Source organism: Corvus cornix, chromosome 17, assembly GCF_000738735.6.
Source record: "Corvus cornix cornix isolate S_Up_H32 chromosome 17, ASM73873v5, whole genome shotgun sequence".
NCBI classification, from domain to species: Eukaryota; Metazoa; Chordata; class Aves; order Passeriformes; family Corvidae; genus Corvus; species Corvus cornix.
Window position 1 is genome coordinate 251,863 of NC_046346.1, and position 130,845 is coordinate 382,707.

Genomic DNA, 130,845 nt, shown 5'->3' on the forward strand with positions numbered 1-130,845 from the left:
CCACAACAGAAGGCTTAGAGGGAACCAAGCAAGGAGAAGGATACAATATGTGTGACTCCCACAGGATAAGAGACAGCAGCCGTATTCTGCTCCTCCTGTCGTGTAACAGGTGTATTAACATATTTTTAATTCTATTTTTTAATTGAGCAGTGGAGACTCTCTCTTGCCAGCTCTGGCTGTTTTGTCTTTTGGGTGAGAGACAGGTATGTAAAAGACCTTGAATAAATAGTAGCATTCTGCAGTCAGTGTCCATCTATAACTCATTTTCAGCTCATTCTAAAGCTTAGACTAACAAGCGTGCTGGGAACACTCAGAACAAAAATAAAAAGAAATTCAGAAAGTTGGTGAAATGCAGTTTTTCTTGGCAACAGGAAAGAGCATAGGCTGCCATGGGGAGGTGCCTGGTGGGTGAGGGAACCATTCTCCTGCTGCTGACAGATTGGCATCAGTGGATGAGAGCCCAGGAAAACTGACACACGACTGTGGGAGTGGGACCTGTGTGTGGGCAGATCCCCATGTCATCTCAGTGCCAGAGGAGTGTGCTGAGATTGAACCACAGCAGTGGCTCAATCAAGCTGACAATGATCAGACGTGTAACTCATCAGGTATGGGTCACTGGAGAGCTTGCAAGAGGTTGTAGCTGCTCAGATTCCCTGTCCTTGGGAAGAGTTGCGGAAACGTCCTTGTCCTTTGAACAGCCATGGGTGGAAGCCAGTGGGCTATGCTGGTCAAGGTCAAGCACCTTGGAGAATGCCAAGGCTCCTGTTGTTTTCTGAGGCTGAGCATGGGGACTCACTGGCAGCGTGTGGTAACCGAGGGGTTGATATCTGGGCAATAAACAGGCAATAAATCCACATTTAGGGCCCTTGTCTACCACTGTAGAAGATCAGCTTCATGGCTCAGACAGGTTTTGCTAGCATTCATTTAGGAAAAATGAATAACAAAACATAAACCATTTGATCTGTTGGAAGTGTTGCAAAAAGATTTTTAAAAACGTAGTTCAGAATTTTGCTTCACAAGAATGTGGGGCACTTTTGACTTTCTGCACTGTTTTACCAGGATGCTCTGAGGACACTGCCCCCTCCAGCCTCTGCTAGAATGACTGAGTCACCTGAAAGTGGAGGAGGGTTTTTAAGTGTTTGGAGGAGGGGCAGGCTTAAATCCTCAAAGTACTTCTCTACTCTCCAAATTTGTGAAGGCGTTTCTCTGCAAGGAGAATTTTCCTACACTCCCAAACAAGTGTTGCAAGAGATTATTTAAAACATTGCTGTCGGTGCCTTATAGCACTAAGCCTAATTAAGTTTCTCTCATGTCTTGGAGGACTGCACATGCTTGCTTTCAGGAGGATGGCAAAGCACCGACACTGCCAGGAGATCCACGTCAATGCGTGAGGTACCTCTGCAGTAAAAATAACAGCCAGAAATTGGTAGCTGGTGCTCATAATTTAGAGCCAAGAAGCTAAGATTGATGTTTGCTGGCAGCAGGTTTGTTGTGGTTAAATATCTTTTTTCTTTAGCCCATGAAAAATACTCACACAAGAATTACTTGATCCACAGCAGAAGAATAGGATTAGCATCAGGAAGAGGTGTCTGGTGGCAGCCTCAATAGTACAAGTTTCCCTCCCTGAATGGAACTCATTCTTCGCCAGTTGAGCTGGTGGGAAATTCTTGCTCCTACAGGAAAGTGCATGGAAGGCTGCCACGGTGTTGTTTTTTTGCTCTCATGTTATGCCCTTTTGCAGGGGTCAAGAGTTCTTCCATAAAACTCACTCCAGGCTAGAGGTCTCAGCATAAGGAGCCTACTTGGTATGTCCTCCCAGAAAGGATTCTATACATGGGGTGATGGAGCCCCCATGAAATGCCTGTCAGCCCAGCACTGTTTGTTTATTCCAGGTTCACTGGAAGGAGATCTTGCTTCACTCTTCAGCCTGTCCTGGCAATTTTTTTCATAGATTTTCTCTACCAGAGCCATATCTCAGTAAGATCTCTGTGCCACAGCCAGCCGGCTCCTCCAGGCTGACAGTCTGGCACAGGCACACAAAGCCGACTGAGCCATTGACAAAACCAAGGTGCCGCCCATTATTTGAACATGCTGGAGTGGACAACTGCTGGGAGATCACGAGTGCCAGACAATGAACGAATCCTCTGCGGTTAATTGTCATCCCTGCCAATGAGAGGAGGTTCGTCGCTCTCGCAGTCAAGGACAAAAGTCTTTTCTTCGGCCCTTTATTGCCTGTCACAAAGCTGGTTGGTGCAGCTGGGATCAGGCCCACAGCTGATCCTTCTCCCCCACCCCGGGCCGTTCCTCCCAGCTCAGCTGGGGTCACCCGGACAATGGGGAAGCTGCGTCTGCTATGTCACAGGACGCTGGGTCTATAGCCTGGGCAGCCCGAGAATATGTGTGTATGCTCCTGCTTGATGCTCAGGAGCTTGATACCTCTTTGTTTGCTTTGCTTTATTGTAAGGTAAAATGGAAGAAGGGAAAATGCCCCTGCCTAGAAATACAGATGCAGAGTGACATAAAACGGATGAGAAAGGCACAGTTCAGCTGTGAGCCTCGCATCTCAGCTCAGCACAGGGGTGGTGTAGCAGGAGGCTGCCACAGTAGCTGTGTTGCCTCGCTGCAAGGGTTCTGCGGACAAGATCCTCTCCACAAAGCAAAGCCTGTTTCATGATCAGGTAACAGGCTGCCTAGTGTAAGGTGTCAGGATAATTTGGCAGTTCTTCTGGCAGATCGCTCTCCATGCAGGAGTGAACAGGCAGGTCTGACTGAGCTGCAAGCAGACAAGCCATCAGAAAATAGTGATCAGAAAGTTGTACTGCTCCCTGTTTTTCTGTGTTGGAACTTTGCTTCCCCGATGTGTTTGATGTAGCTGCACTAAAAGCATAGAATAATTTTTTCCACTCTGTATTTCTGTGGTTACCTTTCTCCCAGCTTGGGAGCCAGCAAGCAGATCCCAGCATGTCCATTTGCTACTCCCCACTTGGCCTCAGCAAGACATAGCACAACCTGTGCAACCCATGCTTGTCTCATTAGGACCTAACCTGGTTACCTGCTTCCCAGCATTTGCCTAGTGGCTCTTACAGAAAATCACTGCCTCGCATCCTCATTTCCATAAAGCTACTGCTACCAAGAGCGTCACAGCAGCTGGCTGCTTTTCCCACAGTTTATCTTGTGTAATGACTAAACCACATATCATTCATAAATATCTGCATATTTTTTCTGCATCTCCATCTAAGCAACTGCCTGTGTTCACACCTGCACTGAACACCAAAGGGACAATGCCCAGTGGTGTGGGTTAAATAAAAGTATGCCCTTTGCCAGATCACCACCAAGGAGCTGGGAAAAGGTCAAAACTGCAGTGGTGTCTTTCCCCTTCTCCCTGCTGTCATGACTGCTATTATGCCTTCAGTGCAAGAATAGCAGAGGCTGATAAGCATCCTGAAAGAGATGATTTAACTTGTATTTACCTATGCATATAAACCAGGTTTGAGACAACACAGGCAACATCCCATTCTCTGGCATCTAATGTTAAAGAAATGAATGGCTCTTAGTTCATCTACTGTTTTGGAATAATGTATTCCCTGATTTTTCAGGTGTCATTGGATTATTGATAGTTATTGTGTTCTATCTGCATATCAGTGCTTGTACTCCCTCCGCAGAAGACGCTCACCTGGAAGCCTGTGGAAATTGAATACATATTCAGGACTCAAAACAATTCCTGCCTGATGTATTCAAACACGGCAGCAGAATTTCATCACCTACCTCACCACCAAATTCTTTTCAGATCTTATCTTTTCCAGTCATAAGCTAGAAAAGATGCATGATACAATATCCTAGCAGTGCTGCAGGGGATGTGACTCCACCAGTAATTTGTGAGATAGATGTTGGGAGTGCCCCTAACGAAAATTGTTTGAGGATAAAATTACTGAGCACAGTGCTGAAATGGTGCATCACCCACTGGCCTGGTCCAGGATTTCCAGAGGGCTTCTACAACCTAGATGCCAAAATGCTACTGAATATCAATTGGAATTTTGTTCCTAATTCACTTGCCTGAAACCCAATTAATCCTTTCCATAACATTTCTTTCAGGTTTTGGATGGTGATTACATTAAAAATCCTATAGACTTTGATCATAACAGACAATATTTCCTTTGATGTGGTAGAGCTTTGATAGCCACATCAACATAAAATCAAATTAAAAGAAAAATTTAGAGATTTGTATCAGTTTACGATGGCAGCTATTCATAAAAATTGAATTGGTGCATATATGATATTTACGTACAGTCTGAGAAGCACAAGCCAGGGGACCAAGGTCTGATGCAAAATTGAGGTGTTGTTAATGATAAAAAACTTAAGCACTATCATAGTAGAAATTATAACCTGTGAACCCCTGTTCCAGACCAGATTGGGGTCTAGGAGTTGCCATGTCCTTCACTTGCCACCACAGGTGACAACATGAGTATTTTTAACAAAGAGACAGGAAACATCAGTTGTTTTCTGACAGAGCATCATCAACATGGGTTGGGAATTGGACCTTGCTGGGCTCTGGCTGCTGGTTCCTTAGAGAAGAACAGATTTTCTTCCTGAGAGTAGGTGTGCAGGGACAAGCTGCTGGAGAGGCCCTGTGCCCTCCATAGTCCTGCCCTCCATCGGCACCCGTGGAACTGGCACAGGGGCACTGAAGGGATTTTGCATAACTGGAGGGCAAGATTTTCCTTTTGTTGACCACAGTGTTTGTACAAGAAAGACCTGCATGACTGAGTGGAAGAAAAGAATATTTGTACCTTATATGTTGGAGAAATTGTTCAGGAACAGTTAATCCTCATGAAAATCCTTCTCTGAAATGCTGCCAAGAGCAGTGGCTGTGTTGTTATTTGCCATGCCAATGTCAGTCTGTGAGGAGTGCCTTCTCACCATGTAGCATGTGACTCTGGCAAATAGAGTGGGACATTTTTCTCCCAGCAGGACACAGCTGATTCTATCATTAATGCTGCCTGGACTCCAGGAGTGCCAGCTTTTCCTCCCCCCTGGGCATTTCCTGGTATTGGCTACGTGGCAGTGGCCAGGCCAGCGGCAGGGCACTTACAGGTGGAGCACATGGGGTACCTTGTCTGAGCATGCCTTACCTGGAGAGCCTCTTCACACTTCATGGACATACATGTACACTGAGCATCTATTTTATCTCACTCATTTTTGTTGATTGCAGCATGTATCCTCAACTCACAATCCTCTGCACTCTGTGTCATTGAAAATCAGGTTCTCCTCAGCCCACTGCTGTCACACAGGACGTATCTGTGAAATCTGCCCACCTCAGGGATGATGCTCATCATTTAACATAATCTTGTGCTTTCCTTCATGCTTCATGTTTCATGCTCTTAGCAGCCATAACAAGTCTGAAAGGTAAATGATGAGAAGCCTGAAGTATGCAAGGAATGACTATTTGATTCTCCTGCAAAACTGGGAAAGAAAAGCCACAAACACCTTGGAATTTTCACATATATACAATCTTGTTCATGCCACACCCATGCTGGGCTCAGAAATGTAAACATGCCAATTTATTTTCATAGGAAAATCAGAACAGGTACCTGGAACATATAGAAGCTTTGCAAGAGCACTTTTGAGGAAAAATTGGTCTTATCCAGTTAATTTTAATTCAGAAATATAAAAAACCAGTATTTGCATAGAAATGTCATGTCAGGTAAGCTTTGTGTTTACTTTTCAGTTGTATTGAAATAATAATGTTACCACTGTGTTTTCATTTAGGAAAGCTTTAATCACTCACATGTGCATTTGGTTCAAAACCAATTAATTTCAGATTTTTTTTTCCTCAGTTCTCAGAAAGTTAGCTTTCCATTCCAATCTGTCAGATTTTTCACTACAATAAAAAAGTCCTTTTATTCTCCAGTGTTATCAAGTTTGACAAAGCAAAATAATGATGATTAAAAAAATACTACCTTTGCTTTGACTAAACCTGTTTGGTTTTATTGCCTTATTTTGTGGAGGTTTGTTTTCCTTCCTGTGGTGTAACTGTTACTTTTAGTACAGAAACACAAATGTTCCAGGCTTGCAGATACCAGCTCCAGTTCTCAGAGACTCCCCTCTGACAGCTAATTGAGGCGTTGTTTCATTAGCAGTGTGAGCAGGAGCAGTACTGCCTTCCTTGCCCTTGTGGCATAGTTCCTTTGGGAGTGGGCGAGTAGAATAATGTGGGGAAAAGCAGCATCGAGACAAAGCAAGGACTAGCAAGTCTGGGTGTGTTTGTCATGGGGAAAGACAGCTCTGAGCTGTGAAGTCCTGGTCATCTGGAGGAGGGTTGTGGTGTCTTGGCTCTTCAGGGTACCTCTTGTAACAGCTGAATGCTGCTACATGTTTTTTAGAAGATTAGAAAAGAAAGGTACAGAGTTCTTTATTAGAAGCTGAAAATTACTAAATGCAGTAATATGTCTGGTGTGGAAGTTTGACTAACAGTTTGAACATGTGAATTAAGGTTCAGAAATTTACTGTGATGCCCTCAGGGGCATGTCTTTGCAGTAGCTCTATGCAGAGATAAGCAAGGTACCATGAGAATCAATTCCTGCTTTTTGTAGCTACAGTAATTTGGGCTAATTAGGGCAAACTGAGCACCACCCTGGTGCTGAACAGAGAGCTGTATATAAATTCAAAATAACTAAGCTGTCAGCTTCAGTGAGTTCCTCATCCAAAAGACCTCACTTGCAATCACCTGTGGAAAAAAGCTACTTGCACAGACAGGCCATCCTGAGAGCATCCCAAGCCACGAAAAAACGTTTCAGTCCTGAAGAAGTTGCAATGCTTAGAGCTTCCTGCCAAGCTTCCCTGGTGTTGCCTGCAGGGTGCCAGGTTGCCAAGCCTTTGGGGAGAGACTCGGTGCCCGGGGACAGCTGGGTGCTTGGCCAACTCTGGGCGGCTGACCTAGCTCGAAAGGGCGGGGAGAAACCGAGTGCGCTTCCCATCTGTTCTGCCCAGCACCAAGTCCGGTAGAGCCTGGCCACGCTTCCAGCAGTACCTGCAAGATGAAAGGCTGAGATCTGCCAGTGGTTACCACCTTCCTCCAGCCCAGCCCAACCTCAGCAGTGCCCCGGGGCTGCCTGAATCATCGCAGCAGCACCAGCACCGACAGTTTGCTTTGCAAAGCATTAGCTCCTAAATGCCTGTCTCTGCTCCAGTTCTCACTCGGTTGAAATGACGAAACCCTGCACGATATCAGTCTGACACCGCTGCTTACTCCTGGAGAGGATTCGTTTGCTGCATTGACAAAGCTGCCAGGTATGTGGAAGGGGGAGGGCTAGACTGTGCTCACATGCTCCAAACCTGAAAACACAGCACAATCTGATGTAAACAAACAAGTTCTGCATATTCTCTCTTCCCAAATATTCAGAAGTCTTAAAAGAATTGGGTGTGTAATTGAAAGTAGCCGAAGGCAGCCCTATCCTGTGCTACCAGCGCTTACGCAGCCGATCACCCAAAGTTTCACTTGGCAGCTTGACAGGGTTACGCATTTTCACATGGGTGAACAGTTCTCTAACAAAGCACTGCAGCCTGAACAACATTGAAAACCACATTGTCTTGTTCCATGGACTCTGATTTCAACAGGCTGGAAGAGAAATTTTCCTTTTTTGCTCCAGCCTTGCCACCAAGTCCCTTGCCTGAAAGAGCAGCCTTCCAGCACCAGGAGCCTATTTTCTTTGACCTCTTGAATCTCACTTGCATTTTCACTAAGAGATAACGTGCCTTGTATTCTGCCCCATGTCCTTGCTAAGCTCCTCTGGAGACATAGTTCCTAATGTCAAGGGGATCCCGCTATCAGGAAAAGATCTGAACCAGCAGCATTTTAGATTTTGGAACACCATTGATCAGAAAATTTGACACTTAGAAGGGATGCAATTGTTCTAAGAAATGAGAAGCATTTCCCTGCAAACCCAAGCACTCCAGAGGATCAGCTATAGGGAACAGGGCTGTCTCCAGAACACCAGGTTTTCTTCCTTGCATGCCATGACCTGCACTTTTTTCTCTTAGGGCCCAGAGAGGAAAATCATTCCAGGAAAAGAAAACTCAGTATGTTACAAGTTGATGAACAAACCACAAAGTAGGGGGCAAGATGAGCCTCTTACAGCTCTGCACCGAGGAAACAGAGAAACTTGTCCCTACTACCATGGTGGGTCAATAGCTCTCTTAAAGCTATTGGATTTCCCATCTTTTGAGAAAAAGTCCCACTTTTGATGACTTTGTTCCATGCTAAAAATAGCTTATTTTTAAAACTGAAATATGACAAGATAAACAGAAAATTCCACCACATGGGCAGACACTACACTATACTAAAATCTGGCATGCTTTTCTACTAGTATCACAGTTTTCATTCATGTATATGCTATTTCCTTCTTACTTGCATAACTTAAAAATACGTGAAAGTGCTAGAGTGCTCCTGAGAGCTCCATCCAAGAGCAATTCTCCTGAGTAAATCAATAATTAGCCATCATGAAAAAAAGGAAAAAAAAAAAAGGAAAAAAAAAGAAGTAGCAGTCTCATCACATAGTTGGTTTCTGTTGTTTTGGAGGATAAAAAATGCTTTTTCCATCATCACTCTTGTGAGGGACATAAAGGTCCACCTACAATACAAATCATGTTGTTTACCAAAACCACAGTCAAGAGCACTTCTGGTTCCTTCTGCAGCAAGCTTTGATGTCAAGTGGTGTTCCCAGCATGGAGACAAATTTATTTATTCATTAATTTAATATATTCAATAAGCCAACCAGCACACAGACTTATTCTTTACAAGTAATTAGAATGTATTACAAGCATACAAATGTGCCTAAGATTGAGAACTTGGGTTATAATCTAATGAAAATATTGTCACTGAATTAATTTCCTATGTGGTGCCAGACTCACAGAATAAAAAGTATATTGAAAGTCTTCAGAGACCTACTGTCAACAGCCCAGCACTACCTCTATTTTAAGCACGAGAAGATTTGATTTCAAAAGCCTGTTCTTTTTCATGCATGTTCTAGTTGTCTTAAAGGAATCTTCTGTACTTGAAAGGCCTCATAAAAGTTTCAGAGATTAAGAAAGTGAAGAAACAGGCAATTTTTGCTACAAATGTCATTAAAATTAGTACTTTAGTATTAATAACTTATCTATTAATTAAAATCTATTTATTTATTAGTTTTATTGTGCTATTGATTTATTAATAGCCATTAGTCATTAAAAATTCATTAGTCTCACAGAAATGGAGTTCAGCTGTCAACTTACCGGGCTCAAGGCAGTTGGTCCTCCCTGTGACGAGTCAGGTTGCATCACTGCAGCAATTAAAAATCGGGGTGGGGCCGACTCTTGCTGTGGCCGTAGCTGTGGTCTTTGCCAGCACTGCAGCAGCACCCAGACCCTCACTGATACTCAGTCCTTGTCAAAACCATCATTTCACGCTTGCCTAAGATTTTAATTTCTCAGTGTTTTGTAAACTGACTATTGGTGTATCAGTGAGAAGAGAATTTTTTTTAAGAATGGGACGTGTGATCTCAATAACACACACAAACCCTTCGGAGCAAGCTGGGACAGACACAGACTGTTGGCTGGTGCTCTCAGAGAACAGCTGCTTGGACTCATTCGTGGCCCTTGGAAGTCACACAGGCAGATGAACCACAACTGGGCTATTGCTTCCAACTTTCTGTTCTGATCAGCTGATACAGAAACCAGGCAGAAACGGCCGTGTCTGGATGCAGACATAGGCTGCAGCCCCACGAAAAGCCACATCCCTGGAGCTGCCAGCCTGATAGCAATCTGCCTTCCAACACACTTTTGTTTCTTTCTGCCTAGTGCACGGCCTGGGGGCTTCTCCCTCTTTTTAGAAGTGAGAAAAAGAGTTTAAGTTATCCAGGGCTAAGTAATTAATTGTTTCTAGTCAGATGTATTTTGCCTGCTTCAGTATGCAGCAGGCTTCCATTGCTGTGTCCTGCACGAAAGGCGGTTGCCACTGGGAGTATAATTACCTGTTTTCTCCTCTCAGTTCTAAAACAAAAGGTTTCCGCATAGTGCTGAAGTGTAAAGAAAGATCAAGGGAATGCTCAGGGTCCCTGAGAGCACTTCAGTGCAAGGCTTATCAGCGGCTCCTTATCGCCACTAATCTGACAACACAGGTGTGATGGGATGCCCCAGCTGGGACGGATCTCTGGTAATCTGATCAGGAGTAATTTATTGTGTGCTGCTGGACGCCAGTTTACTCGTTACCAGTTGAACAAAGGAAGAAATTAAGCCTACCTGAGTGGGGCTGGTACCCGGAGGGGTGTGGTGGGGAGACCTTGGCTGTCTGTGGGTGTGCAGTTCCCAACCATTGCACACCACCACTGACATGTTCCCTGGGGGCGGGGAGAGAGCAGGTAATTACAGAATGGGTGTTCAGAAGGAAAAGGCATTTAATATCCCATGTTCCTTGTTTTAATACCACAGATGGCTCACTGTGAAACATCTTCCTTAAAAAAATATAACTCCGTGACCTGCATCCTTGCTGCAGTGGCAGAGCTGGAACAGCAGCCTGCACCTTCCCACTGCTCTGGGGAAAGGTCCCTGTCCCACCCGGTGGACAGGGCTTGTTCCCAGGGCTGGGTCAGAGAAGTTCATGGCTGAAAGGGTCAGTGTCCGGTTACAGCCAGGGTCACAAAGCAGAGAGGTGCTCTCCTCAAGCTCAACCCAAAATGCCATGTACAGAGGTGGACATCAATGCACGCTCAATTCTGCTCCTCTGTGGACCAGGTCTCCCTCACCTTCCTCATCCCAACTCCCTGCATGAGCTCCCTGGGCCCCACCACCTGAGGGGAGGTGGCAGCATGCCAAAACATTGTCTTGAACACTGAACTGAAGCAGCAGAAGAGCTAAAAATAATTTGGGGAAGAACTGTGTTGAGCTCCAAATGAGGTGGATTGTTTATTCAGGAAACAGTATCTCAGGCAGAAAGCTGTAAGGAACCCTTCGGTGTCCTACCCTTTTCTACAGTAATTTGAATGGGAAAATGGCTCAACTCTGACAAAACCACTTGAATTCTACCTAAGCCTGTTTAAAAGTAAAATATCACAGCATATGGAAAGATTTGTTTGGAAGGGGAGGGACACACAAGCACATGACTGACAAAAATATCTGTCACTGATGGATGACATGAGGGGTTTGAACCAGGCTCCTGTGCTTTATGTACAGCTCCAGCCTGTCCCTCCTGCCAGCTGCTAAAGGCTTGCCATAAAGCATTGCTTTTATCTGCCTGTCTTACAGAATCCTTTTTGCTTTGGACATCATCTGACTATGCCAGGGTCTGACCAAACCCTCATTACCTGCTGCTTCTAGGAACTGGATCTGTCCTATCTGCCAGTCAGTCAGCAGGCACAAGGGATGGCAGGAAGATTTTGGAGTGAGCAGGTGTTGTATTAGATCCCTGCACGGTTCCTTGTGGGTGCACCATCCCACAGGCATGCAAAAATGTCACTTCACTTCCTCATTTTGGCTAAAGATGAGAGAATGTGATGTCCTCTTGCTAACTAAAGGTCAAGAGATTGTTAGTGTAAATCCAGGTGGCAGAGCAAAGACTCTATCAACATTCAATGCAGTGAAACGTGCATTGCTCTAGTTCGTGTTGTGGTTTACATAATTCTCCACTGTTATTTTCTTTGCTCTGCAGTTTGGGGTGCCACTTTGGTGATGTCTAACACTGGGCCTTGCTCGCTGGGTGATAGCCCCAGAGCCTGTGATTGACATGTTGAGCTATGACAAGAGCATCTGACCCTGGCCATGGCTGGTGAGAAACATCAGACCTGTGCAAGGAGCTGCAGGCCAAGGAGAGGTGCAGATCATTTCTGACTTTAAGGTCTTCACACATACAACTGACACCGTGCTATCACTATATCCAAGCAATTCATATTTAGTTCTCGAGGTATGAGAAAAACTAGCTTAAGACTGCAAATGGTGGCTGTGGCTTTGACAAATACTGCAGGCCAAATTCATTAGTGAGCTTTCAGAGAGAATTGTTTCATTTTCCCATCATAAGTAAACAAAGAAATAGCATTTCTATCACCTCATTTCAGAATGTACCTGCTGGTTCTGGGGCTAATTATCATGTTCTTTCTGTGATGGAAAATAGCCCTACAGCATCTTAACTGCAAAATTTGGTTTTCAGGAAAAAACGGTTTTCTGAGGACATAAAAATGTGTTTCATTCTTTCTGAGTAATTGGTTTATATTTGAATATAAATAAATGAGAAGCAAGTATGCTATCTATTTCATAGCATTTGATGTACAATCATTTATACAGTGGGGCCATACTCATAAGTTTCTTTTATGTTATTAAAAATACTGATAAAACACTAGACATTCATTTGTTACACCACTTCCAAGTGCACGGGAGGATGAACAAATGTGTTTTCATTATAAGAGGTAATAATAATTAAGAGTGACAGAACCTTATCCTCAGGATCTGCCTCCCAGCAGCAGTTTGGCTGATAAAAAACCAGAAGTTAAGATAAGGCAGCAATTATTAAGACAAATCTTTTGAAGGGCTGTTTGAACTCCTGTGTCCAGCAGATAATCTGATTTTACAAGGTGCTCCAAGGGGGGGAGGCTGCATGGGAAGCAGTACCCAGGTGCAGGCCTTTAGCCCCTTGCACTGGCATTTTTACCTCTAGCCATTTCCCTGGTCTCTTCTTCTTTTGTTTGCTACAGCTGTGGCACATAAATCAGTCTCCATTCTGTCTCACTGACACCAAGGAGAAACACAACACAAACAATACACAACACCAAGCTCCAAATGTATTAATCTTTTTTTTTCCTCCTTTTTTTTGTGATCCCTTTCACCTATTTTTTTGGGGGAGATTCAGAAATGGCTATGGGCAACTCTAATTCTTCCTTCATAAATATTAAATGCACAGAGAGCATGAATATTTGAGTAGCTAATTCTGACTTAGGTGAATCCAATTGCTAATGGCAATTCATTTTTCCTCAGTGACATTCCACCAATAACCAGTGTGAGTGGGACAGGATGATGCAGTTTGGAGCTGGAAAGCAAAAAGGAACGAAAGTTCTGACTAGGAGCAAAAATGCTTTATTGATCTGGTCCTCAGGTGGGACTTGGGACTGTGCCTCCTCCCTTACCTTGGAAAGAGTTTGAGCAGGGAGATCTGTGCTCAGCAGTTACGTGTGGATCTTTAAAAACAAAATAGGGGAAGAAACTTTTAAACTGATTTTTATTATGTCATTGAGATACCGCCTCTTGATGTGTTGTGCCCTTTGTGGTGCCACCCGCATGATGTGCAAACTGCAGTGGGAGAGACTCAGTCGGTGCCAGCACCCTCCCCTTGGGATACACCATGTCCTTGCTGCTGGGCAAGGCCTGTTGGGGCTGTGGAATGGCCTGTTCCTCAAGGTAGGTGAACCCACCTTGCTGCACAAGGGCTATAGGGACGTGCTGAAATGGCAGGGTGGGGGTGGAAACGGGGATGTCCCATTTGGTGATACCAGGTTATCTGTAAAACTTTATCTCCAAGGCATTGAAAAGAAATGTGATGTTTCTGGACCTGGGGAATGGCAGTGAGTAATCAGATGTGACCAGATGAAACCTCAGCTGAGGTTCATGTTCATGTTTACATGGCCCAAGAGACACCAGCAAGTATCTATCATTTTGTATTAGTCTCAAATTTGCTATTACTAGATGGATACTTTATAATCCATTGCTAATACTTACACACATTTGTCTGCTGTAGCATGGGGCTGCCCTTGCATGCGCTTTGCACAGGAAAGATCCCACTGGGTCTCTGAAATCACCACGGAGCAGCTCCTCTGCCAGGGCTGGCTGTTTGGGTTGGCTCCCTGTGTCTGACCAGCCAGCTGGAGGAGCCAGGATGTGTAACAATCTGTCACCATCCCTACAGAACAGCTCTCAACCTGCAGAGGCCAAAGACCAGTGCAAAAGGAGCCTCTGCCATCACCCTTGCAGTGTCCCTCTGCCAGGCAGCCTGGGCTGCAGTTCCACAACACTAAAACCATTGAGGCTGTGCTCGGCTGTCCCTGTCCCTGGGTTCTCCTGCCTGTGAGAACACTGGTGCTAGCCCCAGGACACAGAGAACACACTCTCAGTCTGCAAAAGCAAAGAAAGAACTGCACACTGAGGGAAAATCCTGCTTAGTTTACAGGTTGCTTTTATTTACAAATATACTGAAGTGTAATCTCTCTCTTTTTTTTCTTTTTCTGTTTTTGTTTAGACTCTGTGTGTGTGTGTGTGCATGTGCACATGCACGTGGGAAGGAACATGATGCATGAGAAACTCATGGATCTTAGCTGCCAGCAATGGTGGCAGGAAAAAAAATGAAGTGAAATGAAATTTAAAAACACTAATAAATAATTTAATAATGACAAATAATTAAATAAAAAAAAATTCCAATCTACATACATTATGGTGGTTTGTTTCCAACAGAGGAAAAGGAGCAGCGAATCTACAGTGAAAGGAGCTGGTTAAGTATGAGAGAGCACAGTCATATTTTTTACAAGTTAAACAAATTGTAACAGACAGCTACAAAATACTACATTTCGATAACATAAATACAGAATATATAAATATACAAGTAATACAGCCATACACAGCTAAAAAATAGGGTGTTCACCTAAAAACAGAGTTCCCAATGCAAAGTATCTGGCAGCCCCTTCACAGCTGCTGCTGAACAGAACCAGGGTGCACCAAGCCAAGGTGATCCAGGCTGCAGCCGTCAGGAGGGAAAGAGCCATCAGAGTAGTCAGATCGGCCTCAGAGAAGCAAGACCGTGTTGAAAGCCCACCAAAACCAAAAGACTTCAGGCAAGCAAATGCCCAAGCATGTCCCTAACCAAGGAGCACAGGTGCCCGAAGCCCTGGCCATCTGGCTGCCCTGTGCCCCTAGGCCACAGAAGGGGGGCTATGGAGGGACCTGCATGCTAGGGAGCAGCTACTGGTCAGAAATTCGTGGGGTGAGTTGGGCATGTGGTTGTGTAAAGCATGATCTGAAGCACTGGGACTCTGGGTACTGCAGCTCCAGCTCCCACAGCTGTGTTGTACTTCAGCTGCCTTTCAGTCCTTTCACTGCTGTGACCGAGCTCCAGCTTGTGAGAATCCTTCCTTTCCTCATGATTCTGCTGTTCATTTCTAGTGACTTTCAGGGAGAATCAGAGTTCTCATGACAGGGCTCACAGAGGTGCTCTTGTAAACCCCAGTTTGCAGCATCCCAGCAGCATCCCAGAGCTGGGTTCCCTGGAGCACCTGAGGCAGTGGCTTGGGATATACCTCTGACCCTTAAGGAAACTGGAAGGGAGTCCTGAGCACAGTGGGAAGAGGGAAGTGGGTTCACATCATCTCTGGAAGGTTTGCTGGCATGAAGGACCTTCCCCATGACATGATGCACAGCGAGGTGGCTGAGCAATGGCCCTTCCAAAGGACCTGGTAATGATCATCTGAGTTATGCAGGGTGGATTTGAAAAATCCACTCAGCAGCTGCTGTGCGACTAACATGAGCCACATCTCAGGCACAGTTAGCTGCGACTGGGCCAAGTGATCTGGATGTTTTTGATGAGAGTTTAAAGAAGAAAAGGAGATCAAAATGCCCAAGATGATGTTTCAATATGAGTGCAACCCCTACCATTTATTTATAGCAACATAATTGTCTTTAGTATTGTGACTGTGAAACATGTTTGCCACGAGCCCCAAGGTTTGCCCCACAGGGCAGTGATAAGGAGGGTCTGAAAACAGCAGCAGAGGGCAGGAGTCGTCCCCTCAGCAGCCAGGCATGCCCAGGGAAGGTGCTGCTGCTGCCCGTCCCACAGCCCAGCTGGGACCCAGTACCAGACAGCCCAGTAACCGGTCATGAATGCTGGGAACTCTCTGCCACCGCCACAGACCTGCAGCTGCACAATAAGGACCTCTGAGCTCGTACCCAGCATATTCAGTCTGATCTCACAATCACCATTTTGATACATTATTGAGCACACTGAAACCTAATCAATCATCTTTTACTTAATTGCATCTTGTCACCACTTTAGCTGCACACGTATTCCTTGATTAGCCAAAACAATATGATGGAAACACCATGAAGAGCTCACTTGATGCGTTTGTATTAGAGAGGGGTTAATTTCCTAGGGAAAATGATCACTGTAAGGTGCATGTAATAAACTGCTGTCATGACCTCTAGCCTTTGAGCTCCCATATGTGCAATCATTGTTTGTGGTTTCCGTGGAAGTGCCAGATGCTAAGAATTTTTGGCAAGAGTTTATCAATTTGACTCAATGTAAGATATTACTGTGATATGGCCCATTAAACATTTTACTTTCACCTGATCGGGGACATTCCCTTGACAATAGAAGAGTAAAGCAGAAATCAAAGAGGTCAGAGGTTGCTGTATAATCTCTTACTGCAAGGTCCCAGGTTAAAACCACAATGATCACACTCCAGTAGAATAATTTATTCCACAAAAAGAAAGTGACATTTATTTTGCTTTAATGAACTTTGGCCTTTGCCAGCTATAGCAGGCCCACTGGAAATCCTTGCCTATGCATTCCTTCCTTGGACCAGCAGCAGCCCACCATGGCATGGAAAATGTTACACATGCCAAGGGCCTGAACATGTACGTGGTATGTAGCTCCAAAGGTGGCAGAACATGGGGCAACAAACAGCTAAGGCATCATCATACGACACACCAAGGGAGAGGAGACAGTATGTACAAGCATGAAAAAAAAAAGTGGCAGTCATCCAAAAAATCAGCAAAAAATTATGGTTACTTCAGTTATAAAATAGGATGTCTGATTTTTTCCTTGGTGATGGATTATTTTTCAACATCCATCCCAGATGCAGAGGTAGAGTTGGGACAAGGCAGTTCTCCAAACTGTAGGTCACATTATAGTTCTCATATAAGTCCCTGTAAACACCAAAAATGCCATTTTGATCCTGCCAGTAATGAGATACGAAGCAAGGCTGTGCCTGTGTGAGGAGTCTACAAACTGGTATGTCTGAGAGGCTTTTCTATGACTGTAAAGTAGCACAGCAGAAGGGAGAGGAGGGAAACGATGAATCCATCGAGATCGGTGGTGACAAATGACAAATGTTTACATGTGCCATATGAAACCTGCTTGCTTCTGCCCTGCAAGCAGTGAGGATCACCTGAGTTCTTTATAGATGTTTGCTACCATGCAGAAAGAAAGGAAATTGTTATTTATTTTGATACACAAGAAAAGGGAAAAATAATTGAACAGGATGGGTAAGAAAAGAAAATCCTTTCAATCTCAAAATATATCCAGGGGCTCACAACCCTCAGTTGAAACCACATCCCTGCCAGAAAGCAGGGAATGGTCACTAGGTAAAGCATATGGACACAACAGACCCACCTCCCACCTCCCTGTGGGATCCTGTGGGAGCCTACACAGAGAGGGACAGGGACGGGGACAGGGATGTCCCCTGGAACCCTCGCAGAGCCACCAGTCCCTTCCCTGACTGAGGCTGTGTGCAGCAGACAGGGGCTCTGCACCTCAAGCAGTGGGAGAGTGGTCCTTGGCCTGTGCTCTGCCCCCTGCACTACGTGCGCACACACACAGGCACAGCCTCCTCCACGGTGCTCTCGTCGTCTCTGGAGTGAGAACCCATGCACTTACCCTGCAGATAAAACTTTGCTTTCTCAAGAAACCTCCAACATGCTCAGTCCACATTTCCGTGCAGGACTCCCCGAGGCTGAGGCCGCAGTTCCCCCAGCAGGGCTGCTCCCTCCCTGGGTGCTGAGGTTACAGGGGTCCTGCTCTGGCCTCCCCCTGCACAGGAGAGCCACGCTCCCATAGAAGGTGCCAAGCCCCACAGGGACGCTGTGACGCTGGCCTGGTACCAGTCCTCAGCCTGAAGGAGTTAGATTAACCAAAGCTTTGGACTTGTTTTTCAGCTATTATGGTCAATATATTAAAGGTATTTATTTAAGAAAGTGCCTATCCTGCCAATCTTTCCCCATGAGCTCTATTTTGAACACACCCTATAATTACTGATATTACCCTGGCAAATATTCCCCATGAAGTTTTCTCCACTGAGAGCCATGACTGTACTTGTCTGTTTCTCCACATTATAATTATCACCAGGCAATATTTATAGCTATACTATTATTACTTATGATATTTTATGCCCTACAAAAATCTATATGACATATGCTCAAACTTCAACATCAGAGACAGACTTCAGCTGGGACATCCCCTTCAGTTGGTGTACCTGTTCTTCCAGCACTTGCACTGATCAGTCAGCTGGCACCATAGCCAGGAGTCCTGGCAGCGGGGGATTTACGGGACGTGGTAAAATTTCAGCTCAACATACCTGAACTTCCCATCGTAATTTCTTTCATAGCTTCCTGTTCCCAGCTGGTGCACATTTCAGGACTTCTGGTGTTTCAGGCTAGAACTGTGTATCCTCAATTCTTGCTGAGGCAAGGTAACTAAAGGAGTGCTTAATTATTCCAGATGGACAATAGAGAACAGCACATTTATGCCTCATGCAAAACAGAACAGAATGAAAAACACTTGTTTGCCAATCATGGTCTAGACTTGAAATTTGGCACTGCAATACCTACAAACAAATGTAAATGTTTTAATCTCACACCTCAGAAAAAATTAAATAAATCTGTCTTGTAAGCACCTTTAGTTTTAATTATTTAAGATCAATACTAACCTAAATGCCTCTGCCCCTAACATGCATCTCCTCTCCAGGGTCATAGACCTTTCTTGTTCTGAAATCACTGGCTTTCTCCACAAATACTGTTAACCAGTTTCCTCAGTATCATATGCATAAGGGCTATAAACTAATGAGCAGATCTAGGTTATGTAGAAAAAGTGTAGAAAGGAAACAAATGTTGAACGTCACATTTACATTAACTTCTCACAGTTCAAATGGCAATTTATCCACAACATAGTATGAATCATGCAGTAAGAAAAGGAGGAATCTCCAGTTTCTTTGATTTATTTGTCATATGGTTGGCTGATGTCAGTATCAGTGGCTTAAAAAAAAAGTTTAGACATCCAAAAGAAAGGAAGAGAGAAAGGAGGAAAAGATCTAGCTTTCCACAAAATCCATTTCCTTTAGGATGATGAGCTCAAACCAAACCAGATCAAAGGCTGAGGACGAGCAGGTTCTTCTGTTCCTTCCATGCTTGTCTCGTGGTCTGGCGCAAGCTGGGAATCAAGGGTATGGGACAGGTGGATGTGTTTTTTTTCTCTATATATGTATGTACGTAGGTATTAAAATATATATACATACATACACATATACGCAAACAGAGACAGTCTTCCTAAAAAAATGCTCTTTGCAGTCCAGAGGCAGCAGAGTCACTGTGAAGGAAGAGCTGGGCAACATATGGCTGTAGAGTCTGCACTGGAAAAGTCACTGGCTAAACACACGCCGGCTGTTAGTTTTCTTTATTTTCATGAGGCGAAATAGGAGCTCTGCATAGAGTACAGCCTGTCAATGGGGTTTCCTACTCTAGCCTGCATGGAGTTAACTTCGGAAGAGGCAAGAAAACAGTCGCTCAAGCTAGTTAAAGAGGTATCACTGTCGATATCATGAAAAATGGAGTCGTTTCCTGCAAATGAAATGTACATGTTAAGCTGGATGCTGCGCAGCCAGGGGAGGACACAGTACACACGGATGCTGACATGCTGCACGCTGCAGCAAACGGGAACACTCCTGGTTCTGTAGTCACATGTTAACCTGCTCTGGCTCTAAGGGTCTGACCTACAAGGAGGAGGGCTTGGAATCAACCCACAGGGATCAACTGGCAGCAATGCCCCCAGACTTGCCAGGATTTAATTTCAATTTCAGTAAGCAGCACATAACAGAGTCTTGGCTGACAACGGGAGCAAACGGTGCTGGGGAGGAGCAGGTCCCCAGCTTCTCCATGGGCTCTGGCACTCATGGGAGCACTGGGACTGACAAGAAAGGTGGACCAGATATTGAGTGCCCATGACAGGGAAGCATGGCTCAAGAGCCATAATCATACTGGTCTTCATATATACACAAGGTAAAAGTTCTACCAGTGTGACAGGACCCAGAAGAGACCCAGCTTCCCTGGCCTCAAGTGAGATACAGTTGTAAATATGCTCTCCTTTGAGAAAATTCCACTCTTTTAGGGCTGGCTTGGAACAGCACCTTTTATTTCCCTTAGCAACTAAGATTTCAGCTTACCTCAACACTGAAGGCACCAGAAAAAGCTCTAGCTCGAGTCCTGGGGGCTCTGCGAAAGTGTTAGTCTGCTTCTTTTTCCTCACAGACTCATTCAAAAGGGCTTTGTGCCATCCCCTGCACTCCTTTTGGAGCACAGAACCCACTTCCCAACGAGTTTTACTCAGAAAGCCAAGCAAACCAACAAAATCACAAGCCACCTAATGCTCAAGGGCACTTCATATGTCCTCAGCTCCTTACAGGACCTCCCAAATTTCCTGGTGTGCACCACGGACTTGTCTCAGTGGCAAAAGTAATGACACAGACCCAAAGCAGATTTCCTGTTGGCCTGTGCACGCTGTGCTGGGGACACTAATGCACATGTGAGCCTCTACAGTGAAGTGCTCCTGGTCAGCAGAAATGAGTCTGAAACAGGCCCTTGTGGGCTACCGCAAGGCCGAGAATCACAGTCTGAAAAATCCTCTGACATTCTTTTTAAATGCCACACTGCAATTGTCCAGAATCAATAATTGAGCATTTAGTGCTTGTAATGCGTTTGATGTGTGGTCAAGCAATCGTGAAAGCAAACCGTCATCTTGATTTGGGACAGAGAATAAAACTATGCAGGAGAAAAGTCCTGTGGTAACCCATCTCTTAGTAGCTCAAGAACTGTTCTTTAACAAATCCACGCATCCAATCTGAGTGGTCTTACAGGGCTGCTTATTCATTTTGTAATGAATAGATTACTTCTCTTTATTGAAGGCACTTTTTCCTCAAAGCTTCTAAGAAAAAAGGAAAAATTTGTGAGGGAGCTAGAATTTGGTACTGTTTATTTTTCAGTGTCTTGGACAGTGGTTTTAAAAAGTGGAGCTTGGAGAGGTGCTTGCTTTATCATTTATCAGAATTATACTGTGAAATAGTTTTGAAAGGTGTCCAGAGCTTTGTGATGAGCTCTGTTCTACCCTCTTATGTGTACAAGAAAATACACACATAAAACTGACTGGTACAAATTCCCTGGTACAAATGCCAGAAAAAATATTCTAAAAGCCAGTAATGCTGCTGCCCCTGTGGTGCGTGATCCAGCGCACGGACCCAGCTACTTCGGATGTGGCAGAATGAGGCATGCCTTACCATAGGGGTTCATGTGGTCGCCTGGCATTTGTGGAGGGGTAAGACCCTGCTGAAATGGGTCTGTGCCATAACTGCTTTGCTCCATTGCTACAATCTGCTGCTGTGGTGGTGCAAGTGGTGTGTAAGATGTCATCATCCCTTCCATTCGGTTGGACATTACTTCTGCAAAGCAAAGAGGAGGCACAGTTACTGCTGGGGCAGAATCAGTGGCAACAATGAACCCTAACAAATGCAGTCAGGGGTATCCTGTCAGTCAGAGAAACTTTCCAAATTTTGTCCAAGTGTAGAACCCTGAGCAATAAGCTGAACAGCTTGTAATTTCTGACTACATGATTTCTGGAGCTCCTAGGTGCTTGACCCTATCCTCCTAAAGTCTGTATACTGTGTGTGACAGAGCCCAGTTATTCTCTAACTTCTGATGGTCTCAGTTTTTCTGCCCTGGGTAAAGTGGAGGATTTGAGGCTGCAAGGTCTTGGGAGCTGGAGATCCTCAAGAGTACCCACAGAGCAGCAGGGCAAGCCCTGGTGCCTCTGTGCAGTGCCTGCCCCAGGGTCCAGCCACCCGTGGGGCACAGGAGGGACTCCCTGTGCCTCAGCTGGGGCAGTAAAGCTGGTGCCCGTGCAGATTCCCAGCTGAGCACCATGCCCCTTACTGCAGTAGAAAACAAACTGGAGAATCTAGCTGGAGCAAGCCTCCTGAAGATTTCCTCCGGTGCAAGCACCTCCACAAGTACATTTCTTCTAGAAACGAGGTAACAGCTTCCGCGTGAGCCCCTCTGGGGTCTGATCCCACCAGGAGAACTTGGGGTAACCTGGTGTGAGCACAGGTACACCTTTGTGTCCATCCACTGCTGATGGCACATGTCACTCACAGACCTGCGTGCACCCTGGATTGCTGTACTAAGGTATCATGTGGGAAAGACACTTCCAGACAACGGCAGATTCTTTCTCTCTCACTTCGCTTTATCACAAATCCCCTACCTTGTCCTAGTCGCTGCGAGTTCTGTTGCTCCTGCTGCTGTTGGTGCCTTCGTGCTAGCTTTTTCATCTGAAAAAAGCAGAAGAACAGAACAATCTTGTGGCTCCAAACGCAACAATTTTGTTTCCTTACAAAACTCTCTGCAAACATCTTATCAGTTGATACGGACCGTTTATACTTATGCACACACTGTTGCGGGTTCAGTTTCAATTCTAAGCTTAAACATTTCAGTTTCCAGTTCAGATTTGCATGTAAAATTTACTCCCAACCCTGAGTTGTTTTGAGCAAATATGAATTTAATGTTTGTGTCCCAAAGTTGCCTTTCTAGTGTGGATGTAGAGAGCAGAGCAGGCAGAACACGGACAGTTCAGCCATGGGACTTCTGCATGTGTGAGCTGCATGTGGGGCAAGGGCCCATGTTGAGGCACAACCTGCATTTGACTTTTGATAATGTGAGAAACAGCCTACCTTTGCTCTTTGGTTTTGAAACCAGACCTGGACGACTCGCACGCTGAGCCCTGTTTCAGCTGCCAATGTTTCTCTGACCTGCAGGAGGAAATGCTTAACGATGCAATTTTTCATAAATTAAAAAAAAAACCCCAAAACCGAATCAGTTTTGTTAAGAGGAGAATTTGTACTTACAACAAAAATTGCATGTATAAAATTACTTTTAAAAATTAATCATATATTTTCATAGTGTTGTCAAGTTCTGCCCCTGATGGCACTACCAGTTCTGTAACTACTGAACAAAGAGTCTGAGCTGAGGAAAATGACACTAAGTCATTTCTTGTTTTTTATTTTACCCGCAAAAGACTTCTCTGCAAAAAGAGTGCTCTGCCTTCACCCCAGGAGAACTGCTATTGCCCCAGGAAGGGGCAGGGCTGTCTGGGGCTGTGGCCTGGTGTCAAGGCTGACTCAGTCCCTGGTGAAGCACCTACCTTTCTACAGGGTTTAGAAGACACTTCAAAGGATGCTTTGAATGCTCGTCTCTGTTGTGTAGTTAGTATTGTTCTTGGTCGTTTAGGTCTTCTTGGGTCCTTCCCATCATCACTTCCTTTTCCTTGGGTTACTTGGCCCTTGGTGGGCTTAACATCTCCATCTTCATCATCACTTTTGACTGGTGAAAAAAGGATATATAATTGCACTTGTTCCACCAAGAAAACAGGATGTTTGAGAACTGCTCTTCAGTCAACAGGTTCAACTATTGTCCCATGGTTATTTGAATACCTAAAGCAGCTGTGGGCAGGAAGAGACTATCTTAGATCTGTGCGCTCTGCCTAAATCAAATGCCACAAAAGCATAAAAATGTTTGCAATTTTTTTTTAGGACATGGGACTGATCAGGGGATGGAAACTCAGAATATGCTTCAGTATTTCCAGGAATCAGGCACAGAGAGACTTTGTGCCTTTCCAGGATCTCTTGGTCCTGTGTGCTCACCTGCTCCAATCTCACCACCAGATAAACACCTTTACCTTCACAGCTGAACTCCAGCTTCTCCTGAAGCATTATCTGCAGACAGGTACTACCGCCTGCACTGCTACAGCAGCAAAACAGCATAAAGCAAGTATTACACACATATCTCAAAGCCCATCTAACTAAATATAGTGCAGATTCCAGTTACTGAATATTGTTTTGAATGTTTTGAAGCTCCAGAGATAATATTAAATAAAATCTTTGTCATCTCATTTCCACTTCCCCCAGAAAACATCAGTAATCTTCCTCTGTGCATTAAAATGTGTCTGTATGTGCAAGCACAAACTTCTCTTTCTCAGTAAATACATACAAGTATCTATGTGCTTCTGCAGACCAAAGAGTTTCTTTGTAAAGAGATTCTTTGTATTTTCTATCATTAAATTCTGAATACTCATACAATCCGGTGATATTACGTGTTAGTATATTGTCCTGGGAAATCTCAAGCACAGTGGCAAAGGTTGAGGGGTAAATAAATTTCACATTTTGTTGTGAAAATCAACTTTTCAACTTTTTATTTGAACAGACTACTGATTTTTCTTCCAGAAAACACTATCAAGTATTATAGGGACTTCAACACGAAGAAACACGCTGAAATTTTTATATACTAAAGGACTACATTTGGGGAATCAACAAATTAGACTTTAATTCATTTTAGGGTCTGATTATTATGCACCTAGCAGTCTAATCACCTTTTACTTTAATAAGCATCTTTGGCCTAATGATTAAAGAGAAGTTCAGTCATTTTAATAACCATGACATTATTAACTTTCCAGCATGCCTTTTCTAAGGAAAGGTTTGTGGGGATTAATACTGCTCATTGGAGAGTTACTTTTGTGTCCAGTGGATAAATATTTGATTGAAGCAGGACACATTCTCAGCCAGGGCTTTGCAGATCGTGTGCTCTCATGCAGACCCCTGGGAGATCAGTGTTTTCAATGTGTTAGACAATGGGAGACAAACAACTCATTTAATTTGTCAGCTTGTTTTTCAGGTTTGGGTTTGGCTAACAGAGAATAATGAAGGAAAAAAAAAAGCATCTCCAGGAGTAAGAAACTCCCCTTTGTGCCAAAGGGAAATGAAATTGAAACCAAGACTAGTTTGTGCTACTGTGGTAGCTCCTCACTGATGATCACAAGCCAGATCTGGTCCTGAAGAGGAGCCCACCCCTGCTCAAAGCTGATGCCAAATACAGCTGCCAGCACCGGTTGTGTGAGGACAGCAGTGGGGGAAGATGCCTGTGACCAGCCCCAGCGTGGGGACAGCCTCGCACGAGCTGGTCGAGGGGGTTTGGCTGGACATGAGGCAGGTGCACAGCAGGTCACTGGAGCTGGTGGGGGGGAAGTTTGCTGACGGTCAAGGAGGAAACTCAAGTGCCTCAGGCACGTTCACCGAGAGCCCAGACCCTACGATGCGAGATTTACTGAGCAGAGCACTCCAGGTCCTGCAAACGCGGCATGGCAGTAACTAAACCACTGCTCTAAGAATGGCCCTGGTCCCATGCATTGCTGAGACTGCAGAGACCTTTGTCCTGAGGGATTCCTAATGCGGAAATAAAAATTTTAGCAATGTGGAGAATATGACTCTCAGATTAGAGATTAAGGATAATTTTTGCTCCCAGTTAAAATGGAGTAATGCATTTTCCCATAAACCAGAGGCAAACATGTAATTTGTACATTTAATGGTATGGTAACTGTTGATTTTCCTGCATATTTTCTTGGGAAAAAAGTGTGTGATTTTGATGGCACAAACCCACATCTCAGTTACTTTTAGATTCTCTTCAGTATTTCTATATTGTACTTGCAATCTTTCTTAAAGGAACATTTGTAATTGGCAGAGAGATTCCTCTCAAAAATCATATTACTGCTGTGCTCATTTCCCTAATTTAGTGGTGAAATTGTATGTGCATAAGATCCCCTGAAAAATATATTAAGTGGATTAAAGAATGCCTGAGGAGAACAGCATACTTATGCCTCACTTGAGTGAGGCCTCACGTAGCTAAATTCACTCCGATTCAGACTTTATGATCTTATAGAAAAACACTTCGATGAAAGCAAAAAGATTTTGTCTTTTACTAAGCAGGAAGTTAAGGGAGGGAGTCAGGTTAGGGAAGGCAGACTGCCAGTAGGAATGTTTTCAGCTGTGCCTGCAAATTTGCATAGGGGGCACATGCATTTGGATAAAGTGGATGTGAAAATGAATGCACTTTTCTATGAGAAAGCTCTACAAACTCATGCAGCTTCTCTGGTCAGAGCAGGTGTGGAAAAAGCTCACCTGAGTCTGAGTCGTCTGGGCTGACCGAGCTCAATAAGTCTTTCTCTTTCTCATAGTCACTTTTGCAGAGCAGCTGCCCTTCCTTGAGGACAAACTCGTCCCCTTTCCTCAGCTGGCGCTCGCACACGCAGCAGCAGAAGCAGCTCAGGTGGTACACGCACTCCAGGGCTCGCATCACAAACTCCGTTGGAGCGATCTTCTCCATGCAGCCGCTGCACTTGGCAGCAAACAGCCTGCAAGGAAGAGACAGCACAGTCAAAGGGAGCGTCAGATCATACCCCGTGTGGATCTAAATCAAGCAATATCTGCACAGATCCACCTGGCTCATGCTTCTGCACACTGCAAGACTTGCATCCTTAGGCTTGGAAATAGGCATGCAATTTTTTCAAATCTCAATCTCTTTGGTCTTGAGATTCCCTAAATCACCTTTGCTGGACAAAGCCCACTAAGATCTGTCCTTATCTCAGTGGTTTTTTCCTTTTCAAAATAAGAAAAAAATGGAGCTCCCGAAGTTGGGTAATTGCTCAAACCCAAATGTATTTTAATTCACTTTTAAAGGAAGGACCAGCTAATGCTTTGTTTTATGCAGGGTCTCTGGTTTCAGCACTTAAGCCCTATTCTGAAGAGATTTCATGAATTCCCATTTTTGGTATTGTCTGTCTCTGAGGAGGCAGATAAACACAGAAATGAGCATGCAAACTTTGTGCTTTTGCTGAGGCAAAGTCAGCATGTGCACATGCACACACGGTTGTACACATGCAATCAATAAAGAGAGGAGTGAAATAACACAGCTTTTCTTTGGATGTTGAGTTATTCCAGAACAACCTGTCTCTGAAGGAAGTACTGTGCATTTTAAATGGTGTGAAACATCCTTTGGCACAGATAGGCAGTGATACAATCTGTCAAATTACCAGTATAATCACAGACCCTAGAACACACACTGTATCCAGACTAGTTCTTATTAGTGCTCTATAAACCCTGTCTTTCATCCGTCATTAATTTTCTAGGCTTAAGTTAGAATTATTTAGATTAATTTTATTTTGCTTTTCTAATGGCAACTGGGAATCTCCCTAAGTGAGATTTCAGAAAAGGGCTGCCTTCAAATAAAGACGAATTGCTAAGTTACATCCCTGTGTCACATGGTGTGCTAGTGATTTGAAATTCAGTGTCTTTTATGGCAATACATCACAGTGCAAGGTGCATGAACATTTACATTTCAGCAAGGAAATGAACACCACTGCACCAGTGTGTTCACAGGAAAAAAATTAGATTCTGCCTTTTAGCATGGGGTATGCTGCCTTTTTTTTTTTTTAATCATCAAAACTATAATTTTTCACAAAAAAAGGCAATTGTCTTTGATTTTAGAAGGCTAAGACTGCGGTAGTTATTCATTCCTCCAGAGCCTCCATTTTGTCTGAGCTGAGAAGTGCAGGAAAATGGCAGTCACGAGCCCTCGGCAAAGGGCTGGAGTCAGAGTGGGCAGGAGGGAAAAGCAAATGTCAATACGGTTGCACACAACATCCAGAAAACGGCTGAGAGACGGCAACTGGGGTGTTCCCCAGCTGCACCTAGGGGTGACTGCCCTGGCAGCCTGGCTGGCTCAGCGCACACCTTTGCACGACCACAACCTCAAGGTAACAGCGGTGCAAGGCAGACTGAGTGGCTCTTTTTCAGGCAGGTAATGAATTAAATCTATCAGAAGGAAACTGATGCCACACAGGACCCTGGGCACTGCCGTGAACAGGCCGGCTTATTTCATACCCTCCATTTGCTTTGTCCACAAGGTTTTCCTCACAATGCTTTAGCCAGCAAATTCCTAAGCAGAAAATATTTTTATCTCTACACAATTTTATATTCGAAAAGATTAATACACAAAGAGGAAAAAAAAAGGTGCACTGAAAAAAGTTGTTTCTATTTAACTGCTTAAACCTATTAGACTCATTTAACCAAGCGTGGCCTCTCTGTTCGAGGGGGTGTCCTTAGGACGGGGCACACCTGGAGATCTCAGGTGCGAAGGCATTGTCCCCCCGAAGCCACCCCCTCTCTCCCGTCCCCGCCGGGAGGGACGGGGCGGCCCCGATGTGCCGGTGCCTGCTCGTACCGGCCCCGATGTGCCGGTGCCCGCTCGTACCGGCCCCGATGTGCCGGTGCCCGCTCGTACCGGCCCCGATGTGCCGGTGCCTGCTCGTACCGGCCCCGATGTGCCGGTGCCTGCTCGTACCGGGACCGCGGCGGCTCCGGCCGCCTCCGGGCTCCGCCGCCCATCGCGTGTCCGCTCACAGCGCCGCGGGGCTGGGAAACGTTCAGAAACGGGCTCCAGGGACCCCGCCCTATCGCCACCGCCGCGGGCAGGTGCCCACCTCCCCACTCCGGCGAGGGGAGAACGGGGAGCCTTCCCCGGGCGGGGTCTGGCGCCGGGGAGCGGCGATGCAGCCGGAGCCGATGGGTGGAGCGGGCCCGGCGCTGCGGTGCGGGCGCGGCGGCCCGGGCAGGGCTGGCATTGGCCCTGGCGGGGCTGTGATCGCTCCAGCTTGGGCTGCAAATGCCTCCAGTTGTCTCCCAAGCAAACCGCATGATATGCCACCGTCCAGTGACAGTGGAAACACAAATGTAACACAGTTTACAGATAATTTCAAGAAGAAAAGCCCAAGAAAGCATAAATCCCCTGCACCTTCCCTCAAACTGGGACACGAAGATATCCTCCTTGTCCTGTGGATCGTGTTGTTTCCCTGACCAGCACCTTTGCTGTCATACTGCCTTAGCGACTGTTTGTGTTTTTTCTTTTTCTTCAACATAAGTATATCTAACACGAACAGAAAATACTTCGTGTTATTTACTGGCAGCCGACTATCCCCGGAAAGCTGGTGCTTTTGCAGCAGCGCTTCCCAAGGCAGCCTTTTAGCTATAACGAATTACACTGTCATCAGGGTATATTAACTCATTCAAATGAACATTAAATTGACCTGACAATACTGCATGGACTTCATATCCCGAAATTAACTCTTCTCAAGAAAACTCCCTCCCCTGTCCACAGGTACTCTGTATTATAACATGCATCCGCACAAATACACACACACACACAGAGCAGCGTGTTGGGTTGAATTCTGAGATTATAAAATCTTCATTAAACCTATCTTATAGGGTGTTTATAGGTATTTTTTCAGCTTCCCAAGAGGAACACAAGGTTATGCACTCTTTTTGCACAAGGCAATCTCACAACAGGAAACTAATCTTGACAAATGACCAGACTTTGATAGCTGTGATCTAAACCACTGCTCGTTAGACTGTTCATTTTATAAATGAATGGTAATAAACCTGTTGGGAAGTGTAGGATAGCAGGAATACTTTACAGATCACCCCTTTACAGGTTTCAATCAAAGCCATAAATTTGAAGGGGAGCACACAGATATTCTGTGCTGAGACAAAGACTCTGTCCCACACCAACCACATTTAAAGGAATAGTTCTTTTGCTTTCTATACATTTTACAAATAATTTGCATAACTCTGGCTTTTTACCCCCACGGCTGATTATCTCCAGCACTCCTAAGCTAATGTCAAACCTCAAAATCCTTGGATGTGTTAAAGTATGTGGAGAGTGGAAATCAAATGCCTTTATTAGAAGCCGCAGGAAATCTCTGACTCCTAAGCACAACGAAAACATTCCAGAGAAAACCGTTCAAAGAGGACAAAGAAGAAAAGCAGAACAAGAAAACCTTGTTTTGAATCAATGATTGCGGAGTTTTATAAATAAATTCTGTTGCCTGGACAATTTTGAAAGACAACTCAATAGGTTTAGGAGTTTTTAAGTGTGTTTGCCTCTATGCCTGGAACACTTGGGGGACTCAGCCAAGCTAAAGCTCAGAACAATGGCCTGTCTGTCCATCAGAGTATTTACAATAAATGCCATGAAGCAACTTTACAGTACTAGATAATAAAAAAACTCTTTACCAGCTAAAACTGTGTGAACTTAAATTAATTTTGCATATGTGTCAAGGGCAATGCAAATGCTAAGACATGTCCTGACTTTAACCAGTAGATGAAAATTTTCACCAGCGGAAGAGGCCATAAAGATTTTATTTGTTAGGATATCCCTGTGAAGGCAGGCTGAATCAGTAATCCTCAGAAACAACCACAGTTACATGATCCACTGTGCCTTCCTGCCTGGCACAGCCATCTGGAGTGCAATACGGACCCCTGATTTATTATATCCCGTGCAGTTATCTCGCAGTAAGTTTGACCCTGCTTTGCTCCTGAGAATCATGGCTCTGCTGTTTACTCTCCTGGTGTCCTGACAACCCACCCTTTACCTTTCTGTGGCTCAGCCAGGTCCTTCATTTCCTCCTGTCTGTGGACAAATAGATTTTAATTGTTTTATTATAACTAATTTAATCTGTGCTGAAAGATGTCCATGTGCAGTGTGAAATTTGCTGTTCACATTAAGTGTGGTTCAAGAGGTTTGTTATACAGGACAAAGGTAGAAAAATAGACTAATTCAGTCAGGTTGTTCATTTACTGGGCCTCTGCCGTGAAGCAGTAAATAGGAAGTTATTAAGCTGTGTTTGATGTATGCAAGAGGACAGATGCTGCTACCTACCTATCAGAGACCTTCTGCCATTTCCCTTTCTGTGTTATTCTGACATTACATGTTGCAGCAACCACAGCAGACACCTGGCTTTTCTTCATTTAATAAACATGCAAAGGTAGTGGTCACAGCTTTTGTAAATGCTCTTGGTGTAGTCTCTATGTCTGATGCTTTTCCCTCTGCTCACACCCGCCTGGGACACCCCGGTTGGCCTACTCTGATGCTGGGAGTTTGCTCCGCACTCCTGTGGTATGAAACCGGGTAGAGCTAGAGCAAAATATATTATGCTTTTCACACAACTGAGTTTTATTAAGAGAAGAAATTAAATTACTAATGAAAGACATCTGTTCCTTGTTCTTTGGGAGAAATTTTGATATTTCTTTCTTTAGATGACATAGGATTGGAAAAACTATGCATGGGGCTTTTCCAGCATAGGACTTGAATAATTTTTGTAGCGTCTTACAGCTCATGGGTACTTATAAAGTGGAAAAACTGTTCCTTGGTTGCACTCAATTCTGAACATACAAAACATCTTGAATACAGTAAAGCACAACAGGAATATTATAAATTTATTATTTGAAACCCCCTTCTTAAAAAAGAAATAATCCATTTAAAATATTTTCCCTGCAGAAGAAATAATTACATAGTTTATTAAAGCCAATTTCATAGCTGAAACTTCAGTATAAGAAAGATAATTCCCTTTCATCGAGTAGTAATAAAATGTGCAAAAATTAAAAGTTTCTAGAAAAAACCCTGTAATATTTAGAGAGAAACTAAAACAAAGAAACTTTTCTTCTCTAGGGAGAACTGAAGAAAATATTTATTAACCCTCTATCCACAGGTGCTGTAGTATGAACACCAGCTACTGGTGAAAGCTCGTGTTAAATCTGCACTTCACAACGTGGATTTGGACTCACAAATTACACATTGCCTATCTTGGTAATGAGTGACTTTTTCTTCACTTAAGTATTTAACCTGTATTTCCATGACGAGTGCTGTAGTCCCCTGCCAAGACAAGCTGATGGCTAAAGTAGCAATAGGGACCACATATTATCCCATGCCAAATCTTGCTCTGAAGCTGGTGGGACTTTGACCATGGTCACTGTCAGAGCCACCAGCTCCCATCCTCTGCCCACCAGAAACAGACCCTCCAACATGGTGCCAGGAGTACTTTAGGCTGGCCATACCCAGACAGCAGTCTGTGTCAAACAATGCCCACAAAAATACCACCCTTCATGTGATTTTCTTCCCACTGAGGCCTCTCATGATCCCTCTGCAGGTGGCCCAGCACTCGCTGGCCTCCTCAAACCTGTGGGCATCAGCAGCTCTGGGGCAGAACTGGGATGCTTAGACAAGCACAAAGACACACAGAATTTAAAGCTTACATCCTAACGAAACTTGCTCAAGTGGGACCAGAATGACCTAAATAGTTACATCTCCCTTAACTATAAAGTACAACATAAAATGCAAAGTGCAGAGCAGTTTCTCGCTTTGAGCAGAATGTGACAGAATGAATTCTTCTCTTTGCTTAATTTTCATCCCCTAATTGACCACTTTGTTCAACTGTCTTCCATCACTGCCATGCTGTTCTATTTTATAGTATTTTTCCATACAACACTTTGATGGAAAAATTTATGAAGAATAGAATTATTGCTGTTAGAAGGGAATTAAAACAATTTTTCATTTACAAAGTCACTGATATTGCTCTACTGTGCTCCACCTTTGGGAATCCAATTGCTCTTCTCAGCTACTCCCATTCCTCTTTATAGCACAGCAATTGCACTGTACAGATTATGGCTGCAATTTTCTCCTAATCTTTTCTGTAGAAACAGAAACTGTTATAAAAGTTAAGGGCACCAATTGAATTGATAAAGCTGGGACTGCAATTAGGAAGCTTTAATGAATTAACAAAATATGATGATTTTGTTAGAATTATATTTTTAGGCAGTGCAAACATTTGTGAAATAATGTTATTTTTGTCCATGAGTTTCAAAGAGGCTAAATGGGCTTCTGCTGCTGTGTTTTTTTACATTCTCCAAATCACGCTGATGGGCTACAAAAGCATGATATGTGTCAGGGCGTTTGTGCTTCTGCCACAGCTCTACCTAGCTGGGGGGCAGTGGTCACCAAAACTGACCAGGCACTCCTTTTCTTTTTTTCCTTTGGATTTTTATTCAGTTGTTTGCACAAATTAAATTGTATCCACATTCATCTTCTCCCCTTATGCCCTCACCAATATCCAGTGGATGAAGCAGCCTGTGGAGGGGCCCTGTGGAGCAGCCCCGCTTCGGGGCCGGGATGCTGGCTCCAGCCTGCAGAACAGTCTCTGCTCTGACAGACATCTTATCCTTCTTGTTCACTAAATGGCACACTGAATTTACATCACCAACAACACAGGGAAATTCTTCTAATGCAATTTTTATACGAGATTTCACCCTAAAGGGCCCATAAGCAGGGAAATTGTACTGTTGTGATTCACTGGCTCAGTCTTCACTTTTACAGAAAAAAATAATCATGTGTCAAAGCAATTCAAATGTAATTTCTAAGTTATTTCTTGGCTGGCAAGAATGACTTAGGGAAAGAATTTACACAAGGCTTTCCTCGCAACTAAGAACATCAAGACGAAGAAACGTTATTTGCCAGTATAAAACAAAATCACTTCCTGTGCCTGCTGCAGTGATGCTGGTGGAGAGCTTGTGCCCAAACTCATCAGCACAGCCAATTTAGCAACTGATTTGCAAGGGAAAGATACCTTAGTCCTGTGGTGTTAATGTCTTTGCAGTGGGGGGTCTATTGCCAGCTTCTCCAAACTCATCAACACAATCTATTATTAATACCCAGAAAGGCTTTATAGTATCTTTATAGCACAAGGCAATGAAAGCTCTGTGGTGTAATCTGTTATCTATATTGCAAAAACATGTGAAATAAAACAAAACATAGACACTTCATAAACAAAGTGTTTCATCTATTATATCTCTCTGCCTCCCCTGTATATAAAGCAGTGGGGTGCAGGAAAGGCATTCAGAGAGATTTGCTGTTAGATGTGGCACTGGGTCCTTTTTAAATTCTATTTGTATTGTGACACATTTTACGCTGAATGAAAATTTCTGCTTCTTTCACGGAGATGGAAATATTCAGATATTTGCAAAATTAGGCTGTGTTTTGTCAGAAGAGCAAAGGGGGGTAGGAGCAAAATACAGCTTCTAAACTCCTACAGGAAAACTACAACACAGGGATGAGCTGGCTGAGCCAAAGTGAGGAGGCAGCTGCAGCGGAGCGAGGAGGGGGCACAGCCTGGGGCAGGGCCAGGTAAGAGGTGTCAGGGCATTGCCATGGCATGAGCTAAAGAATTTGCCTCCAGTAAGCAGCAGCAAAACCAAGTGCCCACTGGAGGCAGTTATTTCTCTGGAAAGCATTCAAGAACAGAATTTGAGCAGAGCTGGATCTTTTCTTCTACTACTGATATGCATGACAATGTTTAATATGAAAAGCCCAGAATTACCCTACCTTTAGTCCCTAGGAACAGACACAATTAGAGACATCATTTAACAGCAAAGAAGTAAACACGCAGTTTAAAACCCAAGAAGGTTTTGTTTCAAATAAACAGATTGTGGCAAAGGTAGAACCAAGAGGGAAGCAGGACGCAGTTTTGTGTACTTGGTGCATGTATGTTTGCAATACAGTAAGAACCAAAAAAAGTCCTCGACATAGGGCTGTGTCTTATTTCCCAGATGCCTTTTTATGTTCTTTGCCTGTTGAAAATAAATTGTTCTTTTGTAGTGTTTGTCTTTTCAGTCCAACTGTCAGCTATTATTTTTCTATTTCCTCTTTTTGTCACTTTGCATTATTTTTGGTGCTGTAATTCCCATTTGTTCCCACTCCTATCTTCCTGTCTCCCATTGTTCCAATTTTTAATCCCCAGTTTTACTCTTCTTTGGCTCTTTTTTGGCCCATTCTCAGTAGGGTTTGAGAGAATACCCAGGCGTGACTCCCTGCTATAGCAACCACACCTCCCCAGGAAAGCCACAACAATCTCTTCGGGAGGAGGAAAGTCTTTCACAAGCTGGCAGCAAAAGTAAATCCTTCTTCAAGGAACAAGAAGGATTAGCAGGGAGCAGTGGGCTGCAGACTTAACCCTACCCCTCATTTCTTTAGAGCACCAGTCACTCAGAACCCTGCTGTGATGTACAATTAAACAGAACCCAAAAAAATCCTGAATGACACAAGAGCAGGATTGTGTAAAGGTTTAATTCCACTTTAATACCTTTCCAAGTTCAGAACTCAAAGATAGCAATTTAACCCAAGAATCCCCATCCGAGCATGAAAAGTTGCTGCTTGTCTTACAAAAGTCCCAGCTATATTCTGCTCTAAATCGTGCTCTTTTAGGCTGACCCTTAATGGATGAAATTTTTCTCCCCCAGTCATCTCACATGGTTTCTCTTTATTGTCCTCCTTTCACAAACTTTGTTGTTCTGATAAAAACAGGAGGCTCTTACCAGAGGCATGGAGCTTTGTAAAAAGGACCACTGAAAAAGGAAAAGGAACACAAAAAAGCCCCAACTCAAACCCCCAAAACTCAGGTAACTAAAGGTGTCTCCTGCAATGTCTAAGAATCGTAATTTATTCTTGTAATGTGAAGTGACTCTTATTATGTCGATTACTTACTATTAATATTAGGACGGAAAATAAATATCCCTCTTAATACAGGGTTTTTTTGAAGACTCAAAATATCTGATTCATCTTTTCTAAATTAAAGAACAGACAAGCCTGGTCATTCTAGTATGGATGACTACTAAGGTTTCTCTATAAACTGAATTTTTAAGATTAGACACAGAACTATGAAAACCTCCTGGCTTCTGTAAGGCCAAATATGGTTGACAGAGTCCTAAGACTCAGCTATCAGCATCTGTGTTTGTATTCAGGCTTTAGTAAACTAGATGCTCTAAACCCATACAAAGAGATTTATCAGTAAGCAGGGCCCTACAGCACGCCCAGACCCTCCTCCTGCCTCAAACGTCTGCACAGGTTTTAAGTCATTCCAGCAGTCAAACATTTATCACACAGGACACTTCCACATGTGTGAAAATGAAATCCCATTAGACACCAACAACATTATTAGGCATGCAAAGAGGATTATTCCTTTAAGCTCACAAGACTGAAAGGTTTGTCTAAACATTTTATTAGCTTTTTCAGATTTTTTTTTAATTAAATGAAAAGTTGTAAGTAGGTCAAAGCTGAAATACTTAAATTAAATACTACTTAACTTTTGGTTGTGTATGTATATATATTATAGACACATAGAGAAAAAAATAGAGATGCCTGTTACAGAAAAAGTGTACAAAATCCCCTCATATCTTAACAGCACATTCCTTTCTTTCAGCAAGAAAATTTGTATGGCTTGGAATTGTTCTACAAAAGCACAAAATGTTACATGGTGTTGCTCAGGGTTCCATATATGTTTCCAAAAATGAGGTGCTTTTTTGAATATCTGGTTGAAAAGAAATCCTGCTCTGACTGCACTGTCCTTTCTACAAAGTTGACAAAGCCCTTTTTTTCAAAACACAATATTTGCTGAAATGCATCGAAGTTTGCTCACCGGGAGGTCTGATGTTCTTAAGATCATCTGTTAAAGAAAAACAAGGGAGGAGAAGCTGCGTCAGCTTTTGCTTCAACTAAGTGAGATGCAAACTCCTTAGGGAGCATCAGGAGCAGGACTGGGTCCTCATTCACAGGGAAGATGACTTTAGAAACGATCGGCTCCATCGGCAGTTTGGTCCTTTGGCAAAGGACTTACACTTTGGCATTTAAGTGTTGTTCATAGTATCTCAATTTGTTATTGGAAAGAAAACAATTCTCTTTTTGGATCTCACACCAACACACATGACAAGTCACAGAACAGCCTGCCCTGGGAATGTGAGGGCCGTCCTTGCTGGCCATGAGACACATGCCGGTTCATCACGGACGGGCAGGGCTGACCTACACATTGCTCTTGTTCTCACTTCACTGACAATAGACGTTAAAATATTTAAGATTTGCTTCTAGCACTGTATGGAGCAGGCAGGAAATGTAGAAGCTTGGGTGTACAAGTTAATGAAATATGGTTGGGTGAACATAAGCTCTTAATTTAGACAATAACAGTTACCGCCACAGTGTCTTTGTGTCCGCTTTATGAAAGTCATAAACTCTCCAAAGAAAAGCAGGAGCTATTTCACCCTGATGGTCTTTGACTCCCTCTCACTACCTGCTGGCACAGTTAGAAAGTATCAACTGCCTTTGAACAGATTAGGACCAAGTTAAAGTGTGACAACATCTTAAGCTTTCTCCACATGTTGCCAATGATTTCCAACTAAAGATGTTACCCTCATCACTTCTGCCACAATGATAAGAATCTATAGCCGGCTCACTTGAGGAGATAAAGGCAGTTTAGCTGGAAGTATAAAGTACTCCAACTTGCTAAGCTAAGTGGCTGGCTGTCCCAAACTAGCTGAATTTTTTTCCTCTACAAAGCACAAAATCCTTATCATTAGGGACTTAAGCTGCTTTTTATTTTGAGACAAAAAGAATACTGTTTATTGGCATCCAACTCAAACCAGCTGTAAACAGTTGCTTTGATGAAGAAGCAGCTACAACTTCAGTGTGCCCGAAGGCACAAACCCACCGAATGTCAATCATTAAAGGAAGAATGTAAGGTGTATAGAGGGTCAAAAGAAGGCCAAGGGACATTTGCAACCTCAGGGATCTTGGATAGCTCACTTTGCCTTTAGAACCAGAAGAGGAATTGAAGCTATTCTGCTGTATGACCTCCATCTCCAGCAGCAGCTCTGGGCTTGGCTCAGCCCTGAGTTTACCCACAGGAGCAGCAGACCTGCAGTGTAAGGCTTTTCTCCCCAGCATGACTGTGGGAGCCACATCATGAACTTTGATTTGGCAGAGCCTGAATGGCTTCAGGATGCTGTACCTCATGGCACCCATACAGAACCCACACAGAAGGCTCTGGCAGCAGGAGTCCTGTTAGCGTCCATAGACATTTGAATCACTGACGTGCAGGTAATTTTAATTCTTCTTGTGACATTTCTTTCATCAAGAAACACTTTACTGGTTGCAACAACTATTTAAATTAAGATGCCACCAACAGTTTTGGTGTTGCAGCCAGACTGATATGGACCCTTACGGAGTTAAATGCCAGCTGCTTTGGGCAGCCCAGGAGGCTGGGCTGGCATCCACTGTTGGCCCTCCTGCCACCCTTCTTCTTCCTCCTCACCCTTCTGCCTAGTAGATACTGATGTCTCTCAGTTGTTCCAGGCTTCCTCCCACTTCCCATCCCTGGCACAGCATCAAAGCTTTCCTGGAAAGAGCCGCAGCACAAAGGGTTTCAGCATGGAATAGCAGTGCTGGCTGGTGGGGCAGGGGGTTCCTGGTCCTTTATATGATCAGAGTGGCTTTTCAGAAGGAATTCAAATGCTGAGTGAACTCAGCTACTGGGTTGCACGTGCAAACCAGCTCTCACTCATGCCACATGAGCTGGGATATTTTATAGGAACATGCTGTTTCTGTAGAAGGACCTGGTACCACCAGAGATATGGCTCCTCCAGGTACAGGCTCAGCAGCTCCTCCTCCTCCCAATGCTGAGAAGATACACACCAGCACTACTAGTTCCTCTGGCAGAAACAGGGTGCATCTCCCTGCCCACATCCTCACAGACACCACAAACACATAGCTTTGTTTGGGGGATTCAGTTCAAAATTGCTGCCCGGGCCTGGAGCCCTCTCCCAGACTCCTTCCAACCCGGCAGCCTCTCCCTGGCCATACCTGCACCCACTGTCCCGCACTCCTGCTGCCCACTTGCACAGCCACACCGGGAGCCAGGCTGTCCCGCTGCTTCTCAGCCCCACCTCTTCACCCACCACATCCTCGGTAACACCTCTGGCCCCTGCTGGTCCCTGCCTGGCTTCAGCTCCAAACAGCCATGCAATGCAGCAGCAGCTCCTCCCAAGTACTCCAACACAACTGGAATTGCAGGTATTATTTTGGGCTCACATGATAGGCCAAAGGCAGTGGAAGGTTTGCAGTGCTGTTAGATTATACAATATTACATACATAATACAAAAAGAGTAAGTATTTGTAATTTATTCTGTTAAGAAATTTTCCTATATAAAACCTCATAGTTGTTTTTTTTAAAAGAGACAGTGGTTCATCTTTATTGTCACATTGATATCTTTATAAACTTACTCTAGTGATCTACAGGAAAAGCAAACCAGACAGCTCTGTATTTATGGGCATATTTGAAAAGCCTCTTATATTTAACAACTGCATTTAGCTGTGTTAACTGTGAGCTGCAGTAATAAAGGCTCTGCACACTTCGATGCTAAATTAAAAAAAGTTCTGCTGTTCAATAATACATAGATGCTGGTTTTTTCATTACTCTTTAATATCATTTCCATTTAGTTTATAAATAATTGTAGCTAGCTAATGAAACGAAATAAAACCTGCCTCCAACCCATTCCCTAGAGCAAACTAAACTCCTCTTTTTAAAGCTTCTTAATCACCGCCCAGTTCTTACAAAATTAGCATAGTAATGGGCTTTAAATTGAGCCTCTTTGTTTTTTAATTAAGCTCCCAGCAGGTAAAAATAAAACAGATTATTGAAGAATATGCCAACCCTAATAGCCTGCAACTCTTTTGACAATTAAAAAGATCCCATGTTAACCCTTTTGAGGAATCCTGCATGCTAATTAGTCACTCCAAGGCCCAAATCCGTCAATATTCTATCCAGACACCTTGTAAAGTTGAGATGGCTGGTCTGTGTCCATACCTGCCCCATTCCCCACAGAAGGTGAGGAACGAACCCTCGGTGGTGGCCAGATTCCACGGACAGCTGTGTGCCAGGACAGGATGGCATTGCAGCAGCCGGAGCTGCCACCCACCTTGTGCTGGCCAGTGCCCCACAGCTCGCCCTGTGCCCAGAGAGCCCTTCTCCCATGCTGTAAACTCCAGCACCGTTTGGCAATGCCTCCTTGGAGCCTCTGCCTCATTTCATACAACAGAAGGAATGGGGTGCCAACAGAAGCAGCCCCCTGTCCAGCCCTGGGGCTGGTTTGGAGTGTGTGCAGCAGCACCATTGCCCCAAACATGCCAGACGCACAATGACTGTGTTTTGCTTAGCAACACTGCTGCCTCAGAGGCAAAGGTAAATCCTAAGCAGAACAAAGAGGTTAAGAAAGTCCAGTGTCGGAGCCATGTCGTGGGCAGCAGTGATTCTCTGGGAAAATTTACTGGACACTGCTGGCAGCCTAGAAATAGGAATAGCACTGCACTTCCCTGGCAGTTCTCTGTCAAATATTTGGAAAGCTCTGTCCGAGTCCCACGCTTTATCTTCACTGTCTGCTCTGAGCATCAGTGCAAAGTGCTGGCTGCCCTCCACTCGCATCCAGCCAGGATGATGAATCGCCACGGTTGGAAGTGTTGTGTCCATCCAGAAATGAAATCATCAGCATGAAAAGCCCATTCATTTCCACAGACACTGATCGCTCTGCATCCTTCAGAGACTCCCAACAAATGGGGCTGAATGCTCTTGTGTACCCACTAAGGCCCTGCCAGGTCCCGGCAGCTGCAGGAACTACTGTCAGTTGCTGCTTTATATTATACCTTACAGTGTAAGGGTCACTGTGATGGAGTTAGGGGCCCACAGAGAATGGGATCAGATTTAAGGGCAGACTCCAGCCATGAATATATGCTGCCTTCTTTCACTGAAGCATTTGGGAGCCTCTACATGTACTAACATTGCATTTTCAAAGGTAAGTGACATTTCTTGTGTCTCTCAACTGCTATCAGAAAATTTGGAGAAAGAAGGATGCACCTTGCTTATAATGAATAGAAGTACATTTGGCAAAGACCTTCATTTACCCTCTCTGCAGGGACAGGCCTTACTTACCTTACTGGGCACCTCTGGACTATGCCCTGTTACAAATAAAACTTGCCAGCAGAATCATTCAACACAATGTAGATCCATCACAACAGAATTCACTTCCCCTGAGCTACGCTGGAGGAGATCACAGTCAATGTACATCAGAACCAGAGAGGCCAGACTGTGAGATGGTGATGGTGACTTGAAGATTCTCAGGTGGGATCTTCAGTCCCACAGCCTCCCCACTCACCTCTCCCACTGGGCCTGATGGACAGACAGCATATGTACAGAGATGTTAATTCCTCCTGGGACCATTTCAATTAAGGGAACCTCTCCAGGAATATATTTAGTTTAAAATAAAAAGCTACAATGTTCAGAATTAAGTTGCAATATTCCCATCACAACTTGTTGAGACCAGCTGGAGAGGCAATATTGGGTACAAACTTCTCTATCCCTGGCTCAAGATTTGTCAGCTGTTGGTGGGGCTGCAAAGTGGCTGCAGAAGAGCAGCAACTTGTGAGTGAAGCATTTCCCAAATTCCCAAGAGCTGACTTTAGAGAATGCAGCATCCCCTGCACCAAACAATTGCACTCCCACCACTTCATGCTGAAAGCTTCCCAGCAAACTGAGGACAACAATTCCCAATGCATACAAGATTCATATGACAGATTTCAAGCTGAAAAGCATGCTTTTACATTGTGCATTACATACCTTGTGCCATGTCACATGAAACAATCTATTTTACAAAACTCTGCTGCCAAAACCACTATGGAAACATGGATTCACCCCAACACATCTTGAGAATACAGAATAGTGCATTTAAAAACGTTTCTGCCTTTTTTTAGGATTTTTACCAAGCCTAGAGACATTCCTTACTACATCAGTAACTCCTTCTCTGCCAGAGAATCAGTCAAAATGGGAGAAACTTTTTTCCATGTCTAATCCTGACTGGATTTCAGCTGTGACTGCAGACGGAGCTAAAATAAACCCACCACCTTCTGCTCTGCGTGCACAGACTCTTATCTCCACCAGCTCTGACCTTTTGCAAATGTGATCCAAAGTGACCTTTCAGTATTATTGCAGCACTAAATGCAGTTTTTCAAGTAATCCTCACTGGAGCATGTTCTACATCAGTAGTTGGTATGCACTGGAAAATCCAACCTTTCTGCTGTGTCAGGTTTATTATCATGGCCATGTCTATGGAGCTGTATGATTTTATATGAGCCTTATATGATCCTGGCATTCTTACTGCCAAGCCATTGGCAAGCAACACCTTTGAACGGGCAGTGCAGCTGTCCAAACAGTGCCTGGTGTACCTGGACAGCACAGAGGTACTTGTTTACTCTCTTCCAGAGTACACAGAGGTAATTCTTCTGGATTTCATCACTGTCCATTGTTTTATGCTTTATATTCAACTTCTCAGGAAATCAGAGGAAGATAGTACTTCCTAACAAAAATATCTGTGATCTGATTGCAGCTGGCAGCCTCAGCCTCTCTCTGTACCCCAAGTGTGGGCTTTGGTTTAATGTCTCCTTGTCAGGAATGTGTTTTATACTGGCACGGTGTGATACGGTTTCTTTTGCATAAAGGATATCCGACCATTGCTTGTTGAAAGCGCCAGTGACAAAACTGCTTTTGCCCACCCTTGTGGGTGAGGACAATCACACTTTCAGGGGCCTGGGGGGCTTTGAGAGCAGTTTCCAGGTATGTGCCTGCTGCAGCCATTAGCACTATTCATACAGGAAAGAAGATGAGAGCAATCCTGCACCATTAGCAGCTGCAGTTCACATTTTCTTACCAAAAAATAAATGTAACTTGACAGTAGAAAGGAAAGGGACAGGTCAGGTGTCAATTCTTTTGGTCAGGAAGGCACCATCTCACAGCTGTATGCTATGAAAACCTGTGTTTGCTAATGCTAATGTGATTAAATTTTACCATTGACTTAATTTATGAACTTTACTGAAATCTGATGCTTTCACATGAGTAAATCGATACAAACAAAATAATTTGGCACAAAAATGCTAAGAACAAACACAACCAGTTCACCTTCCACACTCTTTAAGGCACATCTAAGTGAGATGACGGGTTGAATCACTGGAGTTGCAATCTCATTTAGAAAATATATATTAATTTTTATTTCCAAATTCTGTCAGAACTGAGAGAAAGACTGTGCAGGTTTGGTAGTTAATAGCAATGCAGAAATCAGCATTTTCCAAACACAAGACTCTAGACAGATGTTAAAATATCAAGACTGTGTGCAATAGTCACCAGTAAGAAACTTCCAGACTGGTCAAGAAAAGATCCTGTCTCCTTGTGAGTAAGTACAGGAGGAGCTGCCCCGTGGCCGTGCAGCATCTCGGGTTCCCAGAGCCGCCTACAGCCCCTGGCTTTGCCTTGCTCTGAGCTGACTTTGGTCATCAGCTGCCAAAGGGCAGAAACTGCACAGGACAGAAATAGCTGGGGCTGAGCACCAAGCCCACAGGTGTCATTTACTTTGGTGGTTTCTTCTGCTCTCCCCACATTCCAGTCTCTGATGCCTCACAGAATGCATTGGCCATGACTATCACGGAATTCCAGTAACGATCCCTTGAGTGAGGGTGAGCTCTGATCATTTCAACTGCATCTAACTCAGAGAGAACCAACTACCTCTCAAGCTGCCATTTCTCATAGTGTGACCATTTCTGCCACCCCATGAAGCACACTCCCTACAACCTCCAAGTCCATCCTCCACCTGACCAACATCAGCCCTTGGAATTCCAGCAGTTTTTTGTGATTCCCATTAAAAAGATCAAACTCTGCAGTTTTGTGCATAAGGCAGACTTCTATCTGGCAGTAACTCTGCAAACAATTCTGTAACTCTGAAAAATATCATTAAATTAAAAGCAGGAAAATATTTGAAGGCATTGTCTTCAAATTTTTTCTCTTATTTTTAAGCAGTATTTTCCAATTTAATTTTTGTCTATCTTAAATTGTCTGAAAGTGAGAAAAGCTACCATGAATATTTTATTAGGCTTGGTATTATGCAAATTAGAGAAGTTTGGACTTAACTGTAAATTACCTCTCAGCCCCCAGAGAACTGTTTCCATGATTTCCCACCTACTAAACACTGACCTTCAGCGTTCTTCTGCTCTGGGAAAGCTCAGTGCAATTCCTGACTTGACTTTGTATGGACAGAGAGAGTGAGGTAGGTTGGGACTTTAGGAGCCAGCCTGGACAGCAGAGCTCCTCTGGCTGCTAATAGAAGTGCAATTGTTTTTTAAAACCTTCCAATGTAAGTGACAAACAGCAAAGAGGCAGAAACACTATTTGTATGAATCCCACACTCTGAAGCAGTGCTTTTAATTGGGCTCATAGCACTGTAGTGGTTACTTCAGCGATTCTTGCCACTCATCTCACAAATAGTAGGGAAATCCATAATTAAAGGCCTATTGAAATGCTGAATTCCAAGTCTTCTGACACGCCTGTTCCTCCCCTGAGATGTACAACATGCATTAGAGTAGCACCTATGTGCAAGCACAGCCCCGCAGTAACCATCAGCCTCCTGATCCAAAAAGGGGAGGAAACAGAAAGGTATTTCTTAGGGAAATGATCATTACATATAACGCACAGTTTATTTGCAACTACCAAACACTCCAGGCTGGATAAATCTCCAAGCTCTTCTTTTTGTTACCCCCCAGAATTAGAAGTATGATATACTTAATTTAAACCATACTTCTCCAGCCTCTAAGTGCTTTGACAAAGCTGAAAAGCTCATCAGTTGTAGAAAACAATTTTATGTCATTTTTCTATCAAAAGCACTAATAAGTAAACTGAAAAACTAGGTTACGAATGCATTTGTACCCATGCATATATTCTTCCTTTCACCCACGTTTTCCTGAGCTCATAGCAGACTTTCTAACAGCACATTGCAGCATAGCAAGATGCATTTGCTACAGGTATGTAACTTAAAACTGTTTGTAAGAAACATCCTAAACATGTCCCTTGCTGTAAATGTGACATCTTTACAGCACATGCTTAGTAAATGAAAGCCCTGGGAAAAGGAGGAAAGTCAGGATACCTCCCATATAACTGATTGTAAATTCTTGGGCACCAGGTTTATATTCTTAATAACCTACTAGTTAGACTTAGTGTGTCTGTTCCATCTAAGTCAATTTAAATGAGGTGTACCAGATACAGTACATAAAGTGTTTCATACTTGTGGAGATATGTTTAAGTATTGTTTCTTTAGGAAAATCTAATAGCTAGCTCCAGTTAATCACTGTCAGATGTTCTACATGCTGCAAGTGGTAACTTCCTTGACACAAACTGCTTTTAATCAGGAATCTCCAGCATATCTTGCACACATCTCAGACTGACTTTTGTGATACATTAAAAAGTCTTTATAGCATTTAGTTTTTGTTCCTGTTACCCTGGTTTACTCTTTGCTTTACTGTGTAGGAAAAACCCTACAAAATAACTTCTTCTTTCCCTGGAAAAGGAGATGAATTCCACAGGGTTTCATAAAAATTAAACCACAAATGCAACCCCCCAGCCTCCCCCTCCCAATGGTGCTCCCCACACTTAGCTGGAGTCAGGGTTATACAACCAACTCTGTGAAAGCAGTGCCAAGCCCAGCCATGGGCCCAGGGCAGCATTCCTGCTTCCCCTGCCCCCATCCCAACCCTTGTTTGTAAACACATCTTGGCTGAGAGCACGCGGATGGAGCACTGATAATAAGAGCCTTCAAACTATGTTCTTTAACTTCTCTGACTCTAAAAAGGCAATCAAAGCCACCCCACAATGTGTGATTAAATATACGCAGGGGATAATCTCTCCTTCGAAAAGCTGGAGAAAAGGTGGTGTTGAGACTGGTTTGAAGTGGTCTCCTTAATAGAAAAGGACGGTCCCTTTCTGTGTACATCATGATTTGCTTTGGGATTTCTGTTGTGCCCCGTAAGCCTACAGGATATTACAGCAGCTTTTGTGTCGCTGGTGACCCAGCTGTTCATTATTGAAAAATTCCACTGCTTGATGCTAAGGGCAGGAAGGCTGACCCCTCATCTTATGGACGTTACTATCTTTCAAAAGATACAGGATTAAAGGGCCGAGCAAAATCTGGAGGAAAGCTATGTCTGGTTTTCTGTGTTTTCATTGTCTTTTGCTATATTGGCCCAGAGAGGGATGTTTGTACAGGATTTAATTAGTTGGAATCAGGCTGAGATTATTGTTGAGACTATTTACTCAGCAAATCTCCAGTCTGAGCTGGAGCTTGAAATGAGTCTGAATAAGAAAATCGAGGAGTGCTCAGCCTTACCGCTCATATTCTGTAACGAGCGGCAAGACATAGACATGAAGGGTCTGCTTATGTGAGGTGCTGAATGCCCTTCATTCCCACTGGGATTGACAAACCATGGGGGGAGCTATCACTGCATCACATGATTGAGCCTTAATCAGCTATATATAGCAAGTGAGAAAATCACAGAGGCCACCAAGGTTTAAGAAGAACTTTACCTACAGTCTCTTGGGGAGCTACAGCACTAGCGCGTGATGCAGCACAGGAAGCAAAAAAGGGCATGTTGCTATCACTACTGCAGCTGTGGGGTTCCACCATTTCATACAGATCAAATTTTGTAATAAGAAGGTTAGAAATATAAATTTTTTTACATTTTTTTTTTTAATTAAAGCATCAAGACATAAGACTTGACCCATCAGCTTCAGTGGAAAAGAAGACATCGCATCTGATAGATGCAAGTAAGGTAGCTAGAAGAGCCATCACTAAGGGAGAGAGCAAGGAATACTGTTCTGTAGCAGGACATGACATCTCTGGGAACACCACGCATTCACTGTCTCCCCTGGTTCAGGGGGGAAAGAGATTCTGGCAGGAGATTCCCTAGGATTCATATCCAAAACTCCTCAGTAATTCCAGACCCTTTGCTCTCTGTGTTTCAAGGGGAAGGTGGTCATTCTTAGGGAAGATTGGTAAAGATCAATAAGCTGCTGTTCATACTTTGTACAATTAACACAGGTTCTTCAGGCCTGTGTGCAAATGCAGCAGTACTGACCGGGGTGCTTCTGGAGCTCTAGAGGGTGCAGAAGTGGCTCCTCCATCTACTCTTCCAGCAGTGCTCTTCTATGCAGCGCTCAGGTGGGAACCATGGTGATACAAAGTCCCTGGTCTCCATTCCCTTGTAGGAGGGCCTCTACCAAAATCAGAAATAGCTGCTTCCAGGCACAAGCAGTCACTGTCCAGTGATTAGAAGAGGCATTAAGATTGCTGAGAGAAGAAAAATGCATGGGGTCAGCTCCCCTTAGACAGGCACAATACTCATCAAAAAATTACCCCCTCTGATGTATTATGCTTGAAAACTTCGTGATGACCCAGAGCTAGTTGCCAGGACCTCGTCTTGAACACTAAACCAGTCCAACAGTATTACTGCAGCAACACCCCACGGCTGGTTGAGAGTGCAGGAAAAGCAGACGGTTGCAGGCAGAGGATGTTTCAGGTGAGGTGGCCGTTGCTCGGGCTGCACCGGTTACTATGGCACGGATCTGGTGCTGCGGGCAGGGGCCGGGGGCTCTGCAGGCGCGTTGGGCTGCAGATGTTACCATTCATAAAGCTGCCCTCTGCAGAGGGGAAAAGCCCTTCCTGCAGGCTGGAGGCCCCTTGTTGCCTGGCTGCACTATTTCAGTCCAAATAATATTGTTTTAAACTTTCTAAATTGAAGAATAAGTGACAGAGAGAGAGCAAACACAGAACCACAGTGGATTCTCACCACATCAGACACCAGTGACCGCCTACTCCAAAAGACAAAAGCAGGTTCTTACCCAGCCTCAGAGCAGGAGGCAGGAGGCATACTGAACATCTCCTCAGCCTCCAGAAAATTAAGATCAAGCAAGGAAGTAGAATTCAGTGCTGCTCTTAGGTCCCAGCTGTGACTTTTTACCAGTTTTGAGCAAATTCTTGGCACTGGCTCAAAAGACTTTTTGTGAGCAAGCATGTTGTCAGAATTTTTCCCTTAAAGACATATAACCTAAGGTAAAAGAATAAAGCTAGACTGGGATTTATGCTGCAGCTTGCTTTCCCCCCCTGCCCCCCCACTTTGGTAAATTACTGATGTTGCTGTATCAGCTCTCCAGGCTGTGGGCACGTGACTTCAAAGGCAGAGGTTTTCCCTTCCAGGAAAGAGGACGGGATGAACCCTTCCAGCACTGGGGGTGTGGATCCTGCAGCTGACCAAGGCAGAAAGGCATCTTATCTGTAGCTGCTGTGTAGCAGTGGGAACTTCCCAGACCCTTGCCAACTGTTCTCAACATGCCTGATGGATCACAGGGCCTAAGGAAATCATTGCCATGTTTATATTACATGGTTATATTATCTGCTTGCAGAAACCACAGCCCCTTTGTGCACTCAGACTCTTTCCTCTAAAGAAAGGAAGAAAATTTGAATAGAATAAAGTCTGAATAGCAGGGAGATGCAGGAGACAATGAACACAAAACCCTCTTTCAAATATTTTGCTGGTGATTTTGTACGAAACAGCAAGCCTGCATTCCTCCTTGCAATGCACTGTGAGCTTTCATAAACAAGGATTTTTTTGAAAGTCCAGATCTTATAAAATTCAGAATATGGAGGAAAAGCTGCCCGGCTCAGCTCCCAACCAGCGCCTGGGGGAACGGATTCAGCTCGGCAGCCAGGGAGATCAGGGGGATCAGGTGGGAAAGAGATGGCAGGGCTGAGCTCTGCGAGTGCTGAACAGGGATCCCGTCTTGTAAAAGTCGGAAAACAGTTCATCTCTTCCAAAAAGAAAATCATATCTACTCACAGAATTACTGAGAAATTAACCAGGAAGGTCTCTTTGTTTTTTTAAGTAGTGGGAAAAAAGAAAAGATCATTTTAAACAAGCAAAGGCCCTGCGAGGACCGACTCATTTAAAGCCACAGAGGCTTGCCTGTGTGTGAGCAGCAGTGAAACTCAAACCCTTTTGTTTCAAACCTCTGAAGCACAGAGTATGGCAGGAACTACATAGCCTGTGAGCATGTCTGCAGTAGGCACTGGACTGCCAGCACAGGCACTGGCTGGACACAGCACCACTGGAAAATGACCTGAGCGAAGGTTTGGGGGTGGAATATCTGCGGGACCTGAGGGTTTGATGTGCTTTGCAAGACACAGGTAGATCATGGACACACAGCAGTACCTCAAGGGCAAACCATTCGAATCCTTTACTAGTGATGCAAACACTGTAATACCACTAAGCATTCATGGAGCACCACAGCTCCATCTCCAGCCACAGGCTGAGGGACATCAGGCCTTCACAGTCCCTCAAACAGTCAAACCACCCCACAGCCCCGGCAGCATCAGGATACCTGGCAGCTTTGGGACACCCTTCCCTGGACAGCCGGGTTCTTTGCACACATGCCAGGGCTGAGGACCAGGGCTGTGTGGCATGGAGGAAGGACAGTGTGGGCAGCTGAGGGACAAGGGGTGCCAGAGCACCCACAGCACTTCAGCAACGGGGATGCAGCAGCTTGGCTGCAGAGGGAATTCCACGCAGGCTGCGGATTCAGCACCACGTGTGTCTGTCCCTCAGATGACAAGAAAAGCACTGCAGCTAATGTTCGTTTCTTGGGCTCTGCAGCCACACTCACTCCTTTGTTGAGCAACAGGCACAGGAACAGCCCAGTGCCAGTGCCACGCTCTGTCCATCGCAGCCTGGGTGCCCTGCACAGCCAGACAGCTACACACAGAGCACCACGAACCACATCTGTGACAGCCCTGCCCCCTCTCTCGCCCCCGCCCTTCTCTTCACAAAGGGCGAGTGGATGGTTAAAAAGCCCTGATCTGATAGCTCTGTCCAGGCTGCATCTTGAGAGAATGGACATCCAAACTGCTGACAGCCCTATCAACTCATCCTCCCATGGAGAGCAATCAGGGCCAACACTTGTGGTGATTTATAAAGAAAACTGTTTTCACAGACACAACGTGAAAGACACAAGCTCTAGATTACCACCAAGATTAGCATGCAAAAATGTATTTGAATTTCTGATCAGCAGGAGGCTTCAAAGGGCCCGGGCTCAGATTAGCAGGTGTTACGTGAAAAAGGAGAGAGAGCTTTTGTGCTACAAAGTTGCGCCAGCAAAACAAATATGTCTTTCACTTTGAAGAGCTGGGGAGGAATTTGTGGCCATTGCCATGGAAACTCAACAGGCCTTACACTGCAAAGCCAGATTTTGGAGACAGAACTGCTCTTATGTCTGTATGCTGCTGAATACAACATGTCTTTATCAGAAGGCTGCTGAGGAAAATGAAATGACAATGTGGCACCATTGTAACACCTTTGTTTGGTTCGGCTGAATTTCCTTTATTTGGAAAAGGAAAGAGCATAGCAGGCACTTGCTTTCAACAGTGGATCCCCTGAAACTACATTATTTAGAGAAAAAAATATACACATTTCAGAGAACCTTGATTATCACTAACATCTAGCTACATTTTCTGGGCCAATATGGTCCCACCCAAAAACTGTGTAGGGTCAGTTGTTGTGTTTGGCTGTATGTTTCAAATTTCTTTTTCCACTTCTTCTTTCATTCATCTTGTCTCTGCATCATAACTGAATGGCCTTCACGTGAAACACAAGGCCCTGACTAAACAGCAAACGAAATCAGGCTGGAGAGGATGCTGCCGCTGCTCTCAACACCCTTGGTGACCTCACTCGAGTTGTGACAAGCCCACCTCCCTGAGCTCTCCAAATGGTGCTGTGCTCCACGGCTGGCCATGTGGACAGGTGACTCCACAGGGCTGTCCTCATGCACTGGGCCCCAGGGACCATGAGCAGTTGAAATGTCCCCAAAAGGACATTTGGGAAGACAAGTCTTCCTCAGTGTAGCAGGGAACAGGAGCAAAGGGCAGCACAGAGAAGGCAGCAGACAGTGGAAAAGGTCCCCTCCAAGGGCCCACAGCACTGCAGGCTCTGGAGCTGCTCCTGCCCAAGTGTCTGCCTTTGGCTGCCCAGCGTACCTGACCCTGGTTACAGGTATTGTTTAATAAACAGAACACATCCACAATTAACCAGTTAGTCCACCACGAACTCATCACCACCAGCACGGTTAAAACACACAATTAAATAGCTGATGCCAAGATATTATGCTGAAAGGTAATATCCACTCCCTCTGCAGTTCAGCCCTGGCTCATCTGGCAGCATGGGGTGGGGCAAAGACGGGGCCCCTGCTCGCAGACCCCTGCTGTGGGGGCACAGACCCACAGAGCCACCAGCTGGGGGACACAGGGCCTCCATCCCCAGAGGGCACCCAGCCAAGGTCCTACAGCCACAGGAAGTCTTTTCATGGCTGCTGCAAAACAAGGAGGCAGTGAAGGCAGAAGCTTCCTCCAGGGAAGGGCACGGCTGCTGGCACTGCCACCTGTGACCGCTGCCACGGCTGGTGAGGAATGACTGCTCGGGGCACCTGGAAGCACCTCACATAAGGTGCAACACATGAAGGCAAATAAAACTACAGAAGACTTGAAAAATCAGGACTCAGACCCACCCCCCAGGCCAGGGTCAGCAGGACCACGGCAGAGGATCCTGTCTCCAGGCACCTCTGAAGGTGTTCAAGATGCTGCGCGATGCTCCCGAAGGGCACATTCCCCAGGGACTTTCCAGCTTTAGGGGGCTGAAGGGCAGGCACAAGGCAATAATTCTTAGCTTTTCTCCACTTACATCTGGCCTTCCTAGAACACCTCAGGTGGAAGGATCCTGGCACCACATCAGGCATGAAACCATCTCAAAAAGCCCTGCTCACACACTGGGCAGTGCTGCTTTCTTTGCTCTCAGACAGGAGTGTCAGAAGATACTTCTTGGATGCACCAGGTTTTGGTTAGTCTCTTAGCGTTGAAAATCTGAATTGTTATTTAAAAATAATAATCTACTAGTATCTAAGTTAGCCTCATGCAAACCTTAAAAGGCCCTGCTGCATTAAATAAGAACACATTCTGTGAGAGGCAAAGCAGCAGCACTGTCCAGACATTAAGATATTGACTACCTGTGAAAAGAAATGAGTGCAACAGTAGTGTAACGAGTGTAACAAAGAAACAGGGAGCACTTGAAACCCAGTATACTTGCTAGAACATGTATTCACTGCCTTAGATCTCATTTTTAGCTTCCACAACTCCTTGCGTAAGAATACCAACTTCCTCTCCGGCCTGCCCCACCTTTGTGGGCTTCATTCACGTTTGCAAGAATGCATTTTGCCCCGAGAAATCTGGCAGAAAATGGAACTCCTGTCCTTCTCCCCTTGCTGGCTACTTATGAAAAGACTCACAGTATTAAAAGCTAAAGAACTGGTTCCACAGAATTCCACAGAGATAAACACGCAATTTGGTGCAGATACTGCCTGAATTTCAGTGCCATTTGCATTCAGCTAAGAGGAAGCAAAGACTTCTGGTTTTCATCACTAACTAGTCACATCCCTGAATACACAAAATAAAAGGCAAATAACACTTGCATGTGAAAAAAGAAGCATGTTTTAAAATATTCATCCATGAAGCATACTTTGTATGGGTCAAGCACTTCTAAACTAATGAGTTACATCCAGGTATTTTTTGAAAGCTAGTAAGGCAATATTTAGATCTTCCTTCATACCATGCATTTAGGAAAAAAGTATTCCTTCAAGTGTAAGCATACAAGAAATATACAAACACATTATTTATCTAAATGAAATAAAAAATGCAGTCCTTAAATGTATAGCCTGTTTACATATCTAGTTCAAAATATTTAAATTAATATTTAATTCCAAGATATATATGACAGAATAAATATAATCAAACCAAATTAAAATAATTTCAATGTATGAGTTGGAAATGCTCAAAGATTATTCTGAATGAAGGAAGAAAGAAATTTTATGATAGAGATCTAGAAGTTGAGGGAATAACTTACAGTCAATTGCCAAGGTTTTACACTGTCAGTTATGTAAAACAGCGTAAGACAAGGCAGCTGAATTTGTAACTCACAAAACCCTGACAAGTGTGGTCAACCTCCTGAAAGCAGTAATTTATTATCAGAAATGTCACGCCTACACAATAGCCTTATTGTTGATTCATTAGGTAATTTCCCTTGAAGACCAGCTGTTTCTAGTGTGGTGGGATGAATAATGAGAAAGATATTTAATGTTCAGGGTACAAATGACAGACATAAGGAGGTTCTAACACCACCAGCGTCTCACTGCCTACGGCACCAGCTCTGTTCCAGAGGGTAAAGGTCCTACACCTCCCACTTGCACAGAAAACCTCCCAGGTGTCAGATATGCTCAGAGGGCAGGTTGCTGTGCGATACCTTCAATAGAATCAGGAGACCCATGTGATATGGCCAAGCAGGCCTTGGGCTCATTGTCACCTTCTATTTCCATTGACATGCCCCAGGGGTAGATACTTTCCCCTCCCAGCAGACTCAATTTATTCCCAGGTGCTTCGCTGAATGTCTCACCACCAGTGCAGCTTGCAAAAGACAGTCCCCATGGCTGCGCTCCAGGCAAGCTTTTATCCTGTTTTCCAGAAGTGCCTCTTTTTTAACCCTAAGCCAAGTACTATCTAGATAATAATTATTAAACTATAATTTACTACAGCTAGTAGTACTATCTGCTAGTTGTTTGGTTTATTTTTTTTAATTTTACACAAATACATTATTTGTCCCTCAAATGATCCCTCTGAGGGCTACTTCTCCATCATGTTAAGTAACACTGCAATTAAAGTGAGTTAAATTCACCAATAAGCAGACAAGCACCATGTGCTGTATGGCTGGTGTTCATTATGCTCAGTACATTAATGCCAACAGTTTGTCACTGCTTCTCCTGTTACAGCCACCTAAACTGCAAGAACCAGAAAAAAAAAGGAAAATTTGTCTAAAGGCTGTGATTGATCAGCCCTTTAATGTGATCCTGGAATACAAAAATCAGGTGGAAGCTTTTCTTTGCCTTTCAGAATGTATTTGTTTGGAAACACAGCTGCATGCCAAGCAGGACCACAGTGCTGCCCAGAGCAGGCTCCGAGGGGAACCACTGTGGCTTTGGTTGTGTTCCCAGAGGCTGCAGCAGGATGGAGCCTGGATGCTGACACGCTGGCAGCCACCTCCACAGCTGAGTCAGGAAACGTAACAGTGTGCTGATACAAGGTCCAAAACTTTCACTGAAATTGCGATAAAAAGGAAGATAACCACTCTCCACCTTGTCTAGTGATGGCTTAAGCTTTGAGATGATGGGAGGACAATTCAAGTTCTAAAGGCCTGTCACTTGCTAGTGTCCCTATTCCTCCTACATTTTGCCTTCAGTTGCAATTATATCAACATTTTCAATTAGACGTGGCTTTAGGAAAAGGAACAGAAGCCCCAGACAGTAAATATTCCTTCAGTATTTCTTTCTGAGGCCAGATGCACTGACACGGCACTTCAAACACAATTGTTTTTCGGTGACAGCGCTATATAAGGTAAATAATTTAGTAAATATCTTCTGCTCAGATCTTACTTGTGCTGCAGCTGAGATCAAAATCAAGTTATTGTCTTTCTCCACCTATGGGGGGGGAGTGTAATAAAAACCTGGATTTACAGTTAATCAGATCTGCTGACTTTGTGACTTCTGTCTGCATTTTAGTACTGCACCACTGCTGAGTAGTTCCGTATCCTCTGACACTAGAGGAGGTGTTCTCAGTCATCTCTACCACACTGTAGTAATTCTGTAGTAAAACTACTTTACTGTAGTAAAGTAGTTGCTTTTAAAACTGTTCCCCTAAATGCTTTAATTGAATATAAACCATATTCAATATTTTTATTATCAGAAGAAAAGATGTGCAAAGACCTTTGTCCCCTCACACATGTGAACACTCGCCCTTAGTGCAAACTTCCCACTCTTGAGCTCTGTGTCTTGTCCCACAGAAAGGTGCCCATTGATTTGGGTGTTCGGGCCTCCCTTGGCAAGCTTGAAACTTTCCTCCGTCTTTGAAGTCTCCAGATTTTAAGAGTGGTTCCTATGATCCTTAAAACCCTGGCATAAGTCACGGCCTGATGCTATTCTCCATAGTAGGGATTAAATTTGAAGTCACTATTTGTCTAAATACAAATAGAGCTGAGACAACTGTTTGGGATTTATTGCTAGAACCTTGCCCTTGCATTCCCTTCAGTATGCATCTTTAAAACATGGATATAGATCCTGGTTTCCTCCAGTCACCAGGAAAAATCACAGGTACTCCTAAGAGGGTGGCACTGCAGCTCCAGGTGTGCTCCAGGGGCTCACACATTCTCCATACCCTCCACCCCAGGGAGGATGGGAATGTGGTCCTCCAGAAGCATTGTGTGGTCAGTGCTGTGGGCACTGGCCACTCTCATCTCAGTATAATCTCATTGCAATTAGCATTTAATAATGTACTTCTTTCTATCAGACATTTGTGATCACCAAAAACCCAACCCAAGGAACCCGTTTGCCCTTCTGAGAAGCCTCCCATGGCAGAAGCATCCCTTCTGTCTTGGTGCAAGGCTCCTTTCCATGACTGGTGGAGCATGCTGCATTAGGATCTGTACACATTAGGAACCAACAAGCACTGAAGAACCCCTCCTGGCCACTTGGCTCAGCAGTCCTACAGGGACACAAGCCATGACACCGACTGCCGAGATCTCACCATGTTTGAAGGAGGGGACTAGACCCCTTTTCCTGTTTTTTGGCCTATTAGACTTTCAAGTCCAAACATGGACATGTGCTCAGTGCAATTTCTCCATAAGGAAATTTATAAACTGTGCCCCATGACAGAATTCTGCCAGCAGAAGAGGTTTCACAATTAGCAAAACCTTGTTCACTGCTCTGTTTTAGAATCTGATTATTGTTCTACATTTATCTTAAGCAAAGCGGCTGACAAATAACTGCAAAATAATGTGATAAAAACCATTTATAATGCCAGGTTATTCCAGGTCTTTCTCCCTAACTATTTATGACAAGGTAATAATGCTGGTTATGCATTTGTCTGACTTTAAATTGGTTACTAACAGCCATGATGGATGAGGGGAAGGATCGCCTCATTCGGAAAAGCAGTTCTTGATTTCTGATCTCATTCTTGCAGGTAATGAATTATATCTAATTAGCAGGTTCCAAATCTAATCAAGAGGTTGAGATGTTGACCCAGAGCAGCAAAAGAGGGTGAGGAGGCCTCCTTTTATGTTTTTTGCTTATCTTAAATAAAGAATACTTCATAAATACAGTCTTCTGGAGAGCACTGACTACACTGGCTAAAGATGGAATCAATTCTAAAAGTCACTGTTTCAGTTAACAGCTTAATGAAACTCATCTCCACAGATGTATTCTTTCCATTGGGAATGTAAACTCCTTATTCCCCATTATGGTCTATTTATTTTATTATTTAGGAAAAGTATGAGATTTTGTTGTTGTAAGCAAATCAGGCTCCAAGTGAAAGAAATTATTTTTCATATGATGAAAAAATTCTGTGAGTTAAGAAAAATTTCCATCAGAATTCTTGAGAAATAAACAATTATTTTAAAAAAATAAAGGAGCTGGAGTGGAAAAAATAGCACAAGGAATGGACAGACTAAAAAATGTTTTTCAGTTTTATGTCACAATAGCTGCAAAGCAAAGAGAGCTCCACTTCTAATTGCATTTTGATCTTATAAGCACCATTTTCCCCGCCAGAGACAGCAAAGTGAATATAGGAGTACAAAACCTACCCTGCAATTCCATCAACAAGATGTTTGTTACTCTTTGGCTCCCACACATGATCTAAACCCACTATTTAACACCTAAACAGGTTCAAAGGTACCTGTGCAATGTTAATACCTGTGCTGCAATTAATCACCTGCCCAGCCCTGCTTCTGCCAGTGATGGGTCTGCAGGAGGATCCATGGCCACTGCATTGAGCCCTGAAATGCAGAAGGATCTTTCACAGCTTCTATTATTTTCCTTTAATGGTTATTTTTAAATTCTCTGTTAAGATCTTTTAAGAAGTCTCAGTTATGAAAATAAAATGAGCATTTAAAAGACAAATAACTTCTGAATTAGAAATCCAGACCTATGCCGTATGGTTTATGTTCATAAAAAAAGACAATATATTATACAAGTTCTTGAGATGCTGTAGCTAAAGCTAAAATAAATCTCTGTTTTAACTGAAGTCCTAAAGAGGCCTACAATTTTCCTAAATATTGATCCAGTCTTTCTACCTTAAACTTACATGAATCTTAAGTCTAGCAATAAACCTTAGTCTAAAAATGACAAAATCCTAACCCCTTACTTATAATTTGTAGATTTTTCCCTATCCACAGCAAGCTCCAGCTGAATGTGACCACAAGAGCTCCAAGCCCGTCTGACAGGAATCCCACCTGGCCAGCCCAGCGGCGTGCAGGCAAGGCCACTTTGGCCATGACGTCTGCTGGGGGAAAGCTAACAGAGCCAGGGTGGAAAGAAATGTCAGGAAAGTGCAGTGGCAGCAGGAAATGCCCCGAGTGCTCAGCTGAGCCTGATGCTTCAACGGGAGCTGGTGCACTGGCAGCCACGGGTCAGACAAATTGCCTGGTCTGGGGGGAAGGTGCTTCCCCACGGACCAAGCCACGGGCACAGCTGCCCACCCTGTCTGGGCTGGGCCAGCCTCTGCCTGGCTTGGTACAAGCCTGGGCCAGCTCCTTCCACAGGGCAGGGAGCAGGAGAAGCTTTAGGTCCTTCACCTGGATTCACAGCTTCTGCTGCACGTCCCAGGGATGGCTTGGCTTCACCCAGTTAGGACCTTTTGCTGTGTGAAGAAAATGATTCCGCAGAGAAGGACTTTTGAGTGCAGCGGCTACACTTCCCCAAGTCTCAGGCAAGGTGATTGAAAAAAGGGCCAAACCCAAAGTGCAGCTCCACATACGATGGGCTGTGCTGTACCTGCAGTGAGCACTTTGGGGTAACAAGCCATCGGGTCTCACTGCTTTGCAGGGATCACAGGATGCTCAGGGAGAAAGCTGAGGCAAAGAGCTTCTGATTCATTACAGCATAACTTTTCTACAGCAATACAGAGATGGACTCGGAAGCCTTAGAGCATATCAAGGTGGTCTGAATCCCTGTGCTTCTGTGGTGACACTGTGAGCATGTAGCAGCTCAGAGGACACAAACTCCCTCCTTGACCTGGGCAGCCTGAGTGCACCAGTCTCAGAACTGCTGACTGACCTTTGCTTTCCCAGGAACAAGGAGAAATTTATGTGATCTATTACAAGTGAAATAATCAGAAGTCTTCTGGTATTTTTACCTGCCAGAGTCACTACATAACTCTTATTTCTTGTTTTGATCATAATTTGAGAATCTCTTCAGTGCGTATGGTGTTCAGATAGCTGCCCTTTCCAAGGATGTTCTGCCAAGCCACGAACCAGCTTTGTGCAGTCAAACAACACGAGACACTTAAAAACCCCTAATGATTGTCCAATGATTGCAAAGGGAGAGCTGAACGGAATGAACTAGAGCCATCCGGTGCCCCACTCACGTTTACCATTGCTAAGACAATGCTACAGCTTGATTAGTGCGTTTCCAAAAGCAAAGGACTTTATTGTTTTACACTGTAGCACCCATGCTCCCAGGCGTTAAGTCTGCCCAGCTCACCTTGTTCCAAGGCACTGCAAACAGGTACTGTTTGGGAAGAGGAGCATTTGCTTGCCAGGCAGACTAGTAAAATGATGGATTTATAGTGCTCTGTCTTTCTTCTAATGAGGTTAATGACCAGTTCCAACTATGCCTGTTTCTCAGGCAATACCAGTTTTAAGAGCTCATTTTTAAAGCCAGACAACTTTACTTTGTGTATTTATCTATTTATTTATGCATTTCCGAAGATCACCACAATATTTACTCTGTTATTACACTCTGTGTCAGGCACTAATGGCCTGTAATTATCTTTTAAATTGGATTTGATGTTGCAAAGTTACATAGTACAGACAAGTGTCCTAATGATGTCAGAGTTTCATCATGAGAAACTGTTCTGATGCTGCAATTGACTTAGAAAACACACCTGCCATGCAGAGCATATGAAAACAGATCAACAATGAGCCTGACTTAAAAACCAAACCAGAGCCCAAATATCCCAAATCTGTATGTCAATCCACTTCAAAATGGCCAGAAAAAAACAGTTACCCATGCTCATATTCTGCTGCTTGTACTCCCCTGCACAGGCTTACATGGACGTATTACTACTTTTTCTTATTTAACAAAATAGTTCACAACATAATTCCACAAAATTAGCATAAAAACAAATGTCTGTGAGTGGTATTTTCTTTGTTCCCCCTGAGCCTGGCCGAACTAGCATATTCTATGTCATTCCTTCTTGTGAACAAATGACTGAGAGCTATTGCCTCCAATTCCCCATTAAAGCCCTCGCCCTCACTCATTCTGTCTGCAGAGAGACCAGAACCCCCCCCAGCAGCAGAACCCGCTGCCATTAATTCAGTTACCCAGGGAATTTCACACCTTTGCCAGGCCCTTTACGGTTCTCATTTTAGTGCAACCTAATCTTCAATGGATGCGGAAAGCTGTGAAGAAGGGCAGCTCAAGCTGAAGGCAGCAATTAAATGATAATTAGGGCTTTACTTCATCTTGTGATTGATAGAGGTTCACTGGACCTAAACTGCATCTTGTCATGTGCTAATAGGCCTGGCAAGATACTCCACTGCATCTGAAGGATTTTGCCTTATCTCAAGAGAGATAATCTACTCAACAAGTAATCTCCTGCCTGTGGTAAAGTGCCACTGTATATTTACCAGGCCAGTATTCTTCATGGTTCAGCTCTGAACAAGCCCTAGGAGTTCCTTAGGAGCAAGGGAGCCAAGACTTTCCTATTTTCAGGCTTCTGGGTACCCAGTTCTTGGGTCTCCCAGAACAGCTGCTTCATCTCCCTTAAGCACATCCCTTACCAGCACAGACCCTCACAGGAGCCACCACCTTTTAATCTCAGCCATGGAAAACTTCTGAACCATTTTTAGTCCATTTACTGCTCCTGAGGAAGTGAACAGTCCTGCAGCCGCAGCCCTGAGCCAGGCACATGGCGAGTGGGAGGCAGGAATGCCCATGGTCCAGGGCTGCAGCTCCCATACTCCTCTGTGTCTTTTGGGCCTTTGTCAGCCCAATTACTTATTATAAACAATACAGTTTATCTTTATCAGAATCATTATCTAAATTAGCTACATGACACATGCTGTTTTCCTAACTGCGCTCCCGGGAAAATGTGCTATAAAATCTGTGATTCTGTACTTTGTAATTATCCCTCTATGGGCTATAAAGCATTACTCTGGTGTTTAAAATAGGTATAGCTAGCATTTTCCACTCCTCAGAGTGAAACATTTATTCTACCCCAGAAAATAAAATGCAGCAGAATATTTGCTGCAATCAAGCAGAGGTTTGCTGCAGCCACATCCTGACTGCTGAGCTGACTCCACACACAAAGGAGTTTCTCATGACGTGCTCAATTTTTATTATGGAGTTTCTTTTACTCTGAGCAAGACAAAGATGACCTAAGATAGTGTGAAGTGAAACATGGCCTTAGCTGGCATTTTAGTCTGGAAATGATGAGGTGTCAACAATAACGGTTAACAGGATCATACTCCCAGTGCCATTAATTTTCTCTTTTCAGTATCCTCCACATTTCCTGTTGTAAAAATGCTGGCCAGTTCTTCCCTGGTGCTGACTTTTGTTTTCCTTACTGTTTTGAGAAATTCCTCCTTCCTCAGGATTTCTAAATCTATTTCACACAGTGCCGAGCCAGCAGCTCTCCCCATGATTAAAACAAAACACTTTAGTTCTAAAGAGCAAAGACCTCACCTCCCATCTTGCACAACATGAGGTGTCCCTGGCCTCTCTTTTTAGCTGATTCTGCTTGCTTGATGCACTTTCAGAAGTTCAGTAACTAGCAGTGGAGGGGTCATGTTTGCCCTCAAGTTGCTGCTTTTCATGCTTGACATGTTTTTCTACTGTCCAGTCCCTTAGCTGCAACAGGGTCAAGAGGATGGAGGGAAGGGTGGGGGTTACAGAAAGGGTATTGTATTACACAAACCCCAAAAGGTTTCGGTTACAGAACTTATATTGTCCATGTCTGTTGGGCTTGTGAAGAAGTATCAAGTTCACCACATTCTCATTTAGGGACTTTGATCCTTTCAGTTAAAAAGAAGCTGCTGAGAATTACTCTGCAGAGCAAAGAAATGAATCAGTTGTATTCTCTCACCCAGCACTGAGGAATGCCAATATTTCTGTTAGCCAGCCCAATCCTAGGGAGATTTACCCAGCTGCAGAGAGGCTGGAAGGGGCTTAAGTCTATCAACACAACCACAGGCTCCCCCTGCTTTCAGAAGGGCTCAAGCACCTCTTATGTTGCCTGACTTTTAGTGATGTGGAGCCCTTTATATGTCTCTGGGTTTGAGTATTTTTATGCTCGTTCTGCAGCTAAAGCAGCCGTGGGGACAGCAGCTGTGAATCTTGTCTCCTCTCCCCATCTCTCCTCCAGGTTATCCATGATTACCTAGGTATTCCTGCTTAGGTAATTTATCCGTCAGATAAAAATATATCTGGAATCACCACAGCAGTTGTTTTTGCTGCTCTTTCCTGTTGCCCTGAGAAAGGCTGACATGTCTCAATGAACTTTCATTCTCCCAGAAAGTATGAAATTCTGTAATTGTCTTTTCCCATAGGAGTCCCTGTATTTTTTGCCGGGAACACATTTATGCATATACTGACAATGTTTGGGGTTTTTTTCCCTTGCATTTACATTGGAAATCTTTGTTAATCTAATTTTTACGGCCTGGTGAGCTGTGATGTGCATGCTGGCATTGCTAAATCAGGGAGACCTTATTTATATATGGGGGTTTTGTCTGCATTTACTAAAATAAGAAAAACTTGGAGCCATCAGGTGTTTCAGGGTCCATGCCTGAGCAGTATCCTGAGGGCAGAACCTACTCATGACCTAGATGGGGACTCAGAATCTGCCACATTACAGAGCGTGGGAGAGTTAGAAACTGGCTTTCCTTTTGCTATGGAACAATCTCTTTCCTCTGGGCTCCCCCTGACCAGGACACAAGTCTGAGCTTTGCTGGGGAGCTGAATGTCCCAGTGCAGTGCTTGGACTGACTTTCAGAGGTGCCTTTCAGTATTTCAGGATCCCAGGGAGCAGCCACACGGAAACCCATGCAGTGCTTCTGAGCCCAACTGTTCTGTGTGAAGTGATGCTCCTGTGAATGGGGTCAGAAGGGACCCAAGAAAGGCATCACCAGGCGTTAGCTAAATTTTCAAGGAGCTCTGTTTTGTTGCATTAGCAATTTTCTACAGCATTAAGCGGTTTCATGGTACATTGTACTGCACTGCCCGAGATGGGACACAGACTATTTTCAGCCCAGAGAGGTGACAAATTTTAGACATCAAACATCATGCTGGACAGGGAGACTAGTAACCAAACAGCAGCCATCTGCCATAAGCTTTCCAGTTCACCAGACCTGGTCTCCCTTTTCAGATCTGCAGTCCCATCACAGCCTTGCTCCAGCCTTTTGGCAAACTGCTGCCTCAGTGCCTGGCAAAGTCCACATCTTCATTAATCACTACCTGGGCCTGTCTAACCTGTTCCCTCTCCTTGCTAGAGCCCTTCATCCTTTCCCTTCTTTCTTCCTTCTTACCGTTTCTCTTTAAATAGTCTTCATCTTGTTTTTTTCAAGGAAATTATCCAGAGATACTAACAACAAATAGAATAGCTTAGGCAATTGTAGGGTCAAGAGCTTCCCTTTTATATGACAAATACATGTATTTCAGTAACTATTTCCAGCTAAATTTAGATTTCCACTTGTCTCTTCCAGTTACACAAGGAAAACAACCACTTACTGGTATTGCTGCCACAGTGTGAGCAGCTGTACAGGAGGTGTCTTAGGACAGATTTTAGGAAAAAAAGGACTCTCAGGAAAAAGGAAACATTACAGAAGGGCTAGACAATGGATCACCTGTATGCTGTAAACTGCACTCTTGACTTTTAAGAAATAAACCAGACCACATCAGTCTTGGCGTTTTAAAAAGAGCACTCAAGAGCAGCACGGGACACAATTCAACCTACACAACACATCTGGGCTCCACTAAACGGAGCATCATAAAGGGCCACACCAATGCACAGGAACTGCACTGCATCTGACTGAGCCTCTTCACGTGGGACATGGAAGCAGAACCCAGGATTATCTGCGGGCTTGATTGGAGGTAAGGAATTCTGCCTGACTACAGAGACCTTTTTTCTTTAAGATCTCACCTTTCAGAATCGCATAACGTTTCTAAAGATAACAACAGTGATAATTTTATTGCTGCTTAATTTCCAGTTTGAATGTTCCAATTTGAAACAGGTTGGAAGTTCTGTCCCACTTAAAATTTCACAAGCATTATTAGAAATTATTGTTATAGAATTGTCACTGGAATATTTGATAGAATCACTGGCTCATAAAATGTGCTGAGCTGGAAGGGACCCATCAGGATCAGTCCAGCTGTGCAGGACACCGCGAGAATCCCATCTTGTGCCTGAGAGTGTTGTCCAAACACCTCTTGAACCCAGGCAGGCTTGATGCTGTGCTCACTTCCCAGGGGAGCCTGTTCCAGAGCCCAACCCTGCTCTGGGTGAAAACCCTCTTCCTGATATCCAACCTAAATGTCCCCTGACAGCTTCAGCCGCTTCCTTGGGTCCTGCCACTGGTCACAAGAGCAGAGATTGGTACCTGCCCCTCTGCTTCCCCTCGTGAGGATGCTGAAGTTCACAATGAGGTCTGACCCCAGTCTTCTCTTCTCCAAACACAGTGCCCTCACCTGCTCCTCATAAGACTTCCCCTCTCTGATTTGCTGAGATGTCTCTGCAGGGCCTCTCTACCCTCAAGGGAGCTGGCTGCTCCTCCCAATTTAGAGTCATCAGCAAGCTTGCTTAGTATTGTTTTGAGTCCTGTGTCCAGGTCATCAGTGACGATGTTGAAGAGCTGAATAGAGCCCCACAGAACCTCTCTAGTGACAGTGCTAGGCTGATGTCACCTCATTCACTGTAACTCTTTGTGCTCCATCCGTGAGCCAGGTGCTCACCCGTCACACAACATGGTTATCCAGCTGTGGGATGGACAGTTTGTCCAGAAGGATAATATGAGAGTATCAAAAGTCCCAACAGATTACATCTACTGGCTTCCCTTGGTCATCTAGGTGGGCTATCCTGTCGTAGAAGGAAATCAGGTCTGACATACAGGACTTTCCCCTCATGAAGCTGTGCTAGCTGTGACCGATAACTGCCTTGTACTCCATGTGTTTTTCAATACCTCCCAGAATAATCTTTGCCACGATTTTACCAGTAAATGCTACATTTCTTGTTACCTTCTAGAAAACAACTTGACTAAATGGAACTCACCAAACCTGAACTTGCCTCACAGAGCAGTAGAAGGATGCCTTTTTTGTTAATCTACAAAAATTTTCATAAATTGTCAGAGGACATAACAGGCAGCCCTCCCTTCTCAGCCAGATAAAATCTGAATAAAAGAACACATTAAAAGGCATATAAAAGCACATGTGTGACAGAAGTGCTGTTCACTGGAAAGGGACACAGATAAAAAATCCCTGGAAATGTCATCATGCACTGTTTGTAGATACAGCTGTACCCGTATCTCTAAATTACAAATGATAATGAGGTGTAAAGATTTTATCAGATACCTGGCCGGCTCGAAAGACCTTTGTGTGTTGGCTGGTGTAGTCTCATATTAGGTGGTAGGAATTCTGTTTTCTTTTCTAAGTGGAACATCAGATTACACAGGTCTTATTTCACTGCTGATTGCAGTCATCCACTTAACATCTTGACAGATATTCAAGAATGGAGCAAAGCTGGTGGTGCTGCTGAGTGAGGTGCACATCCATCCATCATCTGCTAGCAGATCACTTGGAGGTCCAGGCCTCATGTCATTACCCTGCAGCACACCACAACTTGGTGGCTTTTTTTTTTTTTTTTTAAATTCCTGCTAACTAGGTTTCTCAACAATTTAGGGACGGCCTATCAGCTGTCATTCCTACAAACAAAAACATAAAGTGAAACATCCTAGGTCAGACCTTGAGTAACACAGTGGGGGTTTCATATATTTTCTGCAGATTACACAGCTGTGTGATGTTTTAGTCTATTTCCAGTGAATGTTGCCACTGCACAGTCTGTGGATCACCGAGCAGTCTCCAAATGCTTGGTTTACTTTTTACAGTAGCAGGACTGCTGTCACCTATTGCACCATCTCCTGTGCTCCCATCCCAGCCCACTCTGGACCTCCTGTGGAAGAAGATGGGCTCCCAGCTGAGCCCATGCCTCTGTCACCTGAGAGCACAGCAGAGAAGATGAGGGCAGGACAGTGCTCCCAGCAGCCACAGTCCCCAGTACCCCGCTGCGGTCATGCCTCTGCTCTCAGCTGTGTTTCAGCAACGGCGCCCGAAAAACAGTCACTGCCTGTGATCTGATCCTCTCCTATCCTTGACTGATCTTCCTGCAAACCAGCTTTCCAGAAGGGTCTGGCTGAGGATATCCCTGACTCCAGGTGACCGCCACACCACCTCTCCTGGTACCGGCAAACCAAGTGCCCAACAATGCTTCAAACCAGTACAGGACAAAACCAGGACCTGAGAAAGACTTTTGCTCCATTGAAAGAAATATGGCAGTTTCTCCCCTAGATGATTACCTGTGCTCTTGTCACTCAGTAAGTTCAGAGAAAAACTGGATATTTTTCAAGGAAAATTTATTTAGGGGAAAGATTGAGATGTGTTAAAGATGTGATCAGTGTTTGCCACCACTGCCAAGCAAAGTGCAAGTGGCAGGAGCACCTCTGTTACCGTGCTGTGAGAGGCACTGGAAACCTCTGCAGCAGTAGGAACCTCATCCAAAAAGCAAACAGGTCAGTCAGCCCAATACTGAAGTTTTTTGTGAAATGCTGAATGTTCTATGTTCATTCATTACTGCTTTTGACACCTTCGTGTCTCCTTTGTGACTCCCTTTTTTGGTTATCTTTTCTACTTGGTTACATTAAAAAAGGAACTCTCTTCAACTTCTTTAATGTTTTTAAATTCATAAAGCACAAAGCATGTTCTACTTCTGTCAGCCTGTAAGAGGTATTACACAAGCTGGACTTGTGTTCACACCTTTGTTGAAAGACAGAAACAAATTCTTCAGCACTCAAGAAAAAGAATAATTTCTTGTCAACGTGCTACTATGTAGTTTGACTTCACTGGACATCAGAGGAGAGTGATGTCTCTCTCTAACACTGTTCTCTGTGAAACAGTCTCTAACAACAAGGAATGAATACATATGCTACCTGTCCAGGTGAAATGGTTATCGCCCTGTCTGCTTTCATCTAACAGCACAAAAATATGTTTGCTTCTATTTGGGAAACACTCAGTGAAATCATTACAAACCATGGATGAAACCATATAAAACAGATTTGCATTTCCTTGTCCCAGAATACTTGACATAACAAAGGGCATATACTCCTTAATGTAAATAGATCACACTTGCACAACACTAGTCTAAATAAATCTGGGGCTAATGTAGTTTATGAGATACACTGAGGAGGTTAAATTGTTTCTGAGTAGGTGGTTAATTAAAGGATTTATTTTGCAGTTGCAGAGGACCCATAACTCATGAGTTACTGCACAATAAAAGTGTTGTAGATGTGTAAAATAACACCATGATTAACTCCCCCAAGCCACTCAGCCCCACACAGTTTTGTGTGCCCCTTCATTCTGCCAACGGCTCCAACCCAAAACTCAACCACACTGTGGCTTGGGGTTGGGATTGTTGTTGGTGGTGGGCTTGGGTTTTGTTTTGGTTTGGAGGTTTTTTAGTGAAATAGATGCATCTAACCAAGTGGTTGGTTCAGGACTTCTGCAGCTACAAAAGAGGAAAAAATGTACACAGAGGATTAATTATCAATCAAAAGTGCTCTAGAACAGAAGAGAGAAACAGCCAGGAAAGACTTTTTGATATAATAACTCTTATTCTGTTTCTCTCTCAAAAGGCTCCTGAGAAGCTGTGAGCTGTACAGTGAAGCTTCCATCATACAACACACTGCACTTGTGTTTTGTTTGGTAAGGTCAAGCATCTGTTTTACCATTTCCTCAAAGTAATCTTAATGTTTAATGGAAAGTGATAAAGAGGAAGTGTGAAAAAACACAACACGGTTTTCCTTTTAGTTAAAACTCTGTTTGTTTTGGTCCATATTAAAAAAATGATTTTCCTATATATTTAGTCCTCTAAAATCCATGCCATTCGGCTACGAGCATTAATGATGTTAGGATGAATTATACAGAGAAATCAAATTTTCCGTAGCATTTGAACGCCATTAAAATGCCAAACAATAAACTACCAGACTGCAAATTAGATCACTGGAAATATCAAACACATTGCGGTATAAAATCCATAATTGCATTTAGCGCTTTGGCTCCCAGGGGACAGGCTGCTAAAGATCATCACCGTGCCACATATGAGAAGCTATTGACAGAACGATAAAAATCGACAGGCTAACCAAATAAACACTGCAGGCTTCATTAAATATTCAGCAACTGAAATTTGACTATCATGTGCCTTTTTTCCCACTAGATGTGTCCTGCTGCAGCGCTCAGGATTTCACCGTGACAGCAGTGTGGGCGGCTGTGCCCCGCAGGGCTCACGGCCGCGCGGCGCAGGGCGCGGGCACCACCAGCAGGTACTGGCGCCATCAATAAACACACTGCAGCCCAGACAGGGTGATTACTCTCCCGAATACGTTATTAGTCTTGGCCCCAGGAATACCTCCAAAGACTTTAATTAGAGGAAGCATAATATCTGCAAAAGTTTAACACTCCTGCTAGGAGAACAGGGACATTTTGTCCCTAATGAAGCTGAGCATTAAATGGCCTCCTCTCTAGCCCCTTCTGCAGGTGGGTGCCACAGCAACTGCAGGACCCTGCACACCCTGAGACAGGCATGCCCAGCTGTTCCAGGCTGGCCAGGACTCCAGTGGGCACCTGTGTCTGAGGAGCACAGAGCGTGGTGCCCACCCCCAACAGCCTGACCCTAAGACCAGAAGGCACCCACAGGCACAAGCTCTGGGATGCTCATCAGTGCCTGGCTCTGACCTGGAGAATGGTAATCTGCTTTGTGTAGCTCTGTCTTGTGCATGGTAAGAGGGACACAAAAGAAATGAGCGTCCCTGGCAGAAGACAGGATGGTACTAATTTTAATTTTTACTAACCACTTATTTTACTAACCACTTATTTTCTGTTGCTTTCTTGGATCACTTGCTGGCAGGAAGAGTGCTTTTGTGGCCTAAACAGCCATTCTTTCTGGTGACAGTGAGATAGAGCTACAAGAGAGTTGGTACAGGCAGAGGGCACAGAGCCATGCCATGTACTTGTGGAAGAAAATGGAACTTAAATAAATCCAGTGTGCCTCAAGGAGTTCTAGAGCCCAACAGTACTTGCTGCTTGTGGACCCAGCCTGACCGAAATGGTGAGAAACTGGGACCTGGAACAGGGCTTGTGTACTACATTGTTTAAAATATTTAAAATACACTGTTGTATTTCTTAAAATTACATTGAATGTTTCAAATCCTGGAATGAGTTCCCACAACCCTGTCAAGACATATTTTCGCCTGCTTGCATGCTCATGCATGCAGAGTAGCACACTTACTGCTGCAAGAGAAAAGAAAACAACGAAAAGGCTGCACGTTTCCTGATTCTGTTCCTACAGGCCTTGAGTCTGAAATTAGAACAAATAAAATGTATAATGCATGCTCTGGAAGCACCCAATAGGGTTATAAGCAGCCATTCCCTCTTCATGGAGAAAAAGTTTATGTAAATGACTGATGACAGTGTTATTGTGTGAGGAATATCAATGGAGTAATTACAGTTACATAGCTTGCTGCTGCACTGCTGCTCTAAGCCTGTGTTAATTTTTCACACCACTCCCCTGGGAAGGATCGCAGTGTGCTCCTAAGAGCAGAGCTAATAATCGGAGCTCTGAGCCACTGCCGCTGAAACTAGCCCCAAGGTCTTTCTGAGCAGACTGCTAAACACTGCCTGTCTCCCCAGAGAGAAGAGAACAGAGATAAAATGATTAAAAACTGCCAAATTGGGCTGGCAATCACTTGGCTATACTGTCAGCCCAAGACAAGACAAATCTCAGTTATTTTTCCTTTTGTGAGCTGGAGAACAAGACCAGCACAAAGCAGCACGACTGCTAGCAGAGCAGCGGGATGACCACGTTCCTTCCAGGTCCTCACCACTTCTGTGTCAACATCTACAGACTCAAGTGATATCTCAGTGCTTTTATTTAACACCAGCACAAATCCAGAATCTGAGAAAACCAAATTCTATTTAGGCCTACTGGGACACTTACTAGAAGTCAATTCCACTTGTTTGATCCCAGGAAGAATTTCAGAACTGAGCAGATCACAGACCCAATAACTACATCTTCCTCCATATGAGCAGTTCTTTGGGGTTGGATACTGCTGATACCATTTGTCCTGAAGTTTTAGACAAATGACATATTTTGTCCAGCTCTACACAGTGAGAGATAGCAATAGGATTAAGTGACAGAATACATATTAAGTGCGTAAATTAAAGCAAATGCGCTTTTAAAGACTTAGGTGAGGTATCTACATCTCAGTTGTGTGAGCGCTGTGAGAGGGTCTTAAGCCACAGCTGATGATCAGTTACACAAGTTATCACTTCCCACAGGCTTGGAAGAAATACTCCATAACATAAAAGAAAAGTAGCCACAATTAAGCCTATCAACTACAAACCAGCATCCCACATAAAGCAACCTTGCAGTCCTGACACAAACCACCTCACAAAGGTGCCTACACCTTTCCTGGTGAGGCGAAGAACAACAGCCAGAACGGCTGTGGAGAATCCCACAGACCTTGTGCATGGCTGGTCCATAAGCCCTGTGCAAGCTAAATTTCCTGTGCGAAATCTGTCAAAATCGGTCAACATCACTTCATCCCTGTAAAAGGGCAAAAGGGTGATAGCTAGGGACCTCTTCTACTGCTCATCACGGTATTTTTAGTTTGAGTTCACTGCATGAAATCCTAAGTGCAGATGTCAGCATTTGTGTAACCACCTAGCCAAATCCTTTTCCAGAGGCCAATTGTCAAGTGGCTCATGCATATTAATGACAAAAGTTACACCAGTCTGAACCTGGGGCTCCCCAACCCCTTCCTATCTATCCACAGAAAGGGGGATGACACACGGTCTTTTCTCCTATACCCCACAAATTTCTCAAACATTTGTTTGTGATTAAACCATTTGTTTGTTATTAAAAATACTTTAGCTAATACCCTTTTGAAGCAAGAGGAAGAAATCTGGCAAGATGGAACACTAGCAGCTGGTTGGGATAAACGGGCTACAGGAGGCAACTTGCTCTGATAAATCCTCCAATTTTTCCAGTTTTCACTGAAACATCAATTGCCACGCCTGGTCCCCAAACATCTCATTTACTGGACAACTTCTGGAGTTTCACAGGGATTAAAATGACCTCTCGTCTCTGTTTCTCTATAGGTCCGTGGCAATGCCCCCAGGGCAGGGCACCCCCATGTGCCTGGCTGCATGTCTGCCGCAGTGAGGGAGCAAACCCTGCACCTGGGGCTCTGCCAGCCCCGAAACCCTGCCTGGGGCTGTGTCCAAAACCAGTTTCGTGCACGGGCAAAACAGGGTTCGGTCCTCCACGTCCCAACAGAGATTTGGAAACAGGACATTTAAAAACTTGCAGGGGAAGGAGGGAGGGAAGCAAAGCTGGGGCACACAGGGACACTCGGGGCCCGGAGCTGAAACCCCTCCCCAGTGGGGATCAGCGGCACTGCTGAACTGTGCAGCCTCTTCCCCAGGAGAGCAGCGTGCCGGGGGCTGGGCCCTGCATCAAAACCACATCTGAGGCAGAGTATCCTCAGCTATTAAATAGGTTTTAGTTTATTTCATTAATAGGTCAAAAAGAATCAGCTAAAAATGAGCTATCTTAGTGTCTCGTCTGCCATGCAGGTCCACCACGGCTCATTCTGGCTGTGTTGAAAAAGCCCATCCCTCTGTACACCTTTGGTTTGCATCAGACTAAGGTAAACGGAATCCTTTTCACCTGTTCCAAAACTGACCTTGCACAGAGACCAGATGCCATGACACCAAGCTCTGTGAAACCACATTTATTACCTCCCAGTTATCTCTCAGTTAAAGCAAACATTTCCTCTGTAAAACAAGCTGTTGGGGAAAGCCTCTAAAGTAGCCAGGAATGATACAGCCACATCTACAGCCCCTTTACCCTCAGCTGGACACACTGGTATTCAATAAAGAGAAACTATTCAATTAAGAGAATCTAAATAGGCATGTACTTGCAGCCTGGAAAAGTTTAAGTTGCTGGAGCTGTCTGCATGGCATTTGTGGAGTGGAAATGGTTTAGGCTGCTGCATCTCAAGGAGAGTAAGGCCAGTCTTTGTGGATGCGACACAGCCCCGATGGACATTCCTCACCCCCTTGTCTTCAATGTAACACAACCTTACGGCCAGCTGACAGACATTTTCCAGTGTTAACAACATGGGCTTGCTTACTGTGTTTGTTTCCTCATTTCCACTCCTAAAAAAAAGATAAATCACTATAATCTTAACTTTGATACACGAAAATACACCTTTTTCACACACTAAATACATAGCCAATGCACACCAGAGGCATTTCACTTAGTTACTGTGAGCAGAGAGTCATATTGTAAACAGAAAAACAACTTTCTACTTCAGCTGCTCTAGATCCAGATGCTTTCTCTGTTCTGCAACACTCCAGACACTTATGATTAAAAAGAACATACCAGGTATTACAACTATTAAACTGTTAGATACAATTTACAATGGCAATAACCCCCTTGTCGTTGGTCTTTCCTAAAGTTAACCAGAGGTTTGTCAGGTATTTAACAGCTCATGGAGAGAACAGAGTTTGGGAGTTGTTTCACAGAAGTTTGGTCAGTTATTTCTTAAAATCACCAGCTTTTGGTTTAACTCAGTTTGTTCAAGTTAAGGAAAATGTGAGGCTAACTGGTATAGGTCTTTTTACTTTTGGTCTATTTATACAGTGTCTCATTTCACTCATATTCAGAGCAGATCAGACCTGAGTCCTGCTCTGAGCTTGCAGACTTGGGGTCAAGCACCTCCCAAGGCAGGCAGGCAGGCAGGCAATGCACCCCTCAGCAGTGCCAGTGCCGGAACCTCAGCACTCAGCTCTGGACAAAACCACCGCCAAGCCCAGCGGCACCGGCTGACAGCACAGGCCGGGCAGGGGGTTTGCAGCCGGCCACAAGCCCGGCCCCTTGGGGCTGCCCATCCCACCATATCCCACCAAGGTAGTATGGCTGGGGACTGTCAGCCTTGGTGTCCCTCCAGAAGTGTCCAAAGGGATCATTCAGAGGCAGAGGGATGTCTGCTGGATCATTCTCTGCAGCAAAGGCAGGGGAAGGCAGCAGACTGCCCTGAGTGATGTACTTCCCTGGCTCCCAACTGCACCAGGACATGCAGGGCACAGCTTTGGCATAGGGTAAGGTGGACAAGGGTGGTAGGACTGGCCAAAAGATAGGAGGAGAACAAGCACCCAGTGGTGTCCTCCTTTTATAAGAAATTTAGTAACTTTGCTAGAGAAGTACTAACCAGGAAAGCTGACAGTGCTTGTTCACTGCAAGTAATGAGGTTTGACAGATTTTTCTCAAGGATCACAGGTTATAGACTCCCCTACTCATCAGAAGCAAGATGTTGTCACGGTGGATGTCTATCTTTCCCAGAAAATATGAACAATTTAAACATGTGAGAGCATGTTGAAGTCATCATAAACTTCACAAATGGCTTACTGTCATTTCTGTCCCTGCTAGGGTGAGCACTGCAAATGCAAACCAGCCTGGCCTCAGGACACCCACCAGCATGATGCAGCCCTGGGAAGGATCAGCAAAAGCTGAAGATGAGAAAATGATCAGATTAACATTTTCTCACTACATGTCCCCAAGCTGACTGTGTTGCCTGCCACCTCCGGTTAAATTCACACAGAATTTAGCCCCAAGCTTCCCTAGATTTTTAGCTTAGCCAAGGATCCCTGCGTTTAGTAATTCCACCAGACGATAAGAGCAGTTTACAAAATGTCTTAGCTTTTCTGTTTCTGGAGAGCTGATAATTTAGGGCTTGACACCACGTGCAAGTCTTGCCTGAGCAGGAACCCTGCATGGTATAATTGCTTCCTGCTGCGAGGGCACAGTGTCTGGATCAAGGCTCACAGCTGACACACTCCTGCCTGACATCAGGCTGGAGCAGACACCTCTCCATGCCATCGGCACACTCCTGCAACCATTCCTCACCAGCTAACTTCCTCTTTCAGTGGCACGAGTGGTGTCAATGAGCTGGGTATTTTGATTTTGGAATGATCTGGGAGGTGCAGATTTTATTATGCTAATGAAATAAGAACACAATAGTCCTCTGAAGCATGCAAGCCAGAGGCCAGGGGCAGTGCTAAAAACTTCTCCCACAGGAAAAACAGATACAAGGCTGGCTTTGAGAGTGGGCGTCTTCTACACTAACCACTGCATTGTCAGAAACCACAGCTGTCCACCACATGAGCGAGCTCAGACAGGCCTGCCTTGGGCGTGCTGACAGGTCAGTGCCTGCAGCGTGGTGCTCCCCTGCAACACAGGGCAGCTCCTCAAGCTCTGAGCTGGCAACCTCGCAGCCCAGCACCCGTGAGGATACGTAGGGCACCAAGCTGAGCTGTGCCAGGGTTGCCCTGCCTGTCTTCCTAAAGGCAAGGGGCTGATCGGCCTCCCTGGGCATTTCTAACGCTGGCATTTACACACACAAACATGCTTCTCTTTGGCCCTTTTATATGTGGCACTTTTTACTAGCACGTGTCTTGCAGCACAGCATCAACGTGAGTCTGCAGAGCAAACCTCCAGCTGAGCACCTGCACAGTCCCCTGGCTGGCCCAGCTTTCGAGGTGCTGTGCATGATCCTTCTCTCGGTCTGCTGTTTGCCCTGTCATGCTCCTACAGTACACACAGAACAGCTTGGGTCTTCCAGGAGAAAAAACACACAACAAGCTATTATTAAAATTAGTTTAGTAAACAATAATCAGAGGAATAGTTAATAAGCACAGCTTTGCTGTGTTAAGTAGGAAATTAGATCCACTGCCCCATTACTATTTTGAGTGAGAAAGCAATGATGCCTTTAATTATGCATAGTCTGCTTTATTTGAACTGTGTTGGCTGTTGTGAAGGAAATAATCAATGTAAACGCCTCCTGAGGTCGCTCCTGAGGCAGCCGTGAAATGAACTAAGTGAGCAGAGCAGTGCGTATAATCATATCAAGCAAATCCCCAGGTACCAGCCTGAGAAACACACACATATGATTTATACACTCTCCACAACTCAACACTGACACCCCGAGCCATTTTAACAGCAGAGCCTACACATTGCTCTGAATTCTTACCTATACATGACAAGTCAAATTTTTGAAGCTGGAATTAATCCTGTGCATTTTAAAATTAACATAGCCTACCCTGAACTCTGTGGGAATCCTTCTTGATTAGAAATCGTGGAACTCAACTCCTGTTTAAAACCAGTTTGTATTCTAGGGACTTAAGCAGAACTCCCCAAAGAATTTCTGCACACTAAAGTTAATCTTCAGGAGAAGTTCAACATGAAATAAAGTTTAGAACCAAACTCTACCGTAGTGAGAGGGGCAAGATTCAGGCTGGAGGAATTCTCTTTTAAGTTCTGTATTTATTTAATAGCAAACTTTTATCTAAATTTGTTTACAAAGCTAATCAGATTTTTGGTTTTTTATTGTTTTTCACATTTTTGAGTTCAAGCAAATATTTTAAGTACAAGTATCCATCTTTAGTGTGAATTGGCAGAACCTGTGTTAAACTGTGAAGGGGAGAATACAACACCCAAACAAGACTTTGTGTGCAGATTCCTTCACCAGCCACCTTTTGGTGACTGAGGTGCTGCGGCAGTGTCCCAGCTCACCCCACCCCTCCCCACGTTTTACTTCTGTGGAAGCCGCACCAAGAAACTTAGTTAAAAAAAGAAAAAAGAAATTATAGAAAGGGAAATAGTGTTGTGATCACAGCTTGTAGGGAAATCACGGTGTAGATGTCAAGCCCTGGCACAGAGGCTGGAGCCTCTTGCTGCGCTGCAGGAGCCCACGCTGCTGCAGAGAGTAGCACCCCAGAGGGGTCTGCAGCACTCAGCCACGGCAGCCCCAGCTGCCCTCTGCTCACACAGGTCAGGCAGGGGCCGGGAAGGCCACGCTCCACGGACCTGCCCAGAGCCAGGAGCCCTCTGCCCCCTCAGCTGCTTCCCTTCTGTGACACCTGCACGCTCACACATCGCGGTCTCTGCTGAACTTCCACGCCGATGTTGCCCCCCCGCCGCAGAATAAAGTTTCTCAGCTGTCTCATGCAAGGCCTCCTGCTCCAAAAAGCACAGAGGAAAGATTTTTTTTCTCACAGCTGAACCGCCACAGAGTTTGTTCAGCACAGTTCCCTGACACCTTGTCACTGCCAGGGCAGGAACCATGTCACAGCAACACAGAGGTTTCCCAGTGCACATTTGGGTGGTTTTGTATAGACATCTGCTCTCCACTCCACACACAGGATTTCTGCAGGTCCCTCATTCATGTGCTAAAGGGAGTTTGATCTTTCACTGAGACGTGACTGGCGTGAACTTCACCCTAAGGAGTTAAATCAGCTTTTGCTGTGGAAACTCACATGATAAAAATAGATCCTCCTGCTCTACAGGATCTGTGCTGTGTGTGATTTAAGGGTCCTTACTGAACCACCCTGTGCGGTTTGTTTTGTTGCACAAAAATCATATTTGTCAAAAATTTCTTTCCCCAAGATTCATTTGAATAGGTGATGCTGTACTGGCCACAGAGGGAGAAAACAGCCTATTTTTCCCAAATGTAAAAGGAAAGCTTATGCTTCTTAGCATTTAGTATAGAAATAAAAGTTTTAAGGAGTAAGAGCATATGGTGGTTCATAATTTTCATACAACCCATCCCTAAACATGCTACCATAAATCTTTTAACACTAAGTAAGTCTGAATAGAGGTATCCAAGATCAGAAAGTAGTATTTTGTGTGACTTCAGACTTTTCAAGTCTACAATCAAAACAGCTATGTCCAAAACATGCTAAAAATTTCCAGCAGGAAGCTAGGGGCTATTGTTTGCATTCTTTGATGGATTTGGCTATTTAATGTTCTTAAAACTGAAATACTGTAATAGTGTTTCTAAAAAAATATATTCATCCCCATGTTTTCTGAGAGTTGGGTAGACACAGATTTGGGTATCAGGACCTGTTTTTCAAGATTATTTGAAATGTTGTTGATTTATTTCAGTTTGAGGGTTTTTTTAAGAGGGCTGTTCTGGTCACCTGAAAAGGCACATCCAGTCACTACAGGCAGGAAAAATGAAACTGGCATGAGCTCTGAGTGAGGCTCAAGGCAATGACAGATGAACTATCACCTTACTACCTGCCCAAGCAGCACTCTGCATAGAGGGTATGATCTTTTTGAATAAGAGGTAGAGCATTTCTCATCCCAGCCTTGTGCTTCACCCCCCTGTAACATGTACAAGACATAAAGCACTCTCTCAGCAGTTTCTGAGCACCGTGGAGTGATGCTCTGGTCACTGTGATGCTCGTGCTCATCTGTCAACAGGACTGGGACAATGGGCTCTGCCAGCGTGTGCAGCCCCAGAGCTACAGCTGCTCCAGGAGCCTTGGATGGGTTCCTGTGCCACACACAGAGCTGGAACAACCTGGAACTGATGTCCCCTCTCTTGAAATAATATGGGCAGAGGTGAACAAGATTCTGAGAGCGGGGTGTGCTGGAGAGGCCAGTCTGCCTGCAGGATGTGTCACAGGCGCTGCCACCACCTTCACCTGTGGGGCTGCACTGCCCAGGGGCACAGTGGGTCGTCCTACAGGCCTCCCTTCAGGCAGAACTTGAGGATCACACAGCCATACGCACATGTGCACACAAACACATCTGCACACACTCACATTTTCCAGCCCCTTAAAGAAAAAATAAATCGCATGAGCATCGTGCATATTTTAAACTGATACCCTGGGGGATTTTCAGACCAAAAATGCCTTAACCAGAAAACTTCATGTTTTCCTTGCTCTCAAAAACTCAGAAGAATTCATATACAAACGATGACAAATACTTCATTCAAACAGACAGTTACTCCCAGAGCAGAGGGAACAGGGCCAGCTCAAGTAGTTCGGATGGCTGCATGCAGCTAGGCCCTTTGCTTCAAGACCACAGGAATTGTTTATCACTGAGACTCTCCCAAGCTAATTGAAACCAGCCCTGACTTTTGAACCTGCCAGCACTAAAGAAACTTTAAGTGTTTTCTCCTACTGAGATTTGGCCTATGGGGACTGCTCATTGCTTACCCCTCAGTCATTTTCAGTTCTTTTTATTTCCACCTTGAATGGATCCTTGGACTAAAAGATGCTTAAGCAGTTCTCTGGTAAAACACTTCATTTAGATGACAATGAAATTTTGAGACCATGTTGCTCATTTTGCATCTTTAAGGACACTGAATCCAAGTTTGGATTCATCATTGAGGACTCTGATTATGAAACAGTGTCGATAGTTTGGGGTTTTTTGCGCTTTACAATTTACAAATGTAACTTGGGCAAATGACATTTGCAGCATACAGCATGCTCTCACTTAGGATTTGTACAAGCTCTTGGTAGCAAAAATTTAAGTAAGGAGTTGGGAAAACAGTCCAGTTAACCTGAAGGTGGTTTAACATTTTCTAAAAACAAGCTGAAAAACATTTCCATCCAAAGGCAGACCAGCCTGGTATGTGCTGTACTGGACAGGTATGCTGGCCTGCCCTACACAAATGGGGAATGAATTCTATGTATCTTCATTAGGATGCTGTTATAACAGGAGCACCAGTGTCTAATGCTGCCCTCCAAAAAAACACTTTGGAAAACATTGCAACCGTGATGCCTGACTGCTAACAGGCAATCCACAGCCTTATCATTGATAGAGAAATGGATACAGGTCGTAGCACCAGATTCTGGCAGCCTGACATCCCAAACTTGCTTCCAGCCCTCCTAATTCCCCCAGGACACTGTTCGGTGCATCACAGATTAAGTCAGGACAAGCAGGCAGGCAGCAGCACATTTATCTTCTCTGCAAACATCAGTTCCAAGAGATATTCCACAGATAAGACAAGTTCATTCAAATTCATTCATCTGAGAATAGAAACCTAAGCCAAAACTAACACGCATTTTATGCTTATTTACAGACCACCAGAGACTAAAGGATTCACCAAGAAATTCACAGGTACCTTGTCTGCAGCAGCAGCAAAATGCCACAACTCATTCTCCTGGGAGGTTTCACCACACACCAGCCTGAAGTTCAGCCTTTCCCCACGGCTCTTCTTCCCCTGTGGTCCTGCTCCTCGTGCCGAGCTGACCTTGGTCCATGCAGCAGTGAGGAGAGCACTCTGTGCCTGGTGCTGTCTGGACAGACGATCCACCTTGACAGCAGTCAAACAACTGCAAGCCCGCAGGCCCTGAGAAACACTTGCAACGGGATCACAGAAACAACTTCTCTGCATTCTTAGACTTAAGCACATTTATCTGCCCAGAAACTCAGGGTACCCTGAAGAGCAGCACCACCCTTGTGCCTACAGCCAGTCCAGCCCTGCAGCCCAGCCCAACCCCCAGGAAACAGCCAGGGTGGAGCTGCCATTTTCAAACTTCTGGGGAATTTGGCAGTAGGTGAAGCCAGTAACAAGGAGCTACTGGCCCTCACCTGTGCCTCTTGGGAGGGGAGGCACAGAGGTTCAGGGAAGAGTGAAAAAATGGTTGGGTGTTTGTCCCCAGGATGGTTCCAAGATGCACTCGTGATACTCTGCTGGATTCCTTGTTTAAAGTCCCGGCAAAGATCAGCTCCATCCCTGACACTTTCTGTACATGGTACATTCATTGCCTTGGTATATGGAATACAATTGATGGCTTGGAAAAAAAGAGGTGAATAAAATTTAAACTTCTGTGTAGGTTGTGTCCAGAGGAAGTCTGTGCCCAGATATTGCCAATTGATAAAGTCAGTAGCTAGGTCATGTCATAAGTGAATAAGGTAGTGATGATGTCAATGAACAAGAGAAGAAAGAGTTTTCTCAGTGAACACATCATGATCTTCTGTAGAGAAAAGAACAAATACAGTGCTCTTTTTCTTGTATGCACCTTTTTCCAACCCTGCCTCTTTTGAATGCGCAGCTGATAGTCCAAGGACCTCATCAAAAGAGGACACTGGGCAACCATACCTGTCCTTGTGGGAAGGACACAGCAGAGTAAACAGCGTATGACAGATGGTAGTCATAGTGCTGACACACAGTGAGATGTTGTTTGGGTCTGGAGATTCTAAACACTGAGACATTTACCTACTAACATCAGGAAGGTGAGAGGGCTTTTGTGCCTTTGAACTCCACATGCTCTGAGACTCAGCCACTGCAGCAGGGACCGCTGGAGCAGGAGCGAGGGAGACAAAACTATCCACAGGTGTAATGGGGCTCCAGTGAAAAGGGGTGCATGGGCTGGACCGTGTGGATGCATGGATATGGCTGAACCAACGTAACCCCCGTGTTCACAATTGGGGTCCTGTTCACTACGCTCATGGACACCAGCACACAGGTTCAGACAAGGAGGCTCTTGGCTATGCCCCTGCTCACCTCGTGAGCACCTCTCCAACGGGCTGCCAGCAGTGCTGGTGTACATCAGCAGGAATTACAACTTCCAGGAGCTCTCCAGACCACAGAACCAGTATTTTCCACACATGCCAATACTTTCCAACTGTGGGTACACCTTCTTGACAGGATTTGGGAATGCTTGGGGGCTTTGGATTAGCTCCTGGAGCTGGAACAGCCATGTCAGCACGGCACTGTGCCCAGGCTGAGAAATGTGGGGGTGTAAAAGTCAAGTTTATCTGGAAGTGGGACAGGGGGTACAACAGCTTGGGAAGTGCTGACAGAGGCTGTTTGACACTCAACCTGTCCTGAGGAAGCTTCAGGAATCCTGCTCAGTATCATGCAGGGATCAGCCTGGCAGGCTCACACGTGCATACTAGTTATTTCCCCCAGGACTGCAGCAGCAGCAGCAGCAACATCCTATCAGCTTGTGTGTGGGAGCAGTCCCAGTGCCAGTGTTGATTCAAGTGGAGAGTCACCCCCAGCTGGCACCAGGCCAGCCTGTTGAATTGTCTCCTCACCCCATGCATCCTCAGCCTTTATGAAGGGAAGAGCTTTCCCCCACACCTCTGCTCCAGTTCCACTGCGGGCATCTGTGCCCAGTGCAGGGGTGCACGTGTGACATCTCACAACGTGCAGCACACGGCCCTGCCTCTGCCAAGGGGATGTCACCTGCATACCACATGGGGACAGTTCCACACAGACCTGAGAACGGTGCAAAGGGGCTGCTCATTCCTCCTTTGTGGGACATACATTAATGTATGTTATCTTACAACACTGCAAATAGTAATTAGGGCTCAGTTACGCGGTCCTATAGAGAGGCCTACACCTGCAGGCTGCAAAAATGACATTTGTGGGCTGCAAATTTGTGGGTTAAGGATGTGTGAGACATCAGCTCTTCCCTCCCCTTGAGAGGTTCACACCTTTCACCAGCCTGGAGAACACCCTCACCTGTGAGCTAGGGGGTGATAGGGGCAGGTCCCATCTTCACCCTCCGCCACACAGATGAGTCACCGGGTGAGCATCCGGGGGCTGGTGTGATCCGGGTGGACAGCAGCGAGGGCACTCATCTGCTCAAGGCTACAGGTACCAATCCCTGCTCAAGGCTGGCCACCACTGTGCCCAGGCTGCTGTCTTGGGAGGAGCGCGGCAGCGAGCACTGCGGGTGCTTCAGGAGGGAGGAGAGGGGGGTGCACCACCGGCTCCTCCTCCGGCAGTGCTTTAAAAGAAGGTTTTGGCTGCCGCTGCATTTTGTGCGAAACCTGATCTTGTCAGCGTGCGCGGTGAGCTCCTGCATGCCTACCGCGGCGTCGAGCCCCGCGGGCCCGGGCGCAGCAGCAGCTCCTCTTGGCGAGCAGTCAGCTGGGAGCGGGCCAGGTCCTCTGGAGAGGCCGATAGCCCCGGCACCCAGGGAGTGCTGTCCTGGCACCCAGGGAGCGCTGCCCCAGCACCCGCGGACTGCCGTCCCGGCCCAGAGCGCGGCTCCCGGTGCCGGCAGCCAAGGGGCGTCTGCCCGGCGCAACACCCGTGCGGCCCGGACTCGCTCCCTCTGGAACCACCTCGACACCTTTGGCTCGGCGCTGAGTGGGGCCGAACTGCTCACCGCCACCAAAACCTGTTTCTATTAATTTTAAACTATAACACATCTTAATTATAGCTATTAAAAGCTACTCTATATTTATACTTAATAACAGCACCTTTACTGGGGGCTTGAGAGTTCACACTCATCTGACAGCCCTGTTCTGGAACGTCTGAGCTAGATAAAGTTGCATAAAGTTTGCACTAGTCTTGCTCTGCATCAAAGTATTGTCGATTTACACTACTGCCAGACAAAAAATTTAGATGTAAAAATGGGAAATTACAAATCCAATCGTTAAAAAATCCCACCATAACACAAGCCGAATTCAAATTCCTGGCACAAAATGTTTTCTTTTTAAAATCCTTCCATTTTTAAGCAAGAATCCATTTCAGCCCATGTGACCCTTTCTGGCAGCCAGCTTAGCACTGCTCCCTACTGTCAGTCCCAAACCCAACAGGAATTTACAGCCTTTCTTCCACTCAACGTTGTCACTGAACAAATTGCCGAAAATGAGCAGTGTTCCTCACCACAATTACTCTGTCTCTCTTTTGCACAATTGCCGTGTTCTAACCCTAATATTTGCACTCTGGCCATTATCCATCATAAGCCACCTCACCCTGCATCCATGTGTTGCTTTAGACAACCTCTATTCCCAACCATTCCAGCATTACTAAATGCACATTGTGAGATTAATTTTGAAGAATAAACAATAGTTTATTTGTTTTGCTTTTCACAAACACGTGTACAAGTAAAGCTTAATGGCCAGCCCACTTCAGAAATAGGATGCAAAAGCATATTGAAAACAACTGCTTTAAAACAAGTAGTCAAGGGAAATGTTTCCCCCTTTCCCATTCCCCATTGATGGGACACAGGGAGTGCTGCCCTAACATCCCTCAGTGAGGGAGCCAGGATCATGTCCCTGCTTCTGGCCACTTGCTTCCTTATGCTGCAAGTCTGTGACGTGTCTGGAAGAACAGAGATGGTGAGAAAAAGAGAGAAAGCTGCACCCAAGGTGACACAGAGCAGCCAAATGCTCCCGACTGCCTGCCGAGCCTCACTGACACAGAGAATGTACACAGATTCGCTCCAAGCGGAGATTCTATTAGTTCCCACCTCTTGGTAAAGAAACTAGCTAAATGTGGCATCATCCTGCACCTACCTAAGTTCTGCAGATCAGCTAACAGGACAGTGTACCCTTTGGGCAGGAAACATGGCATCAACATTTTCTATTTTTCCCCTCTGCAGCACAGAAATTCGGGTGTTTCAGCAGCATTCCAGCCCGTTCCCTACCCAGTTATCTTGGCAGGAATGCCAGCAGGGCTGAAACACAAGACAGCACTGATCCTCAGCCGTGACTGACCCCAACTTGATAGTCCCGTTTTTTTCATGGAGGATTAATTCATAAAAGATTCCACAGCTCCACCTAAAGCTCCTTCCTCTCTGAATTTCCTCGTGATGCAATCCATTGAAGTTTCAGGATGGCCTTTATTACAGCATATGCTGAGGCTTCAAATGTAAAGCAACATTTTGAAAAGGCAGCATCTGTCTGCAGGCAGGAAACCCCTTTTGTTGCCATATTGAACTCTTACACATAGAGAGGGATGCATTGCAAGCAGTAAACTCTTGATCTTCTCTCGAAAGTCTCTACTTTCACTTATCAGCCTGACATCTCACAGTGGGGCCACCTGAGCAGACGATGGGGCTGGCTCCAGGGCTCGCAGACTGGAACCAGACCTCCGAGGGACGGAGGTGGCCAGCTCCCTGGGACCCTCCAACACAGTTCAAAGTGACATGTTTCAAACAGCCCTCTCCTCCATACCCCATGGCCTTCAAAGCACAAACAGCTTTATTGCCTGGAGCATGGTGAGGATCCGCTCGGGGATGTGTGGCAGTTGCTGAGCCGAGGACGGAGAGCTCGGCAGGGACCTTTGCATCCTGCGCTCTCAGGGCTGTTTGTAAATGAGTTTAAAGTGACTCCACTCTTTGATTTCTGACATCCTATTTCTGCCAGATCCTTGCAGTTCTCTCTCAGAGCTCACACACAAAGAATTTTAAGCAGAAATACAGTAAACCCCCCAAATTTTTTTAGAATTTTAATAAATAGATAAATAAAAGCTTCACAGCTATTGGACTCTGAAGTTCAAGACAAAACTCCTCTGAAGCAGAAAATGAGTTAACACATAATTAGGGGTTTTCCCAAAGAGACTGAATAATTTATGGAAAGTTACTGACATGTTCCTGACATGTTTGGTCCGGTTACACCTTTGCACAATATTAGGCTGTGACATCACAGCACTAAAAGGCAGTGTTTTCAAACAAAAAAATCAGTTATTGTCAAGCCAACAGAGCAGAAGCTACAGAAACTGCTAAACGTAGACCATTTTCCTAAATCACTGCTGTATAAAAGGAAAACATTCCTAGCTGTGTGCAATGTGTGCAGAAGTCACAGGATCCCACTTGTAACAACTTTCCTTCCCCTTGTCACAGCTCAAATTAATGGCACTTGGGAGGCAATGAGCAGAAGTGGAGTACTCTGCCCAGCTCCTCCAGCAATTTCTTATAAGAACTATTCCTAGAGCAGAGACCTACTCACCACTGGCCAGAGTCACTCTGTATCCAAACAGACAAATTTTCCAATACTGATAAATGGATTAATGGACCATACATTTTGCAGAAACCTGCAGGAAAACAACTGTCCTCAAACAATGTGAGGGTGCAGCTCTGTGTGAAGACACAGACACTGTTTATCTAATGGCTGGAAAGTTTACAAGAAAACAGCAAACTTCGTGCTGTGGTTGTTGAACTGAAGTAGTACTTTACTAGAACCAGGTTTTTTCGGTAATTTTGCGGTTGTAACAACTATTTTCTTTACATACTGCTATAGAAAAGGGACTCTTTTTAACTTAATTGAAGACACTATCAAGAATAAATATACTGGGGCTTTTAATAAAAACAGTATGAGCAGAACATTCAAAGCTAAATAATCAGAAGCAATTTGTGTTCATGAGCAGAATGATGTGTCATTTTTTTTTCCTTGCAATGCTCTGTACTGGATCAGTTTTGAGACTGTGGCAAACTTTAAACCTATCTTAAAATAATGAACAGCAGTGAGGGTTGAAGATAGTTTGAAAAATACACTGGAAAGAGAAAACATATGCCACAGAGTGTGGTGCAAAAGTCATATTTCATGCATGACTTTAGAGAATGTTAATAAGGATTAGAACCATACTTCAGCAGAATAACAATCAGTCAGAGAAGTGTAATTAATTTTTCTTTAGATCTCTGTTAGACAAAAATACAGGAGAGATAATAATGTTGCCTATAGATTTTGATCCAGTGAAGAAATACAGCTCTTAAATACTTGTTGCAATTGTACACTGTAACTGCAGTGCAGTACATGACTCATTTACTTTATAGTTGTTGATTTTATAATAGTATGAATCCAAAAATATTTTTTAATTTTTTTTTTTTTGCTTTGGCCAATAAATATGATTAAGATAATACATCCAAAAACATATGTAAGCTGTGTATGTGAGACATATGGAAAGCAGATGTGTTCTTAATTTACATATGACCTAAAAAAATCAGCTGATTACCAGAGATGGTACTTTGTGGAGCTGTTTTGGAGGCAGAAGCATTGTTGCTAGCTCAGCACCATTTTAAAGTAGGCAGCTTGCTTCTCTTGTGCCTGAGACCCCAAAGTCAATGCAGCAGATTGCATCCCCGGAACAGTGATCACTTGGCTTCACACAGAACAGCCCAGAAAGGGAAAACCAAGGTCATTTGTTTCTAAACACGATTGTTATTGAAAACCTCTTTTGAATATCTTAAGTGTATGTTCCAGCATGTGCTTACAAAACTCCAGCTATGCCTGTAACAACGCTCCTTCAACCATAATGACAATAAAGGCCATGCTCAGATTCCATCATAAGCCAAACGCTGAATGCCAAAGTCAAAAGGCAAAACTGTGTCGGTCCCACTGGTGGGGAACCACACTGAGGTGGCAGCCACCTCTTCAAAACCACAAAGTTACTTTTATCACAGTCACAACAGATCATGGAAATGGCTTCTTAATTAAACCCCCTGTGACAGAAGTTCTCTGGGGGCCAAGTTCTGGTTTCATTTTTTTAGCTATACCCTGTAAGAAAACAGTAACTTACCGTCAGATACGAAAGGCCCAAAACACTTGGCTCTTGATAGCAAACACAACCAAGAAGGCATGTTCCCATTCCAGTTAGCATCAGAAGTCCAAGCTGGGCTGCAAAGGGGAGCACCAGAAATAAGCAGTTCCTACATTTCTTTAAAGCAAAACATTATCTAGTCTTTTCCTCAGCAGAGGTGGTTCAAATGGCAGGGGAGACTGCTGGAGCGATGAGACAGCTTTTCCAAAGCTCAGGCTAATTGAACGCATCACTGATGAATAAACACATATTTTTTTCAGGCAGGCATTTGTCACAGTTAGGAAATTCTCACTCTTCTGCCAGGCTCCAGCTTGGCAGCATCCACGGGAATCGTTCCAGCCAGAGTCCCCTTCTCAGCAGTGCCAAGATGCAAACCTGCTGCTGCTGCCTTGCTCTGGCAGTCGTGGTGCTCCACAGCCCTGCCTGCTGAGGGGCCGGGCAGAGTCAGGCACCCGCGCTGGAGGCGGCAGCTCTGGCTGACTCGGCCGCAGCCCCTTCACCATCCCCTCCTGTGCAGGGCACACCATCCTCCCAGCAAGACAGATCTCAGGAAGACCTTGAAGAGCCTCTGCACTCCCCCAAGCCAACAGGCAGTCGGTGCTTTTTTTTTAACAAAACAGTATTTTAAATTCTGTATCCTATTTTTTCACTGCAGATGTAATTCGAGATTTGCTGGTGCAGCAGTGGCTGCAGCAGACCCAGTGAGGTGAGCCCAGGCCCAGCCCCACTGCTCACATACTCTGGCAGCAGCACGGGATGGGGCTTCCCTCCGTGGAATCAGGGAAAGGCGCCCACTGTCACTTCCAGCTGTGTTGGGACTGACTGGTGAGAGCGTGAGGTGCTCGCACCCATGCCTACCTTGGTGCTCAGGGTGGTCTCTGAGGCATCTTCTCACTGCGATTCCTGCCTGGGAATAAAGCCATCCTCCAGCCCCACAGGGCCTCTGGTACCTAAAGCCCTGCACTGAGCTTGGGTATGGACATGGTCTCTGACAACACACAACACCAGCGTGCACCCAAGCACTACAGGACTGGTGTCTGCTGTTTCTCACGTATTAAGCTTTAGACCAAATAGACTCAGAGTTTGTTTCTCCAACTTGGGCTCCACAGCCTACACTGTTCTCCTGGTGCTTGTGCACGTGTTCAGTACATAATTCTGGCCTACTTCTTCACAAACCTGGATGCCAGACTCACACACCTCTTTGGCCCAGCAGTGATGCTGAGGGATGCTTTGCCCTGGATGCGGTGCAGGTTCAAATCCCTGTGCCAGGGCTAGGTCCCAGAGCTCCTGTCCACAGGGTGGGTGCTGCCCCACCGGGTCTTCTCCACTCCTCCCAAGGCAGGAGCACCGAGATCAACTGGCTGGGACTGGACAGAGCCAACATGGCCAGTGGTCAGTGCCTAGATGTTTAGCAGACCTACTGCTGAGTTAGGATCCTGAATGATTTCTCCTCCTCCTCCTCCATCAGTATTTTTCTTTCCTTGTTCCAGACCCTGTCCTCCTTCCAGGAAACCTCTGTCTATATCAGAAAAGACAATGGGACATGCCATTATTGTTGGACTCTTGTCCAAAAACTCTCGCTCTTCTCAGACAGCCCTCCGTGGGCCACTGTCAGAGCTGGCAGCACACACAGCCCAGCCCCACCACCACTGCTCTGGGTGCCCCTGCCAACACCCATGGGGCAGAGCAGTAACCCACTTCCCAGTGGGAAATTAAAATCCCACCCTGCTCATCAGAGTTACCTAACACAATAAGTACCATGATTCTTCCACAGTAAATCCTAAAAATGTAATCCTGTGAGATGTGACAACATTATACAAGGAAAAAGGGCTGCAGAGAAGACCCCAGCCCAGAGGCTGTTAGGGGCATTTTCTCATCATCATCAGAGACCTCATGATCTGAAACATCTGCATTGTCTTACACTGGTCATCAAGACCCTCTGTCCCTCTGAACTCCAAATGTTTCCCTTCTCTGCTGCTTGATGCCTCCCTGGGTCACAGGCCGTTGCTCACAAATCATTTCAGCCTTCAGAGGGGGCTGAGAGTAAGGCAGGGAGGCTCTGAAATTCAATCCCCAAAGGGTTTTTTGTTTGGTTTTTTTTGGTCCAAACAAATGTTATTTTTCTTTCAATGAGAATGCTGTAGAATCAAGTACTGCTAATGCAGGAACACCAGCCCAAACTCACTGTGGATGAATGTTTTTTCCCTGTTTAGTGATCCTTTTGCTCAGAGAAAGGCAGGACATGTCAAGGAAAGCAAGAGGAGCTGTTGTATATAGCATCAGGGCACACAGTGAGGTTTGGTTCTCTCTGGAAGATGCAGAACATGCTGTATTTCCTACACCTTTCTGCAACAGACGTGTTTGGTGTTAGGGTAGGACACCCCAAGCTGGCACCACAGCTGGCAGAGCTCCGAGGGGAGTGGTAAACAGCCCTCAAGTTCAAACCCACAATACTAACAGGATCTCAGATGCTTTCTGAAGTCCTCTTCTCTGCCATACACACAGCTTCATACCACACTGCTTCTGCTTGTATTTAACACTTCAGGTGTGTTACACACTCCTGTATTTCGGTAAGGCTTTTGCCAATGTTTTGATGCCCTTTACAGTTTTACTGAACCTTCTCCCCAAGCTCACCCTGATGTCACACTGTCTGCTCAATCCACCTATCAGTTAATTGACCTGAGAAGTTTACATACATTTATGGACTCCTGTACCAGCCTCATGGATTTCCAGGGTACATAATTCTGTGTTCAGCTGAGCACCTCCAGCCCTGTCTGTGCTGCAGAAGCCACAGCAAACTGACACCAGATTGCACTCCCAAGATCCCAGCAGAGCTGGCTGTTCAAAGCAAACATGCTCTGCTGCAGGAAAGCCGCAGCCTTGCAGGTTCCTTTGCGTGCTGTTTTTTTAAAATAGGATCCTGTGTATGCTCCCTTTTGCACTTCATGTTGGCAGCCGCTGGTGCTTACAGTGGAAAAACAAACGCAGGCAAAGCAGCAGCGAATGGCTCCGCACGCCCCAGACATGAGAACCTTCCCATCCCGGGTCCTGGGGCAGCCTGGTCCTAAGAAGACATGGGAAGAAATTGTGTGTCCCAGGGATAAGCACGCCTGGGACAGGCTCCAGCCTGCAGGAACCCCAGGCAGGTCGCTCTGCAAAGGACTTTGATATCTGCTGGAGCAAAATGCCACAAGAGATGAAGCATCTGCCCAGGATGGGATGTGAGCACCCACCGGGGAGCACTGGGTCGCCAGGAACCGGGCGGGGGACAGGGAGGAGAAAGGGGAATTCCTGAGGGATGATTTCTTAAAACATTTAATTAGCACTGACTTTTTACATCTAAAATTACTTTAAAAATGCACATAGAGATGAAAAATACAGAGGAGCTGGACACGCCTTCTCAAATGAGGACTGGTGAATAGTGCTGACAGAACCAGCTTGTAGCAGATGAGGTGAAGGAAGTTTGATGCAGTTTCTCTGCCAGTGGTGCCAGTCTGGATGAAAAGAAAAAAAATCTTAAAACTTTCCCATTCCATTGCTTTTGATTACAGCTTGAAAAAATACTTAATGCAAGGAAAAAAGTAATTAATTAGACTATGCCCCAGAATACAGCATTCTTTCAAAATTTCCCAGACTTCTGTTTCAAAAATTACAGCAACCAGTATAAACTTCACAAATCCACTGAGGAGGCAACTCTTCAAATACCTGTGGTTTCCCACATTTTCCAAGGAAAACAAAAAGATTTATAGTTTCTCATGTTAAATCTGAGGGGCTAAACTTTGAAAGATGTACTTGCCCACCTGCTGCACATGTATTAGTTCTAGCTGAAGAGAAGTCAATAAAAATGGAGAAAGAAGAATTTGGAGAGCTGGTTAAGGTAATAAGATTTGTTTCAGAGCATCTGATCTTTAGACTAACAGACTTCCAAACAGTTGGACAAGTAAATAAAGCACCACAGGGAACCACTATTTGCAATAGGTTACCGCAGGGATACGCACAAAGGAATTCCTACAACTAAGAAAGGGCTGGAGCTATGAAACTTATAATAGCAGCACTGGGATCGATTGCTGACTTCTACAACATTGATCCTATGCTTCTGAAAAGATAGGGGGTTTAGTTCCACTTACTCTTTTGCCTGGGTGCAAAGTCTGAAGAAGCTCAGTGAGACATTTCACTACATGATCTTACAGACGCAACACAAAAGGAAGTATTTTCTTTAAAGGCCTTACATTCTTCAGAGAAATAAAACCAGAATATAAACAAAATCAGATAGCCTGTAAATCATCCTACCATCTCTCTGGGATTTTCCTGCCCTGCAGACACAGCTTCCCCCAGGCAGCAGCTGTCCAGCGTGTGCATCGTGCGGGGCAGTGGTGGGCAGGACACGCGAGCCCTGGGACCAGAAGCGGGGCTGCAGTGCTGCAGGCAGAAGCACAGCACAGCCAGCGAACAAAGCGTCCCATGTCCCATGTCCATCCAGCACCAAGGGGGTGGAGGTGACACTGTTGTAAGATGCCATCTGATCAGAACTTCTTTTCTGTGCCTGACATGAATAAGGGGATTAGGACGGCAAGTTTCCGTGAGCTCACTCTATTGGACAAAAGGCCCCGAGGTTTAGTGTCACACTGCCTGATAAAAGTACAGGAGGCTGTCAATCACAGGCTCCTAGGTACTTGTGTCGGTGACATAATCTTATTAGAAGATAAACCAGTGAAATCCTTTTCATGATGAAAAGTTACATTTAATTGCTCCTTGGCTTTTCTACTCTTTCTCTTATTCATTTGTCCATTTAACTCTCTTAATGTTTGCTATTACAAGAATATAACAGCATTCAGATGCCAGCCATCCCCACCACAGCCACGCTTTAAATACATGAACAACCGAGGGTGCTGAGGGATGGTGGCGTCTGGGCAGGAACAGCACCAGTTGTGATCTTTTAAACAGAAGGTCAAAAGAGTTACTGAATTAATTAGCACGAGTGCTCACGCACAGGGATAAAGCTAAATGTTTTGTCACTTGATTTAATACCAAAGAAAGCTGACAAAAAGACTAAAACATGGTAAAGCTCAGTCTCTGTACAACAAAAGGACTTTTAGTATCCTCTTACAGGAGCAAATCCATATTAGTCTCAGTAATGTGACTATTTCACTTTCAGATTGCTTCTTTTCAGCTTCACAAACAGGCAGCTGATGCTGAGAGCATGAATCACCTGAGAATGAATCAGGAGAAACTTCACGGAGCCAGGAGGGGCAGTTTGGGGAGCATTAGTGTCTGCACCCCCTGTGTGCCCTCCGCAGCATCTGGGACCCCCCATGCTACACTGTGGGCTCGGCCAGAGCTCAGGGTCAGCCTGCATCACACAGGCCAGGGGGACCAGAGGAGCCCTGGCAGCACGGCACTCCCCCGCCCGAGGAAGGCTTGAGAGGACACACGCAAGGTCTGCACAGGACTCACTTCTAGGAGAGAGGAGGAGGACAGGACAGGACAGGACAGACCTCAAACCCTGGTACAGAGGAGGAGGCTACACTGCCACTGTCCCTGGACACCCTGCAGCTGGGTCACTTGCATGGCTGTGCAGCCACTGCATGAGCCTACACATGTGTATCTGCCCTGGACAACAGGCAGGAACTGATGGATGTGAAGTTCCACCTGAACATGAGAAGAATTTCCTTACTGCAGGGGTGACCGCACACTGGAACAGATTGTCCAGACTATGTGGGGTCTCCCTCACTGAAGATATTCCAGAACTATCTGGATGCAATCCTGTACCATGTGCTCTGGGATGACCCTGCTTGAGCAGGGAGGCTGGAGCAGGTGACCCACCAGGATCCCTTCCTGCCTTACCCGTCTTGTGATTCTGTGAACAGCCAAACCCTTGCTGGTACAGGAGAGAACTGCTCAGGTTACTGTGCCCCAGACTGCCCCAGAAAATGCCCCTGGGAAGTAAATGATCACTTACCACACCGCTTGGGCACCTGAAGGCCCCCAGTTCTTCGGCCAGTTGTGTGTGTAACTTTGCCCCGTAAATTGCTCTTGAGAAGATTGAGTAAAATTAGCCAACTTCTAAATGTGGGAGCACAGCACAAGCCAGAAGCTTTGATTCTCAAAATATAGATTTTTAAACATCATATAGTTGTTACAATTAATAAACTACAAACATATTCTCAGCAAACAACTAGTGCCATTTGGTGCTATGGAGTCCCACTAAAATAAGCTTCACACAAAGCACCTGAGTGTCCATGTTATCCAAATAATTTAGCTCCACAAAAGTGAAATGTTCAAAGAAAAAATGAATTCCATTCATTTTATACATACTGTTCTTCATTTTATCCAAGTGCCTGTCAAACTGAAAACAAACTAGCACTGGGAGCTGAAATGCTTTGAGAAATTAAATGTGTAACTCCCTCCCATAACTCAGATGATCTTAAAGAAAATAAGCCCTCCAGAATTCTAGAAAACCACATTTTCATTTAAGGACTAACAAAAAAATATCTGACAAATGCCTCAATACTTTGCTTGTTTAGTGAAAGTTCACATGAAAAATTGTAAGAGAAAGATCAGAGTGGCTGATGGCAGAACAAAAACAGCTAAAAAATGTGATTAGATGTTGGTTAAATCAGTGGTAGTGGTGATTCAGTGAAGAGACAATTGTTGCCTTACCGTGGTACTGGTCACATGTCACCGGCATGTCACAAACACTTTGCCAGTGGAAATCCAACTCCAGGTTTTGGCAGGGCAATTTCAAAACAGTGCAACATATTATAAATTAATTGTCTTACTTACTATTTTCTCTCAAAACAACAGTTTCTATATCATGGATATTTGCAAAATCCTTTGCTACATTTTTGAATATTTAATCACATTTCATATCTGTCAGTTCTATATTCGACTCTAGAGACTCCGATTAGTACGCTGAAAGCCTGTCAAAAATATTTGCATACAGATTATTTGCTCAGCACCCAAATTCCTCTGACATTTTTTCTGAAATCAGCAGGAGACAGACAAGTTCAGCCCCACTCAGCCCCTGTCCTGGTCACCCCCATTTCAAGGCTGCAGGGTGACCCATGGAATCAAGCTCCTACAAACGAGCATTTCAAAGGTTTTGAAGCAGCGATGAGGGAAGAACGATGGGTGAGCTCTGTGCAGAAATTTATTTTTACTGATTGAACTTAAGCAAATCCAAGGAACAATTAGGAAGTGCTGTCAACTAAAGCCTGAAATCTAAGCAAGTCGCCATTCAAAGCACAGTAGGCCCTTATAAACAGTTAATCCACGCAGCTGCAGTAGTTAAAGCAAACACACTGCCCTTCACTGCGCCATCAATTACACCTTCCCAGAAAAAATTACACAAACTTTGCAGGATTTTTCAGAGAGAAGATGGATTCTTTTGGAGGCTTGAGGTCAAGGCTGGACTGTTTAAAGTATATTATTAACAAATAAACATTTATTGCAAAAAAACCCTATAGGCCTTTGGGGAGGAAAATTGTGTTATTTTTGGCATCAAATGACACAAGCCATTTATGACATGAATGGCTATCACCAACAGACTGATGAAATGGCAAATGTCTCCCACTTAACTTCCCTTGGCTTCCTGAATAAACTTTTTCAAACACTTTTTTCCTTCTGAAATGGCAATAAACTCCATGTAATTTTGGTTTTCTCTCTGTTATAGCTATTTCAAGATCTGTAGGTGGAAAGGGTTGAAGGTACTTCCAGATGGAAGCTGAAGACTCCCCAAAGACTGGTAAGGTGATGAAAATCACATTGTTGGGATCCGGGGCCATAGACTGCCCTTGTTTGTACGTATTCCTGCCTGAGTGACAATGTCCAATTAGCTTTTGGATGGTTGGGTGAAAAACCTGAGGTTTAATTGTGGCAATCAACAAATTGAATGTTATAACTCTTGTCATTGAATGTATCCGCTGTACGCTCAGACAAACCCCTGCCGAAGTATGAGCTGATTTTTTAAGAAAAAAGCCACAAATGGGACACACTTTGATTACTCAAGACAAACAGTGTTCGAGGGACATGAATGAAGCCAAGAAAGCACACTTGCCTTGGGCCTGTTTTCCAGCCTTTCTGCAGGACACAGCAGCTGAGCGAGCTCCACTGCTGCTGGCGCTCAGTCCTGGCACCCTGGGCCAGCTGTGGAGTGCAGTGGGACCATAGACCATCCTGCACTGGCTTTGCCATGAAGGATGCTGCATCACCCAGCCCTCCTGTCCCCTCTTGCTGCTTCTCTCTGTGGGGAACAGCAGCAGGATGGGGAGGACGCTGCACTGGGCAAGGCTGCACTCCCTGTAATTGCTCTGGAATCCCTGGGGATTCTCCCACATAAAATTAATGCAGGCGCCATCATGACTAATTTATTCTACACTCACAAAACCATGCTGGGAACTAGCCCCAGCATGGGCTGCGAGGCCGGGGAAGCAAGATTGAAGGAGCTGCTGGGAGCTGCATACCCCAGAGCAGTGCCGGCTCCCTGCAGCTCAGGACACCCCCACAGAAGTTCATGGACCCCACAAAGGTCATGCATGCTCCTGCAGCCTGAGTGCAAGACATGAAGGAAGCTGCCGCTGAAATACAAACTCTGCCTCCTCCGTGGAACTTTGTTCCACAGCAGCTCTGGCCAGGAGCAGCCAGGGCGCAGCGGGAATCCCTGGCAGTAGGATCCGCCTGTGCCTCCATTACCAACGTAGCTGTCAGTGTTATTAACACTTTCTGCTCCCATCAGCTGAATCACTTGTTTGTTGCAGCTCCAACCACTGAGCCTGGCAGGTTCAAACCAATAATGCCGTGCAGAGATAGCATCGCTGCAACATTACACCGCCATTTCTTCCCTCAAATTGTTTTATTCCATTTGTATCTTTGCACGATTTGCACACTTAATAATAACCAGCCTCACTGCTGGTGCTAACATTCATGTCGGGCCCCACCACACTTTCTGTATCGACTCCAGAGTGAGTGGGACCTGACCCTACAGGGTCAAACTCTGTAGGGGAAACTTTTCTTATCACCAGATGAAGCCCATGCCAAGATCCAACTGTGAAGACAACGCATGATGTTAAACTGCGACTTCCGCTTAGGTGGGGGGAAGATAGAAGGCAGCGGGTGAAAAGCTTAGGCCTGTGAAAAGCCACATCCCCAAAAACTGCAGTGAGCAGCTCCACTGAGCTCTCACTAGATGCTTGCTGTCAGGTAAACTGACCTTGCATGACACTGCAAGCTGCTGCACGTCGGGGCAATTGGCTTCACTGGCACTACTGGGAGCAGGGATTTGCTGGCTCAAACCCCCACCCGGGGCCTGTTGAGTGGCAGCATCAGCACCTCTGCACAGGGAATGTCCCTGCCTGCTGACGGCTGCTGGAGAATGTACTGCCAGCCCCACAAGCTCCTGTACCCGCTGCTCACCCTGCTCGTTGAGGAGGGCTCCAGAGGGATGACGGGTACTGACTCAAGCTTCCATGTACACACAAACATTCATGGAACAGGTATTTAGTCTGCAAACCACGATTATTAACAGTGGGGTGGAGGAGGGGGGAGGATCAGCTCTTCCTCTTCTGGAAAGTCAGAAATGCTGGAAGACCAGCAGACCCACCTGTACAGGTAACCTGCATGACCCCACCCCACACAGGCAGGGAGCTCCAGCTTGCTCCCCCATGGCAGCTGCCATCCATCCACCACAGCCCGTGGCTTTGGACCCTTGTGAACTACCAGACACACCACCACAGCTCCAGTATCCTGAACACATCATTCAACTGGTGGGAAGGGTATATGGTGCCCGGCCAGCTCCAGCCTATGCAGCCACAGTGGAACCTGGGGAGCTGGCTCAACCCTTCCTCCCTCTGCCCTCTATCTTCCCCCACAGCACCCAGTACACCTCTTCTGCGGCTCCTGACCATTCAAAAGGTTGGGACAAGGCTCATAAGTGGGTAGAGGGCCTGCTCCTGGCCACCGTCTGCCACAGACCCAAGGCACAGCAGAGGGACACAGCCAAGGTGCTCAGGATGGGTCACCACAGAGCGTCAGCTACCAAGAAAAATCTGCAGGAGATCCTGAATATTTAAGAACAGTGCTGGGGTTACCAGACTGTCACGTACAGCTGGACCACTGTACCAGGTATCCCCCTGGCACTGGTAGCTCACCTCTCCTGTGGTCATTTCAGTGTTTTGTTTTGAGGTTTTTGTTTTGGTTTCATTATTTCCTACAGTGATTTATTATGATTTGCTAATAAACCTCTTTTTATGATACCAAATTAAACACTTGTCTCATTTGATATGCACTATCAAAGGAAACCTCAGCAAATGCACCTACATCCCCATGAAACTAGATTAATGTTGTGACATGAGAGAAAAAAAACAGAGTAGAGAGAAGCCGGTTCCCTTGGGAAGGAAGGAACTGCGCTATCAGGCAACAGAAAAATGCAAGCTGTTGTCAAGCTGGTTCTGTTAAAGGCCAGGATCTCACAGGTTGGATACAATTCTTCTGGGGGGTCGGTGTTTAAGAAGAACTTGGCCTTTCTCACTAACGAGCTTTGGCAGGTATCGTGCCACAGCCCAAGGGTCCAGTCCCACCGAGCTGCCGAGGACCTCGGCTCCAGTTGCGCAAGCAGAGCCGGGCACCCTGCCGAGCTCCTCTGCTGGGGAGTGGAAAGCTGTCCCCGTCCAACTGTCCCCATCCACAGGCTGCAACACACGTGCTCCCTCACTGACACACAAGGAATGCACCAGTGCCAGCCTGTAAAGAGCAGTGGTGCTTCTCTCAATCACAGCATTCCCTGGCTGTAACCAGAAATGCTTTAAAACGATATTCATAGTTTCTTCTGCAAATTCAAGCTTGCTTGCTCCCTATCATAATACTAACATGATGGAAGTAACAACTGAAAAAAAAAATATTGATGTAGACGATTATTCTTTGTTTGGTTTTGTTTTGTTTTTGTCATCAGTGAATGGTGATTCAGGTTACACCAAGGAACAAGCGTGTGAAAGTAAACTTCCTAACAGCTACCGGGAGGATTTGGTCCTCAGCATGTGCACATAAATCCCATCAGCTCTTACTGGGAGAGTGCACGTGCACTCTTGTACATTATAAATAAAACACTGATTGCAGTAAAATCAAGAGCCAAATTCCCTCCTTTGATGAGTGAGGATGGCTCTCACTGAAGCCAATAGGAGTTGCGTGTTCACAAGTTCATGTCAATGTTCGCAGAGGAAAATTTTGTGCATATTAGAGAAAATAAAATGTTTTGGAAGCAAAGCAAATGACCTCCACGACAAGTGTTCTACCTGCCTGTTACAGGAGAATCAGAGCACAAACTCTTATCAAGTCCCAAAGAAATGCGCTATACCTTGTTTATGCTGATATCAAGAGAATTTAATCAATCTGTGCTACAGCAGTTCTGCTGTATCTGTGAGGAAGATCACTGTAAAATTTCAAACCCGAGAAAACAAGGAACTGAAATTAGTCATATTAACAATTCCTTTACTGTAATACAATCTCAGAAAAGTCTACTTGTTCTCTGCCCACAGGCAAATAGTTTTTGAAAGGTAAAACCCCCATTCTGTGAGAGTGAGGTGAGGAGCCATGCACAGGTGGGCTGGGCCGGGCTGCTGGGGTCCCGGTGCAGCAGACCCTGGGTGCCACTGGCAATGCTGACCTCAACATTACACCCTTCAGATGCTTAATGGCGACTGCAAATACTTCATCGTGAGGATTTTGCTTCAATATAATTTGCATTAGAACTGCGTAAAATGCCACACATGGTGTTTCTACTTCCGAGGTGTATTCAGCACACGAAAAAGGGCCATGGTAGCACACCTATTAGGGGTACGAGCTGGTCATATAAAAGGAGAAAACAGTTACCAGTAATTCGTTTTTTAACAACCAGAGTCTATTTTGCAAAATGGCTGTTTTGAGAGCAGCCTGTTGAGGCCCAGGCGCAGGAGCCCTTGCCCCCCCAGCCTGCTCCTGGCAGTGCTGCTGGTGCCAGGGGCTGTCTCTGGGCTCAGGCCTGCAGCTCTCACGGTGTGGCCAGAGCAACTGCAGGTATGCCGAAGAGCAAAGCAAGGGTAAGACAGTATTTCATTTAAGAAGTATAAGTCTAGCTAAAGCAAGTCCAGGAATGTAAACGTAAGGTTGATATGTAAAAATTATTTTAAAAAAAAAAGAAAAGGAAAAAATAAAGTATCTGCCTCAATTTTATATTGAATTTAAAGAGGCTTCTAAAACGAGTGAATAATTTGCCTGAACAAGGCGCTGAAGATTCACATCTATATTGGCATGCATGTTAGAAACACTAACACTGCATTTCAAACAAAAAGTCAGGCTCATTTTACCTTACGAGTATTTCCATTTTTTCCTCTTTTATGCTTTCTCCTCTCAGACTCGGAAGTCTAGCTTGACTTTCAACATTTATTTTAAGTTAGATGTGAAGCTGTTAATGTATTTTTTTCACTTAGTTACTAATGGAGAAAAGTGATGTCTCCTTCCCAAGTGTAACCAGTGCTGTTAAGGCTCCCAGTGCTGCAAAACGAGGTTATCTCCCTGTTACATTTTATAAAATACCGTAACTCCGAAAACACCTCTGCTTTCTAAATAAATTCTAATACTTATTTTGTCAAAAAGATCAGTTTTCAGTCATAGCTTTGGCTATACCAAACCACAACTACACAGTCCGCAAGGTGGCTACTCAATAAAAATTTCCTGCCCACTTCATTTAGTTATTTCAATTCACCTGAGAAAGGAAAATTCTGTTCCTAATTGCACCCACTTATCTCCAGACTCCTCTAGTTCCCTCCTTTGGCTGCTGCAGACTCATCTGTTGGGGCTCACAACACACTGTTACTTATAATTAATCTTGTCCTTTGTTCCAAAACAAATGTGGAAATTTTATATTCTGCAATGAACAAGAAACTGTCATTTCATTATGAGTCAATCTTTGCCTTGTGAGTAATGTAATCATCCCAAATCATGCCAAAACCCCTTCCTACCACACCAAACCATCCCAGAGCAATACCTGGTTTGTTTACCTTTACTGGAGATTGCTGATCAAGTCACTTCACCGTTTTATTTATTTATTTGCTTGGTTCTTACCTCTCTTGAGCATTAACATGACTTATTATGTGGGAAAAAAAAAATCTGTAGGCAAAGAGAATATTCTTTCCCTGGTTTTTGCAACTCCATCATTTGCCCTTGTACACCTTCTACAGAGGACACAGCAACGGCCTTTTTCCATCTTGCTGGGGTTTAAAATCCACAGCCTTCCTCTGACTCTGCGTTTTATGCAACTTGTGGCATGGTCCAAGCTGGCCCGAGAAGTGTAAAGTCCTCTTCTAATTTTGTCATGAAATGCTGCTGTTATATTTACACTCCACATTCTCCCCAAAGTGCCACAAGCTCCGCGGAGCGCGGGGAGCTCCGCGCACGGCAGGCGGGCACGGACTCTGCTCTCAGCCTGGCACTGACAACAAACACGAAGCGTTCACTGAGCCCTCTCTCTTGCCCCGAAATCGCCCCGCTGAGCCACGCCAGCAGCCACCCGTGGGTGCTCGGGGTGCGCTGTGGGGCGGGGGTCCCTGTGCCCGCGCAGCCCCAGCGCGGCCGCTGGCGCGGTGGCTCCGGTGAGTGTTCCATTACAGCCGGGAGGGCCCCAGTCGTTCCTCGAGCGCTGAAACCTCCCAAACCTCCCGCTGGCCTCCACACCGAGCACGCAGGGGGCTCAAGTCTCCTCTAATCAATCCCTTTATCTGCTGCACTCGCCATTCCAGAAGAAAGAGACATTAAATAAAATTAAATCAACTCCTGTTACTGCAAGAAATAGCAGATTTAGTATAAATCCAAATTTTGTCTGGAATGAAAAATAAAAATCACAGCTGCGTTAGGAAAAGCATACTCCTTTCTCTCCCGAATATTTATGCCCAGATATCTGACCAAAAGAAGCAACCGCTGGCTAAATCTGCACACCCACCCCCCCCCCACTACTTTCAGGTTCACCAGAGCAGTGAGCACTTTAGAAGATACCAGGCTTTACAGGCTGCTCCAAAACGGAGGGAAGTGACAGGGGTGTGTGTTTACCATTGAAATACACTAATAACATAATTATTAGTTTATTAAGTTTAAAAAGAGACATTACAATCCAGCTGTTTTATCGTGATATACTATTGATAGTTGGAAAGGGCATGTATGCCTTTGAGCTACCTCAAAAGTTTAGACCAGAAAATAACAGACTCAGTTTCTAAAGAGAATGCAAAATATTCCTGTTTGTTATAACAAGTGAAGAAATTTTTGCAATGCATTTCACATCTCCGATTTTTTTTTTTTTCTCAGGGTAGTAGTAAAACATTATAAATTACCCTCCTGTTAATTTAATTGCGTATTGCCTATATCGCACAAAGATCTTCCCTATCGTTTCCTGCCACGGATCAGTGCAAATCGTGTCTTTCCATTGCAATTATTTTGTCCAATGTTACAGTGATCGCAGCAGCAAACCAAGATGTCTCCCCAAATCCTCAAAACACATTCCATCCCAGATCCCCGCCAGCACTCAGGCAGCCCAGCCCCGACCCAGCGGGTGGCCCGCGGCCAGCGCTGCCGAGGTGCCGCCGGGGCCAGCGCCGCTGCCGCCCGCAGGGCCGGAGCCCCGCCGGCACGGGGGACCCGCGGGGCCCGGCCCCAGCACGGCCACTCTGCTGACGTCACCGGCTGAAATAACAGCCACATTTCCTCAGCGCTCCCGCTTCGGGGACTGCTTCGAGATGCCACAAAAGTCTGATCGTACCGAGGGGTTTTTTTATGGGGCTGATGAGACCGACGGTGCGGGGCTGGTGGGATTTTCAGGAAAAAAAAAAATGCCAGAGTATTTTCAGTGACTTTGAAAAGCATTTTTAGTGGATGACATAACTTTAATCATTACTCCATGTCCTGGGGATGTGCTTGGGCTACTCCTGTCTCTAAGTTTCATCTGGTTTCTGTGTTGTTTCCTTGTGACCCGCGCACAAGAACCAGTGCCCGCCCAGCACAAGGCAAGAGCAGCTGGAGGGACCCCCCGATCCACACGGTTCTGCTGAGCTCACAGTGCTGCACGACTGCACCCACGAGCGGAACAGCTCCTCCGTTAAAAATAAAACAGGAAAACTGGAAACACATCAAATCCTGCCGTTGGCACATTGCTATTGTCCACCGTGCATGCAGCAGAATCCGGGAGCTTTGGTCCCTCCTGCACCCGGCTCCTACCACATTCCACAGCCCGCGCTCTGCGAGAAATAACAGTCACAAAACCAAGAGACACTGACGGGAAGCTTTCGTTATATTTTGAATCTAAAATGCAACTGAACTGGGAAACATCAGCCTCAGCGTTACGCTCGCGTGAAAGCATTCCCAAAATCTGGAGAGGGGAAGGCTTCCCCACAGCACCAAGGCTTCATGGGGTTTTCTTTCCTTCCTGCGAGGGACGTGTTGCTCCGTGCTGACTGCACAGCAAAACCAACCCCAGTCACCGACAAGAAAGGACTCAAAGATGAAGAACAGAAATACATGGTGGGTCCTTTTTAATAGCATCCAGAAGTGATGCTAAAACAATACCTGACACATCTAAAAGAACAAAAGCCTGAATATTTCTCTTTCTCACCCTAAACAAAACTTAGAATGCATTAATGAAAAATTATGAAATAGCAACTGTGGGTGTTTGCTATCTGGTCCCTTGAATAAAAACCTCTTTTACAGCCTTTATTTCCAAAACTAAAACAGGAATACAGATCTTTCTCTAAATTATATGCATAGCTTATATATGAAATACATATCCTGGAACAGTTATTTTTCATAACATATCTTTTTTTACTATCAGAAATAACTAGGGCAATCGTTATATAACACTGGGCAGTGAGAGAAAAACAAACCAGAAAAGCGCAATCACACAAAAAAAGGAAATACACAAATGGATAAGAAATGTAGTATTTACAAATACTAGCATTTTGTAGCAGAAAGCACTGCTATGAGTAATACAATAAGTAAATTCATTTAAGCAAAGAACCAAAATACAACTACCACAAGCCTTCTGTTTTTGAAAAAAACATTCATTCTGAAGGTTTCAGCTTGTCAGAAAGAAAAGTTCTTTTAAAGAAAAAAAACCACAGTGTAAGTGTAAGGTTCCAAAAGCGCAGCAATCTGGCAAAGTTCTAATTAAAATCAAAGTGTTTCTGCTTGACTTGTGCTTGCGAAAGCCAGCCTTCCCTGGTGCCACTGCTCTAGGTTTTTTCTCCTTAAAAACCTTGCCATCAAATGCACCTGACCCTCAAAATCCTAAATTTTAGCAAAGTAAGCACTTTGCATTAACTCAAAACATCAGGATGTACTCATGCAAGAACGTGCTAAATTTCTTCTTTAAAAAGAGACCAAAATACATGCCCATCTTATCCCACTGACACACTGATGATATTTTTGTGATAAATTACATTTATCAGGCACCTCTGACTACTTCAAACTGGGCTTGGGCCACTAATCCACCTCCCCCAGGACTTGCTGTAACATTCCAAGCATAGGGGTAGCTTCACACAGCCAACATTTTTCTTAGAAAAATAAAAAGAAAAAAGAAAAAGAAAAACTGTTTCCACCCTTCCCCCTAATGTGAAATGCCCTCATCCAAGGATGGGCAGCAATCATTCCTGACCTAGGGAAAGGTGTAAGGTCTGATATCTGACCCATCAGAAGCTTGCTTTCATTAGAAAGATGAGACACCATTTTCCCAAAGATATATACACAGCACTTGATTATAGTCCTGGGAGTTCTGGAGAAATCTGACCTTTAAAATTACATTACTACGTACCGAAAAATCTATTTAAGGCAAATTTCAGGAACTGAGATATTTAAGTAAACTTTATTCTCCCTTTTTAAATTATTTTTCCCAGTTATCTGTAAATAGGACTCAGGATAACAAAAAGCATCTGATATTACTGATCCCTGTCTTCCTCCGTACCGATTCCACTCCATCTCACTACCCCAAGGCATGCTCACTGAGCACACAGGCATTTCCCATCCCAGTGTTCCAGCATCGGCTATGTCCTCTTACTGTAGTCGCCTCGCACAGCTCGCTCACGGCTTCACTCCCCACAGTCTGATGAATAAAACTGACCCTCTGTACTGCACAGCCCAGGGCCACTTGCACGGATAGACAGCTATTTTTATCCTCTAGCTACCATAAACGAATATTTCTCCAGCTCTGAAAGGACACACAATCCGTGTCAGCACAGTTTCACACGTTTGCTCTTTTGGGCTAATAAAATCTCAGAGAAAACAAATTTTGATTTACCGTGTCTCCCCTCCCCTTCCCGTGAGCCGCTGCCGCTGTCAGTCCTCGGGGGCACACACAGCAGGGCACCATGTCATGTCACACTAGGTGCTGGGATTCAACAAAGGCCAACATGTTGATATCTTTTTATTGCTCAGCAGCCTGGATACCCCATTTTCCCCCTCTACAATTGGACGCTTTTGGTAATACGGGAAGTTCTGAAGCAGTAACAATTCTGTTTTTAGTCAGAAAAGTATTTTTGTTTTACAAAGCAATAGTGTCTGATCTTGCTTTTTAGGTCACTAAGTACAATTCTTTATTTTACAGGAACTAAAGTTGGGAACTTAGAGGGTACATTTATTTGCAACTAATGTAAATATTTACATTGCCAAATAAAGCTTTTTAAGGTAGCTTGAAGACTATTCTACATTCTTTACTAATTAACAAAAATACGTAAGGCGTTACTACCTACAGAAAAAGAAGTTTCATCGATCTACAACTACAGCTACCCCAGGGTGGTTTATTTTGTGTAGAAATGAAAGGCAAAGCCCATGGATGGGCTTCCTGCAGCGGGCACGAGAAAACCCTAAAGGTACCGCAGCCCCAGCCCCACGAAGGCGGGATGGCGGCAGCCCACGGGCAAGCTTTGGGTTATTCCCATGCACAGTGCCCGGGCCATGGAGGACTCTCTGGGAGCTAGCGAGGGCTGCAGCATGAAATAACATGTTTTGTTGTAATTCCTAAACAGGGGGACATTTATCTCGGCCATTTATACAAGAGTTATAACCCTCACAATATTTATACTCAGCATGTCATGTTAGCATTTACTACCCGTTTCCATGGAGATGGATTTTCATGCTGTAGCTATGAAATGCACATTGTTGCCACTAAGCCACTTCAGGCCTTTCTGGATGCCTGCTGAATGCCTGACAAAAGTTGATGCAAACCAATAGTTGTTGTTCTTTGTTTGTTGTCAGACTTCTAGCAGAGCCATATTATGTCCTAGTGATTGAAATGCCCATGTTCGCCCCCCTCCCGGCACAAAAAGGATCCTCAATTTAGGTGACAAGCATGAAGTGGGCTTCTGCAGGGGAGGGCGGCCCGGCGCGGGGCCGGGCTCCGTCCCTGCGCGGGGCCGCGACGCGGCGGGGGCCGCTCCCGACAGCGCCTGACATTTGGGGATAAAGCCGGAATAAGAGAGAGCGCAGGCAACGCCGGGGCCGGGGCCGGGGCCAAGCTCAGCGCCGGGCTTCTCCCTCCGCTGCGCCAGCCCCGCGGCAGGGCCCCGCCGCGTCCCCTCCGCGCCCGACAGCCGCTCCGCCGGGCCGGCCCGCAGCAGCGCACCGAGCCCCGGCCCGCCGCCGGGCTGTAGCATCGGCCGTTCTGCGGGCCGGGCGGCGCTGGGGCTGGCCTCGGGCCTCTCGGGGCGGCTCCGGGGCAGCGGGTGGCGGCGGGACGGGACTTGCGGGCGGGCAGGAGAGTGCCGCGGGACGGCTCCGAGCGTGGCGCTGCCTGCGCAGCCCGAACCGGACCGGGCCGCCCCACTCGCCGTCCCCTCCGACGGCGCCGCAAGGTACCGGACCGCGGCGGGCCCGGGACGGGGGGGCAGCGCCCTGCCTGGGTCGGACGCCACGGCTCGGTTGTCTTCGGTCCCGTTCGTGCCCGCCGCGCCGCCTACGCCGGGGTCCCCACTCGCCGTGGCCGCCACCCGTAGCCGCGAGCCCCGATGCCGAGCTGCCCCGCTCCGCCGGGCACGGGGTGCGGCCCGGTCGGGAACGCGCTCAGAGCCCGCCGCGCGCCCCGGGCCGGGCCGGGCCGCCCCGGCGGGACCCCCGCCGCCCCCCGCGCCCTTACTGTTGGTAGTCCTGCTTGCAGTAGAGCTTGCGGTCCCGGAAGTAGCAGCTGGTGGTGAGCGCCTGCTGGCACGCGGCGCACTGTAGGCACTCCTCATGCCAGGAGGACTCGTTCACCCGCATCAGGAACCGGTCCGAGATGGGCCGCTGGCAGCCCTCGCAGACGGCCTGGTGCTGGCACTCCGACCCTGCAACGGCAGACGGCGGCGTCAGGCGCCGGCCCTGGCCCCGACCCGGCCCCGCTCCCCAGATCCCGTCCCGGGCAATGCAGTCCGCCCGGCCCAGCCGGTCGGTAACACAGAGCTCGACGGCTGCTGCCGGCCCCGCGCACCGCACATGCCGGCAAGACAGTCCCGCGCCCCGCACCGGTCCGGAGCTGAGCGGCCATAGCCCGCATCAGACCGGCTGGGCCCCTCGGAGCGCAGCCCCGGGCACCGAGTGGTGCGCGGGGCCGCTGTCGGCGTAGCCCGATAAGCGACCGGCAACTCACCCAGCAGCACTCCCAGCGTGGCCGGCCCCGAGCGCAGGGGGTGGTCTTCCATTTTAATGCCGTCCAGCATCTTGGCGCAGTCCGGTGGGCCCCGCGGGAAGCACCTCTCCAAGGACTCGGGACCCGTCGCGATGTCCATGAGCCGCGGGTCGGGCCGGCGCTCCGGGCGGCGGGGAGAGGCGCTGCCGGGCGGCGGGGCCAGCTCAGCCCCGCGTCGGGCCGGGCGCGGGGACACTCTGCGGCCGGGAGGAAGGAGTCGCTTTTATTTTTATCTGGGAGACATGAGGAGCGTTCCTGCCCGGGCTTCCAGAGACGGGGGGCAGAGGCAGGAGCCGGCGCCGCCGCCCATGGGGCCGCCCCGCTACACGGGCGCGCACATGCCGCGCACACGGCGCCGGGCAGCCGCGGTGTCACCTGCTCGCCGGCAGCGCCGGACCCACGCCCTGCTTGGCGCGGAGGGCCCTCCCGGGGCGGGCCGTGCCGGGCGGAGCGCGGGCGCGGCGGGCCGGGCGGGGCACGGGGCTCCCGGCGCTCCCAGCCCCTGAGCCGTGCGGCGGCCCGAGGAGCCGCGCCGTTTAGAGCAGGGGCCGCGGCGGAGGAACACACCCCCGGCGCCTCACCCCTCCTCAAACTTGCTGACATTTGAACTCCATTGGTGCACGGCGTATCGCTGCGCCGCGGTGATCCGTCTCCTCGACGTCAAATAGTGCCCTGGCCCCGCCGGGCCCCCGCGGCCCCTGAAGCGCGGCGGCGCCCGGGGCGGGCGGTTCCGCGCACCCCGGGGCGGCCGAGTGGCGTGGGCAGCGTGGGCCCGGGTCGCGCTCCCGCGGGTCGGGGAGGGGGAGAACGATCTTGGCTACCGAGGGTGGCGGATGAGCGGGGCCCCGGCTGCTCCGCTCCCCCGTCCGCGCCCCGCGCTGCTCCTGGCCCGACGGCGGCTCTTGGCTCCTGCCCTGTCCGGGGTAGGTAGCAGCGCGCGTCCAGCGCCGGGCCGCGGGCAGGTGGCGGCAGGACCCTCCCTCGGGGCGCCCGGGACCGGCCGGGACGCGGCTCTGTCCCGCGGACGGCGGAGGCGCGACTCGCCCTGGCGGGCACGCGGAACGGGGCACCGCGGTTTGCGCCGCGCAGGCCCTTTTTTGAAGGCCGGCTCCGAACCGTCACGCCGAGGCTGCCAGCGGGAGAGCTCAGGCGGAGCAGCGGCCCGAGGGCTGCGGGTGCTTCTGCGGCGGCGGACCCCGTGCCCGCTCCCGCAGCAGCGCTGCCCGCTCGGGTCGTTCGCTAACGCTTTTGAACGCGCAGGGCTCGGTGCGGTGCGCGGCGCGTGCGTGTGCGGGACAGCCCTGTCCGAGCTCACCGCGCCGGGATTCCCTCTGAGGAAAAAAACCGACGGGAAAAGCGATCCCGCACGGAGCGCCGGACCCCGCGCCGCCGGCTCCCCTTTCGTGGTTTTTTTGTTTGTTCGTTTTTGTTTGTATCTTTGTTTGCTTTTTCCCCCCGATACCGTTAAAAAATCTAAACACGAGAAAATGAAAATCCAGAAAAGATTATTTGTGGAGATTCTTAATGGGACCCGTGATATGCCATGACCCTGCCGAAAGAAGGAGTATATTTTGTAATGCTCCCAAAATATTGATACTTAATAAGCAGGACGAGTGTTAACTTGAATTACTTAATGCTTCTATTTTGTGGGTCTTAAGACAAAACTTCTTTTTATACTGTTTTCGTATGGAAAAAAAAAATTTGAAAGAAATTCGTCGCTGTGTTTTACTTAATTGTTCTTGAGAAGGTTTTCAGTAATAGAGCTTATTTGTTTTTCTTCTAGACAGTAGAAATCTGAAAATCTTTGTCGTTAATGCTGAAAAAATAATATATGATTATTTAATTCTGAGATCAAGATAAAGGCTGCTAAGATTTCACAGTTCAGTCGGCGGCAAAAAAGCTGCTCGTTCACATTAATTTTTTATGTCCCTTTCCTATTTTCCCGTAAGGATTCGGAGTTCTCCATCACACAGGGCTTCCGTCAAATTATCTTCTACAATTGCGTGGAAAATTAAAGCCCTTGTTTCCTCAAGAGTTTTCATAAATTCTCGCTATAAAAGAACGGAAAAAAAAACTCTTCAAAACCCAACGAAAAGGCAGCGCTGAGCGGCGGGACCGGGAAGCAGAGCGAGAGCCCCTAGCCCTGCATCCGCAGCAGTAATTCCAGCTTTGTTCGTGGGCTTTTACTCGCAAATATCACACTAAAGGTTTGTTGCTTCTCTCCGTGTGTGTATACGAGCATTGCGCCGGGTAATTGTTATCCCCGCTCCTGCCCCGAAAACAATTCGATGAGGTGTTATATAGGTTTATATAATGCTTTTAACGAAAAACGAAATGCAATTAAAACACCCACGCGCAAAACCATCACAGAAATAAACCCAAACCAGACTAAGCAGCCCCACCTCCCAGCGGCTTCCTTCGAATTCTCCTTTTATTTGCAAGGCAAATCTCTTTGTTTTGAGTTAATTTTGAGAGTCGAACAAGAAATGCAACCGGTCCCAATCCTTCCCAAACGAGGCAGGAGGAAGGAAACCTCGGGAAAACTAACAACGGCCGAGCCCTCTGCACCGACTCCCCCACCGCCCGCCGGGACGCGCCGCCCCGTCCCCGCTCCTGGCCCGTTGGTCCCGCCCGGTGCACATGCACGCGGGTCCCCGGCGCTGCGGGAGAGCAGCGAGACCCCAGTCGTGGAGCGGGACAGAAACGAGCGTAACCCGGGAGGGCCACGGGCGTCTCGGCACGAGGGAAGGGGGGCTCCGGGCATTCTCCGCATAAGCGTGCGGTGCCGGCGGATGCGTGGGTGTCTGTGCAGTCTGTCTGTGCACATTCCCGGCTGCCTGGACGCGTATTTTCCCCAGTACTGACGGGCACCGCCCGCTTCCCTGCTGAGGTGGGCGCGACCAGTGGGTGCCCGGCGCTCCGCAGCCTGGGTTTGGTGCGGGACGTGTGGTCCACTCGTGCGGCGAGTGCTGCCCCGCGAGGTGCGCGGCCGGATCCGCGCTAGCAGGGCTGCCCTCGGGCGGGGGGGCGGTGACGGCGCGGCCCGGCCGGGCTGACCTCGGCTCGGCCGGGCCCGGTGCCCGGTGCGGCGGGGCTCGGGCGCAGCCTGCCCCCTGCCGGCGCGCGGCGGCATGGCAGCGGCTCCGCGGCTGCGGGGTCAGCCGGGGCGAGCGGCGGGGCCAGGGAGAGCGGGGCACGGGGCAGCGGGGCACGGGGCAGCGGGGCAGAGCGGACCGGGTGCTGTGCAGCGCGGAGACGGCGGCGCTTCCCACCCCTGCATGGGCCGGACAGGCCTCCGGGCTCGCGGTGCGCGGCCGCCGGCCCCAGCTCTGCAGCACCACGGCAGCGGGGCGTGGGGGGAGCCACTAGGCAGCCGAGTGCCACCGGCTCACTGTGTCCTGTTGTTTTCCACCCACAGCCGGACTCCGCACCTCGCTGCCCTGCGGAGCCCCAGCCTTCCCCTCCCGCCAGTGGCCGACGCCGAAGCATCGGTGCACAGAAAAAGGCCCGTGGCGGGAGCGTTCGGGGAGCCGGGGCACCAGGCTGCCGGCACGGTGGACAGCTGCCTAGCTTCGGCACCGGCACGGAGACCGGCGGGCGCCCCCCGGGCGGCCTCGCTGCCGGTTGTCCACGGAGCTCCCTATGCTTCCCTCAACCGGGCACTCCCCAGACAGGCTCTGCAAACCTGCAGCTCCGACCGAGCCCCCGGCGGCCGCGCCCGCCGCCCGGTGCCTCCACGTCGCCGTGCCTCTGCCCCCGGCCGCTTTCGTGCGGGGCAGTCCCACGGCCTGGCCGCGTTGGCTCGGTAGCCCTAGCGGAGCGGCCCCGGCCCGGGAGGAGCCACCGCCGGCGGCGCACGACGGTGGCTGATCCAGCCCGTGCTCCCCCCCTCGGAAGGATGGATGTGAACGAGCTACTAAGTGTAGTTACTAATAACAATAACAATAAATTTTTGGACTGTTGTTCAGTAATGCAAACAAATGTTTCGTGAACCACACGGAGTCTCCCCGTACCTCGCAGAAGCCCCACAGGAACCGGCCCGTCTGACCACCGGCTGTTCCCCGGCCCAGGGAATGGACCCCCGGGCAGCCTCACGGAGCAGGTGACAGGGCCAGTCATCAGGGCCGGGGCCAGCTAGGGCGGCCGAAAGGGGAGGTGGTGCCGGCGGTATCCGGCAGAATGCGGTCGGAGGCCGCGCCGCATGAAAAGCGGAGAGCACCGAGCCGGTATTTTAATAAAGCAGGACGTCTTTGATATAGGCCGCTTGATGCTATCTATCTCTGCGCTGTGTTCCCGTCACGACAGTATTTGGGTAGGAAAATTGCTGAGCGAGGCGGGTCAGGCAGGGCGTCAGGGCCGCGCCGAGAAGCCGGAAAGCCCCAGGGAGCGGCGGGGGCTGCGCAGCGCTGGGAGTCCTAACCCCTCCGCGGTGCGGTACCGCCGTGTGCCTTTTCGGGGGGCCCGGAGGAACGCGAGCCAATTTACCATGATTAAAGGCACGGGCGAGGAGGCGCCAGGCATTTGCATGCGCCTTCATCTTCCTTAAGTGGATTTTTGAGGGCAGCGCGGCAGACAAGCTCGGGCTCTGCATCTCCTCCGCCGATGGAGCGCCCGTCCGGACGGCCTCGTGGCATGGAGGGGTCGAGACCCCCGCCCCGCAGGACCGGGCTCAGCACCAAGGCCCGGCGCCGTCGCGCTGCTCCAACGCGGGGCAGCTCTGCCACCCGGCCCCTCCTGCGGCGACCGGCGGCTCCGTGCTGTGCCCGCGACTAACCCGGCGCCGGGCACGACCCACAAGGGCTGCGCCCAAGGTGGAGGCTGCTCCTCAGCCTCATCAGGCCCCCGGCTCTCGCTGCCCGCTCGCCCGGCTCTAGCGCGGGCAGTGTTACTGGCGCAGCCCTGTCCCTCACTCGCCCTGAGCGCGACCCAGCGGGCCGGGCAGGCGGCGGAAGCCCCGTGAGAACAGTGGGCGCCGGGCTCGGGTCCGGCTCGGACTGAGATCAAGCGGTCTCTCTCCGGCCGCTCGCCGGGGACAGCGACCCGATGGGGCGGGCGTGACGAGCCCGGCTGGCCGCAGCGTGTCGCGCACATGTGCCCCCGCGGCGACCGATGCCAGGTGCGAGGCTGGGGGCAAAGTTTACCGCCGGTCTCTGACGGCTCCGCGGGTTTCCCAGCCCAGGGGGTGTGGGAGGGGTCCTTTCCCAATTCAGGGCAAATACCTTCGTTTCACTGGGAAATTTAACCTCTCCTTGGAGCTGGATCTATTATACGGGTTTAATATCCGCTCTTTTACAGCTCAGTGTTGTAAAAGGCAGCAGCCAGGTCTGTGAACTCTGACATGTGCACCCGGGGGGGGACGGGGGGGGGGAACGACAGGACCTGACGGCGCGGGGAACGCCTGCGAGCGCAGCCTTTCATCTGCGTAGCCTCTGCACCGGCCCCGCGGGCCGGAGCGGGCCGGGGGCGGCGGCGCCCCCCACCCATGCTGCCCGCCACGGCCCTCGGGGCCCCTGCCGCGGCCGCGGAGTTCGGCAGCCTCCGAGGCGCTTCCGGGGGTCTGGCGGTGCCAACCGCTCCCGAGGAGCGGTCTGGGCCAGCGAGGCAGAGGCCGTGCCCGCACTGGTGGCCTTCCCCGCATAGAGACTCGGCAGGTGCCCCGGGAGAGCGGGCGGAGGCCGAGGGACCAGCGAATCGGTCCGGGCGCTGCCTGTCCCGGGGCTGTCCCTGTCGGCGGGACGTGCTTCGGCAGAGCTGCGTCTCCCGCGCTGGCGTGAGCGGGGCAGTGCGACGGAGGGACGGGAAAGGACGAGGCCACCCCAGTCTTCTGCTTTTTCTCCCGAGAATTGCCAGGTGCGTGGAGTAGCCCGGGCGGGGGCACCGGTCCAGGGCTGTGCGCGGGGCACGGCGAGCGCTCGGCGCCGGCCGGGCGGCGCAGAGAACGGGGCGGGAGCCCGCTCCGCCGGTTCGGCAGCTGCGCCAGGCTGCCCGACAGGATCCCGGCACCCGCGGGACCCGCCGCCCCCCGAGTAGTATCTACAGCTCCCGACGACCGTCGGGCCGGGGCGGCGGCGAGAGCGCCCATTCGGCTGCCGAGCGCGGCGGGACCGCTCGCCGGATGGAAGCGGGCTCCCGTCAGAGGGCCAGCTCCTCGGAGGAGGAGGGAGCTGGCCGCTGCCCTGCTTTTCCGAGGCGCTGCGGGGTCATTTCTGTAGGTTTAACCGAGGAACCTAAATACAGCTCCATTTTCACTGGGAAAAAAAGTAACAACAACGAGAAATCGTTTCCTTTTGGTTCTGGGAGGCCTCTCCGTTATGACTAAGTTTTCCCCCTGCCGTGCCGAGGGGAGCGCGGGCCGCGGCAGCCCCAAGTGGCTCTCCTTCTCCCACCGGGGCCACCCAGAGCCCCGCGTAAGGCCAATGAAGCGCGTGGGCCAGGCAGGACCGCTCAGACATCGCTTCGCCGCCGCGCCCTTTGCGCGCCCACGCAGCACCGCTGCCCCGGCGCTTCTTGAAGAGAGACGTGAAAAAACGCGTTTGGGAGGAAGAGGAGATGAGAGGAGAGGGCTCTGCCTGCAGACGGCGTCGCTTTTACGTAAAGATATGAACAGCAGGAGCTGCAGTCAGGGGCGACGGCGTTGCAGTGGCTGCTGTGGCTCTCCGGAGCTGCCTTTGTCAATAGAAAACGATCACGTACAACGGGAAATATCAGAAGCCGCGCGAATAAGCAGCGCTGCCCCGAGCGGAGCGCTCCGCTCTGGTTTGTATTAGCGATTATTGTGCTGTCATTGAGGAATGCAGGGTGGAAGGATTTGCTTCGGGACTCGAAACACACGCGGCACAAGAGAGAAGCAAAACGCTGAAGCCTGCGTGCCGCACAGAAAGCGGAGATAACGCTGAGCAAACCCCGAGAGAGGCTAAGGGGGAGCCGGGGGAGGCCGTCCCTCCCATCCCCCAAAGCCGAGCCCAGTCCCGGGGGCTGCCCCTGCCCCGCTCCCCTCAGACCCTCCTGCTCTCCAGCACCTCGCGCCTGGCAGCTCGTCGCGCTGAGCGGTGCGTGATGCAATTCCCAGCGTGGGATTCCTCACCTGCTGCCAGCTGATCGCTCGGAAGACGCACGTGAGGCTGCAGGCTCTTCTGGCAGCGTTTCCTTGTCCTCTCTCCTTTTCTTGCGTATCTGAGTTACCTGACATGCTAGGTGCTGGCATGGCGAAACCTGGAGCGGTTCTTGGAGTAGCTCCGGGACCGGAGGGCTGCCTCGCACAGCACCGGCTGCCCCGGCCGCTGCCCGCGCTCCTGCCGGCAGGCATGGGGGAACACGGTCAATTTTTTCTCCCATTATCAATAAGCTCAGCTTATTGCTTACTATTTCTATTTATCTCTAGACGTAAATTTATATAAACTCAGCTGTGGCATCGAATTGTTGAGGAATCCCTTTCCCAAGGTCTTTTCCTGAAAGAACCCCTCTGATCCTGCGGCTAAAAAGTTATCATGAACAATAAGCACTTCCACCCTCAGCCTCAGTTAGCCAAGGAGAGATGAGTCCATATGACACCACTTCCCGCACCACAGACTTGCTCATCTCAAAACGAGGGACCTGCATATTTTTCGCTGGAGTCGCGGTGGCCGATTCTGCCTTAATCGAGGCGTTTTGGTGTCTCGTGGCTCCCCCCGTGTGACAAATGGGGAGAAAGAGTCAGAGGGCGATGGAGCAGGGTCCCCGTTCCTCGTCCAGTTTTGGCTTTGCTCTTCCCGTCGGGAATCCCTGGGTATTTCTGAAGTTCAGTATTTGCATAACAGACGGGGAGAGATGCTCGCCAGGAACAGACAGGTTATGCGACACACGCGTGCCCAAGCAGTCACATTTACTACAGACGGGAGCATCTTTCCAACCTGGGTGAAAGGGACTATAAAGAGAGAACTGAAAAATTGGATTGAGAACTTCAAAGTGCGATTTTCGATGTGGTCCCTGTGGATATGAACATACTCGCGTTTTGTCGCGGTCACCTGAACGCTCGGTCGGGCTCAGCATACCACCCTCTCGGGAATGATCTTATGCTTTAGAAGAAGCGAGTTTCGTAGCAAAAACTCTGATTTGTTCAATCACTTGCCCACAGAGAACGAGTTCCGTTCGTGCTCAACCCCTCATCATTGCTTAAGCCCGATTTAGGAAACAAAAAAAAAAAACAACCCCAACCCTTCAGTCCCAAGAAGACCATCATATAAACGGATCGATAAATGCATTTACACTCCTGATTCTGGCTGCGGCAGAGCGATTGAGGCAGAGGGGCACTACAGCACAGCACAGGCTCCGCTCTACAGCCGCGGACGAGCCCCGTACCGGAGCCAGCCCCGCAGCCCGCACCGCTTTGCCCGGCTCGGGGCCCCGGGGACTCAGAAGGGGAATTGACAGCAGGAAAGGCAGGAGGGAGCCGGCCTGCCCCGCTGCCCGTGCGGGTTCCGCACCTTCCCCTGGCGGAGGCTCCCGGCGTGGGGAGCCCCGGCCAGCGGTGAGGGACCCCGGGCAGCTCCGGTCCTGCCCCGGCGACGGAGCCAGTATCTGGTGGGACAGACACCGAGCTCAGATTCTGAAGTATCGACAGCACGTGAGCTCCTGGGTCTTAGTTTTTATGAGTGTGAAGGAATAAACCCATCGCTCATAAACGTACGGGGCAGACCGAGTGTGGTGATGGGTTTGCACATGAAGGTTGTTAGATTACTCTGGAGGCCAATGCAACCCGTTAAAGCGGCACCCAAGTCCCGTTTTCCTCCGCTGTGAAAGCTGGTGAAGGGAAAGGTGAGGGGGGGTCACATACTCAGGCTGCCTCTCTCATACAGGGGAACCTCGCCGCAGAGCACAAGGAAGGCAGGGCTCTTCCCGAGCTGGTTGCCAGCCACCGGCACACACAGACAGCCTGCAGCACCTTCAGAATTTCGTTTCTGACACCTTTTATGATAGAGAGTCTTTTCCCTGCCTTTGTGTGGGAAGTAGAAGTTGCAGTCAAAAATGCTAAGAAAAATTGTGGTTAATTAGTAAAATAATATATTTAAGCAAGACATTAATAAGATATATTGAGTTATTGATAAGACATTAAAATGCTGCTGTTAATGGGAAAAAACAGGTGAGAAGACTGTAAGATTTTGAATTTTCAAGCTCAATTCCACAAAGAAGATGGAGAAACATTGCACGTTGTCATTCTGTTGTGAAGTCCTAAAGCATCTCTGCTGCCGGAGCAGGAGATAGAGAGGGCAAAACACGGTAAAGATGAAGAGGAATTTTCAGGGTAACATTTTGTTTCCTTGTGGCAGGTAAAAGACATACAGAACAGTTGCTATTGGTGGTTAAACAGAGTTTTCAGCACTGTGAGATATGTAGCTGAAAACATCATGTCCTCGAGCAAGAATGTGTGCTTCTAAAATATAATTACATAGGAAAAAAATAGCATTTTAATTTCAATTACAATTGTTCTATGGGAGACTGATGTGAACTGCTAAAATGTTTATATTGTAGCTCAATATTGTAGCTCAACAATAAAAACACAGATATTAAAGAAATGTGTGTCACTGATGGGATTTGATTGGCATGCTGTATTAATTACACGACTTTCACCTCTGAGACTGCTGTTTCAATCCCGACAGTGTCCAGGGAAAACAATTTAAAGTTTGTTTATATATTCTAAAATTATATTAAGTCAAGTAGGCATCTTAAAAAAAAAAAAAGAAAAAAGAAAAAAGAAAAAAAAAGAAAAAAGGATGAATTTCACTTCAGTGAAATACTTAAAAAGGAGCATCTGCTAACACATACATTTTGGTCACCATCCTACAACACCAACTCGGAATATTTACAGTCGCTACCACATGCAAATCATATCTGTTGGATCCGTAATTTGGAATGAAGTGAAAGATATTACCCGAATTTCTCAGAGACCTGCATGTCTCCAGCAGGTGGAGGCAGGAATGTTGTTCATTGTTAGTGAATTAATAGAAATAAAATAATCAACGAGGGGAAGCTGGTTCCAGTAGCACTAAGCCAAGGTGCTCAAAATCCATCACTTAGCTTTAGCGAGCTTATAAGAGCAGTTTAAAAGCGTGGGGTCTTAAACCATCCTTTATTTTCATTCCTAGTGGCTAAAGCAGAGGGTCCTTTCTGGTCATATTTGTAAGTTTTCTTTGCAGCCAGAAAAAGAACTTTCTTAACCCTAAAGCATTGCTCAGCACGTGCCTGTGTGCAGGGAAAAGCCAAACTCCTCTCCACTGAGTATCCCAAGTGGATTCTGTACAGACTGAGCAGAGACACCCTGGCCACGGAGCCAGAACCAACCTTAATACCTGCATTTCCAGGGCAGGCTTCTGGCTTTAGCAGGGACCCCGTCCTCTCCAGCCATGGGCACCTCACCAGCACAGCCAGAAGCAGGGAGACGCCAGGGCCTTCTCTCTTCTGTGCTGTCAAGAGCACGCAGTGCTCTGCCAGGCTCTGATGGCACCAACAGACTGTGGGAGAGGAGAGCTGAGCTCTCTGCCGAGGGGAGGGCATTCCAACTCGTTCCATAAGTAAAGGATGGAAGCAAAGAGAGGATAAGCCATTTATGTAGAGCCTGAAGATCTTCAGCCAAAGAACCTCTTTGGCCCTTAAGCTTCCACCAAGTGTTAGGGCACAAGAGCGGAGCAGAAGGAACCGGCACTTCTAACCAGAAGCGCAGGGATGAGAGGCAGCACAGGCAGCCCAAGCCCTGAGCCATCCCCTCCTCAAGGCCTCAGCCCTCTCCCTGCTTGTCCTGGGGCTGCATCCATGTCACCAAGACCGTGACAGGTCACATCAGCTGCCTGATGAGGAATCCTGAGCGAGATCCCAAGGGATCTGCATCACCTGTGTGCTGATTTAGGTAAATGAAGACAATCAGTTTACAAAGAACAAAGGTGGGTTTGCAGTAGAAACACCAACATTTGAAGCACCATCTCGAGGTAAGATACAGCCCCCATGTTAAAATGGGAGTTGGAATAAATAAATCTGCACTAGGGTAATATTTTGGACCGTAACCCCCATTTTAGTCTATTCTAAATATTCTATGGCTATCATTTTATGTGATTTGGATACAACTCCACTGCTACATTAAAGTTTATTGGCCTTGAAAACAATGGCTGCATCACTACTGATAGAGACTTAGTGTTACACTGTCAGTGCATATTTTATTTGATCTCAGTCTTAAATAAAACTCAGACCGTTGGACTCCATACTGAGTTGGACTTTAGCCTTTTCCTGTAATTATTTGGTGTCTTGTTAACATTTTATGAGCACATCTGCTTAAATAAACTTACTTGATGTGCATTTGTTTTGGCTGTAGCCTTCTTCATAGGATGGATGTGCTTTTCTCTTTGTCTTTTAAAAGAAATCAAAATAAAGCTGAACAATGGAACTGCAAGGGGAATAAATTTAAATATAGTGTTTGTTTCATTTAACAACAATACAATACAGTTGAAATCAAATAGATCTGACAACATTATTTATGAGGATTTAATATTTATGTTCTAAATGTAGAACATTTGGGTAATTACAACAGTAAAGCATTGCTTTGTTTGCCAGTTGCCTTGACTGATTGGCACTGGAGCACCATGGGCAAAATGTGTTTGTAGAAATGGACTGTAAAAAAGGCTGGAGTTTTAAATCTTTCTAAAACCACAATTCAATGCTTTTTATTCACCTTCTGAATACTTCTAGAGGAATAGAATATTTTCATATTTTTTCTCTGTTTGCATGAAAAGATCTTACTCATTTGTTTGTCTCTGCATGGTCACAGCACATGGAGAAGTGGCATGGGAAGGAGAAGGAGTGGCCAGCCCTTCTCAGACACTTGCCTAGGGGTCTGTGAAGAGAGAACACACTTTAGTCCTCCTGCTGCCATGGTCCTCCTTCCCAGATCTCCGGCAACCAAGGGGCCCCACATCCCCCCCACCAAATACTGCAACAAGTATTTATTAAACTGTGCAGACTGTGTGCTCTCTGTACCTCTTTAAAACATCTGATTAATCTCCTTTGGACCTGTTGGTACCTTTGGACATGTACTAAAACTGTTGTGTGAGAATTCAGAGCTGCCTGCCAACCTCTGCCTGGAGTGTCCTGCCTGGGGAGCGATGCTGGCCTTGTCACACCCAGTGCAGCCCCAGGAAGGGACAAAGACAGGTAAGAGCAGAGCAAGATGGGAATAATGTTAAGCAATTTGTCTTTCTCAGTTCTTCCCATACAAAGTATTCCTGGTGAGGATTTAAACCTCAGATGCTGAAAATAAGACAAATGCAGAAACAGAAAGAACTGGACTAAATTACATTTTTCTCCTTCACCTTTCTCCATGTGATGCTTAATAGAACTTGGAGCACACAGAGATGTATTTGTTGACCACTAGAATGCAGCAACTTCCAAATAAACAGCATTTTCACACAGCAACATTCAGCAAGAGTTAAACCCAATTAAAGACATTAAACAAGGGAATAGTTTCTGAGAGTTGCAGGGAGGGTTCAATATGGTGTCATTCATCTTTTCCTGTTTCAGCTGCAGTAACTGCCCCTTACACAGCCTGCTTGAACTGCTCGAGGCGTGCAGGTGCTGATTGTCCCTGCCCTGCTCTGACCAGCCAACCCCTGCTCCCAGGGCTGAGACAAGTTCCCCCTGGCACAGGGTCACCGGGACATCGGGTAAATGCTCTTCTTGGTATTGCTGAGCTCTCACCTGGACATTCACCCACCCCAATACCAGAGCTCCGGAGCTGGCCAAGACAGAGCAGCCAGAGTAAGATGGGACAGCCCTGGGTGGGGGGCAGTTCTACCCCCTCAGTGAGGTGCAGCCCAAGCAGCACAATTCTGAAGAACCATCAGGCCAGTTAGTAACTGACTGGTGATCCTGCAAAAAAACAGAGGCTGTTGTGAGCGCTTGACTTGAGGTTTTTTCCATTTCTCCTGGTTAGTAAAGTGTTTTCCCTCAAAACACAGATATAAACTATCTTACACCAAGCCAGCACATATTCTAGAGTGCGCCTTGGGAAAAACGTTATTGTTCCAACATCCATTGCAGCAGAGTTTGCTGAGCATACACCACCTCCACAGCTCGGGAGCCCATGGTTAGGGAAGGTGACCACAGTCTGTTCAGACCACAGGGCCTCAGAACAAGCTTGTGCCAGCCCACTACAGAGCATGAATGTCACCTTCCATGTACCTCCTGCTACTGCTGACAAGGGTGTGTCTGGGGAAGCCCTGGACAAGGGGTGATGGCACCGATGCTGCAACCTCTCTGAATCTGCTGCCCAGCAACAACATTCTGAGTGCATCCTTGGTGATGCTGAGGATAACTCCTGCCCGGCTGAGTAACTTTTTAGGAGTCACAGAAGAGGAAGGAATATTTCAATGCTCAAACCCCTATTGCCACCCTCCCAGATTACTCTCCTTATCTCTCACTTCCCAGAAAAATAATACAACTATCCTCTCTCCCTTCCACTATATACTTCATCCCTCAAGATAAACTGCCTCCAACTTGTTACTTTTCCAAAAGTCACTGTTTTCCACCGGGTATTGTGCTGGCAGAGCTACACATAATTATTGCCTGTATTACCTTCAAAGCATCAGGAACTAAATGAAATTTTTTTCTTAATCGAGTTAAGTCAAGCGCTAAACCTGCACCGTGGGAGAAATGCTGCCATCCTCAAACCTTTCCTTTCTCACTTGGCTCCATCTACTGCTGCCGCTGTAGATTGCACACGGCTGAGGCACCAGCACCAAGAATCGTTTAAAGGCTAATTCTTCAAGAGATTAGGAAAAAATCTGCTATGAAGGAAAAGACAAGTTCTTGTGTGTGTTTACCCCGCGGGGTTTTTACATCAGAAGTGTGAAGTAGGATAATCCAGCGGAAAGTGAGCTGCTTCTCACTGAAAAGCATTTTGGAGCCAGTTTAATAACCCACTATGAGACCACACATCAAAATTGTATTTATTTAGGGAGCTAATTGAAACGGAGCCTGTAAGGAGGAGCCGACATCAGAAGCAAGATGCAGTTAAGATCAGAGAGCGGGCGGTGTTTGTGGGCAGAAAGAGCGAACAGCGAGGCCAAGGCTGGTAGCCCTCACCCAGGCAGCGCTCCCACTGGGTGGGGTGGGCTGCCATCGGGAGCTGGTTTGTCAGGGGAAGGCTTGTTTGCTCAAGCCTCTGGGTAGTTTCCCTGAGCAGTGATACAGGTCTGCTTCCACCCGTGCTAGCACTCCGTCTGGTCCTGCTTCTTCCGAGTGCGTTCTCTGCTGTGCCAAGGACGTGCCTACAGAGCCATGCTGTGCCCCCTCCCAGCACCACGGAGCAGAGGGGTGATGGCATTTCACATTTGGTTGGACTGAACTATTCATTGGGATTGTTTGATTGGCACTTTTCGGTCTGTGCTGGAGGACATTGTAAGATCGTTTTTACCGAAGGAATAAAAAAGGAACATCAGATTGGAAAAGCCTGTCATCGTATAAACTTCGACAAGCATTTTCGAGCAAAATGCTGAAATTCTTGTTCAGCAAAAAGCTTCAAACCAGGTTCTTAAAATCCACTCAGGTGGCTTAAAACCATTAATACCAATAAATGAAGTTTGAGTTCCTTCTGCCTTCAGAGCAGCACGAGTGGCACTGTCAGCTCTGGCTGTGAGTGCAAGGACTGGAATCTCAGTGCAGGGAAGCTCCCTGAGGGCTCCAGGTGTGGCACTTCTAAAGGCAATATTGCATGCCATGATGCCTGAGACAATACCCCAATATTGTATATAGGGGGGTCACAGTCACTTATTTAAGAAAAGACTGAGTAAAATTGCCATGAGACAAACAGCTGCATTTTGCCTTTTATTTTCACTTTGGAACAGCATTTTGAGGCTCGTACTTTGGAGAATTTAGTTAAAAACCTTTGAGGTGAAGCAGCCAATGTTAACCAGTTCCCTCTGCTATGGTCTTCTCCTCCCGGCATGGGGCAGATACTCCAAGGTAAAACTTGCTCTACTTAAGTTAAACCAATAGTGCAAGTAGAGAAGTCTTTTCCCTTTTGGTTTAAATGAATCTTTGCCACTTAAGTTCATGTTTATTTTTATAATATGGACTCTTTGTCATTTATTGCTCCCAAAGCGACTCCAAACACCATGATGGTTATGAGTGAACCTGGGAATATACTTCTGAATTGCTTGTGATTTATCCTGGTTCTGATGCACGTAATAACACAGCTCTTCTGAAGCTCTTCAAGGCTATTAATTATTAATTTCTGTACTTTGTGTTGCACCACGTGACAGTTATTGTGGCTGTGGGTAGGAATTACTGTGTCTGTGTTCCCTGGTAACAGCATTGTCATTGGGAATTTCATCTTTCAGGCTAACTGCTGAATGGCTTTGGAAGAACTTCAACCTGTCCCCAGAAGGGGACTTGTGCCATTTAAAACAAGATCCTTTGCAGGATCAGGATGCTGGGGAACACAGAGCCCAAGGGGGAAGGTGAGACCAACAGGAACTGTGAAGACATGCTGTGGAAGCTCTGCAAACGTGCAGCATGCTTTCACCTTCTGAGTGGCCTCAGACTTTGCTGTACCCCTTACTGAAGATAATACAAGAATAGGATGACCCTACATACAAGAAATTTTTCATTCCTCAGTGCCAGTTGCCAACAGCTTTAACCTCATGTAACTCCTTGGAGAAGCCAACAGATCCAAACAGGCAACAGTCTGAGGGTGTCTGTGTGCCCACCTGTGCTGGTGAGATCTCCCACAACACTGGACAAGCAGTGCACACCACAGAGCCCTTGTCCTCCCCAGCAGCACAGGGCCCTGGCTGTGGCAGAGTCTGCATTGCCCCATGTGCTAAAATGGGGCTGTGGCTCTGTCCCGCTCTGCCTCGTGCAGCCAGCTTCCCTTAGGAGAGTCAGAGATTTTCCCACCCTGGACATGCATCCTGCCAGGATCCCTGCGCCAAGGATGCTGCAGAACTGGGTCCATGCACAGGACCTTCAACAATGATCAGAGGAGAGCCTTCCCTCCCCCCTTCCTCCTCAGTTACTAAATCTGTTTAAACTAGGGGAGAGGGGTGAGGAAGTGAGACCTTTTGGAGAAGTCACATAGATGTTTGTTTTCCTTGGGGGTTTATATCAACACTGGTCTTGACATTTTGCCTCTTATTATGTGTGGCTCTTTAAAAGGTGAAATAATATTTTCTTTTGCTTGAGAAAAGGACAAAGTTCAGACAAGGCGCTCAACCCCAAATCATTTTCTTCTTTCCCAACAGTTTACACATTGTCTGTGCTATGGCTCTGCATAAAGCACCACTCTGCAAACAGCAGAGTGGCAGGGAGACCCAGCTCCCCCAGGTCCACCCAGCCCACCTGTCCCTGGCACCCTGCACTGCTCCATGGGCAGGGGGCACCCCACAAGCCTACCCCAGAATGCAGGTGACTGACTCCAACAGGTCTCACAGTGTCTGCCCACGGACCCTGATGTCACCTGGCAGAAGCCCATTGCCAGCTCAGGCCACTGCGTGCAGCCAGGCGGGGAGGAGGCCCCAGCCTGAGCAGCATCAGTCGTGCCCTGCCCAGCAAGAGTCTCCTCTGCCTCTCTCAGCCACAGCCTCCAGCCCCGTGCCTGGCAGGGAAGCAGCAGCAGTTGTCTGGCAGAGAAGAGTCAGGCATAAAATGAATGCTCCTGAACAGGAGCCCCAGGACCAGGAGAAAGCCTACCTTAGCCCACATTGATGTTTAATTAGGGTCAATCTAACTCGCGTGGGTTTTTCTGGGTTTTTAGTAGATTGTGTCTTCTAAACCCACTGGAAAGTAATCAGTGCTGATGCTTGGGGAATAATGTGCTTTCTACTTGGAAAACTGGGGTTGATTCTTAGTAGTGTAAAGTTGTAGTTCATTTTTGGATTAGATAAAGTTAGCCACTTCAACTGCCCTTTGCAGACAGATTTTATTTCATGAAAGATGATGGAATTTGCAATTTATTTCATTCAGTAGAAAGTAAATATCATACTTAAATTGCAACATACTAATTGCTATAGATACAGATCTTGGGGTTATAAGCACAGTAAATCACTTGTTTGCAGAATTATTTTACCCTGATATTTAATTGTAACCTAATAAATCCGCATCATGTAAAATCAAGTGAAAACAGACCTAAATAATAATCTGCAAACTTCTGGTAGTAAAATGGGACTTTTCTGTAACATACATGCATTTCTATTTTAGACAGGTTTTTTTCAGTGTTCTCTTTAGAAATACATTTTACAGACAGAGTCTTCTAGCAATATCAGCCCATAAAACACATATCAGCAAAAGGTTTGCAAATGTTTTATAGAGTCACATAACTGTTTGTGATAAGAAATGAACACTGAGCCACACCGTGCTCTTGAGGTGGGATGGAGAGGTCGCCCACAGTGATGTAACCTGCCCAGGCGACTCTGAGGTACTGACGCATTACCATTACCTCAAACCAGCTGTTCAAATGCTGTAGGACATGCCATGGACCCCTGACCCACAGGTGAAGAGGGAATGAGTGCAAACCACAATTCCCCAATTATTTGGAGGTGAAATGTGACACTGGAGTTAGTGCTCACCAATCAGGTTAACAAGTTAGCTGAAACTTTATCTTTCTGTACTTAAATTACTGGGAAATCATCTTGCTGCCCTGATGGAAGAGATACCAGTCATCCCCTGTTTACCAAAGGGCTGCAGGGTCAGCCACTGTCCATGACCGGGCACTGCAGCTGTGGCTGCCTTGGGCACGGTCCCAGCTGCCCTCAGCCCTGCCACAGCTCACACCACGCCGTGTGTGGCTCCTGCCTTGCACACGGGGGGCTGGAGCAAGCAGCAGCCCCTCTCTGTCCTCGAAGCCACCTAAGCCATCATGTCCACTAGACATTTGCCTACAGACAAGTAGCTTGCTGCCAAGTGAGAAGCTAATGAGAAGTCAGGAGCTCTGCATGTCTCCAACACCTCCACACTGCCGGTGCAGGATGGCGAGCTGTGCTCAGGAGTGCTACCCCAGAGCATGCAGCAGCTGCTGCTCTGCTGGGCCCTGAGCCAAGACAAAGAACCCTGCCCACCCTGGTGGGCACAGCCATGCCCCCACGCCACAGAGCTGGGCAGAGCTGCAGTGGCAAACCACAGGTGCTCCCAGATCTGCAGAGACACCTCTTCCCCAAGAGCTGCTCAGGAACTCAGGGGCCCTGTTAGAGCCGTGATGGTATTCTGGTGGAAGGCTGATGCTTCTCTGAGTTTAACAGCTTATGATAAATATGGCGCATGCTGTCAGGGTAAGATTTATCCTTTCCTTTCATTCTACCAGCTGTCAAACATGTTTGATTTTTCTCAAGCTTTGAATGTTGCAGGAATTTAGCCAATAAATACAACTGATGACGATTTCCACTTCAGTTTCAAGCATCTGCCATTCATAATGAAGCCTGATTAAAAATGTAAGAAGATTATTTTTAGTTTTAAAATGTGTCAGAGCCTTGCTGCAGAAGATGGTGTAACGCATGAGTAATTAACTTTTTTAAAAAATCAAGGTATATCAAACCCCATAAAGCAAATGTGGGAATCCTCCCCAGAGCTCTGCCTTGGCTGTGATGTATCCAGTGTGCAGAGCATGGTGTCACAGCTGTGCTGCTTGTGGGACAACCAGTTCTTTGGGTCTCATTGAATTTCTGTGCTTTTATTGTGTCTTACTGGCAGTGAGTTACAAGTTAGTGACTCCCAGCCCTGTGAATGACTTCAGCATAGAGTCAGAGCCTACAGATCCTTCAGAAAGCAATGAGGGAAACGCAGGAGCAGCTCTCCAGGTGGTGGCAGGAGTAGACAGGACTCTTGAAATTCAGTTTTCTCTCTCTCCGTGAGGTTCAGTGGCTCTGTGTGTGGAGAGTGGCTGCTCTCCCTGCTCAGCTGGGGCTGTGGAGATGCAGCTTTTACATGGCATAACACCTGTCAGCATCACATGCACACACAGCCAGTGTGCTCCCAGCGGGAACCTTCCCTGAGCCCTGCTGACATCTCCCCACAGCGATACTGGGGCTCATGGATGTGTCCCTCCAGCTCCATGTGCACAGGGTAGGTGGTAAAAAGGGCTTTTCCCAGAAAGTGTGTGGCAGGTGGGAAGCAGTGTCACTGAGCAGGGACTGGCTCTGTAACTCTCCATCTGTGCCAGAAGCCCGCGGGCGATCCTGTGAGTGGGCATCCCATGAGGGGACACAGGAGATGCTGGGACAAGACAGAGGGAGGTGACAGAACTGCAGGCCCAAAGCTGGTGGTGGCTGCTCTTGTGCCTGTCTTACTGTTAACTCCTGAGTGTTTAGGATATGGAGATGCAGACAATGAGGATCAGTGGTTTTAGGAATTCACTTGCTTTTACCCACATTAACCACCTCTAATCTCTTGGAGGGAATTGACATTGACAGGACTGAATTGTCTGATAATAAATATTAATATTAATGATCATCAGCTTCTCTGTGTACTACTTGGCAAAATCACTACAGGTCTTCCTATTAGTTGGAACTGCTATCCATTTAGGGCTTGCTTTGAAATTTTATCTTTCCATCTTGTTTTCTGTTTCCTCCTTTTTTTTTTTTTTTTCTTTTTTTCAGAGACCTCATCTGTTTGCCAGCATTCTCTGATCAACATCTCTCATGTGTTTCCCATTAGGGCTATGATGTGTCTAGCCATTTTACTTCTCCTGCCCTTTTAAGTGGTGTCAGTCTTTATGCTTTGCTACTAGTTGCCTTTTATCTCTGCAGTCTCCAATTCTCAGCGCACATCATTACCTAACTCTTGAACTATCTTTTTCTTACTTGCTATGACAAATCTCGGAGGCCTGTGGCAAGCCCTTGCAGGATGTAGAAAATAATGCCTGACTGGCTGTCAGGAGAGGTAGCTTTCCATGAAAAAACAAAGTCCCTGTTTTTGTGGCCTCCTGGATGGGGCCGCAGTTGTGCCTCCCACACACCTGTGCTGTCACTGCCATTCCCAGCTTCAAGATACCCAAGAAACCTCCTTTGCAAGCATCTGGAACACCACAACCTCTTGCCATCTCACTGCCATGCTGCCCAGATCCCCTCAGGGGCTCACTAGGCTTGTGCTTCAGGATTCACAAACACTGAAGTGGTAACTGGAGTGAAGGCACAGAGCTGCTCTTTTTCTGGCTGGAAGAAAATCTACTCACTACTCCTTGACAAAAGCCAAAGCTTTATATTTATGTAAGAACAGGAGTAAGTGAAGCAGAAGGCAGCAGACAGTCCCTTTGCATGGCTCTCTTTAGTGGGCAAGTGCTCCTGAATGTGCCATGCCTCTGGCATTCCTCACAAAATACCATGGGAAGGGCTGCACAGTGACACCAACAGCACAAGAAATCGCAAGACAGTCCTCATTTTTCAAGTGCAAAGTGAGTGATAACTGTTTAAGAATTCAGCCCCGTATGCTGGACCAAAAAGGTGTTCCTGCTCAGTTTTCCAGGGGGTATGAAAAGGATTTCCTGCAGTGTGGTTCGTTCAACTCACTTTTCATAAGCTAGTTTTCAACAACATCATCCAAAAGCCATTAGTTTCATTGTATGTATCATGCAGGGTTATTTAGTAGGTCAGGAGGAAAATTTAAATGGACAGGTGCTTTAAATTACAAGATGGTGGAGGTGGTTAATAAAAAAATACTAGAAAACATTGGTAACCTTATTTCGGGCTTGAAGTGGGTTCTGTAACTGATGGGAAAATGGCTTGTAGAAACACTGAGACCTGTCAGAAGTGGTAGTTTCAAAATGCATTCAGGAAATCAAGCTGCTCCCCAGAGATCAGTGCACGCTTCCCAGACATTATGCACCTTTAAAACTATTTATTTCCTCTTGGATATTTGCACTGTGGGTGCAATTAATTATATCGTGCAAATGTCCTATATGTGTGACAGAGAGAAACCTCAAAACACTTGTATTTCTTGTCACAACCTGAAAGGTGTGAGAACCACGACGGGCTGCCTCCAGGTACACTGCAATGGACCTGGGGAGAGACTGAACTGCCTCTGCCCTTCTGTGCCTTGGGCTGCACAGGCATAAAGAGGGAAGAGGAGACTGTCCGGAGCTCAGGGTGCTTTGGCCATAGCCTGTAGCTCCCCTGTCCACTGCTTGGAGCACCCACCTTTTATCGAGGCTGTGTAAGGGGTCCTGGCTCCTATGGAGAACCAAGCGAAAGGTTTCTTGCAGCTGAGCATCTGTGGTGTGTGCTGGCCGTCAGTGTTACCCAAAGCCTGGCAAATGGCCTCAGCAACAGCTTAACAACCTGCTGCCACTCCCACAGCTTCACGGGTGGGTGCAGTGCGTGGACACAGCGCCCAGAGTGCAGACACAACGCTCAGAGAGCAGTCCAGGGGTCTTTCAGCACCCTGGGGCTCCTGGGGTCACACTTGTACTGCTGCCACCTGGCCCCTGCCCAGAGATATCCAGCACCTGTGCAAAGGCAGAGCAGGGCACTGACAGGGCACACAGAGGAAATGGTCACACGTGTGCACCCAGTCCCACATGCATGAAGGATTGTGATCACTCAGAAGTCCTGCCGGTGTCAGCAAGACAGCTTGGAAGGAAAGGAACAGCACAATGGAGAAAAAACACAAGAAGGATTTACCAAGGAGATGAGGAGGATTTAATTATTTTATACATTAGAGGCTACTTGTTGAGATGTCTGCTGAAAGATCAGTGCTGTAATGCATTCATGTATGCAGCATGTGAGAAGAGTGAGTCTGGTTTGTATAAACATTCCCCAACATCACCACATCTTATCTGATTTCTTTGACTTGGAGATCAGGCAGGAAATCTAATGGGAGTCAACTGCTTTCCAAGATGCTTGATACTTCTTAATTATTCCAGGTTGGAAACATGTCAGCAGCTAGAGCAGAGAAGCTTTGCTATCTTTTAATTCCTGGCCAAGATCAGACTGTTCCTCTGTCCCTGAAGCTCAGGGCACAGGAGAAAGTAGGAAGGCAGCTAAGCTGCAGGGAAAAGCTACTCTGTGCAGTGGGCAGTAACAGGGAACAGGCAAAACACTGGGGCATGACTGGCAGCAGGAACAGCCAAGGCTTTGGCTGCCTCTCCTTCTTCCTACCCTGCCCAGGACAGCACAGGAGTGCCTGTGGTGAGGGTAGGAGCCTTGAAGAAGCAGCCTCCTGCTACACACATGCCTGGGTGATGTTCCCAGGCCTCAGGGGCCATTCCCTTCTGAGGCTTGGAAAGAAGCTTGTCTTTATTTGCCTACAGTTTGCTTTACCATACCACAGAGAGGAGAGCATTTGTAACCAGTTTGATTATTGCTGCTCCAGCATGACTGAATCAGGCCCTTTGGCCACCTGAGACCTGCTAGGATCCAACCACGAGACTAGGGAAAGACAAAATGCACAAGGTCACAGGGAAGGGAACAACAGGAAACAGAAGGAGCAAATCCCCCAAGGTTTTTGGCCTTGGTCATGCTGCTGATGCAGCCTCAGATGATGCTGTGCAGCCAATATTTGGGCAAGAGGATGGGGTGAGAGTGGGAGCCCCAGAACAGGTTGCCTGCTCTGTGCTTCATTAGACTACTCATCCTCTGAGACTGCTTCAGGCAACATGACTTGCAGTCACTGGAAATTCCAGGGTTTTTTTCTTTTTCCTCAGCATCTTCCCCCATGCGCATAGTTTGCATGCCAGGGGATGAGCCGCTCTGCCCAGATGCTTTCCTGATGGTTTGGCTCCTGGACATGAAAAGATTGAGCAACATGTACCAATGCACAAAGAAACCCAAGGACTGCTGCAGGAGCAGGTGATGCTCTGGACTTTGGTCTGCAAAGTACACATGTGTATATGTTTTGCTCTGGTATAGCACACTTAGTGTGCTTTCCTTGCCAGCAAGGAAGGATGGAAGAATCTATAGGATACCTTTGTTCCCTGCAGTGCAGTACCCATGCCATGATGCAGCAGCACATAAGTTGGAAACTGATTTTACACACTATCAAAATAACAGACACCTTTCGTATCCAGGAAAGAAATATTTTAGTCAGTTATGGTGGGCCAGATCCCTCGACTGCCTGGCCATTTGAGTCCTGGGGGCATTGGGGACTCTGAAATCTGAACATACAGTCGGGTTGCAAGAAGTGCTGTGATAGGATGAGTGGGAGATAACTGCCATTGAGGGTTGTGTGATTTGTGTAGTAAAACACAGTGTAGAAACCAAACTTTGCTTATTTTATCAATACTATAAACTGATTTAAAAAGCTGTGATATTCAATAGTTGAGATTGGCAGAGTTTGGCCTGGAATCTGGATTTCACATCAGAGGTTTTTAAGACTGGAGGCACAGATCCAATAACAGACCCACAGCAGTGCTGTGGCACCCACTGAGTGCCTCATCTGCGGGGCAGTGCAGGGACAGCCTCGTGCCCCAGACCGGCACCGCCACCCCCAGATCCTGAACAAGTGAGGGGTGTGTAACCCCACCAGCCCGTCCCCTGGCCACGGAGGTGTGGCTGTCAGGACCTCAAAGTCCTCTTGAAACTGAGCACACGGGAGTAAAACCAGGGGAGATTACACGTGGGCAGAGGCAGAGCCCTGGGCAGCATCCTGACATGCTTCAACTGAGACTAAACTAACGTGGGATCATACACGTGTTTCCAATGTTTTTGGCATTTCTTTAGCATGCTTACAGTGTTTGCACTACTAAACCACAGCTTCCTATTCTGAGGAAAATAAAAATATCAGATATTAGTCTGACTGAACACAAGCACAAAAAGAGAGAGTTCTCCCTTTTCCACTCCAGTAAAGTAGCCTTAAATAGGAGGAAAGACATGAAATAGTAGCTGCTCTTTCTCTGATTTTTAAAAGCAAACAATCAACAGAAGATTATTTTTTCACCATAGAGTTTTCCTCATGAAAAGAGGAAAGACATGAGAAAAGAGTCCCCTTCCATTTTCTATGTTTCTCTTCTCTTTCTCCCCAGAGCCTCTTGACCTGGGCAAGGGTCTTTCTGCACAAGGTGCAGGGGCAGGTGCCTCTGAAAAAGGAGAAGGAAGATCAGCAGCCAGACAAGGGGAACAAGCATCTGTTCAGCTGAGAGTACTTTGCTACCCAAGAAAGCAGCTTTTGCGCAAGACACCACCTTGACTCTCTTATTCCAGTAGTTAAAAACCATGCCTATGAAAAGTTATACTTTATGGATTAAGAGGAATTCACTTCAGTAAAACTTGGCAAGAGCAAATCTTGCAGTGTTATGGTGTTTAGGTGTGAATTTCCTGTTCTATTGATGACTTTTTCTCTTGTCCACAACCAGAGCTCAGGCCTGTGCTGACCTGACACAGGACAGTGAAGAAATAAGTCATCAGCCTGGTGTGACTGGGAGCAGAAGCCAACTCGGGGCAGCTCGAGCCAGCAGAGAACATCACAGATCCTCCAGGGAGAAACAGCCTAATCCTCAAATCTGGTTTTCAATCTGCCTTGTTCAAGAAAGCCCCAGACAGAGAATTGAGGGCCCTTAGATTTGGTTTTGTGTTTCAAGTAAAGAAAACTCCAAAACTGCAGAGAAGGGTCAGGTGAAATCAGTGAATTTTGCCTGGTTCTCATCCAAAACCTCACAGCCACTTGGGTCATACCAAACCTCACACAGGTTCACCAAGAGCTCACCTGGTTTCCAGTTTCATTGGCAATGTTCTGCATAGCTTTACAGGAATCCCAATTAAATCCAGAGGGAATCCCTTGTGAAGCCCTAGGTATAATACTTCTATATTCTGCCCTTTTTTATGCCTATACCAAACAACTGCCAAATCGAGGCATCTATGAGTATTGGAAACACTTCAATTATGTAAGGGTACACACAGAGTGGAGAGTCAATTAAATCCCTCACATGCTTTTTTTTTTTTTTTTTTTTTTTTTTTTTTTTTTTGGAGCTGTGTTTCCATTTGGAAACAATTCAGCCCAAATTCTAGCAAAGCCCTTCAGAGCATATTGAACTGATTTAAGGAATTTGCATCCAAAAAATTTGAAATTTAAACAATGAAAAAAAGAGGTTAAAAGGTGCATTAAGGGTTGTTTATAAATCATGCCCTCAAATGTTAAGCAAACATGCTGCCTTCCTTGTTGGTAGGAGGGGAGAGAAGGGCCAGCATGGCTGCATGGGTGTGGGCAGGGACCAGGTGAACATTCCCTGGTGCTGTGGCAAGGTGGCCCAGGCCAGAGCTGCTGGTCTGGAGGGAGGGTGAGGGGCTGTGACCTCAGCACAGGGCAGCAGCTCCAAGTGAGCCAGTGCCAGGCAGTCTCTGTCCATCAGAGGGGCCAGACCTTGCCATGGTCTGTCACCGTGTCCTCCCCAGGACAGCTGAAAGCCCTGCTGTGACCTCAACCTGCTGGGACCCATTTGCAGGGGATACTTCTTTACAAACAAAACACTTCTGCTATTCTTTAACATTTCATTTCCAGACTAGCTGCAAGCCAGCTCCAGGGAGACCAAGCCTGGACCCAGGGGATAACATCAGCACACCTGAACAGCACTTTGTTCCTTGCGTGCACTAAGGAGAAATTAAAGGGATCTGCTTTCATCTATCTGAAAGCAACAATTTCCTATGAAACATCTTTGGCCTTGAGGGTGCTGTGTGTGTCTATGCTCCTCCCCATCAATATTCTTTTGCCTGCACAAATGGAAAAAATTGGGGCAGCCCCTAGGCAAGTAATACTTCTCCAAAGGTTTCTCTCAAAATAAAACAAAAAACAAAACCATAAAAAAATCCCTCGTGACTGCTGCAGACTGTATGCAAAATCCATAGACTTCCCAGAATTACTTCAAATTCAAAATTCCCTGGGGAACTGGGCCTTGTTTTATAACAAGTACAGGAGCTGGTGACTCCAAAGGGGTGGAGGCACAGGAGGGAGCTGGTGTTGGGGGAATTCACCCACAGGCTGTGACGGGGGGGGAGAAAAGATGTAACAGACCTGCTTTAGGACCTGTGTCCATGCTCATGCCTCTCCTCCTCCACATGGGCACCATCCCTGCAGCTCCCAGGGCTGTGCCAGCATGTGGACAGAGGGCCTGGGCAGGCTTGGGGGCAGTGTCCATTCTGAGGGCCAGAGAGCTGCTGCCACGGGAGAGGTGGATATCAGGAGATGCCCTTGCTCTTCTGAAACAGGAAACACCCCAGTCCCAC

General features: G+C 46.6%; 2 protein-coding genes across 2 annotated transcripts; one reads left to right on the forward strand and one right to left on the reverse strand.

Annotated features, from left to right (window-relative positions):
* Positions 1-14,367: 14,367 nt before the first annotated feature.
* On the reverse strand, positions 14,368-105,097 carry LMX1B (LIM homeobox transcription factor 1 beta). The gene is made up of 8 exons (XM_039561540.1): positions 104,648-105,097; positions 104,159-104,345; positions 26,040-26,272; positions 23,234-23,412; positions 22,764-22,841; positions 22,298-22,364; positions 21,318-21,479; positions 14,368-19,608 (listed from the first exon to the last, which is right to left on the reverse strand). The coding sequence occupies exons 1-8, from the start codon at positions 104,784-104,786 to the stop codon at positions 19,451-19,453; spliced, it is 1,203 nt and encodes a 400-aa protein (XP_039417474.1). The 5' UTR covers positions 104,787-105,097; the 3' UTR covers positions 14,368-19,450.
* On the forward strand, positions 104,929-110,023 carry LOC120410923 (basic proline-rich protein-like). Its single transcript, XM_039561949.1, has 3 exons — positions 104,929-105,161; positions 107,408-107,576; positions 108,105-110,023. The coding sequence occupies exons 1-3, from the start codon at positions 104,929-104,931 to the stop codon at positions 108,675-108,677; spliced, it is 975 nt and encodes a 324-aa protein (XP_039417883.1). The 3' UTR covers positions 108,678-110,023.
* Positions 110,024-130,845: the final 20,822 nt, after the last annotated feature.

Bases quoted from the DNA above. Each gene is read 5' to 3' on its own strand.
- LMX1B (XM_039561540.1), bottom strand. From the start codon at position 104,786: ATGGACATCGCGACGGGTCCCGAGTCCTTGGAGAGGTGCTTCCCGCGG. The intron at 26,273-104,158 runs GTAAGGGCGCGG...TCTTCCTTGCAG, and splicing joins TGCAAGCAGGACTACCAACA to GCTGTTTGCTGCCAAGTGCA. The intron at 22,842-23,233 runs GTAGGTGCTTCA...TTCCTCCTGCAG, and splicing joins CTTCTAAACCCTGTAGAAAG to GTCAGAGAAACATTGGCAGC.
- LOC120410923 (XM_039561949.1), top strand. From the start codon at position 104,929: ATGAGGAGCGTTCCTGCCCGGGCTTCCAGAGACGGGGGGCAGAGGCAG. The intron at 105,162-107,407 runs GCACGGGGCTCC...GTAACCCGGGAG, and splicing joins GGCGCGGCGGGCCGGGCGGG to GGCCACGGGCGTCTCGGCAC. The intron at 107,577-108,104 runs GTGGGCGCGACC...TTCCACCCACAG, and splicing joins CCGCCCGCTTCCCTGCTGAG to CCGGACTCCGCACCTCGCTG.